The sequence below is a fragment of the Ranitomeya variabilis genome, chromosome 2, assembly GCF_051348905.1.
Source record: "Ranitomeya variabilis isolate aRanVar5 chromosome 2, aRanVar5.hap1, whole genome shotgun sequence".
NCBI classification, from domain to species: Eukaryota; Metazoa; Chordata; class Amphibia; order Anura; family Dendrobatidae; genus Ranitomeya; species Ranitomeya variabilis.
In genome coordinates, this window is record NC_135233.1 from 65300594 (window position 1) to 65414296 (window position 113703).

Sequence of the window (113703 nt, forward strand, 5' to 3'; positions counted from 1 at the left end):
TCCCCCAAAATGAGAAGATAACGTCTATGTGACCACCCCGCCTAAGTTTTTCGTAAGCAAATTACTTCTACTTTAGTGGCCATGAGAGATACAACATTGTCTAAATGGGATGGAGGAAAAAGATTAAAAGAAGATCCATGAGGCAGACTTGATATTTGGGAGAGACAGATTTATTCAGGTTATATTACGCTCGTGCATTCATTACACGCCTCACCGACTTCATCTTAAATTCACAAAGAAACAGAAGAGATGAAGCAAAGAGAAGCGTCATTGCTGCATGATAATGTGATCCATGAATTATTCAGGGTGTGGATGATGACACAGACAAGCACTGGGATGGCTGTTATTGATGGTTGCCACATCCTGTCTGGCCAACAAAACTCATTAAACAGTGCACCTCCCAACATTTCTATCACCAATTTTCTAGGACTTTTAACCCTTTTGTTTTTCACAGACAGAAGTGATGTAGCAACTAACGATGAAGATGTGGCCGTGTGAACAGAAGAAATGTGGCAGCAGCCACTGAAGTTACAGTCACTTCTCCCCTTAAAACAGGACGTCATCAGGAGATGGTGGTGACATAAGTGACTGCAGCGCCGCCCCATGATGGCTTCCTGTTTATCATGAGGTGATAGAAGCTGCGGGGATGCGACTGCAGGGCTAGCTTCCTGTGAGGAAGCACATATTGGGAATAGCTGTATAGGGAGAATGGTAAGAAATCGTATGATAAAGCAACTTACCATACATAAATGTTCAAGGGTTAAAAGATAAATATTTCTAAAAGGCATTATAGGTATTGGACAACCCCTTAATGGAAAAAAATCAAAACCATATGAAAAACAAAGTGAATTTCCCATAAAAAATGAATAGGACTAGTTTTTCAAATGTTTTAGAAGAGTTTTTTTGCGAGCGCACACTGGGAATGTATCTTGGTCCCCTTGTGGTCTCACACTTGACTTCATGCAATGAAGTTTCATCACATTTGATCGCCTCAACCCATGAGGGAGATGTCATTACAGGAGGCTGTGTGTAAGGGAGGGCCAAGGAAGCTCAGCATAAATCCAGCATAAAAATTCATTCAACTTCTGCACAATTGTAATGTGTTTTTTTTTGTTGTTTATTTTGTTTTAAACTCTGGGAATATATATATTTTTGTTTTAAGTGTAGCTGGACTTGCAGATTTAACTTAGGATTTGCAGCAAAATCTGCAACAATTGGATTTCTTTTGGATTTTGATTCCACCGTTACACTCAAAGGGAAAACTTGGTCACCTGCAGCAAAAATTAAAATTCCACATATTTAAAAATCAACATCAGATGCTAATTTCTGCTTGTGTGATTGAGATTTTTTCCCACATCTCATTCAGTTTGCTTTATTGGGCTGCAGATTTTCTGCCTAAAAATCCAAACAGAAAATTTGCAGAATTTCTTGAACTTGAAAATTGCTGTCTTTAAGCCATGCCTATGGAGCTTCTGCAATACCTTCTGGCCATGGTCTTTTTGGAAAATAATTTTAGTAGCTAAGCCAGCCCATCAGAAAAAGGATGTGGTTTAGCTATTAAAATGACCTGTCAGTCACCGATCTTTAAATGCAGCACTGATCATGTGCTGCCACAGATAGTGCTCTCCGGTGTTGAATCCCCCCAAAAATTTAGAGCTGAGAGGGTTGTGAAAGAGATACTGCAATCTGGACATATAAGAATATATTAGTAAGTATTTGAAACATAATAAAACATATTTTTTTCTGCTGGGCACCCCCTTCAATTATATCTAGTGTTATTCACTTTGTCAAAAAGGATAAAAAAAACCCCTGTCATTTGTAAGGCTCCGTTCACATGACATTTTTGACATCAGTATATTGTATATGCAGATGCCTCTTAGACAGCGGCTTTTGTCACTCATTCTTGTAAAGAAAAAAAAATTAAAACATTTTTTTTTTTCCCGGACCCTCTTGTCTGACATTTGCAAGTCACTCTTTTGGCCTCTGTTGGGATAGTGTAATGAGGACCATACACCAAAGGGTGGTCTGTTTTACTTATCGTTATTTTGTTAATTGATAAAAATATTGTAATCTATTAACATTTCTATTTATGGAATTATTCTTACTTTGCAGCATTTTTTTCACTGCCTAAAAAGTTTGCAAAGTAAAAAGTTTTCTGCCTAAAAAGTTTGCCCAGTATTGTACGTACATCACAAACGTGATGTGATCAGAGCCTAAAAAATTACAATGAGGTATGTAAAATGCTATGTTTATAATTCTGCCTTACTACTATGAGAATATCTGAAAGATTTACAGTAAGCAAATATTGATCAGAATGTACAAACATTTATTCTCGCGCTGCAATGCATGAGCTGCAAATCTCCCCGAAACCACAGGCTCAGCCCATGTTATTAAACCATAAGAAAGAGCACATGACTACTAGTCCTAACATGACAGTAGTATACCCCATGGGATAAAAATTGTAAGTGGTTTCACAGCAATTTTACAAGTGTTTTTAGTGTTATTTACTTGAAGCATTTTTTTGGTATTTTTTGAGTCCTACTCAGAAGCCTATGGGAAAAACAGCCACTTAGCCATGATCAGAACAATCTGAAACACTACAAACCCCCAAAATAACAAAAAAACACGTATGAGGCAGAGATGATCGATTCGTTTCAAATTCGAAATCCCATATTTTTCCAAAAAATATAAATTGTAGTGTATCAATTTGCAGCAAATCGCCAGAACTGATAAACATTATTTGTCCAGAAAAAGATGAGTAATATTGGACGAATAAAACAAGTGTGCAAAAAAAATATTAAAATTTAAGACAGACAGTTAAGTTTATATTTCTGATATGTTGGTAATTTTATTTTGACTTAAAATAAATAAATAAAAACATGCAAAAATGTTGCTTATTGCATGTATGTCTCACAAGCCAGGAGGCACATTTTTTTAAAAACACACAAGCCTTTGTTTCAGTGTTTTTATTCAGAAGAAAAATTAGGACTGAAGGGATTGAAAAAAAAAAATAATGAAAAAAAAAATGCTATTATTAAGGTGCTGTTGTTGCAGTATATCACGGATAGTTCAATTCACAGTCACGGACTCTTCAGGTCCAGCACCTCCCTGTTAGGCCTTATTCACACATCCGCGTTTAAACATGTATGACAAAAATGAGTACCGGTGTCATCATCAGTGTGTCATCAGTGTTTGGTCCATGTGTCAATTTTTACCATCAGTGTGTCATCAGTGATTTTTTTCACAGATGGATTAATAAAGAAAAAAATTACAAAGCTTCTCCTGCACTTTGCAAATTTAATATGAACAACACACTTATCCCTTGTATTGGCCCTTGTGATCCGTGTTGCTGGAGAAAAAACGGACCTGTCTCCGTGAGGTTTGCATGCGCACATGGACATGTGAACAGCACCATAGACTATAATGGGTGCATGTTATATCCGTGAAAAAAAATGGATAAAATCCCTACATGCACACGGACGTCTGAGTGAAGCCTTCATTTAATTTTTGTGTTATTATTCACAGACGCAGACGATCAATCCCATTGTCACCATGCTTCAATGCTGCAGGAACACACCGCACTCTGATTTTAGGCCTTTCTATTTCCATCTGTAGCGATGAGCTGTGAGCTCTGACCAAACAACCCATGCCGGTAAAAATGCTATACAAATCATCAATCCAGCCTTAAAGGGGCTGTCCAGGCTTGGGGCTCAAGTTTGCAGTCAGTCTATGTGACTGAAGACTGGTGAATCCTTACAGTGCGCACTGTTAGAATTCTCTGGAGCAGAGCGGACGGTCACGCGTCCATAAGTATGCGATTTGTATACTTCCGGCCACATTTCGATTAGACAAGTCCGGCCTTGCTCAGTTCAGTTGTATGGAGCGAGACCGCACACGTCTAGTCGGCATGTGATTGCATTTATGCAAATCACATACTTACAGTTGCACACTTGCTTCTCCTGACTCCGGCATCGCCCGACAGGGCTATGAAAATATTAATTTTCATTTTCCCATAGGCTTACGAACATATAAAACAACAAACACACCAATGCTCAAGAGTCTAGAGTACATGTGACCGCTGCAGGCAGTCACTGGGCTGGGCATTGATGTCTATGTATAAGTGATGAGCTGCTGAGCCCATTGATTGCTGCTATTGTAATGAGCCAGTCTCGTCGGCATGTGACCACATGTATGCAAATCACATACTTGGAATCACACGATTCCTCCCAGAATCCTGACAGTGTGCACACTGCGCGATGTGAGGATTCACAAGTCCCCAGTCCTTGACAATCCCTTTGAAAAGGATTTTTCTAGCGTTTGCAGTATGTTCCTGACTGATGGATGTACATTTGGGGGGACCCTCATGGCCCACAGAATAAATGGGAATTTTTTTCTCTCCATAGTAATTTGCAATATTTAAAGGGATTCTCCAAACCTCCAAATTCACTACTCTTGCCGCATATCTGGTGCATCCTGCCGCTGTCCCTCCATTCTCATTTCTGGTGTTCTTGGAAATATGGCCATGGCCATCTCAGTGATATTGTGAGCTATGTAGAATAGTCTAAAGATGGCCATATGCAGCGCCCCAGAGTCCTGGTCGCTGCAGTACTGATGCTCCGCCGCTAAGGGGGGCTATGGTACGTCTGATGGCACTGAAGGAGTTCACCTGACCAGGTATCACAGACACCAATGCACTTCACAGTCTGGCCTCCAGGGGGAGCTAAGGGTGCTATGTATTAGGCCACTCCTCACAATCTGGTAAAACTGGGGGTTGGATAGGAAGTTAGGGAGAAGCTGACTGGGAATCGAACAGGCAACATCCTGTGGCAGAGGGTGTTGCGGGGAGAGACTCAGGGGGGTCCTTGTCAGGAGTGGGATCCTGGCAGAGGCCTAGCGAACAGAGAGAACGTTACGGGACCGCGCCTGCACCTGATCGCGGCGGTACCCCAAGAAAGGATAAGAAGCGAGGTTTATTGTGCTGAGTGAGAAACGAGATCAACGCAACAAGGAGAAACACCAGTAGGAGTCGTGCTGTAAGACGAGGCAACATCCTACTGAGGCGCGCAGCCGGTGGCCGGAACGCCGAGGAAGTATAGAGCTCCAGGCCTTACTTCAAACCTACGGCAGGACAGTCAGTTATAGGCGGGCTGTCTCACTCAAATCACCTAAGAAGACATAAGGGGCAACATTTGGAGAGGGGCGACTCTAGGGTCCCGGAAGAGCTCCGAGCCTACCCGTCATACGGGTGCGTCCTAGCCATATCATCTGGGGGACGAAGCAGAACATCATAATCGAGTTGTGAGGGAACTTCAGAAACAGACACAACAGTTGTGGGGTACTATCCCGTAAGCACAGCAGGGGAGGACCACAACACACAAGCGCTAGAAGGTAGGCACAGATTTCCACCTATAAATCCAAGAGCAAAATATACACACCACACCTAAACAATGGAAGGGGTGTCAGGGTATGTATAGAAAGGTTCAGTGCCAATGAGGTATAAACCAATGAGAAAAAGAACACCAAAAGAACCAAAAGTAAAACATAATAACAGCTTTATTGAATACAAGATAATACACAGAAAAAACACAGGACAGATGACAGGGAACACACCATGAAGGTGGCACCACAAGAACCAGCAGGCAAAACTGATTACAGAAGCATCACACTGAGCCTAAATAGTGTACACCCCAAATGTAGTAAACATACATGTATACTACATGTATAACAATGTATTTGGATAAATCCCAGTGATAGGGGGGACACCAATAAAGGATGGCTGTAGATCCAAAGGAGTAAGGATGCGACAGAGTAGCAGTAAAAAGATTGTTACCTGCAGGACCGTGATGCCAACCACCCCAACGCCGCGTTTCGGCCTCGTGCCTTCTTCCGGGGGTATGGCATCATCAATAAGGGCCAACGTTTTAAATGTTATAGGAACCAATCCGGAGCGTTGTTACAATAAGACTCATGTAACGGCGCATGCGCACATCGGCTGTATCCAGAAGGCAGAGCGACACTGAGGGCGTCAAGCAAGGCCAGGGAACGCGTCACCAGGAACCGCCCACATGAGATCACATGAGCGGCGGCGGCGCCGGACCCCAGACAAGCCGGATAGACGCCATCAGCATCGCCTGGCAACGGAGCGCCGACGCGCATGCGCACTGAGTCAGGTAAGTATGGAAGGAGCGGCACCGCAACAAAAAAACACTGGCTGGGAAACCCTAAAAAATATTATATATGACTAAAAACATTGCGGACCTGAAGACAGGGAGGATAGACCAATGGATATACAATATAATAAAGTGCAAAGTGCAAAAATATGAAAGTGAAATTAGTCCCCCACGAAAAAAGAGGAAAAAATATATATTAAGATGGCAGAATAGTGCAAGTCAGTAATACATTATATATAATGTCGTCGTATTCTGGGCCCGCTACATCGACGATATATTCTTGATCTGGCGGGGTACTTCGGTTGAGTTACGGTCGTTTGTGCAGGAGTTGAATGACAATTCATTGAATATTCATCTCACTTATAAATATGATTTTTCCCGTATTGATTTTTTAGATGTCTTGGTGGAGAGGAATGTGGATGGTTTGCTTTTGACCAGTGTTTTCCGTAAAGAGACATCTGTGAATGCAGTTCTTCATGCCTCATCTTCCCACCCACCCCATGTGATAAGAGCGGTTCCTACTGGACAATTTCTCCGGTTGAAAAGAATATGTACCACCAATAAGTCTTTTGAAATCCAAGCTGAGGATTTGAAAAACCGCTTTATGGATCGCGGTTACAGCAAAAGAAGTATTAAAAAAGCGTACAACAGGGCAAAGTACTCAGACCGCCAACAACTTCTTTTCTCTTCCAAACCGGTCAAGAGCACAAATCAGGTCAGATTCGTTACGCAGTATCACTCCAGGTGGGGGGAGATGTCCAATGTTTTGGCCAAACATTGGCCCATTTTGCTCGCGGATCCTACTCTAAGACAATACCTGCCCGTATATCCTTCTGTTTCAGCACGGAGATCCAAAAACTTAGGGGATCATCTTGTTAGGAGCTATTTGAAACCGGCATTACCATCTCCAATTTTTTCCAACTCACCCAGTCGCCCTCGATGGGGTTGCAGACCATGTGGGAACTGCATAGCGTGCCCCAACATTGATTCTGCCACACAATTCTTGTCATCAGATGGCCGTGAATTTACCATCACACATACGATTAACTGCCAAACTACAATGGTGGTATATCATGGTACTTGCCCTTGTAACAAAATCTATATTGGGCTTACAACACGCACCCTTAAAGTTAGAACACGGGAGCATGTATGTGACATTTTGGCGGCTGCAAAGGTGGAGAATGCGGAGTGTCTTAAAACTATTCCTAGACACTTTAAATTATATCATTCGTGTGACCCCTCTGGCTTCAGGATTAAGGGCATTGACCACCTGATTGTTGATTTACGTGGTGGCAAATTGAGCCGCCATTTAGCGCAGAAAGAGGCGCGTTGGATATGGAGACTCCAGACACTGCATCCTTTGGGTCTCAATGAAAGCCTTAGTTTTGCTTCATTTCTTTGAGCTGTCCATCTCCTTGATCGTCTTTGTCACGTTTTTTAATGGTATCTTGTTCAGTGTTATATATTTTAACCCTTTTGTTTTTGTCATATTTTTATTCTTTTTAGATTAGGTCCTTTGGATCCTTATTATTGCGGCCTCTTGCTTCCACATTTTTCCTCTAAGTATGTGGGATATCACCTCTTATGAAGATCACAGCGTCTGATCTATGGATCAGTCATCTTTATATACTATTTATTGATCAATTGTATTTATGCTGTAGTATTGGCGTTATCACTTATTCTTTTGTATTTTTGATAGTATCTGTTCTTATATATAATGTATTACTGACTTGCACTATTCTGCCATCTTAATATATATTTTTTCCTCTTTTTTCGTGGGGGACTAATTTCACTTTCATATTTTTGCACTTTGCACTTTATTATATTGTATATCCATTGGTCTATCCTCCCTGTCTTCAGGTCCGCAATGTTTTTAGTCATATATAATATTTTTTAGGGTTTCCCAGCCAGTGTTTTTTTGTTGCGGTGCCGCTCCTTCCATACTTACCTGACTCAGTGCGCATGCGCGTCGGCGCTCCGTTGCCAGGCGATGCTGATGGCGTCTATCCGGCTTGTCTGGGGTCCGGCGCCGCCGCCGCTCATGTGATCTCATGTGGGCGGTTCCTGGTGACGCGTTCCCTGGCCTTGCTTGACGCCCTCAGTGTCGCTCTGCCTTCTGGATACAGCCGATGTGCGCATGCGCCGTTACATGAGTCTTATTGTAACAACGCTCCGGATTGGTTCCTATAACATTTAAAACGTTGGCCCTTATTGATGATGCCATACCCCCAGAAGAAGGCACGAGGCCGAAACGCGGCGTTGGGGTGGTTGGCATCACGGTCCTGCAGGTAACAATCTTTTTACTGCTACTCTGTCGCATCCTTACTCCTTTGGATCTACAGCCATCCTTTATTGGTGTCCCCCCTATCACTGGGATTTATCCAAATACATTGTTATACATGTAGTATACATGTATGTTTACTACATTTGGGGTGTACACTATTTAGGCTCAGTGTGATGCTTCTGTAATCAGTTTTGCCTGCTGGTTCTTGTGGTGCCACCTTCATGGTGTGTTCCCTGTCATCTGTCCTGTGTTTTTTCTGTGTATTATCTTGTATTCAATAAAGCTGTTATTATGTTTTACTTTTGGTTCTTTTGGTGTTCTTTTTCTCATTGGTTTATACAGATTTCCACCTGTAAAGGGAACTCTGGAGGTGCCATCGGACCGGCCGGACTCTCACCGCCCGGTTAACCGTATTTCGGACTGAGGATCCTGAGCCTTCAGTAAAGAGGTAAATAGACTGCAACCTGGTGTCCTCGCTTATTCACCGCGACCTGCACCATACCACAACATCATCACTCTCCACCTTCATTGGACGCCCCTCAGCAGGGTCACGGACCGGGTCTAGCCACCGTGACAACCCCAGAACTGAGACAGACAGGCCCGGTGCCGGGTACCCCTCGGCCCTGCGGCAGTGGGGGCGCTCCACATACACGAGATAGCTGTCAGGCGAACGTTTTCAATGGGGAGAGAGAAGGAAGCTGCTGAATGCAGAAGGATTACTGCCCCCATTACTAGCACCGATGCTGCAGCAACACCGAGAAGAGTCCTAACAAAGAAATGTAGGGATTATTCAGTAGCCAAGACAATTACACAAAGTGGCCATATAATAGAGAGAGCTCTTAGCATAGCCAATAGGATGAGCGTGGCTGCAAAGCCTCTACACTGTATGGTGCAGACATTGCATTTCACAGTGGAATGCTGCCCCCTACAGTACACACAGAGCACTACACATAGGTTCTCGCTATCATAGAGCTGTATTCTTCTCTTCTTTCTACATCGTACTCACGGGTCCTGACAATAGGAAATTGGAGGTCAATGGTTATTTTCTCTCTAAACAAAAATAGCATTTAAAGCAGCATATGTTTTAAGCCAATGCAAAAGCCAGAAGTATTGTGACTCAAACTAACAGGCTCACAGGTAGATAGGAGGATTTTATTTTGAGTTACCAGGCATTCTGACACAGTATAGACAATTGGTCAGTGTGAATTTTCCTTAAGACGAGAGCTAAATGGCATCATGTATACTGCTGTTTGCAGGACAAGAGATAGCAGAGCTATAGCCAGTAATGAAGTGAGGCTTGCGCGGGAGACCAAAAGCAGTAAAAAAAAAGGATTTTGGGGGTCTGTCAAAAGCAAAAGAAAAGTCAAAGATGATATAAGAAAAGGGTATTCATTTTATAGGAGGGGAAGATAGTGCAGATAGAGACCTGGGCACAAATAAGGAAGTTGGGGGTGGCGGTGGCATGGGGGGTGGGGTTAGAACAGTTAGTAATTTAAGAAAGAATAGAGGTACAGAGAGTAACATCAAGTGCATGTATACTAATGCCAGAAGCCTCGCCAACAAAATGGATGAATTAGAACTAATGTTGTTGGAGCATAATTATGACATGGTGGGGATATCTGAGACGTGGCTGGATGAGAGCCATGACTGGGCTGTTAACTTGCAGGGCTATAGCCTGTTCAGAAATGACCGTACAGATAAGCGAGGGGGTGGGGTGTGTCTATATGTAAAATCGACCTTAAAACCCATCCTGCGTGATAATATAGGTGAATCTAATGAAAATGTAGAGTCCCTGTGGGTGGAGATAAGGGGAGGGGGAAAAAATAATAAATTACTGATAGGGGTTTGTTATAAATCTCCAAAAATAATGGAAGCAATGGAGAATATCCTCGTAAAGCAAATAGATGAAGCTGCGACTCAAGGAGAAGTCATTATTATGGGGGACTTCAACTACCCTGAAATAGACTGGGGAACAGAAACCTGCAGTTCCAGCAAAGGTAATCGGTTTTTGACAACTATGAGAGACAATTACCTTTCACAACTGGTTCAGGACCCAACAAGAAGGGGGGCACTGCTAGACCTAATATTAACCAACAGGCCAGACCGCATATCAAATATAAGGGTTGGGGGTCACTTGGGGAATAGTGATCACAAAATAGTAAGTCTTCATGTCTCCTTTAATAAGATGTGTAGTAGAGGGGTGACAAGGACACTAAACTTCAGGAGGGCAAATTTCCAACGGATGAGAGAGGATCTTGGTGCAATTAACTGGGACGATATCCTGAGACATAAAAATACACAAAGAAAATGGGAGACGTTTATTAGCATCCTGGATAGGACCTGTGCACAGTATATACCGTATGGGAATAAACATACTAGAAATAGGAGGAAACCAATATGGCTAAATAGAGCTGTAAGGGGCGCAATAAGTGACAAAAAGAAAGCATTTAGAGAATTAAAGGAAGTAGGTAGTGAGGAGGCATTAAATAAATACAGAAAATTAAATAACATCTGTAAAAAGCAAATCAAGACAGCAAAGATTGAGACTGAGAGACTCATTGCCAGAGAGAGTAAAAATAATCCCAAAATATTCTTTAACTGCATAAATAGTAAGAAACTAAAAAATGACAGTGTTGGCCCCTTAAAAATAGTCTGGGTGAAATGGTGGATGAGGATGAGGAAAAAGCCAATATGCTAAATGACTTTTTTTCATCAGTATTTACAAAAGAAAATCCCATGGCAGACAAAATGACTAGTGATAAAAATTCCCAATTTAATGTTACCTGCTTAACCCAGCAGGAAGTACAGCGGCGTCTAAAAATCACAAAAATTGACAAATCTCCGGGCCCGGATGGGATACACCCCTGAGTACTGCAGGAACTAAGTACAGTCATTGATAGACCATTATTTTTAATCTTTAAAGAGTCCATAATAACACGGTCTGTACCACAGGACTGGCGTATAGCAAATGTGGTGCCAATATTCAAAAGGGGACAAAAACTGAACTCGGAAATTATAGGCCAGTAAGCTTAACCTCTAATGTGGGTAAAATCCTGGAGGGCATTCTAAGGGATGCTATACTGGAGTATCTGAAGAGGAATAACCTCATGACCCAGTATCAGCACGGGTTTACTAGGGACCGTTCATGTCAGACTAATCTGATCAGCTTCTATGAAGAGGTAAGTTCCGGACTGGACCAAGGGAGCCCAGTGGATGTAGTGTATATGGACTTTTCCAAAGCTTTTGATACGGTGCCACACAAAAGGTTGTTACATAAAATGAGAATAATGGGGATAGGGGAAAATATGTGTAAGTGGGTTGAGAGCTGGCTCAGGGATAGGAAACAAAGGGTGGTTATTAATGGAGCACACTCGGACTGGGTCGCGGTTAGCAGTGGGGTACCACAGGGGTCAGTATTGGGCCCTCTTCTTTTTAACATATTTATTAATGACCTTGTAGGGGGCATTCAGAGTAGAATTTCAATATTTGCAGATGACACTAAACTCTGCAGGGTAATCAATACAGAGGAGGACAATTTTATATTACAGGATGATTTATGTAAACTAGAAGCTTGGGCTGATAAATGGCAAATGAGCTTTAATGGGGATAAATGTAAGGTCATGCACTTGGGTAGAAGTAATAAGATGTATAACTATGTGCTTAATTCTAATACTCTGGGCAAAACCGTCAATGAAAAAGACCTGGGTGTATGACAAACTCATATTCAGTGGCCAGTGTCAGGCAGCTGCTACAAAGGCAAATAAAATAATGGGATGCATTAAAAGAGGCATAGATGCTCATGAGGAGAACATAATATTACCTCTATACAAGTCACTAGTTCGACCACACTTAGAATACTGTGCACAGTTCTGGTCTCCGGTGTATAAGAAAGACATAGCTGAACTGGAGCGGGTGCAGAGAAGAGCGACCAAGGTTATTAGAGGACTGGGGGGTCTGCAATACCAAGATAGGTTATTATACTTGGGGCTATTTAGTTTGGAAAAACAAAGACTAAGGGGTGATCTTATGTTAATGTATAAATATATGAGGGGACAGTACAAAGACCTTTCTGATGATATTTTTAATCATAGACCGGTGACAGGGACAAGGGGGCATCCTCTACGTCTGGAGGAAAAAAGGTTTAAGCATAATAACAGACGCGGATTCTTTACTGTAAGAGCAGTGAGACTATGGAACTCTCTGCCGTATGATGTTGTAATGAGTGATTCATTACTTAAATTTAAGAGGGGACTGGATACCTTTCTGGAAAAGTATAATGTTACAGGGTATATATATTAGATTCCTTGATAGGGCGTTGATCCAGGGAACTAGTCTGATTGCCGTTTGTGGGGTTGGGAAGGAATTTTTTTTCCCCATGATGGAGCTTACTCTTACCATATGGGTTTTTTTTGCCTTCCCCTGGATCAACATGTTAGGGCATGTTAGGCTATGGGTTGAACTAGATGGACTTAAAGTCTTCCTTCAACCTTAATAACTATGTAACTATGTAAGTGGAGAAAAACGATGTTAAGGGGGCTGAGCTTTTAAATTCCTATTTTGCATCTGTGTTCTCTAAGAAAGCAATTGTAACATCAGCTGATCTTCATGGTGCTATCAAAAAAATAAAATAATCCACACTATCTATAAACAGAGATGGTGAAGGAACACTTAGCTAATTTAAATTAATTTAAATCTCCTGGTCCAGATGAATTACATCCTAGGGTACGGAAAGAGTTAGCAGAGGAAATTGCAGAACCACTAGCCAGTATCTTTGAAAAATCCTTTAAAATAGGAGAAGTCCCAGAAGATTGGAGAAGGGAAAATGTTGTACATATGTTCAAAAAATCAAATAAGATGGAGACAGGATATTACAGGCCAGTGAGCCTTAGTTCTATGCCAGGAAAGCTCTTTAAATAAATTATTAAACAGCATGTATGTAAGTACTTGGATAAGAATACAGTAATTAATTAGAGCCAGCATGGATTTGTAGCAAACAAGTCATACCAGACTAATCTAATTTCCTTATATGATGAAATCACTGACTGGGTGGATCAGGGAAATGCGGTTGATATAGTATATCTCAACTTCAACAAAGCTTTTGATAAAGTATCTCATGCTATCCTTATTGAAAAAATGACCAAGTATGGGATTGACAAGGCTGCAGTAAGGTGGATTCATAACTGTCTCAGTGATTGTACTCAAAGGGTGGTAATAAATGGTTGCACATCCAATTGGAAGAGTGTTTCAAGTGGGGTTCCACAAGGCTCTGTCCTGGCCACAGTGTTGTTTAACATTTTTATAAATAATCTAGATAAGGGAACTGAAGGTAAACTAATCAAATTTGCAGACAATTCAAATCTAGGAGGGATAATTAACACTAGAGAAGACAGACAAAGAATTCAGAGGGATCTAGATAAGCTTGTACAATGGGCAGCAACTAATAGAAGAGGGAGAAATTCAAGATTCTACATATGGGCAAGGAAAGCGAATATTATATCTACAGAATAGAACTAAGTAACAGCACATGTGAAAAAGACTTAGGTATACTAATAGATCACAGACTGCACGAGTCAGCAGTGTGATGCAGCAGCAAAAAAAAGCAAACACAGTTCTAGGATGTATTAAGAGAAGCATACAGTCTAGATAACGTGAAGTAATTTTCCCCCTCTACTCCTCCTTGGTCAGGCCTCATCTGGAATACTGTGTACAGTTCTGGGCACAACACTTAAAAAAAACCATTAAAAATCGGGAGCAAGTTCAGAGAAGAGATACCAGGATTGTGACCAAACTGCAAACTATGTGGTTGAAGGATCTGGGAATGTTTAGCCTGCAAAATAGAAGGCTAAGAGGAGACTTAATAGCTTTCTACAAATATCTGAAGGGATGTCACAGTGTAGAGGGATCATTATTCTCATTTGAACATGGGAATAAGAGAGGCAATGGGATGAAACTGAAAGGGAGAAGATACAGATTAAACTTTTTGACAGTGAGGATGATCAATGAGTGGAACAGGCTGCCATGAGAGGTGGTGAGTTCTCCTTCAATGGAAGTCTTCAAACATAGGCTGGACAGACATCTGTCTGAGATGGTTTAGTGAATTCTGCATTGAGAAGGACACAATGACCCTGGACGTCCCTTCCAACTCTAACATTCTATGATTCTATTAATGTGTTAAGCAACAGCAATTCTCTTAAATGTCGCATGACAAAAACATTTTGCAACTTGTCCACAACTTACTGTCACACTTATTTCAGACTACTGATTTTGCTGTACATAACAGCCAAGCTGCAGACATGTCACACGCGTGTGCGACTTGCATTGAAGTACATAGCAAGTGTGTCAGGTGCGACCATGGACAGAATATCCAAGATATCTGTCTTTATGTAGTAGGAGGTCATAATGCGACATCTTAGATCGTTAGATGCCATGTCGCAATGTGAAACTTCGGCTTTAGTGTCGCCTTAGTCTAAGTTATTAGAAGCCAATATTTTATTCCACGATTGGACCATTCTTAGAAGTGTTTGTTAGTCATTTAATAAAAATGTTAGTTATGTAAACCTTGTGCTATCAGTGTGGGCAAATAAAGCTTTGTTCAGGTCGAAGAAGTATAAAATAAATAAACAGCCTACGTGGCATTCCTACAGCTGAGTAATAGCACACCTTTTATTTCTAGGAGGATGTGAGCGAGGGGACGTCACAGCTTGATCTGTAGAGAGTCATGTCAGTTGAGAAAAGCCATAAAATGCAAACATTCCTGTGTTAGGCTACAAGGCACACATTCTTTTCCTAATAAATTGGTGAACAAGGGACAGTGTCTTGTTTTTATTTCTCTCTTTTTATGATTTTCAGGTTTCCATTTGTGGACTATGTTGGATTTGGTGGACTAAGTTGGATTCCCAGGACTACGTTGGAGCTGTGTGGATTTCTAAAAAAAAAATAAATTGGTGAATCAGTAAAAGTGTCGGGGAGGGTTTATTCAAACAAAAAGCACACAAAAATGCTTTATATATTAGCGGATTAGTAATGGGAGTATCCGATAGACTCGTGTCCATTATTAACCCCAGGGCTTCATACCAGCTGTGATTTTTGACAAATCGCAGCCGACATCAATCCCAAGTCCCATTACCCGACTGCCATTGCACCAGGGCAATTGGGGAGAGGCAAAATGCCACAATTGGTAGATCTTATTTAATGGCCAACTTCTGGGGAGGTGAGGGCTGGTATTTTTAGGCTGCAAAGGGCCCAATAACTATGGATCTTCCCAGGCTGATATCAGCTCACAGCATCTGCTTTACCTTTGCTGGTTATCAAAAAAAGGGGGGCCCCACATTGTTTGTTTAATTTATTAGGTTAAAAAAGCCTGAAAAGCTCAACAATAAACTCCACATGAAAGGCACTAAATGGTGCAAATGTATAATATGTGTTGGGGGGGGGGTTGTGAAATTATATATCTGCAGGATATCTGTCGATTTTATGCATCTATCTATTCTCAGGGTTCTGGTTATGAGCTTCCTGTGCTTGGCTGATGCAATTTCTTTGTTCCTTTGAGATGTGTATTTAATCATGGGCCAGCATGTGCATGGTCCATGTGCTGTCCATTTTTTACCCCGCACCCATTGACTTGCATTGGTGAGTCTCGTCCAATATACGCGGCCACTTACAGCATGCTGCTAAATTTTTCTCAGACCAATTACAGCTGCCTCTTTGAACAACATTGGTGCGAGTGCAATGCAATATTTTCTTGCATCGCACACATCCGATTTATACAGTAAGGTGAGCGAACGCTAAACTTAAAACGCAGTGACCCCTTGAACTCCTTTGGCCTCTCTCTCCAAAGGTTAAAGGAACAGATCACCTCTGCTACCAATTTTTGGCATTAGCCATTTGCATCTAAAAAAGAAAAATCACTGAACAGAGTTACATAGGCTGAAAAAAGACCTAGGTCCATCAGGTTCAACCTTTGTCCACCAATTATACATTTGTCACTAATTCAATTATAACCCACAATGTTATGTGTATCCAGGAAATCATCAAGCGGTTATAGCGTCAGCCATTATTACCTCTTGTGGTCGGCATTCCACAGTCTGACTGCTTTAACTGTTTAGCTGCTGGAATCGATTTTCTTCCACCCGTAATTAGTCATGTGTCAGTGTTTTGTACTGGTCACGTATAAATTTATAAATGTAAATGAGATCTCCTTTGAGGCATATTTTTTCTAAGATAAACAAGCCCAACTTTTCCAACCTCTCATCATACGAGAGGCCTTCCATCTCTTGTAATAATCTAGTTGCCGTCTTTGAACTGTCTCTAATGTATAAACATCCTTTTTGAAATGTGGAGCCCAAAACTGGATACTATATTCTAGAAGTGGCCTCACCAGTGATTTATATAGGGGTAACAACATGTTGGGATCACAGGATTTTATCAGTTTGCTTTTGCGGCAGCTACTTGACATTGAGTACTGCTGCTCAGCTTACTTGTGACCAGAATACCCAAGCCCTTCTCCTGTTGTGTAGTCCTGAGTATACTCATATTTAATGTATGTGCAGCTGTAGGATTATTCCGTCCTCGGTGCATTACTCTACATCTATCTACAGTAAACCTCATTTTCCAAGTGTTTGCCCATTCAGACATCTTATCCAGATCGTTTTGCAATATTGTAATGTCAAGGTCAGATTTTAGCATCCTGCATAGTTTGGTGTCCTCAGCAAAGTTTAAAGCAATCAGTCCCAGCACAGATCCTTGCAGTCCCCACTGCTCCCAGTACAGATTCCTGCGGTCCCTTCTGCTCCCAGTGCAGATCCCTGTGGCCCCCACTGCTATTTCCCATTCAGAGAATGTACCATTTATGACGACGCTTTGTTTCCTGTCATTTAGCCAATTCTTTATCCATCTGCATATAGTTTCCCCCAGTCCTTGCTTCTGTAGCTTCAGTATAAGGCTGTTATGTGATACAGGATCAAGTGACTTTGCAAAGTCCAGATAAATGACATCAGCCGCATTACCAACATCCAGATTTGCACTCACCTCCTCATAGAAACCCAACATGTTAGTTAGACACGACCGATCCTTCATGAATCCATGCTGGTTGTCACTTATTATATTATCTACAATATATCTCTGCAGGTCATCTCTTATACTGCCCACAAAAATTGTGCACACTACTGATGTCAGGCTTACCGGTAGTTGCCTGGATCCACCTTTTTTAAATATCGGTATCACGTGAGCCATCCTCCAATCCTGTTGCATCACCCGTAGAGAGTGTAAGAGTATGAGATGCAGCAGTCTGGCTCTTGCTGAGCTCAAATCCCTCAGTATCCGTGGATGAATGCCATCTGGGCCAGGGGAGTTGTCAATGTTTAATTTGCTCATACGCAGGCGTAATTCTTTTTGTGTTAAACTAGTTATATCACGTGGTGAACTTTGATTTTTGCCTTGTTGAGAGATCACTGGAACAGACAGGTCATTGAACACGGATGAAAAGTGACTTTAATATCTCAGCCTTTTCTTTGTCCTCTATAATTATCTTATCACTTTCTTTTCTTTTTGGCAATGATGCATTTATAAAAATTGTGGAGATTTATTTTAGTGTTGCTGGCTATTTGTTTCTCTTTACTTAGCTGTGGTGTAATCCTCAAACTTCAATAGATATAAATAATAGGATTAAAATATAACTTTTACTGGATATATATAAAATTTCTGTTTTTAAAAGTGCAAAACAAAGATCAGACAAACGGACAAATACAGCGTGGGTGGTGCTTATAAACAAAGGCTATAATATTGCCCCATAAAGTCACAGCATTCCATCCATCAAAGTACTACTACTGTAGCCAGGTATATGTATATTTATCATTCAAGAAAACAGCCTGCCACAAAATAGTATATGGTACTCAAAATACGCTATTATGCGCTACCAGGTTCATTAACACCTCTATAGGAGTATCAGTCCTAAATCCTTTATAGGACCCCTTATTGTGAAACAGAACTCTGGAATATTATACCGTACTTTCCTGCTATATCACATGGCATTTAGCCCACAGGATTTAATACGGTGTAGCGTCATCATAAACCCAGAACAGGCTTGGACGTATAGTAAGGAACGGTCTCACCCGGAGCTGTGTCAGTTACTTTCTTTCCGCTCCCTCGTAACGGTGGGCCTCCTCCCCTCCTCTTCCCGACGCGTTTCGATACTTCTCATCAGGGGATAGTGTTGGGGTTAACTCATATCTCGCATCCAATTGACGCTGTCATACCTCAAGGCTGTTTTCTTGAATGATAAATATACATATACCTGGCTACAGTAGTAGTACTTTGATGGATGGAATGCTGTGACTTTATGGGGCAATATTATAGCCTTTGTTTATAAGCACCACCCACGCTGTATTTGTCCGTTTGTCTGATCTTTGTTTTGCACTTTTAAAAACAGAAATTTTATATATATCCAGTAAAAGTTATATTTTAATCCTATTATTTATATCTATTTGTTTCTCTGTAGATAACTTTGCCAGGTTGATTTCATTTTTACAGTTTTTGCTTAAATCTTTATACTCCTGAAATGCTATTTCTGTACTCTCGGCCTTCAGGATTTTCAATGCTCTTTGTTTTTGTCTTATTAAATTTTGTAGTGTCTTATTTATCCATAATGGTTTCTTTTTATTCCTTGACAATTTATTATCTTAAAGGGGTTGTCTGGTCTATCAGTACTCTGTACAATAAAGAGTAGCAATACAACCAATACCACTAACCACATGTGGGGTGAGCGCCTACCAGTGAGTTTGTCTATTACACTGCAAATATGGATCTCATATACCAAACGAGAGAGCACTCACCTGGAGACTAAGGGCCTGTTCACAAGTTGCTGTTTTTGCTGTTCATGTTTTGTCAAATCCTCATACAAATGCAGATGTGTTTTAATGCGGAACCACAACATAATCCGCAATGGATTTCTTTGGTCATGTGTCGATGTCCCCATAATGGCGAAATCCACTCTGAAGATCTGCAGCATAAACTGACAGGTTGCAGATGTCAAATCCGCATCACTGAACACTTTAAGTTACAGATTTTCTCTGCTGAATGGATGAGATTTTGTTAAGTTGCATCTGCGGGTACAGTAATACACAAAATCCAGACAGAATAGTCGCTATACACAACTCATGAGAAGACTTTGTGCAAAGGGAGCGGTCTCTCCTAATTATTGAATATGTTGTAGGTAAGTGGACAGTCTCTTAGACGATTCTGTCCAATTTTTTTTTTTACAATATTTACTTTTATACTTTTTTTTCTAAAAATCTAAATTGTAAAAATGACAGAAAAACTTCCTCTCCTTCTTTTGTCTCATTTATTGTATCGCATTCTGCCCTCAGAAAATGAATTACTAAATATGAGATATGGAGCCATGATGACAATCGAATCACGCGCATTCTCATATGTAAAAAGCCACAAAAGTCTGTTAGATAAAGACTCTAAATAAAAGTGAAAAACTAAATTCATGGAAAATCTGACTACAATACATAGAAATGATGTCTGCAAACTCTCCTCTTGGATATGAAGCAGTGTTGGACCAGAGTCATACGCCCAAGTTCCATGTTACGGCCCGCGTTTCCCAAACTGGCAACAGACCTTCTGATCTGACCCAAATTTAACAATGGCTCGGGCCAGACTTGGCAAGGGCTTGGTTCCTTCTAGTCCATACTGGGAACGCCTTAAAGAACCCCCCCCCCCAAAAAAAGAAATCGTGGTGGTAATTTCATCAAGAGAAGTTGAAATAGTTACAAACCCAGAAAAATATTAACAAGGAATGTAAAACTGTATTTATTTCCTTACAACCAAATATTTCTCATTCCATTTAGCTGCTGTAGTAAACCGCTAGCTCCATTCACATCTAGCGGGAATGGTGCAGATTTAATGTACCTTTACAGCAGCAGCAAAGTGGGTGAAACATTAACAAATCTTATCCACTCACACGTATAGGATGATACCTTTATTATAAATATGTAGTGATGAGCGAGCACGCTTGGGTGCCAACAGAGTATCTTCCGCGTGCTCGAATACTAATGTTCGAGTAGAGGCAGCTGCATGTCTTGCGGATGATCGATAGGGAATCCCTGCATGTGTGGCGGCTGTCGAACACCATCGAAAAAGAAAATGCCTAATATATAAAATAATTTACATGGAAAGAGGAATGCAATTTAGAATGTTTCCTGGTGGTCCTTTGTAGTCAGAACAAAAAAAAAAAAAAAATTGATGAAAATAGTCACACACTTCCTATTTCTCTTTACATGTCCCTCCCGATATCGGCATAATAAAAAAGCAATGTAAAAATGACAAATTAAGCCTTGTGTTTTGCGGAAAAAAAAGGAGATTTTTTTTTTTTTTTACAGAGCTGTTAAAAGAACATATACAATAAAACCCGGAAAATGTGCCTGGTCAAGGAGACATTGAAGTCTGGGTTTTGCCTCTAGCAGCTTTTCCTCCTCCCATCTCCATAGAACTTTATCAGCACCAACTGCCATCACCCATCTCTATCACTGACAACAGATATTACTTGTAAATAGAGAATATTGAGAGATAAAGATCAGTCCAGAAAGAGAAAGAAGCAGATTTATCTGATAAGATGTATTAAAAAAAAAATTTCAAATTTTCAGGTGACTTCATTAATGGAAAAAATAAATGACGGTCACTTTTAAAATCAGGTTTTAATGGGAAAAGGATTTTTTCTTAATTTTGAATCACATAAAATTTCACGTAAGCTGCACTTCTACTTCGACTTGTGGAAATAAAAACGAAACAAAAAGACATGTTGTAGACCTTGACAAAGGATTCACACATCGAGTTTAACGGGCCACGTACAGACCGACTTGAATTCGACCGCTCTTTACATATATGCCTATAAAACCTACAAGAAACAAAATGAGCAAAACCCTGCTGTAACTAAATAAGTAAAAAGCAAAAGTGCATTTAAATAACAGTTCTTAGTAATACTGTTTTTGATCAAAAACAGCATAAAAGCCATCCCACCTACTTAGTTACAGCAGGGTTTTTGCTCATTTTGTTTCTTGTAGGTTTTGCATGTTTTATGGCCAATGTGAAGATGCGTTTATGTTTTACATGTATACCAACTCAACTTTTGTGTCTTTTCCTTGTATTTTTTCATTCTACACAAACCGGGGTGTGGCCTCCCTTTTCTGAGCTGGAAATTACACTTAAAGGCCTCCCCAGACTGGAGTCTACTGGTTGGGACGCGGTCCGTTTTTTTTCTGCCCTTACACACACTGAGGTCAACTCTGACACATGGTAAGGTTTTTAACCCCTTCACCCCGAAGCCTGTTTTCACCTAAGTGACAGGGCCAATTTTTACAATTCTGACCACTGTCACTTTATGAGGTTATATCTCTGAAACGCTTCAATGGATCCTGGTGATTCTGACATTGTTTTCTCGTGACATATTGTACTTCATGATAGTGGTACAACTTCTTCGATATGACTTGCATTTATTTGTGAAAAAAACAAAAATCTGTCAAAAATTATGAAAATTTAGCAATTTTCAAACTTTTAGTTTTTATGCCCTTAAATTAGAGTTATATCTCATAATATAGTTAATAAACAACATTTCCCACATGTCTGCTTTACATCAGCACAATTTTGGAAACATAATTTTTTTTTTGTTAGGGAGTTATAAGGGTTAAAAGTTGACCAGCGATTTCTCATTTGTGCAACAAAATTTGCAAAACCATTTTTTTTACGGACCACCTCACACTTGAAGTGACTTTGAGGGGTCTATGACAGAAAATGCCCAAAAGTGACACCATTCTAAAAACTGCACCCCTCAAGGTACTCAAAACCACATTCAAAAAGTTTATTAACCCCTCAGGTGCTTCACAGGAATTTTTGGAATGTTTAAAAAAAATTGAACATTTAACTTTTTTTTCACAAAATTTTTACTTCAGATCCAATTTGTTTTATTTTACCAAGGGTAACAGGAGAAATTGGACCACAAAAGTTGTTGTACAATTTGTCCTGAGTACGCCGATACCCCACATGTTGGGGTAAACCATTGATTGGGCACATGGCAGAGCTCTGAAGGGAAGGAGCGCCATTTGACTTTTCAATGCAAGATTTGCTGGAATTGAGATCGGAACCCATGGCTCGATTGGAGAGCCCCTGACGTGCCTAAACAGTGGAAACCCCCACAAGTGACACCATTTTGGAAAGTAGACCCTCTAAGGAACTAATCTAGATGTGTGGTGAGCACTTTGAACCTCCAAGTGCTTCACAGAAGTTTATAATGTAGAGCCGTAAAAAAAATGTCATTAATTTTCACAAAAAATGATCTTTTTGCCCCAAATTTTTTATTTTCCCAAGGGTAACAGGATAAATTGGACCTCAAAAGTTGTTGTGCAATTTGTCCTGAGTACGCTGATACTTCATATATGGGGATAAACCACTGTTTGGGCGCATGGCAGAGCTCAGAAGGGAAGGAGCGCCGTTTGACTTTTCAATGCAAAATTGGCTGGAATTGAGATCGGAACCCATGTCGCCTTTGGAGAGCCCCTGACATGCCTAAACAGTGGAAACCCCCCACAATGGACCCCATTTTGGAAATAAGACCCCCTAAGGAACTTATCTAGATGTGTGGTGAGCACTTTTAACCCCCAATTGTTTCACTAAAGTTTAGAATGTAGCGCTGTGAAAATTAAAAAAATCATTTTTTCTTTCCACAAAATGATGTTTTAGCCCGCAATTTATTTTTTCCCCCAAGGGTAACAGGAGAAATTGGACCACAAAAGTTGTTGTCCAATTTGACCTGAGTACGCTGATACCCCATACATTGGGGGGAACCACTGTTTGGGCGCACGTCAGAGCTCGGAAGGGAAGGAGCGCCGTTTGAAATGCAGACTTAGATAGATTGGTCTGCAGGCGTCATGTTGCATTTGCAGAGCCCCTGATGTACCTAAACAGTAGAAACCCCCCAAAAGTGACCCCATATTGGAAACTAGACCCCCCAAGGAACTTATCTAGATGTGTTGTGAGAACTTTGAACCAACAATTGTTTCACTACAGTTTATAACGCAGAGCTGTGAAAATAAAAAAGGTTTTTTTTTTCCACGAAAATGATATTTTAGCCCCGTTTTTATTTTCCCAAGGGTAACAGGACAAATTGGACCCCAAATGTTGTTGTCCAACTTGTCCTGAGAACGCTGATACCCCATATGTTGGGGGGGACCACTGTTTGGGCGCACAGGAGAACTCGGAAGGGAAGGAGCACTGTTTTAGTTTTTCAAAGCAGAATTGGCTGGAATTGAGATCGGACGCCATGTCGCGTTTGGAGAGCCCCTGATGTGCCTAAACAGTGGAAACCCCCCAATTCTAACTGAAATCCTAACCCCAACCTTAACCCCAGCCCTAACCCTAGCCCTAACCCCAACCCTAGCCCTAACCGTAGCCCTAACCCTAACCCTAATGGGAAAATGGAAATACATACATTTTTTAAAATTTTATTATTTTTCCCTAACTAAGGGGGTGATGAAGGGGGGTTTGATTTACTTTTATAGCGTTTTTTTGGCAGATTTTTATGGTTGGCAGCTGTCACACACTAAAAGACGCTTTTTATTACAAAAAATAGTTTTTGCATCACCACATTTTGAGAGCTATAATTTATCCATATTTTGGCCCACAGAGTCATATGAGATCTTGTTTTTTGCGGGACGAGTTGACGTTTTTATTGCTACCATTTTCGGGCACATGACATTTTTTGATCGCTTTTTATTCCGATTTTTGGGAGGCGGAATGAACAAAATTTTTTTTAGGGGGGGGCGTTTATACCGTTCCACGTGTGGTAAAATTGATAAAGCAGATTTATTCTTCAGGTCAGTATGATTACAGCGATACCTCATTTATGTAATTTTTTTTATGTTTTGGCGCTTTTACACAATAAAAACTATTTTACAAAAAAATTTGTAATTGTTTTTGCATCGCTTTATTCTGAGAGCTATAACTTTTTTATTTTTCTGTTGATGAAGCTGTATGGTGGCTTTTTTTTTGCGGGACAAGATGACGTTTTCAACGGTACCATGGTTCTTTATATCTGTCTTTTTGATCGCGTGTTATTCCACTTTTTGTTCGCCTGTATGATAATAAAGTTTTTTTTTTGCCTTGCTTTTTATATTTTTTTTTTGCGGTGTTCACTGAAGAGGTTAACTAGTGGGATAGTTTTATAGAGCAGGTCGTTACGGACGGGGCGATACCAAATATGTGTACTTTTATTGTTTTTTTTTATTTACAAAAATAAATGGAATTACTGGGAAATGTTTTCTTTTTCTTTATTTGGGGATTTTTTTTTTTTTTTATACATTGTATTAATTTTTTTTTACTTTTTACCATTGTCCCAGGGTGGGACATCACTGTTTTATATCAGATCGTTGATCTGACAGTGTGCATAGCACTCTGTCAGATGAATGATCTGACAGGCAACTTACAGAGGCTTGCCGGCGCCTGCTCTCAGCAGCTCTCATCAGGCGCCGGCAATCCAGGTCAGTAAGTGACCCGGAAGGAGTCCCGCGGCCATCTTGGATCCGGGGACTCCTTCCAGGTCACCGGAGCAGCGCGATCTCATCGCGTTGCTCCGGTGGGAGAGCGCAGGGAGCCCCCGTCCCTGCGCGATCCACCTCTATGCCGCTGTCACTATTGACAGCAGCATCAGAGGGGTTAAATGCCCGCGATTGGCGATAGCGCCGATCGTTGGCATTGCTGCGGGGTGTCAGCTGTCATATACAGCTGACACCCGCACCCGATCACCGCGGCGCTCAGTGCGAGACCGCGGTGATCGGTCCGCCGTACTAGTACTACGGCTGGCACAAATGCAGTGCCGGCAGCGCCGTACTAGTACGGCGGCTGGCGCGAAGGGGTTAATATTAGACAGTGTAGGACCGCCCCGATCAGAGTCACCTTGTCACGGTGGGATGGCTTTTATGCCATTTTTGATCAAAACAAGTATAACTAAGAACCCTATGTCATTTAAATGCACTTTTGCTTTTTACTTATTTAGTTACAGCAGGGTTTTTGCTCATTTTGTTTCTTATAGATTTTGTATATTTTATGGCCAATGTGAACATGCGTCTATGTTTTACATGTATACCAACTCAAACCAAGCTCAACTTTGGTGTTTTTTTATATATGCCTATAACGCTGTTGAGTTCGCATAAGGAGTCCTGCGGCCAGTCCGTGCCATGAGGTCTGTAGTCTGCCACCAAAACACAGCTGTGTGAATCATACACATGTCAGTATTTTCCATGTGTGCGAAAATCGGACTGATTTAGGCTACGTTCACATTTGCGTTGTGCGCCGCAGCGTCGGCGACGCAACGCACACAAAAACGCAGCAAAACGCATGCACAACGCTGCGTTTTGCGACGCATGCGTCCTTTTTTTGATTGATTTTGGACGCAGCAAAAATGCAACTTGCTGCGTCCTCTGCGCCCGGACGCGTGCGCCGCAGTGACGCATGCGTCGCAAAACGCAAGTGCAACGCATGTCCATGCGCCCCCATGTTAAATATAGGGGCGCATGACGCATGCGGCGACGCTGCGGCGCAGACCGCAAATGTGAACGTAGACTTATTTATATGTCAGAGTTTGGTCCAAGCGTCATCAGTTTTTCTCATACGTGGGGGGGGGGAGTTACTGCACCTTCTCTATTCTGACAGTCTGTGAAAATTGGCCCACGCTCTGATATCATCCGAGGTCTTGTAAAAAAAACCCAAAACACTCACTAGGGGTAGAAAAGACGGAAAAAATTCCTTTATTGCTTCCTGCCCATAAAGCAACATTTCGAAAGACCTGAATGGTTGAAATGTAGCTTTATCATGCGCATGTAGCAATAAAGGATTTTTTTCCCCATATTTTCTACACCTGGGAAATGCTATCCATCAATTTTACATTTGGGTGCTCCAAATGCAGTCCGATTTTTTTCACCGACCTATGGACTTGTTTTCCTGACTTTGATCCGACACTCCTATCAAAATCTGACATGTCTCAATGATTTTGAACAGATCTGTCAGTTTGTGGAAAGTCACAGACATCTGAATTGTCCCAGAGACTATCAGAGGTACGAGTGACATCCGTGAAAACCACAGACAGCACTCACACGAGACCACTGGATGTGAGAATGAGGCCTTACTATAAGAAACTAAAACCTCTATTGTGCTGTCTTGCTGTCTCTTTTCTTGTTTCAGCTCAACCTCTGTTCATCCATCACCTCTCTCCTCCCTTGACGTTTATGGTCATCCGTACGTCATATGTGACTATGTCAACTATGTGCTACACCAGTTGGTTACCTATCAGACATGATCATTTTTGGCGTCTCTATTAGTTTGCTGGTAGAAATGTGCTTGTATTAAATATAAAGATGCTGAAACCTTTAAATCTCCTCCAGGAAAGTTCTTGCAAGTTTGAGAAGACAGAAAAAAAAATCTACAATAAAAAAAAAAAATCCAGGGTGGTCATAGATGTAACAAAGGATAGAAAATATCATAATAAAAGTAAAACTTTGGGTGTTCAATGCAAGTGCTGAACAAACCATACTCAGACGTGCGCACAGCTTGTATACTCCATCATCTCAATTATTCCATAGCTTTATTTCTAGAAGTAGTTTTAACCGAACTCCAGAAACCATTAGCAGATCTAACCGTGCGGAGTATAAATACTGAAACATCTGAAGGGTACGAAGGGTTAAAAAAAAAAAGCCTACACATTAGACTTGGGTGCAGAGCTGAGGGGTATCTCATTGAGTTCAGTCCGCAGACACAGATACTCGCCAGTCACTGCCATTAGGCCAATGCAGACAAACATCAGCAGCCACCAAGTGATCGTACTCGGGAAGTGAGCGTTATATATCCAACATCCCAACATGTGAAAAAGATGGACTGTCACAGTGAAATCCAGACACTGCTTTCCTCTGCGGATAAAGTAAAGTAGTCCCAGAGCACAGGTCAAAGAGTTTAAGATGAAAGCCATCATGGTGATCCTCCCGTGAACAGAAGAAAAGCCCAAGAGCTCATGATTAAATAGCTGGTCAAGGGAAGGGCTGTAGTGAACCAACAAGTCCAGTAATGCAATCCAGAGGCCCAGGAAGCCATAGTAGATGAACTGCATCAGTGTAATCTGAGAAATGATGAGGACGGGATCCCACACGTAGCTCCGGAACTGTCCGGCCATTCTCATGGTACAGTCTATAAACGCTGACGCAGGTGAACAGCTCAGGAAACCGTTGCTGGAAAAGAAAGACACAGTAAAAAAACAATATGTTAAAGGGTTAATCTCAAGTTCATCGACTGCAAAAATAATCAACTTTACAACTGATATCTTACTAAAACTCCTGTCCATTCTCAAGAACAGAGGGATTTTTAATGTTATAGTCTACTACTCCTTTACCAGTGTTGTCCAGTCTCCCAAGCAAAGAGCGCAGCGCTAACAACATCTTGGTCTAGAGATTGCAAGCGCTGCTCTGAAACTGGCCGGATTACTTGATCCGACCTGCTCCAGTCCCCCAGAGCTCCTCTGATGCTGCAGAGTAAAAGATGCCTCTCATTGCAGCATTACAGGGTGCACAGTTTGGTCCAAAGGCACAACCATGCTGCTGGTGTGAACTGCACAATTAGGATAGGTGTAGCTGACCGTGTATTCTCTTATCCGAGACAATTGGGTCGAATATGCAAATGACTCACTGATCTTTGATCAGAGTGTGACCTGATTCTCTTAGATGAGGAGAAGAAAATGTCTCCATTCTGTCAGTCTGTGGAAACCAGACTGCACTGCGATGTCAACTGAGTGCAGTCCGATGGTTTTCACACAGTCATTCATTTGCATTGAAGAGAGTGAACCCAATATCGGATCAAACTCGGGCATGCAGTGATTTTTTTTCTCAGCTCGGCTTGGGCCAGGCAAAGAAATCTGACATGAGCATGGCCCCATAGACTAACATTGTTCCGAGAGCAATACTGCCGTGTACATGCAAAAAAAGCACACACATTTTATCACATCCCAAGTATTACTTTGGTTGCGACCAACCGGTTTTTATTTTGCTGGTCTGAATGATCAATTAATTGGGAGCGCAGTTCCCTCTGGCAAACAGGAGTCGGGAAGCAGAGGAGCCGTGCCCGCCTGTTCTACAAAGTGAGTGATTAAGATTAAACCCCTTTATGTTACAATAGTCTTTCCTGGGCCATTTTATGTTCAAGATATTGAATTCTGAGGCCATAGTAATCTGAGGGAACGCAGAACTGGATTTTTATTTGCTAATTTAGGACACTTGCAACTTTTCATTTTCATTTCAATGACTAGAAACGTGAAAAAACCCATGGTATTCTCAATAGGACATGGAATAAAAACATAACCAAAAAGCAGTATACATAGTTTTAATGTCACTTTGAACTGCAAAGCAGCCTCCATTCTTCCACAGAGCCCAAAAAAGTATCCTGTGCCACACCTGATATTATCTAAACGTGATGTGCGATACACTATGTGTTCCTCCAGCTTTAGCCTTTACATTCCCATAGAGACAGACCCAGTAGGAAGAATGTACATGGCCACTGTGATACTGCAGCGAGATGACGCAGAAGACAGTACACTGCAGTGAATGGAAGGATCATTCTCACCTGGCATAAGATTCTGTTTGTTAACGAATCTGGAAGATATGTAACAGACCTAAAAAGAACAAAACAAAAATATTAGTTACCTGAATGTTATGCTCAGTCCCCGATTAAAGGACACCACACCTTGTCCTATATTCTAAAAATGATAGCAGGTTGAAATCCAATAAGATGTCTAGAAATAAAAATATCAAAGCAGGGTTTTCTTTGTCCTCCTTTTTTTCATTTCAGCACTGGAGTGGTGCCACTAATGCAAGTTCCCTGACCCTAGTAATATACTTACCAGCTGCCATCTTCGGTCGATGAGGGCCGCATTCTGGCTGTCACAGACTTATATTGAGAAGTGACTTTTGGCTCGCCCATAAAACACTGGGGCAATTCAGGTCACAAACTGCTGGGGCCCGACCGAAGCAGCGCTGATTAAAGATGAAGGCGGTTGCTGATAACTATAATACCAGGGGAAGGGAACTTAGATTAGTAGCACCACTCCAGAGCTGCAATAAAAAACCAAAACACTGGAGCGGTGCTTTAAATAAAATCTTAACTTGAATCCCTCACCTTCTCGACAATTAAAGATAATAATAATAAAGAAAGCATATTTAGTATTTCCATCTTCAGAAAACTTGATCTATGAAAATATAAAATTATTTAACCCATATATTAAATGTCAAGAAAAGAAATAAAAACGCAGGTTTTTTGACGCTGCAGATTAAAAATTAAAGTGTGATCCATACGTCATAAGCATACAATAAATGTGCACGTATCAAGGTATGCATACCTTGATACATGCACGTTTATTGTATGCTTTTCTATGGTCATTATTTCTTAATAAAGATATATCTTTTTATTGTGCGTTCTCTGCTTTGGTGGTTTTTGATTTTACTCTTTTTGGAGCACGGATTAGTTTTTTTGGTACTATAATGTGCCTGCAGCTTTACGCTGTACATAGACACAAATGTTGTGATCTGCCCCTACACAAGTGACATCTTACATATTTAAAGAGGTTTCTTCAAAAAACTACGTTAAAGGGAACCTGTCACCCCGTTTTTTGAAGATGAGCTAAAAATAGCGTTAAATAGGGGCAGAGCTGGGCGTTACATTAGTGTCTTTGTGTGCCTTTATTACCCACCTATGCTGCCGAAATACCTTTGTAAAGTCGCCGTTTTGGGCTGTCACTCACGCTGGTCTGGTCATATGGGCGTGGTGACAGCGCTGTTTGTCCCCCAGATCCTGCTCATCATTCCGTTGGTGGCGTAGTTGTGTGCGCATGTCCAACAGAGAATATCCACTGCCCAGGTGATGAAAAAGAGCGCGGTCTGCGCTATTCAGCCGTTCTCCATCTGCGCACGCGCGGCATCCCGCGGCCATTTTCCTGAAGCCCCGGGCAGCAGAGCGCTCCATCTGCGCACGCGCGGCCACAGAAAGATGGCCGCGCCCACCGGTAAACGGCTGAATAGCGCAGACCGCGCTCTTTTTCATCACCTGGGCAGTGGATATTCTCTGTTGGACATGCGCACACAACTACGCCACCAACGGAATGATGAGCAGGATCTGGGGGACAAACAGCGCTGTCACCACGCCCATATGACCAGACCAGCGTGAGTGACAGCCCAAAACGGCGACTTTACAAAGGTATTTCGGCAGCATAGGTGGGTAATAAAGGCACACAAAGACACTAATGTAACGCCCAGCTCTGCCCCTATTTAACGCTATTTTTAGCTCATCTTCAAAAAACGGGGCGACAGGTTCCCTTTAAACGTCATCATGTAATTCCCCACCAGTCATGTTCTGCAGATCACCACTGCAGCTAATTAGGAGCCTCGGAGATTGCAGTGCAGCTGGGGATTTACCAGGTGAGTAAAGATTATTTTCACATTTCTTGCTCCATGACTTCTAATCCTGGACAAACTCTTTAAAAGGGGGTTTCCAGCAGAAACAAAACCCCATACTAATTTACAAATGGGTTAAAACTGTTCTAAAAAAGCAAGAAGTGACGTTCACAGTCATCGACTACTATGCGGCCTCATCACCAAATATGGCAGGAAAAACGGAGTGCTCACTACCGGCCTCATCACCAAATATGGCAGGAAATACGGAGCGCTCACTACCGGCCTCATCCCCAAACATGGCAGGAAATACGGAGCGCTCACTACCGGCCTCATCACCAAACATGGCAGGAAATACAGAGCGCTCACTACCAGCCTCATCACCAAACATGGCAGGAAATACGGAGCGCTCACTACCAGCCTCATCACCAAACATGGCAGGAAATGCGGAGCGCTCACTACCGGCCTCATCCCCAAACATGGCAGGAAATACGGAGCGCTCACTACCGGCCTCATCACCAAACATGGCAGGAAATACGGAGCGCTCACTACCGGCCTCATCCCCAAACATGGCAGGAAATACGGAGAGCTCACTACCGGCCTCATCATCAAACATGGCAGGAAATACGGAGCGCTCACTACCGGCCTCATCCCCAAACATGGCAGGAAATACGGAGAGCTCACTACCGGCCTCATCACCAAACATGGCAGGAAATGCGGAGCGCTCACTACCGGCCTCATCCCCAAACATGGCAGGAAATACGGAGAGCTCACTACCGGCCTCATCATCAAACATGGCAGGAAATACGGAGCGCTCACTACCGGCCTCATCCCCAAACATGGCAGGAAATACGGAGCGCTCACTACCAGCCTCATCCCCAAACATGGCAGGAAATACGGAGAGCTCACTACCAGCCTCATCCCCAAACATGGCAGGAAACACGGAGTGCTCACTGGGGACATTTCCTGCTGTTTATAAGAAGGGACCACAGATTAGTGCTTACTGAGTAAGAGCGGGGGCTGTGGCAGACAACATCGGTTTTTCTTTGTCCTGGACTCTGGGATTATGCTGACACATAGCAGGAATTGTAAGAAGAGATGCAGTGTAAAGCATGGTGCACAGCACAGCGGCCTCAATGTCTGATGTGACTCCTTCCGAATTCAGCATTCGGACACAGACTTAGGACATGAGCACTGATGGGAGAGATGGAAAGGAAAACAAGACAGGACAAAGCCGAGCACCGACCACCAGGTGACGCCGCACACAGCGCACACTGCCAGGACGGCTCCTTCTCACCATATTGTCCCCGCAGACTCCTGTCAACCACTCCAGCCGCCTCCGTCTCCTGCCATCACACCGGCCCCACGAGTGCGTCACTTCCGCCCTAGCCGCCAGCTACAGCTCCGTGCCGGAAGTGACGTCAGCCTGTACACATCGCACAGACTTTCCAATCACGTGACACAATCCTCCCACTAATTCCTGTCAGTCACCTGAAGATGACGTCAGAGAGTCGTAGGACGGGACGTAGCAACTGGCAGGAGAGGCTGACAGCTCGCACTCTTCCGCCCTTCTTTGCTGCTCCACTTCCGTCTTCGCCTGCGCAGCGATTCAGCGTCTCCTCCTGGACGCGTTGGATGACGGGAAGGCGGATCCAGGAGGAGGCGGAGGTGGAGGCTGAGTGCTGCTGCTGCTGCTGGTGTTGTTGCCGCTTCCTGGGTTCGGGGTTATCTGGAGGACTGGCAGGTGGAGCTGGAGACTAGAGCATTACCGAGTGGTGGAGAGTCGCGACTGTACCGGGGACAGACATGAGCGCCAAGTCCGAGCTGTGCGGCCCCGGAGAAGGGGGCAAGGTGAGATCCGGCTGTTTACATCTGTGACTCCGCGTACACAACATGGCAGCTCTGACAACTTCTGCCCGTCACTTCCTCCGGTGTTCTCCCCGGACTGACTGCTGAGCTCCGGGTCTAGTGCTGCTGCTGGGGCTCCAGGAAGGAAATGTAAAGGGATCGTACAGGACTAGAAAAGCAGCGCCACCCCTGTCTTCAGGTTGTGTGGGGTACTGCAGCTCCAATGCCGAGCCCTGGCTCCAGTGTCAGGGGCCTCCAGGAACTCCATAGCGCTACTCATCGCTCTACTGCTCTGACCGCTCCGTGTGCTACCCTGCCATGTCACCTGCCAGGGAAATCTGTTCCTCCCTGCGCCGTTTCCTCCCTGCGCCGTTTCCTCCCTGCGCCGGTCCCACCCTGCGCCGGTCCCACCCTGCGCCGTTTCCTCCCTGCGCCGGTCCCACCCTGCGCCGGTCCCACCCTGCGCCGTTTCCTCCCTGCGCCGTTTCCTCCCTGCGCCGTTTCCTCCCTGCGCCGGTCCCACCCTGCGCCGGTCCCACCCTGCGCCGGTCCCACCCTGCGCCGGTCCCACCCTGCGCCGGTCCCACCCTGCGCCGTTTCCTCCCTGCGCCGGTCCCACCCTGCGCCGTTTCCTCCCTGCGCCGTCTCTCCGTCTTCTGGCATGGAGAACCTCGGTGTGAAGGGGGTCAGTGTCCCATGCTGAACGCTGTGGTCTCCATCCAAGACAGTGATGATGACGTCTGTAAAGTGCTGCGGAATACCATGGCGCTATATAAACCATGCATAATAAATAACAGAATCCTGACGGCAGATTCCTGCTGCCCAATCCGTGGGTCAGAGATCGGCACCGTTACTCTATAGGGTTTCACAGACTGCTAAAAGCCTGACGGGGACTATGCAACTTTTTCAAGAGCCCCCATCCCCCCAACTGATGGGTCTTTCCCCAGACACACACGTTTAGGGAGAGACCTGTCAGTCTTTGGCGGTGGGGCAGGGACAAGCTACCAGGGACCGGCTTAGGACTGGTCATCCGGGACTCATTGTTCCAGAGTGATGTAGACCAGAACTAAGGGCTGATTGTTGACCCCTGAGCCGCAGGCTGCTGTCAGGTTCCCTCTCTGGGTACATGTGCCCTGGACTGTTCCCAGCAAAGAGAGCGGTAGACTTTATTGCAGAAATTCTGCATATTTGCCACAGATTTCACTTTCCACTGCAAAGAGATAACCTCCACTGTGGAAATCTACGGAATAATATGACATCTTCCTGATGTCAAATCCTCTGCGCTGATCATTTTGCTGCAGACTTGCTACAAAACATGTGGATAATATTTCCAAAAATCCCAGCCATTTTGTTGGGCCAGTAAGAGTATGGCCAAATAATGTGGGCAAAGCTCTGCGCACCTCTACGTGTCGTGTTTGCAGCACATGCATGGCTATGCTGCGTTGTTTTTTTTTTTGGGGGGGTAATGGAAGGCAGCCATTGTGTGCAGTCAACAGACATGATTGCTGGGGTCTCAGCAGAGGAGCGTCCCATTTAGGCCAAATTCAGACATCTGTGTACCACTGTCTGAGTGCCAGCTGTAATGTATAGACTGGCTGGGGGTCATAGACCTATATGAGGATGTCAGGAGACCCTCTGCCGGTCCATGCCTCGGCCTGTCATCGGGTCATGGACATCCTGAGTGAGGCTTTATAGCAGTAGTGTTGGTTTTCTGTTTGTATTTTGTGGAAAGTAAACACCTTCTGGAGTCACACTTGGGGTATGTGCACACAACATCTTTTAAACTTCAAGAAAATTAAATTGGACACGTTGGTGTGTTTTGTTTTTTGTTTTTTCCCCTAGAGAATTGTATATTTATTTAATTTTACGTCTTTTTGGTCATTACCTGTTTGCATTGTCTATTTCTGACTAACAGCGTTTTGTTTTGTTTTTCCCAAGCAGTTTTCCATTGTTTTTTTTTTTTTTTTAAACTGCTGTTTTTTTTGTTTTTTTTCTTCTCCATTTAACAATGAAGAATCAGCTAGCAGTTTCAAAAATGCTCAAAAAGATGGCCTGTCGTATTCCAGGTGTCATTTCAGCTTTCTCATTGACCTGTGTTGTAAAGTGTAGCGGGTCTCCTGAAGAATAATCCGCTCACTGCTTTTAACTGCTCGGCATCTTTGGAAACCTGATGCTGTTAAAAGACTCAAAAGCCCGAACATGTGCACATCAAGTGATTTTTCCATAGAAATGCAGACGTTCATTGTTTTGAGTGTCTGAGTGATGTCATGTGCACATACGCTTTTCAGATATAAACTAATAGGTGGATGCAAAATTGTGGCCTAATGTCAGTATTTCTATTATTTTTACTTCTTCTTGGATCCACATCTTATTTTGGCACAAAAAAAAAATCCTGCCACAAAATCTGCATGTGGGACTCCAGCCTGATGGTGTAGATGTGGCATCAGATGGAGGAGAGGGCCCAGGGCCACCGAAGGAATTGTCCACCACTCCTATGTCAGTATTCACAGCGTCAAGTGTAACTACAGCCCTGGATATTCTTACATTCTTATTTTTGGGTAAGGCATGGTGGTGTCTAGCAACAGGTTCTGTGCACTGTAGGTTGCCTGCTGGTTGGTACCTATTCTGGTTCACATGATTGCAAGACACCAACCCTTTTTTTTTTTTTTTTTGAACCACTTATAAGTTTAGCTCAAAAACTTCCTGTGTGACTCCATGGAGGATTTCTCAGTAAACACACGGCACAGAGCTACCGTAAATTATAAGCTTTCCTTCTCTGTGATGAAGATAAGCACACGGTGCACTCATGGCCACAATATGCTGAGAACCGCAACATCTGTGTGAATGTAGCCTTAGCACTACATGGCTATATACCAGTCAGAACTATATGGAAAGATTTTAGTTTTATGCCCCTGAACGTAATTTGTAGCCATCCACTCACTTCTCTGAGTTATGGGAGATGCCTTTTAGGGTACATCTTGCAGGAAAGTCCATGCTGGACCCTTATACTGCATATCTCCTGCAATCCCAGTAATTGGAGCATGGACAGATGTAAGGTCCGGTGTATGTGATAACGGTGCACCATATCATTCCCATACGCAACCCCTTAATTTTTGCCGGTGATAATAATTTTCACACGTTTTTAATATTATTTCCTACTTTCCAGTTTACTTGCTTAGATGTTTGAATAGAAAATCATATTGACGTCTGATCTGGCAATTTGCATGTCGTATGTGTCCTGTGATCTGTTTTATGTCCTTGAGCCCAAATCTCCTGCTTTATTATCCTCTCCAGTGGCATCCATGCACCGTGCAGGGTAGTGCCTGTTCTGGTGCTTGCCTCCCTGTACTACGACCATATTACGTTCTTCCTTCCAGATCATGCTAGATTCTGAAAAAGACTTTTCATTGGCGTCCTTCAGCCGATCTCCCATGGTGAATCCTGAGGACATCGTTACTTTAATTGGCTTTCGCACCTAGATATAGAGCTCCAGTAACACAGTACATGTGCAGCGTTTCTTCCTGTGCCAACATTTGGTGCCATAGATCTGATCACACTGTGTCGCTGGCACAGGCAGCTCTGTACAGGCAGTTTGCTTACTTCTGTACTTTTCTATTGGCATATCTCACTTAGCGGATTAATTTTGGGGTATTTAATGCCTTAGAAAGAACTTTATGTGAAATCCTTAGCAGCAGAATTACCACAGCAGTGACATGTGGCAGTCTTTACACTTCTCGTGGTAAATATTTAGAGAAAAGAGGATACATTGTAATGCAATATAACACAAGAAGCAATGCAGTATTTCTTCCTTTCATCTGTTATGTGTCTGAGCCCCCGCTCCTGGTGTCTGCTCCGTGCATCTCTGGGAGGGAGTTACTTTTGGCTCAGGGGGAGAGGTGCGACTAGCAGGTGGCACCTGATCCTTCCTTCTGAAATATTCACCAGGCTTGTAATTTTCCAGAGCGAGACACTGGAAAGCAAATACAAGATCTCGATCGGTCGGATTCCAGGCAGAAGTGTCCAGGCTTCTGTCTATGAGCTGTAATTATTTCATTATAGAGGGGATTTTTTTAGGCTGCACTATAAGGGGATTATTTCTATGATGGTGTTTTACTCTCAGGGTCATGCAGAATTTTTTGCATGTAGATTTCAGCAGCTCCGAAAATGGCCGACAAATTGCTCTTGGGCCTCATTCAGATGTCCTCATTCAGATGTCTGTGTTGCATACACTTGTTGTATCTGTTTTTCTTTTGTTCTGTTTTTTCACAGATACAACATGTAACCTTTTATAATTCATGCTGCTGTTCACATGTCCTTGTTTTCCACAGATCATGTGTTTGTGCAAAACACACACACACCTTTTTTTTTTTTTTTTTTTTCCCAGCAGCACAGAAGGCAAGGGCCAATACAATGGGTCTGTGAAAAATATGTACAGCACAGCATTATGGAATTACTGTCCGTGCTTAACATTGTAAAGTATAGGTGAAGCGTTTATTTATCCACCAGTGAAAACCACACTGATGGCGAGAGCGGACACGCGGCTGGCGCACTGATGGCGAGAGCGGACATGCGGCTGGCGCACTGATGGCGAGAGCGGACATGCGGCTGGCGCACTGATGGCGAGAGCGGACACGCGGCTGGCGCACTGATGGCGAGAGCGGACACGCGGCTGGCGCACTGATGGCGAGAGCGGACACGCGGCTGGCGCACTGATGGCGAGAGCAGACACAGACATTTATTTTTGCAAATGTTTGTCTCTAGCCACACAGAAAACTCCCCTGCCTTGGGTCAATACTCATGTGAACTCCCTTCATTTGAACCTACAAATCCACACTGAGGGTCAGCCTTGTACTCTACAACATATTGCCCCACAAATACATAACACATTTATCCTCATGAAATATTTACTGTGCAAATAAGTCCTCGAGGGTTTGTTCACATGATTTAATTTGCCTTCAGATTCTGCCTGGTACCTGTCTGAAAAAGCGTAAAACAAAAAAACGAAACTACAAAGAATAAACATAAAGCACGGCGATGTGAAAACGACATTGCTGTGCACATGTTCCTTCTTTGTCATTTCTTTTAAATGCTTCAGGTTTCAAAAGCCAGGAAGTGGTTGTCAGAAGTAGGCTGTTCATATTCATAAAAGAAGATGCTTTAAGAAAAACACCACATGCATTTTCCTGAAACATCTTCATTTTGGAATATTCGGCTGTTACACCAGCATCTAATAGGTGACGTGTGCATGTACCCTTAGGGTATGTGCCCATGATCCAGAGATGCTGCGTCCAAAGCGCTGCTAGTTCCGGATCTGGGCTCCCGGTCTTATGGTTTTCAGAAAACTCACATCAGCCAGGTTTTCCCTCACTGAAGATTAATGATCACAGGCAAACCGTACAGCAGTTTTGGAGCCGGTGGACTGTCATATTCTTGTGTTCACCACTGGACAGGTAATCATTGATGGAAGTAAACAGCTGTAGGTGGCATATTTTCTTTAGAGAGACCTTTTCACTTTTTTTTTTTTCTTTTTGTTTAAACTCCTCTTGAGTACCTCTTCTAATTGCCAGAGCGCCATTGATTCTGGAACAATATTTATTTTCTTTTTTCTGTGCCCCTCCGTTCCCAACTTATTCTTTCTGTTAATGATGTAAATTTTATATTCTCAACCAACTGGGCAAAACCCCAAAAAATGAGCTGGAACATGGGTTGATATAAGTGCAACGTGTACAGTACAGTCCAAGAGTTTGGACACACCTTCTCATTTAAAGATTTTTCTGTATTTTCATGACTATGAAAATTGTACATTCACACTGAAGACATCAAAACTATGAATTAAAACATGTGGAATTATATACTTAACAAAAAAATGTGAAACAACTGAAAATATGTCTTATATTCTAGATTCTTCAAAGTAGCCACCTTTTGCTTTGATGACTGTTTTGCACACTCTTGGCATTCTCTTGATGAGCTTCAAGAGGTAGTCACTGGAAATGGTCTTCCAACAATCTTTAAGGAGTTTCCAGAGATGCTTAGCACTTGTTGGCCCTTTTGTCTTCACTCTGCGGTTCGTCTCACCCCAAACCATCTCGATAGGGTTCAGGTCTGGTGACTGTGGAGGCGAGGTCATCTGGCGTAGCACCCCATCACTCTCCTTCTTGGTCAAATAGCCCTTACACAGCCTGGAGGTGTGTTTGGGGTCATTGTCCTGTGAAAAATAAATGATGGGCCAACTAAACGCAAACGATGGAATAGCATGCCGCTGCAAGCTGATGTGGTAGCCATGCTGGTTCTGTATGCCTTCAATTTTGAATAAATCCCCAACAGTGTCACCAGCAAAGCACCCCCACACCATCACACCTCCTCGTCCATGCTTCACGGTGGGAACCAGGCATGTAGAGTCCATCCGTTCACCTTTTCTGCGTCGCACAAAGACACGGTGGTTGGACTCATCAGACCAAAGCACAGATTTCCACTGGTCTAATGTCCATTCCTTGCGTTCTTTAGCCCAAGCAAGTCTCTTCTGCTTGTTGCCTGTCCTTAGTGGTTTCCTAGCAGCTATTTTACCATGAAGGCCTGCTGCACAAAGTCTTCTCTTAAGGGCTTGTTTCCACTTGCAAGAAACACGTCCGTGTCTCGCATTTGAAAACCAAGCTCTGGCGCCGGCACTCCAGAGCGGAGCGTGCGGCCGCATAGCAACACAGGGAGCTGCACGCTCCACTCCCAAGTGCCGGTGCCAGAGCTTGGTTTTCACATGCGAGACACGGATGTGTTTCTCGCAAGTGGAAACAAGCCCTAACAGTTGTTGTAGAGATGTCTGCTGCTAAAACTCTGTGTGGCATTGACCTGGTGTCTAATCTGAGCTGCTGTTAACCTGCTTTTTCTGAGGCTGGTAACTCGGATAAACTTATCCTCAGAAGCAGAGGTGACTCTTGGTCTTCCTTTCCTGGGGTGGTCCTTATGTGAGCCAGTTTCTTTGTAGCGCTTGATGGTTTTTGCAACTGCACTTGGGGACACTTTCAAAGTTTTCCCACTTTTTCTGACTGACCTTCATTTCTTAAAGTAATGATGGCCACTCGTTTTTCTTTACTTAGCTGCTTTTTTCTTGCCATAATACAAATTCTAACAGTCTATTCAGTAGGACTATCAGCTGTGTATCCACCAGACTTCTGCACAACACAACTGCTGGTCCCAACCCCATTTATAAGACAAGAAATCCTACTTATTAAACCTGACAGGGCACACCTGTGAAGTGAAAATCATTCCCGGTGACTACCTCTTGAAGCTCATCAAGAGTGTGCAAAGCAGTCATCAAAGCAAAAGGTGGCTACTTTGAAGAACCTAAAATATAAAACATAATTTCAGTTGTTTCACACTTTTTTGTTAAGTATATAATTCCACATGTGTTAATTCATAGTTTTGATGCCTTCAGTGTGAATGTACAATTTTCATAGTCATGAAAATACAGAAAAATCTTTAAATGAGAAGGTGTGTCCAAACTTTTGGTCTGTACTGTAGGTGCATATTCTCACTGTGGCATTAACAAACATAACCTAAGATAAAACAACGTGAGCAAATACCCTGCAGAAAGTAAATAGTAATAGTACGTGTAAATAACATGGGGTACTTTGTTGATGCTGTTTTGATAAAAAAAAAAAAGAGTAAAAGCCATCCCACCGCAACAAGGTGACCCAATCGGGATAGTCACGTCTCAAGTAATAATCCCCTCTGTGCCAGGAGGCCGCAATAGACGAGGGCATAGCAGGACCCAGACATGATTGCTCAGACACCTGCTCATGGAAAGCTATATACACTAAATGCACAGCCCTAAAAGAGATAGTCATGCCCCTGTATGTACAAATAACTAAAGCAAACACAAAGAAATGGTCTAAGACTTTAGTTTTGTTGATATTAGTGGTGAAGGAATACACAAGGCTGATATTATTACACTTTCCAATGACCACATACAGTGTGGAAAATAAATATTTCATATACTGCCGAGCTGTCTTTTATACAGGTAATGAGTGGCGAGTAAGAGGCTTCTCAAAGAAAAACTAACAGGTCTGTAAGAGCCAGAATTCTTGCTGGTTAGTAGGTGGTCAAATACTTATTTCACGCAATAAAATGCAATTTAATTGTATGTAAATACAGTGCCATGAGAAAGTATTCGCCCCCCTGGAACTTTTCAACCTTTTCCCACCCACATATCTTGCTTCAAACATACACCATGTTCCAAATTATTATGCAAATGAAATTTTTCTCAGATTTTCCTAAATGGTCGGTGCAAATGACAGTCAGTCTAATAAAAGTCATCACCTGTTAACTATACATCGAATTTTATTGAACAAAACCTCCCAATGATAACAGTATAATCTCCAAAATGAATAAAAACTCAGAATGCACTGTTCCAAATTATTAGGCACAGTAGAATTTCTAAACATTTGATATGTTGTAAAGAACTGAAAATGCTCATTTGTGGAATTTGCAGCATTAGGAGGTCACGTTCACTGAACAAAAAAGCTATTTAACTCCAAAACATCCTAACAGGCCAAGTTACATGTTAAGGCTACTTTCACACTAGCGTCGTACACTGCACGTCGCTATGCGACGTTGTAGCGCACCGACGCATAGTGTGGAAGTGCCGCACAACAGGGGCCGCAGATGCTGTTTTTCCACGCATCCGCCGCCCCATTCTGAGCTCCAGGGAGGAGGGCGCGGAGTTCCGGCCGCGCATGCGCGGTCAGAATTGCTGCACACAACGCACAAAAAAAGTTACATGTAACGTTTTTTTGTGCCGACGGTCCGACGCAACCGTCGCACGACGGTTGCGACGTGTGGCAATGCGTCGCACTGCGGCGCTAATTCACGTCTATGGAGGAAAAAACGCATCCTGCAAGCACTTTTGCAGGATGCGTTTTTTCTACAGAAGAACGCATAGCGACGTGCAGTGCACGACGCTAGTGTGAAAGTAGCCTAACATAGGACACCTTCTTTGATATCACCTTCACAATTCTTGTATCCATTGAACTTGTGAGTTTTTGGAGAGTTTCTGCTTGTATTTCTTTGCATGAAGTCAGAATTGCCTCCCAGAGCTGTTGTTTTGATGTGAAGCGCCTCCCACCCTTATAGATCTTTTGCTAGATGATTCTCCAAAGGTTCTCTATAGGGTTGAGGTCAGGGGAAGATGGTGGCCACACCATAAGTTTATCTCCTTTTATGCCCATAGCAGCCAATGACTCAGAGGTATTCTTTGCAGCATGAGATGGTGCATTGTCAGCATGAAGATGATTTTGCTCCTGAAGGCACGTTTCTGCTTTTTATACCATGGAAGAAAGTTGTCAGTCAGAATCTCTATTTACTTTGCAGAGGTCATTTTCACACCTTCAGGAACCTTAAAGGGCACTACCAGCTGTTTCCCCATGATTGCGGCCCAAAACATGACTCCTCCACCTCCTTGCTGATGTCGCAGCCTTGTTGGGACATGGTGGCCATCCACCAACCATTCACTACTCCATTCATCTGGACCATCCAGGGTTGCTCGACACTCATCAGTAAACAAGACTATTTGAAAATTAGTCTTCGTGTATGTCTGGGCCCACTGCAACCGTTTCTGCTTGTGAACACTGTTTAGGGGTGGCCGAATAGTAGGTTTATGCACCACAGCAAGCAATTTGGAACACAGTGTAAAGATACCAAATGTAAATTTTTGGTGAAGAATCAACAAGTGGAACACAATTGTGAAGTTGAACAACATTTATTGGTTATTTTATATTTTTGTGGAAAATCAAAAACTGAGAAGTGAAGCGTGCAATATTATTTGGCCCCTTTAACTTAATACTTAGTTGCGCCACCTTTTGCTGCGATTACAGCTGCAAGTCGCTTGGGGTATGTCTCTATCAGTTTGGTACATCGAGAGACTGAAATTCTCGCCCATTCTTCCATGGCAAACAGCTCGAGCTCAGTGAGGTTTGATGGAGATCGTTTGTGAACAGCAGGTTTCAGGTCTTTCCACAGATTCTCGATTGGATTGGGGTCTGGACTTTGACTTGGCCATTCTAACACCTAGATACGTTTATTTGTGAACCATTCCATTGTAGATTTTGCTTTATGTTTGGGATCATTGTCTTGTTGGAAGACAAATCTCCGTCCCAGTCTCAGGTGTTTTGCAGACTCCAACAGGTTTTCTTCAACAATGGTTCTGTATTTGGCTCCATCCATCATTTTTATCCATCTTCCCTGTCCCTGCTGAAAAAAAGCAGGCCCAAACCATGATGCTGCCACCACCATGTTTGACAGTGGGGGATGGTGGATTCAGAGTGATGAGCTGTGTTGCCTTTACGCCAAACATATCGTTTGGCATTGTTTCCAAAAAGTTCGATTTTGGTTTCATCTGACCAGAGAACCTTCTTCCACATGTTTGGTGGGTCTCCCAGGTGGCTTGTTGCAAACTTTATACGACACTTTTTATGGATATCTTTGAGAAATGGCTTTCTTCTTGCCACTCTTCCATAAAGGCCAGATTTTGCAGTGTACGACTGATTGTTGTCCTATGGACAGACTGTCCCACCTCAGCTGTAGATCTCTGCAGTTCATCCAGAGTGATCATGGGCCTCTTAGAACGCTCTGGTGCGCTCCCATCTATAGACTATACTGCCAAAGGCCAAAATGATCTATTGGGATCCCAGTCACTTTTGCCCACACCTATGACATTTTTGATGTGGACTTGGCACATTCATTGATTTACTAAGGATGTCCGCCACTTTTCTTTTTTACCGATACTTGATACTTGCTTTCTAGGGTAACATTACTGTAATATACCATTCTTAGGAACATTTATTATACTATGTGCCTTTTATTTATGATGCACCCCTTTTAATTCCCTGTTATCAGTGCCGTTCCAGGGTGGGGATACATTTCCTTTCTCTGTTCTGTATTAGGGTTTCTTTATAGAAGAAATGAGGATTTATAAAATGACATTAAACTATTGATTTGTACTTTGAGCCAAGATTACAGTCCAGAAATCCGAGTAGCGGATCCAGCGCTGTGACCGCCGCTGCCCTTTATTTCTGCAGTTTTGTACGTCTCCGAGGAGGTCGGATATGTAAACAGAACAGTCGGTGAATTGTCCTTGTAGCCGCCCCGTCATTCTCAGGCTTCACCTGCCCGTGTAATGGAGGTAGACGAGGGCGCCTGCTTCTGTCGCTCATGTCGTTGGGCTTGTTTATTTCTTATCAGCTGGAATGATGGGAGTTGTAGTTCTGCTGCAGAGTATTTACTCTTTAGCGCAGTGTAGGTGGCTTTCTACGTATGGCTCCTGATGGTGAATGAGACTGATAAAAAATGCAATGGATTATATTCCTGTCCTGTAACTGAGCACCTGGGAGACTCTTGTGACGTGATGGAAAATCCTCTGGCCTTTGTTTTGTAGTGTGCTGACATAAATGAGGCAGGGAGGCTGCAGATGGCGAACCACTAAACTCCTGCTTCAGCGGTGTTCAGACCGGTGTCCTGGGTCAGGAGCAGTACTCCTGCGCTGCACTCCACCTGCACTCATGTAGTAAAATATGTGGCTTTACCTCATTTATCAAAGCCGCTGTGCACATGAAGATTGCGGTATCTGCTAAAGATGGCTTTCCTTTATCAGACTGGTGGGTCCGACTGCTGAGACCCTCATTTATGCTGGAAATGAAGGGCTGGCAGGGTTGCATTGGACCGTGGTGGCATTTCCTAGTCATCTGTCTTCATGTGTCATGAGATGGTTGTGGGGGTGCATGTTGGCCCACGGGGTGGGGATACATGTCGGTCCCATCCCATAGGTTTTCGAGACTTGGTTCGCAGTAAATGACTTCAACAGGAGTTCCGAACAACGTCATCTGTTCTTACAGTCCGTAGTCGAACCCTTGACCGCTTATGATTTAACCCCTTCCTGAGATACGATGTACCAGTATGTCCATTGTGTAGTGCGGGTGTACTTAGCCGCCTCTATCAGTACGTTTAACTATTTAACTGTCGCTGTCAATCTGATAGCACAATTTAAGTAGTGCAATCCTGGTGCGGTGCTCATCACCCCCCACCCGTGACGCAATTGTGGGGCGTTGATGGGTTTTCCATGGCTGCCTGCTGAAGGTTCCCATTGCCGCCATGAGATACCCAGTACAAGCAATTAGGTAAAATTTTTTTTACAAATATTAAAAACTTTCTACCAAATTTTAAACCGTCTCTTTTCCCAATGCAAAAATAAAAAAGTCCACTCTACCAAGATATAAAATTATTTAATTAATAAGGTAAGTGAAGAAAAATCGTAATCGCAGAGATGTGTTTTTTGCACAAAATAAAGTTAAAAGGGATCAAAACTTAATTTGTTTCTCCCCCCCCCCCCAAAAAAAAAAAAAAAAAAAAAAATTATACCAATGAAAACATCGTCTCCAAACGAAAGTTTTCACACAGCACTATGGACCGAAAAATAAGTTACAGAGCTCAGGATATAGCAACACAAACTTTTTGTTTAATTTTTTTTCTTTTCTTTTTTTTTTTTTTAAACCAGCAATAGAAATTACCATATATACTCAAGTATATGCCGAGACCCCTAATTTTGCCGCAAAAAACTGGGAAAACTTAATGACTCGAATATAAGCCTAGGGTGGATAATGCAGCAGCTACTGGTAAATTTCAAAAATAAAAATAGATACCAATAAAAGTAAAATTAATTGAGACATCAGTAGGTTAATTGTTTTTGAATATCCATATTGAATCAGGAGCCCCATATAATGCTCCATACAGTTCACGATGGGCCCCATAAGATGCTCCATATTAAAATATGCCTCATACAATGCTGCACAAATGTTGATTATGGCCCCATAAGATGCTCCATACAGACGTTTGCCCCATATGATGTTGCTGCGATTAAAAAAAAAAATATGACATACTCACCTCTCAGGCCCCGGCACTTGCTATATTCACCTGTTCACTGTTCCACTGATGGGCGCCGCTGTGTCTTCCCCGTCCTCCGCACTGACGTTCAGGCAAAGGGTGGCGCACACTAATCGCGTCATTGCGCTTCTGACCTGAGCGTCACTGCAGAGGACAGGGAAGACACAGCGGCTGCAGTCGGTGGAACGGGGAACAGGTGAATATCGTGCACTGCGTTGAACTCACCTGCTCCTGGCGCGGTGCAGTCCCTGGTTCTCCGGCGCCGGCAGCTTCTACCTGTATTGAGCGGTCACATGGTACCGCTTATTACAGTAATGAATATGCGGCTCCACCCCTATGGGAGTGGAGTCGGGTCCATCTTCATTACTGTAATGAGCGGTACATGTGACCGCTCAATACAGGAAGAAGCTGCTGGAACCAGGGATGTGCAGGGACCGTGCCAGGAGCAGGTGAGTATTATTAGACAGCTCCGCTCCCCCTCCCCTACTGACCCCTGGGAATAACTCGAGTATAAGCCGAGAGGGGCAATTTCAGCCTAAGAAAATAGGCTGAAATTCTCGGCTTATACTCGAGTATATATGGTAGCTGTATTCGTACCGATCTTCAGTATTTCACCCCAGCTCCTTTTTCTCTAGTCACCTTCCACGACGGCATATGGAGGTTGCCTCTTTGCCCTAATGGGGAACAGGAAATGGAGAGGTTAAAAGGCCCTCCCACCTCCCTCTCACCAGTGTCTTTTCCTGTTCCCCATGGGACGGGAGAGGTTTACTTCGTATGCAGTGGTGGCCGGTAACTACTGCATCTCACAAGCGTCGGCTTGTGTATAACCGGGCAGCATGGGGTCGTATCTTACCTCCCCGCCTATGCTGCTCCCGTCGCACCGCGCTGCGGTGTCCTCGGGACCTGTGCCTAGCCTTCCCGCGCCCCCGTGAGGGCAAAGCAGGCTAGTGTTCCCAACCGGAGTCCTCCTGGAGCTCTCCGGTCTCCTTCCCCTCCAAACATGCCGCTGGCAACCCGGAAGTGGTCGCGCGCATCACTTCCGGTCCTTTCTGCGCTCCCTGGAGGCACTTCCGCCGGCGGCGTCTCGTGCAGGACGGCGTCCTCCACGCCTGGACCATGGAGGGGAGGAGGAGGTGTATCCACATCGCTGGGGGCAGGTGCATACCGCTGTGTATAAAACCTGCCAGAAAACGTCGCAGGTAAGACCGTTCCTATCATGGAGAGCAGTACCTGCCCTGCGCTTGCAGAGCCCAGCGCTGCCCCTGCCACAGTAAGTGCCGCAGGGACAGGGGTCCTTAGATAGTAACTTTGGGGTATCCTTGGTCACTCTCTCTCTCCCCTCTCATTGCAGGGAGAAAGGTCTACCCCCAAAACTACCGTTAAAAAGAAGTGTGCCATCTGTAATATTAAGCTGCCACCTTCATGGGAGAAAAAACTCTGCAGGACCTGTACTGACAAAGTTGTCAGGGCAGAGCAACCTTCTTTACTAGAGGAAATCCGATCCCTGGTCAAGCAAGAGGTGCAATCCTCCCTAGCAGCCTTTACCCCTCCACCCCCTCCGCCACCCCCTCCGCCACCCTCTCCAGCCAAAAAAAGGAAGATCCAGGAAGAGGATTCTGAATCTGAGTCAGACCTCTCTTATGCCTCATCCTCAGGTCGTCAGGAGGAATCTGCATCCTCTATTACATCGGAGGCCAGAAAATATCTCTTTTCTTCAGACTGGGTTGAGGACTTAGTAGCTGCAGTACGCAGTACTATGGGGCTGGAGGAGGAGCCGGAACCCCAGTCCATACAGGACCAGATGTTTGGTGGCATAACTAAGGGTAAACGGGTGGGGTTTCCAATCCACCAGAATATCTCTGATATGATTGACCAAGAGTGGGAATTACCTGAAAAACGCCTCAGTACTCCATCCGAGATGAAGCGTAGATTCCCCTTAGAAGGCGAATTGACCAAATGGGATGTCCCTAAAGTTGACTCTCAAGTAGCAAGAGTGGCTAAAAGAACGGCTCTTCCATTCGAAGACTCGTCACAATTAAAGGATCCGATGGACAGGAAGATAGAGAGTCTATTAAAGAAATCATGGGAGACCTCCTCGGTAGCCCTCAAAGCTAATATCGCATCAACATGCGTGGCTAGAGCTCTATTCCGCTGGATAGGTGAACTGGAATCTCACATATCCCAGGGCACTTCAAGAGCTGAATTATTAGACTCCCTTCCTAGTCTCCTTAGAGCCACGGGTTTCCTAGCAGATTCTTCGATGGAAACTATCAGAATTGCTGCAAGGTCGTTAGTACAAACTAACTCGGCCAGAAGGGCGCTGTGGTTAAAAATGTGGTCTGGTGATATCACCTCTAAGGCCAAATTATGCGCCATACCGTTTAAAGGTAACTACGTTTTCGGGCCTTCTCTTGACGACATCTTGGAGAAAGCTACTGATAAAAAGAAAGCCCTCCCAGAACAAAAAACTCCCAAAAAGAAGTTTTTTCGTCCCTTTCAGGCCCAAACCTCTCAGAGAGGAAAAGGCAAGTCCGGGAGGTGGAGTTACCCGAAGGGAGGAGGGAGAAACATCCTTATCCCTCAACAACAACAACAGCAATCTCAACAGGAAAAACAGTGACTCCGATCCGGTGGGGGGGAGACTTTCAAATTTTTACTCCCAGTGGCAAAACATCACCTCTTGCCCCTGGATCCTCAATGTCATCAAAGAGGGTCTCCTAATAGAATTCATTTCCTCCCCCCCACGGGGTCTAAAAGTCACCTCCCTACCTTCCCTGAAAGATCAATCCAATCTGGAGTCCGGTCTCAGGACCCTAAAGATGTCGGGTGCGATATCCCAAATACCAGAATGGGAGAGGGATCGGGGGCATTACTCTCGCCTATTCCTGGTTCCCAAACCATCGGGCGAGTCCCGTGTTATTATAAATCTAAAGAATCTCAATCGGCATATCAAGTACCGAAGATTCAAGATGGAATCAGTGAAGAATGCCATTCCCTTGATAGGTCCACACTCCTTCATGGCCACTCTCGATCTGAAAGATGCCTACTTTCACATCCCCATTCACCCAAGACATCGCCATTACCTCAAATTTGCTGTACAGAGAGGACATCTGATAGAGCATTATCAATTCAACGTCCTCCCATTTGGAATCTCCTCTGCTCCAAGGGTATTTTCCAAAATAATGGGGGAAGTAGTCTCCTTTATCCGGAGGCAAGGCGTCTGTATAGTGCCGTATCTAGACGACCTTCTGTTAATAGCGCCTACCAAACAGGGCCTGGAATCTCATGTATCCAAGACTCTCGAAATCCTGACATCTCTTGGGTGGGTGCCGAATCTGGAAAAATCTCACCTACGACCCTCCAAATGCAGGAAATTCCTGGGAGTCCTCCTGGACTCTACAAGACAAATGTCCTTCCTCCCATCAGAACACCGTCTAACCCTTTTATCAAAGGTCAAAACGTTCAGGGACACCAGATCTCCTACAATCAGAGAAGGCATGTCTCTTGTAGGCTCGATGACAGCCTGCATTCAATCGGTACCATGGGCCCAGGCCCATTCCAGAATTCTTCAGGCACATATCCTGCAGAATTGGGACGGCCTTCCCAGTTCTTTGAACAAAAGACTGTACACGCCAGGCCGTGTCAAAGCCTCCCTGGCATGGTGGATGTCCCCAAAAAATTTACAAAAAGGGGTCAGCTGGACGCAAGTCCCACTGACCACAGTTACAACAGATGCCAGCCAGAGAGGCTGGGGGGCCATGATAGATCACACCCCTTTCCAAGGTCTCTGGGACCAGTCAACAAGCAAGAAATCTTCCAACTACAGAGAGCTAAAAGCTGTAGAAGAAGCCCTACTAGTAGGAGGTCATCTGATCAAGGGACATCACGTTCGGATATATTCGGACAATGTGACCACGGTGGCCCACATCAGACATCAGGGCAGTTCAAAAAACAATTGCCTGAAAAATATATCTGCCCGACTATGCTCCTGGGCAGAAAGACATCTCTTATCTCTGACAGCGGTTCACCTGAAAGGCTCGTCCAACATTCAGGCAGACTATCTAAGTCGCTAGGACATACATCCGGGGGAATGGTGCCTGAGCAACCGAGGTTTCGAGATGCTGGTGAACAAATGGGGTCTCCCAGAAATCGACCTCTTTGCATCCAGCCGAAATGCAAAAGTCGAAGCATTCTTCTCTCTGAACCCCAGGGACGGCTCCAAAGGTGTGGATGCACTGGTCCAGAAGTGGAATTTCCGGCTGGCTTATGCGTTTCCACCAATCCCAATACTGGCGAAAGTCTTACAGAAAGTGCGAGAAGAACAAACGCCTACCATATTGGTAGCTCCGCTGTGGCCCAAGAGGAGTTGGTACAACCTGATAGTGGACCTTCAGGTGGATGGGCCGTTCCACTTTCCGATAGAAGAAGACCTTCTTTCTCAGGGACCAATCCATCTCCTAGATGCCCACAAGTGGAATCTGGCGGCATGGCTACTGAAGCCCAAATATTAAGAGCCAGAGGACTATCAGATGCAGTGGTTTCCACACTTCAAAAATCTAGGAAACCGGTAACCATTGCAATATATAATAAAATCTGGAAGAAATTTTCATCCTTTTGTCTTCCTGAGGTGCCAGATCCCTTCAACCCGAACATTTCAAAAATTCTAGATTTTTTACAAAAGGGCTTAGAAATAGGCCTCAGACCTAGCACCTTAAAAGTCCAGGTGTCCGCCCTCAGCTCAATATTTGATCAAGATCTGGCAAATCATCGCTGGGTAAAAAGATTCATGATATCGGCTTCCAGAATGAATCCAAAGAAGCAAATAACAGTACCACTGTGGGATCTCAACCTGGTGTTACAGGGGCTCACGGGTCCCCCCTTTGAACCATTATCCTCCTGCTCCCAGAAAAATCTAATCTATAAAACAATTTTTCTAGTGGCTATTACATCAGCAAGGAGGGTGGGAGAATTGCAAGCCCTCTCAATAAGAGAGCCATACCTGTCCATCCGAGATGACTCTATAATACTACGCCTAGACCCTTCTTTTCTTCCAAAAGTCGTATCAGATTTCCATCGCTCCCAGGAAATTATTCTACCTTCTTTTTGCCAAAATCCTGCAAATCCAAAGGAAGAGAAATTCCATATGCTGGACGTCAGGCGCGTTGTCTTATTTTACTTAGAACAAACCAGTTCTTACAGAATCGACCACAATCTATTTGTCCATCCATCAGGACAAAACAAAGGAAAAAAGGTAGCCAAAAGTACTATTGCCAACTGGATTAAGAGAGCAATAGCAGAAGCATACCTGGCTCAGGACAAAACTCCTCCAGTAGGAATCAAGGCTCATTCCACTAGATCAACCTCAGTCTCCTGGGCAGAAAGAGCAGGTGCATCAGCAGAGCAAATCTGCAGGGCAGCCACATGGTCTTCATTGCATACTTTCTCCAGACATTACAGACTGGATATAATGCCCAACAAAGATTTAGTCTTCGGCCGGAAAGTACTCCAGGCCGTTGTCCCTCCCTAGCGCCAAATTAGTTGGTATTCCTCCATATGCCGTCGTGGAAGGTGACTAGAGAAAATAGAATTATTCTTACCGTTAATTCGGTTTCTAGGAACCTTCCACGACGGCGCTAGTTCCCTCCCTATACTCCTGGATTTAATTCTGGGATTCAAGGTAAACCGGTGCTATGGTTTTCAGTTATAAGTCACTGGTGAGAGGGAGGTGGGAGGGCCTTTTAACCTCTCCATTTCCTGTTCCCCATTAGGGCAAAGAGGCAACCTCCATATGCCGTCGTGGAAGGTTCCTAGAAACCGAATTAACGGTAAGAATAATTCTATTTTCACTACGTTATATGGGAAATCGAATGGTGTTATTCAAAACTACAATTCACCCCACCAAAATCCAAACCCTCCTTATGGATATGTTGACAGAAGAATGAAAAAAGAAAAAGAAAAAAAAAAGTTATGGCCCTGATTCACCAAAGTGTTTTCACAAGTTTTCTGGCATAAAATACCTAGAAATGTCCCCAAATGTTTGTGCAACTCGAAGTTTGCTGAATAAATGTTGCGAGTTTTGGTAGATTTACAGCAGTCCTGGCCAGCTTCGCCAGAGTGGGCAGTTCTTTCGGTGTAGCGAGATTCGCCTTATAAAATTAACGTCATGTTAAATTCCGCCAGAAATATGCTCCAGTCCCTGAGTGGAGTAACATTTCTGGTGGAGGAGGAGTACTACTCTACGACTCTTAATGACTTAGTTGCACGCAGCCGTAGGGACTCGAAGATATTATTCGACACTCGGTTAGCACCTGAGCATGCTCAGATAACACCTTACGCGAACATGTTCGCTCATCACTGGTATTAATAATGTTTTTATATTGGTCTTTTGCTTTTTATAATAAAAATATCACCCGGCTGAATATTTGCACCGTGTACTTTAAGGAGAGAGGGATCGGGGCCGTCGAGGAGGCTTCCCGCGGCTACATACTCTCTGCACATTGAGCAGCTGTGTCTGACTTGCTGCAGCCCTTACCCTGAACTCGTGGTGTTAATCTATGGGGAATATGGCTGAGCCACCGCCGCTCTGAAGCCGCACTGCTTTCTTGTCCTACAAATAATGTAAAATCCATCGAGTACAGCACAAGCGGGAGAGTTATCTAACTGAGCTGATCGCGTCCTCTGTGGTTTGTTTCACTGTCATTTCAACTGAGGATAAAAAGCTGTAAAAATGAGGCAACGCTTCCACTTTATTTTTTATCACTTGTGCATTGGACGTAGGGATTTCTTTCCTGCAGTGTATGGGGATTGTGAGGACGAGTTGTTGAAAACTGCCTGCGCCTCCATTATTCATACCTATGAAAACTTTATTTTATTTGAAAGGGTATTCCTACAATCAAACATCATCTCCAGTCCATAGGCTAAGGGGTCAGTTACTAATCTCTGGGGTCTGATTCCTAGTACCCTCCACGATCAGTAAGTTATTCCCTTTGCTGAGTGATCAGTAAGGCTCTCGAGACCCCGACCCCCATCAATAAAGCTACCGAAACAAGCTGAAATATGGGTATAAAAGTTTATTTAATCTTAAAAGTCTTTGACGCAACTACATTTCACCATTTTACTTTCCTGCCATCTGAGTTAATGCTTGAAATTGAAATTTTTTCTAAATATATTTATCTACTTATCTTGCCCCATTCTCTATGTCTGGGTAGCTATCGTGACCCCCGCTGTCTGCTTTTCCCTGACTTTCTGTGACATTACATCTGATTGCTTCTGCTTCCAGCCTACCTTGTTGGGTGGAACGTTTCAGCTATGGCTCTCGAGAGGCTGTCCCAACGGAGTGCGCATTTATGGACCTAAACTGCACCGGTAGAGTCCACCCCTCATGTGATGCCAGTCTGACTTTCCATCCAAAGCTGGAGGCCGGAACGTGAAATCAATGGACAGAACGTCGCAGGAAGCCATGAAGAAATGGAGAAAAATAAGTGTATTTTAAAAAATAAATGTACATTAGTTTAGAGGGTGAACGAGGCAAAATGGTGAAAAGTGGTGAACAACCACTTTAAAAAACCACCTGTCTAGCTATTTTTTCCTTGACTGAAACGAAGAAAACTGGTGAAATGAGGGGATGTTTGATTCCCTATTTCCCAGGGTATACCTTTCGGGTTTCAGTCTGGGTGTAAAGAGGTGTAATCAGATTATAGATAGTATTGTGACTCAATGGTTGGTGCATCAGGTCCTGGGGTCAAAACTGGCCAACTACAACATCAACAGGGAGTATGCTCTTGTGTCTTCCCCAGAAATCACACAGAATTGGTGGATGTGTTTATTTCTAGGAGAGGTGAATAATGTAGCCGGCATAACATACTCATGATTGAGAGACACGATGCCTTTTGAAGGAGCTGTCCCACTATGGACGTCCTAGAAGTGATCCATTATTTTCATCAGATCATGGAGCCACAAGAAAAAGCATCTCTTACTCTTGAGGGCCCAATGTTATCATTGCTCTTCTGTGTGTAGGAACGGATCTTTATCAGATGAACGTCCATATGCTCTCTAATAAAGCCTATAGATAGGGATTGTCAAAGATTGGGGCTTACCGCTAAGGGAGCCACTCATAGCCACAGCAAAGAGCTGTATACAAGCACTGCCTCCTGATTTCGTGGCATCGGGCCGTCCATTTATTGCATGGAGGGCAGTTTATTTGAACAATGATGCATCTTCTGTACAGTGACTGTGATACACCCCATAAAGCTTTCTGTCTGACCACTCTACTTTTTCTGTAGCATTTCACTTGTTACTTGCATGTTTTGTGCAAACTTTTTCTGCACTAAGCTGAGAAAGAGGAAAATTTTCCCACCGCTCCATAGGTTATGGTGAGTGAGACAGATCTAGATATCACACCCATATACCTCTGTTGTACAGACGTAGATTTGGCACTTTTCTTTACCAGGTTTACAGTGATGCCTTTTTGAGGGAAGCATTACGATCAGGGGTAGATGTGTGGCTGTTAGTTGTGGCGAGAAGTTTTTGAGACCAACACAAATTTTGCTTTTCGTAGTTTGCTGCTCCAGTGTTCTCGGATCTATTAGTCAGTTTTTTCTATGGTTAGTGAAGTACAATTAGAAACATTCCATAATACTTTTTTTTTTTTTTTTAATTGTACAGATACATCAAGTTTATGCAAAGACTCAATATTTTCAGGCAGGATGGAGACCATGTCATGAGGCAAAAGTGATGACAAAATGGCTTAGTAAACAAAACATTGAAATTTTGGGTCCATGGCCAGGAAACGCCCCAGATCTCAAGCCCATTGAGAACCTGTGGTCAATCCTTAAAAAGCAAGTAGACAAATTAAAAATGCAGAACTTGTGATTTTTTTAGGAATGGGTAGTCATCTCTAGATGCCAAGGGGAATTACAGAAGTCTTAAGGTCAACTTTGTAAATTTTGACTCTTTGCGTAAACTTGATGTATTTGCCAGTAAAAGTTTTAAAACTTACGAAATGCTGATAATTATTTTTCAATAACAAAAGAAACCTCATACTAAAAGATCTAAAAAGGCTCAAGCAGAAAACTGTGAAAACCAAAATGTGTGTCAGTCTCAATACTTTAGTCCATGACCATACACTATAGCGCAGCATGCTTCTCTGAGCCACCACCTTTCTGAAGGACGTCAATGGCAGACTAAGTGAAATCTTCACTTCCCTTTTTAGGATCTTTTTTCAAAGTGTATAAAAAAAATATCAACAGTGAGACCAAGTGGATGTGATGACGGGCAGATCTGACACGGGCAGCCATGTATCCTTCTATGATGGGATATAAAACTTTCACTGCTTGCCATCATCATAGATGGTCTTAAAGGGAACCTGTCACCCCCCCAAAATCGAAGGTGAGCTAAGCCCACTGGCATCAGGGGCTTATCTACAGCATTCTGTAGATAAGCCCTGATGTATCCTGAAAGATTAGAAAAAGAGGTTAGATTATACTCACCCAGGGGCGGTCCCGCTGCGGTCCGGTCCGATGGGTGTTGCGGTCCGGTCCAGCGCCTCCCATCTTCTTGTCTTCACTCTGCGGCTCTGGCGCAGGCGTAGTTTGTCTGCCCTGGGAAAGGTCAGAGAGGGCTGGTGCCTGTGCAGTACTTTGCTCTGCCCTCAACAGGGCAGATAAGTACGCTGGAGCCGCAGCATGAAGACAAGAAGAGGACGTCATCGTAAGAAGATGGGAGGACCCGGACTGGACCGCAACACCCATCGGATCGCCCGCCCAGGTGAGTATAATCTAACCTCTTTTTCTCATCTTTCAGAATACATTGGGGGCTTATCTACAGCATTCCAGAATGCTGTAGATAAGCCCCTGATGCTGGTGGGCTTAGCTCAACTTCGATTTTGGGGGTGACAGGTTCCCTTTAAGTTATGACCTTGTGTATACTCAAATGAAAAGAATCTAGTGAAACCTTATTTTTCTTTCCTGTACATGGGCCACCCTGCTAACAAAAAAATGGAGCTCTGACCATTTGAAAAGTGTCAGATGGATGACTCCACAGTGACTTCCCACAGAATTTTCTGGTGGGTATACTAGTCATTTGTGTCTCAGGAAAAGCTCCAACATAATTATTTATTATACTTTGCTTATATAGCGTCATCATATCCCACAGCACTCTTATCATTGCTGTCCCCATTGGGGCTCACAATCTGGATTCCCTATCAGTATGTCTTTGGAGTGTGGGAGGAAACCGGAGAACCTGGAGGAAGCCCACACAAACACGGGGAGAACATACAAACTCCTGGTTTGTCCAGAAACCTCGAGAGGTGAATGCTGATGATGGTATGTATACACATACCTGTCGACATACGTGCACAATACTTACCGATCAGGTACGTGTAGATGTGACGTCAAGGTCACCCCCGATGTGGAAGTGAGCAGTGTTTGATAAGTCATGTTGTTCAGCCAATACATCTTTTTCTAAAAGGACCTAAAAAATAAATAAAAATTTGATCCCTCGTTACTCCTGTTCCTGTCCCCATTGGTCTCTGCTTCCTGGACTTTTTTTGAAATGCTGGAATTGACTAGAAATGTCATTTCTAGTGTGCCGAGACAAGGAAAATGAGCAAAGTACAGTTGGGAAATCTGAGCATCATGACATCGATCAAGGTGAGTATCAAGTCTCTAAATTCTGCGCAATCTAAGGATTCTTTTTTTCTTTACCTGCTGCACTGCCCCTCTAATCTGACACCTGAGCTCTAATTCTGACATTACACACGGTGTCTATAGGGGAACATTTGAGGTATCAGAAGTTTCTGTAAAGTTTGCCGACCGCCCTTTGCGCTCACGGTACAGATCTTTCCTCTGTACCTGGTGTGTAATAATACAGTCCTTCAGTCTCGGGACCATTCATCAGGTAACTTAATCGTTTTTCCAATCCCTCCTTTGTCCGGTGAGTGCCCTGTGATGGGCCCTGCACAGTCCGTCTGGCCGGTTTTGTCAGCGCTGCCTCTTTGTAATGTCTTCAGCACAGTGGCAGGCCGGGAACACTTGCTTTGTCTGCAGAGCTGGAGAGTACGTGCCTTTTTGTTCGGCTGGAGCTTTATTTGTTGCTGTGAATGCCTGGTGAAGGCTAAAGTCTGGACCAAAAAACAACCAATCCCCTGCACAGCAAAGTACCAGCATCTTGGCGCTTGCAGGATGGATGTAGTCATCTGACGTGGCGCCATTACTCTCTAACTTCCAGCTCTATTGTCCTGACGTAAACTAAGGTGTACTGACATTATAATCAGATATTCCAGGTCTTCACTTATCGTCCCTTATGTGCATTGGTAATTCCAGACTATTGGAATAACAGATGTTATTTTCATCCATCTAATATTGTAAGCACTTCCTCTTAGCTGGCCCAGGCTTATAGGGTTTGATATATGGAGCACAGGAATGTCTTCTAAGCTTCAATAGTTTAGGCCCCAGATGTGAAGGTTGATATGGGTGTACTTAACCCCTTTCTGGCTGATGTTAAATTTCATTATCTGCTGCAGATAGTTAAAGGGGTTTTCCCATGGACAAGTACATTTTATTCAATAGATCTTTGTATAATAATTTCCACAATTGGATGTGTTAAATGAAAATGTTCAGGACAGAACGGTCGGCGGGCGCTGACCAGGACAGAACGATCGGCGGGCACTGATCAGGACAGAACGGTCGGCGGGCGCTGATCAGGACAGAACGGTCGGCGGGCGCTGATCAGGACAGAACGGTCGGCGGGCGCTGATCAGGACAGAACGGTCGGCTTGTGCTGATCAGGACGGAACGGTCGGCTTGTGCTGATCAGGACGGAACAGTCGGCTTGTGCTGATCAGGACGGAACGGTCGGCTTGTGCTGATCAGGACGGAACGGTCGGCTTGTGCTGATCAGGACGGAACGGTCGGCTTGTGCTGATCAGGACGGAACGGTCGGCTTGTGCTGATCAGGACGGAACGGTCGGCTTGTGCTGATCAGGACGGAACGGTCGGCGGGTGCTGATCAGGACGGAACGGTCGGCGGGCGCTGATCAGGACAGAACGGTCGGCGGGCGCTGATTAGGACAGAACGGTCGGCGGGCGCTGATCAGGACAGAACGGTCGGCGGGCGCTGATCAGGACAGAACGGTCGGCGGGCGCTGACCAGGACAGCTGCAGCTGCTCTGACGGAGTAGAGAAGACTGCAGTAGGTAGATGTGCACTTTCTTTTTTTAATTTTCTTCACCAAACTGCAGCTCATAAGAAGGGGTTGTCCAGTATTGTTCACACTGTTTTACATGTTTTTTAAAGTGTACTCATGAAAGTTATCCCGTATCCACAGGGAGTACTGACCGCTGGCCCTTCTCTTAAATCCCAAGAGCAGTGGATGGAGCAGTGGTCGAGCATACACATCTGCTTTATTCTTTCTCTATAAGACTGCCCTTTCTGTCATTCTCGGGAAAGGCTGTCCCATAGAGAATGAATGGAATGAAGGTGAGCATGCTCGACCCCACTCCATTCCGAGCGGGCATCCCAGCAGTCCAGTGGTTATCCCCGATTTATACTTGGTACAAGCCCTTTATCACAGGAGGCACCAGGACACACACGATAGATTGATGTCCACAGCAAGAGGTGGAAAAAGAAATCTGAAAGGACCTTTCAAGAGGTGCAAAGTCCTGGTGTGAACAGAATGGATGTAGTCTCGTTGCCCCAAACAGATTAGATTGACGAGATCTGCAGACATTGGAGGAGCTTTACTATCTGGTTCATGCCTAGCACCACATTTTGTTTTAACCCTTGCTCAATGAGAGGCGGTAGCGCCTAGAGGAAAGGGCTGTGGCTTGTCGGGAATTGGGGAGGGGGTCTTTTAAAATGTGTAATTTTCCAGGTTGAAGAAAAAATAAAAGCTTTTAATCTGATGTGTAAAAACAAATGTGTAATGTTACCAAGACAAAGAAAAAATAACCTATTGTAAGACGAATATGTCTGAGTGTTCCAGTCCCCCTCTGACTATAGAATTCTGCCGCCAGTAATCACTCGTAGATTATTTTCTCCACCTACACGCACTACTTTGTGGAGGAGATGATTTGTTCAGTTTGATATGAGCAGAATCCCATTCATCCCCATCTCCATAATAGCCTGTGTTGTCTGCCTTCTTGTCTGTGCAATGTTATGGGTTCATCTGCTCATAGACATCATCCACAGATCCAGCTTCTTCTTTTTTTCCCCCCTAAGGGCCTTTTCACATTTCATTTGGGCACCAGTTCAGTGACCCCCATCAGGGCTTACGTTAATACCCCTCGCATAAATAGATTCCTCAGTCCTGATGAGATTGGTGTACTTACCTTGAAAATCAACATTGAGTGACTGCAGGTTTTATCCCAAGTCTGGACAACCTCTTTAATTTATGTAATGGAAAGCTGATAGATGTCTGATCAGTCACCATCAAGATTGCCAAAACCCTGCTACTTACAGATATTTTTGTGAATAAATCTTATGTCTGGGTTTTCCATTAAAGCACCAAGAAGGTTCCATGGTTTCCATGATGAACCTGTTTTTCCTGTTTTTGCACAGTCAAATGCACCATATGTTGTTACCAAAATGGTTATTATTTTTTTTTTCATTGGCTACCAGACATTCATGGCATACAGTATTTTTAGTGACATAAAATGTTAAAAAAAAAAAAAAAACTTAAACTTTTTTTTTTATTGTGGCTGGTTATAATTCTTAAAGAAAAGCTGTGTTTCAATACTTTTCTCCAGTATCATCTGATTGATGCTTTTTTTTTGTTTTTTGCTTTAAAAAAAGAAAACCCTGAAAATTACTGTTTTGCTTATATTTAGCCTTAACTCACAGACTACAGAATCGTAGAATATATTTCTTCAACTGAAGAATCCACTCCATCCATCGGAACGGGAGTGTTTGTGCATTTTTGTACATCTTGTGTGTACTGTATCATTATTTATATAGGACTTAGAACAAAAACATTATTTTTTTTTTTAATGTACAGTAATACTATCTAACCCTTTTTATCTCATTGTAGGTGTAACTTTTCTGCTGTGACCCAGAATTTCCGCCATGGAACCTGAAATCATACGAATGTACTCTTCATCCCCGCCTCCTCTCGACAATGTTGCAGATGATGACGATGATGACGGGTTTGGAGAATTCGGAGGATTTTCTGACGTCAACAACTCTGGAATTGGCTTCACCGACTTCGACTCGGTCGGTTATCCCAAGACTAGAGAGGACTTTATACCATCCAAACACTTTTTACCGATACACGATTACTCGGATAACGTAAATAACCTCTCCAGCCTTACCTCCATCAACACCAGTGAGAACATCTCTGAGATTGGGATTTCTAAGAAGGGACCTTGTTCTGTGTTTGAGACGAACATCCACCACGACGCCACCCAGTTTAATGTTGCTGCACTTGATAATAAAGGGAACTCAGGGGAGAATGCAAAATATATAAACTCAGAGACCCATCACACTTGTGTTGATAATGACGATTTAGTAAGCAGAAGCCAGGAACAAATAGTTAGCACGTGTAATGGTGATAAAATACACAGCTTGGAAAATCTGACGAATGGCTTTGCTGCAGTAGATAGTGACAACCCTCAGGGATTACAAAATCTGGACATTGTGGGACATACAAAAGGAATTAAGTCAATCAGTTCCCACAGTACAGATTTAAGTATAGACTTTTCACCACCAAGTCCTGGAGATGAATTTGCTGACTTTGCTACTTTTTCAAGCAGGAGCCATGTAGACTTAGGTGAGGCACGGATGCAAGAACTGAAATATTCACATGAAGGACAGGCTCAAAGTATTAATGTTAGCAGTGAATCAAGTAGATTTGAACATGGCAGTGTCTCTGCTGCTATGGAAGTCCCAGAAGATCCATTTTCTCAAGAGGAAATTGAAGAACCTGATCCATTTGCCCTTGATGGTGATCCACCCCATGAAAAGGTGTTAACTGCACTAGAGTCTAATATTTCTGATAGTATGCATTCACTGGATACCAAAAATACTTCAAATCTTACACAAAGTAGAAAAGAGGAAGAACAGACTATTAATAAAATGAGCTCGCTTTCTCTTGATGAGTCGCTGGAAACGTCAAAAGATGTTGGAAAGACGGAACTTGACTCAGATATGGAAAGCGGTCATAGCGTGAAGGTTTCTCGTGAAGTGTTTGATGCTTTTGGAGATTTTGATTCTGCTCCTCCAGTGACGGACAATGTCACGTTGGATAAAAAACATATTCATGAACCTTTAGAGCTGCCTGTGGAGGTAAATGAAGATGAATTTGGTCTTTTTGAGGATACAAATGTGGCTGTTCAAGAAGAAGCGGCAAGCTCCTCAGAAAAGATGTATTCTGAAGACAAGCCTTCTCAACAGTGGACTTCTGAGGGACCAGACGAGTTTAGTGATTTTGGTGGCTTTATATCTAAGGCAAATAAAGAGGAGTCGAACTTTAAGCAAGACTCTGATGACTTTGCCGATTTTAGTACAGCGGACGGTATTCAGCAACCTTCTGAATGGAGTGCGTTTGATGATGATCAGGCTGGAGGTTCTTCTTCTTGGGCTGCCTTTGGTGATCAGAAGATGGAGTCTTCTACAGAGGCGGCTGATTGGCAGTCATTTAGGACAGATGTTCCCTCCAGTACTGACAACCAGGTTGTCAACACACAAAGCATCGACCTCCCTGCAGTTCCTGAATCTGAAACCTCGCTGGCTTATGAAGATTCAACGCTTGCCTTTCAGGTAATGGTTAGACCAGGGGTGGGCAAGGGGCCGCATGAGAGACCTGGATTGTTTATAATTTATTATAATTTATCACTTAATATAGAGCAGGTTTACGTATGTTGAGCAGCAGCTACATTTTGCAGTATGGCTTATTGTAACGTGTGTCCTTACCTATAGCCGAGAGTCAAAACACTATCATTTACTGCTTTTGATAACGTTAATAAATGCTGTTATCTAGCTATAATTATATTTACTAAGTATAAATGTACCGTGATCAATGCCCTTCCTCACCACATAGTATGATGTCCCCACAGCTAACCCACACATAGGATTGTCACCCCCGACACACAGTAGGATTATGCACACACACAGTAGGATTGCTCCCTACACACACACGTCCCCACACAGTATGATGCTGCCTATGCACAGCGTACAAAGTGAGTTGTCAATCAGTGGTGTGGGCGGGGTTATACACAGCCCAACATTCAGAGAACTGCTAGATCTGCAGCAGAGAAAACTGTTTTTAATTAGAACTGCAACACACATTAAAGTGATAAATCTCTGCAGTCAGTGTCTCCCCCACATCATTCTGCTGTGAGAATAGCAAAAACATGGTGACTTATTCCCTTTAAAGGGACCCTGTCAGTCCATTCATGTTGCCCAAGCCACAGGTAGCATGAATCAGACCCTGGCTGCACAATTAGGTATTTTTTTTTTTCACTGCATAGCTTGTTTGAAGAGCCGCTGCAGGTGACTTGACGGTTCACTCCCTATATACATACGTGGGACAGACCTGTCAATCAACTGGGGTGGTGTGGAGCACCTCCCTATCACTCCAGATCTACTTTCATCTAATTTGAGTTCTCTTTTATGATTTATAATTGATAAGAAATTTACAACTGTGTTATTTGCTCCTAAAAACTGCAGAAAATTATTCATCTCTGTGTTATATTGCAATAAATTAGCCTTGATCATTCCATACTTTTCCTTCAAAAGGAATCTAGTTGGGTTTACACAGTGATTATCCTTAAACTTAAGACCCCCATACACATTACTGACGTTGGCTGCGCCCACCGATATCGGCGAACTCGGCTGACAGCCTAATGTGTATGACTCTTCCCCCCCCCCCCCCCCCCCCCAAACAGATTATCATGGGGAGATAAGGAGCCAACATGTCCGATTTCGGACCGCCAGTCCTTTAGTTTTAGGTGAGATAAGACTCCTCCAGAAGAGTCTGATAGCAGCATCTCTGGTCGGGAGAGATGGCTGTTGGCCTTTACTAACATCTGGTTATTATCTATTAATTATCTGAATTCAGTTTTTATAATAGATATGTGACAGTAAAAATTATCAATAAGTACAAGGGGGCTGGCTCACTTATAAAGCTAAGCCAGCACCATTTTCTCAGTCTATGATTTAGCAGTGATGGAGGGACAGGTTAGTTTAGCTACTCAGATAAAGCTGTGGTGCACCAATGAGTCTTCAACTTTTGAACTCCTTGGATGCTGCAGTTGTTATTGATATCCGGCACAAGATGTTCTGATTAGTCGATCACATGGGGTGCACCGTTTACCCATACAGCAGTTCGTTATGGTGCACAAGATACATATGGCTTTTGACTGACTATTGCGTCAAGATATGGAGAGAGGTTGGGTTAGCATGATAATGAATGGAGGAGCTGCTTACCCACTGTTTTCTAGGTCTGATGTCACATTAGCCCTATATATTCCACCCGAGAGCGCAGTATTTTAGATGAGGTATCATAATTCTATTAGAGCGCAGCCTCCTTTCCTATAGGCCTCATCGTGGTCTGAACATGCGGGGAGCGGCGTAGGACCACACATTGCAGAGCACACATCACATGGTGGACACTGATAAGGAAAGATTACAAAGTGGATTGTTTGCTGTGTGATACCAAATCTTATGTAGCATCGTCCGATTCACAACAATCGTACTGTGACTTTTTCTGTTTCTTTATGCAGAATCCCGTACTAAGTCGCCTGGAGCGTGTCCTCCTCGCCTGCTTTCTTCCCCCTCCTGTACCTGAAATAGATGAGAAGGTTTCACCTCTAGATCTTCTGCTATGCACAGAGCAGCAGGAGGACACCTCAAAGTCCACGACCAGGTATGATGAGGGGCCGCGCCGTGCTGCGGTCAGTACACCGAGGAGAGCGACATCGACTTTGTACACATGTGCCACAGAAGTCCCGTATAGCAGATCTGTTACCGTAATATGGCGTTGTTTTATGACAAGTCCACCGTATTTCTAGACCCAGTGCTACCAATGAAATGATGTGCAATTTGGTTCCCCCTTGTAAAAAACAATAAAAAAAAACAAAACCCCAAAAAAACATAAATTATTATTCCGCATCCTCAGGACAGCACGGTGGCTCAGTGGTTAGCACTGTAGCCTTGCAGTGCTGGAGTTATGGGTTCTAATCCCACCTTGGACAACATCTGCAAGGAATTTGTATGTTCTCCCCGTGTTTGTGTGGGTTTCCTCCGGGTACTCCGGTTTCCTCCCACATTCCAAAGACCTACTGATAGGGAATCTAGATTTTGAGCCCCATCGGGGAAAGTGATGATAATGTGTGCAAAATGTAAAGCGCTGTGGAATATGTTAGCGCTATATAAAAATAAAGATTATTATTATAAAGATTATTATCCCGCACGTACTGTTCCAGTAATGTCTACACCGGGGTTTGTGTGACATTGTTGTGCCATGTATGTCTGCAGCCAGTCATTGGCCACTATTGGGCGGTTACTCCTCACCGGCTACTGTTGGGCGGTTGCGCTCTCACTTCCCTGTTTTATATTCTCCCGGGTCAGCATTGAGTTGCTGCCAGTGCTCCTGGTGTCTGACGTTGTCTGCAGCGCTGATATTACGTTGACAGCGCTGCAGCCAATCATGAGCTCTGTGGCTTGTGCCATCAACTCTGTGAGAACTGCCGCACTCTGTTATCGGCTGCTTCACTATGGATGCGATTTCCGCACTGCAGGAAAAATGAGACACTTGGAGCAGCGGCGAAGACTCAGTGCTTGAGTAAAGCTGGTTTGCTTTTTTTTCTGTTTAAACAAATGGCGCCGAAGAAGAGTTGATTTTCAAAATTAGACAAACCCTTTAATTGCACCTAACACAAAGTATAGAGGCTCCTTTCTATGAGCCTCTGCTCTATACTGGTTCCTCACCGATGGTTGACAACCGGTGGACATAAAGGCAGATGGACAATCAGTCATGGGTGATGGAATGAGCTCTCCTCACATTAAGAACCGACTTAACAAGCTGAATTTCGAGTAGGACCCATTCCCCTTCAATGCTCAAGAAAATGGAAAATGCCAGATCTGTTTCTGCTACAAACTCCCTGGGGGACGGGCCTAGCAGCTGAGCCCTGTTCCCTCCCTGGGGGGCGGGCCTCGCAGCCGAGCCCTGTTCCCTTCCCGGGGGGGCGGGCCTCGCAGCCGAGCCCTGTTGCCTTCCCGGGGGGGGGGGCGAGCCTCGCAGCCGAGCCCTGTTCCCTCCCCGGGGGGCGAGCCGAGCCCTGTTCCCTCCCCGGGGGGCGGGCCTCGCAGCCAAGCTCTGTTCCCTTCCCGGGGGCGGCGGGCCTCGCAGCTGAGCCCTGTTCCCTCCCCGGGGGGCAGGCCTCGCAGCCGAGCCCTGTTCCTCCCCTGGTGGGCGGGCCTCCCATCCGAGCTCTGTTCCCTTCCCGGGGGCAGCGGGCCTCCCAGCCGAGCTCTGTTCCCTTCCCCGGGGGGCGGGCCTCGGAGCCGAGCCCTGTTCCTCCCCGGGTGGGCGGGCCTCCCAGCCGAGCTCTGTTCCCTTCCCGGGGGCGGCGGGCCTCGCAGCCGAGCCCTGTTCCCTTCCCAGGGGCGCAGGCCTCGCAGCCGAGCCCTGTTCCCTTCGGGGGGGGTGGGGGGTGGGCCTCGCAGCCGAGCCCTGTTCCCTCCCCAGGGGGGCGGGTCTCGCAGCCGAGCCCTGTTCCCTTCCAGGGGGGGCGAGCTTCGCAGCCGAGCCCTGTTCCCTTCCGGGGGGTGGGGGGTGGCGAGCCTCGCAGACGAGCCCCGTTCCCTCCCCGGGGGGGCGGGCCTCGCAGCTGAGCCCTGTTCCCTTCCCGGGTGGTGGCGGGCCTCGCAGCCGAGCCCTGTTCCCTTCGGGGGGGGTGGGGGGTGGGCCTCGCAGCCGAGCCCTGTTCCCTCCCCAGGGGGGCGGGTCTCGCAGCCGAGCCCTGTTCCCTTCCAGGGGGGGCGAGCTTCGCAGCCGAGCCCTGTTCCCTTCCGGGGGGTGGGGGGTGGCGAGCCTCGCAGACGAGCCCCGTTCCCTCCCCGGGGGGGCGGGCCTCGCAGCTGAGCCCTGTTCCCTTCCCGGGTGGTGGCGGGCCTCGCAGCCGAGCCCTGTTCCCTTCCCGGGTGGTGGCGGGCCTCACAGCCGAGCCCTGTTCCCTCTCCGGGTGGTGGTTGGCCTCACAGCCGAGCCCCGTTCCCTCCCCGGGGGGCCTTATTTTCAATAAGGATAGCGCTGATTTATTTATTCTCATGCAAATTTAAAATCCACGTAACGCGGAAAAGATTGTTAGACCCTGGGGCAGAAACCATAGTGGGTAGCCACTCATGGATTTGGTACCATAGAATTGGGCTGGTCCATGGCTGACATCTGAGGCTCAGTCTCTGATCTCTGCTGTGAATGTTCGTCGATAGAAATATCTGAGCAGGTCGGATGGTGGAGACACATGCACAAAAAACATTTTACCTTTTGTGATATTTACTAGTTCTCTGCCTTCTTGCTGCAGTGATTTACTATTTCTTCTATTAATCTGACTAATGAGCAGGGGGCGGCCGGGCTGCATGTTCCCGCATTGTGAAGGCGCGGTGCAGCAGATGTGCGGTTGTCAGGCTGTGCATACAGCAGGCCTGGGCGAGCAGTGGGAGATCTAACGTGTTGGTTTTTCACAGCTTACACACAGGAGTGCTGGACATATGGGCCGAGCTGCAGGACATTCACGATGCCTACGGACTGAAGTACCAGTGGGGAGGATCTCACAGCAACAAAAAGCTCCTGCGCTCCCTAGGAATCGACACAAGGAACATAGTATGTTAGTTGTTCTGCCTGCACTATTGTCTGTTTCTACAAGCGTCAGGGCCGAATAAAGACTCTATAGGGAAGGAGCAAGCCGCCTGAGTGACCCTGCTAACTAGCCGCTCCGTGGCTGACATCATGGGCTTAGACACAAAGCTGGGGGTCAGTAATTCTTAACCCCTTTTCTATTGCCTGGGCGTCCATCCAACTGTGCGCTCTGCTGATCTTTTGTGTGGCTATAAATTGACAGTCTGGGACTCCACCACCTACATTTTCTAATAAAATCAAAGTAAAGGCATATGTAATAGGACAGTGGGTCTATGAATATACTGTGAAGTCGTTTCCATAAGAAATGGAGGGACTGCGGATGTCGGTGTAGAGAACCGCGGGATGTTGTTCCTTTCATCACAGGGTCACTCCAGTGTCAGCCAATTAAAACTTATTTTTTGTATAGAAAAGTTACCCCGACTTCTTACATACTTTTTGTATAAATTGCAAGATCTCTGCTTGCTGTGATTCAGATCTGCCCTGGTCGTGTGGTGGACGCACTGCTGCACGCTGCGTTACAGTAGATGTACAGCGCTGGGTGTACGTGGCATGAATGGGGCAGATTTGTATCCACTGGAAATCCGTTACCATCCTCCCTTCATGGTGATCAACAACGGGCACTTTGGGGAGCTGCTTGATCTAAAGCATCCTTCTGCACACTGACACTGCAGGAACCAAGTGCACACACACACTGTCAGGTAGTGTCCGCTTGCTACACACAGGATCACACATCAGCGAGTGGATTCTACACACAGGAGAGCTATAAGAATGCACCCACACGTACTGACACTGTGTGTGTGCACTTGGTTCCTGCAGTGTCGGTGTGTGCAAGGAAGATTTTATCTATCTATCTATCTATCTATCTATCGGAGGAGTATACACTCTTATAGGGTCTAATTCACCTTTAGGAAGGTCTGGATGGTTCAGTTTTAGCTTTGGAGGTGATAGATTCTTTTTAAATAACACTTAAAGGGGTATTCCCATCTCCAAGATCCTATCCCAATATGTAGTAGGTGTAACAATAATAATATTAGCAAAATACCTCCAACTAGAAATGTAGTATAGTTCTTCTGTTTCGCTATGTTGATTACCCCATGTGCCGGGCATTGCAGTAGCTTGGGTATCCATGGTTACAACCAGTAAAAAACTAACTGACTGTCACTATATGCGTGGTCATAACCATGGATACCTAAGCTACTGCAATGCCTGCATATGAGGTAAAAGACATAGCAAATCAGAAGAACTATACTACATTTCTAATTGGAGGCATTTTCTATTTACCTACGATATATTGGGGTATGATCCTAGTGATGGGAAGACCCCTTTAAGGAATTAATGCTGAAAGTGTATTGAAAAATGTTATAACTTTCCAGTACACAGAGAATGGCCTCTTTTTTAAGGCATTGTCTAGTTTGGAGTGAAAAAAGATTATTTTAATGTGAGTAAATGTCAAATGAGGAAACTTTCTAACTCCCTTGAATTAAGAGATGTGCCCCGATCATGAGATATCGGGGTCCGGCAGATCCACTTCTGACTCCGTTTTGATCCAAGAAATGTCATCTAGTGCCGACACACGAGTGACGTGAATGAAGGGGGCTGTCTGGGACATTTCAATAGCTAAGCCAGCCTTCCTCCCATGTATGAATCTGTTACGAGGGGGGCCAGCCCCATCATACACATCACTGGTCACATGCTGATACCTTCTGTGCGGATATGGAGGTGCTGGCACTGGCGCTGACATCTCGAGATCGGGGCAGCTTTCCTAATTCAAGTATAAGTTTCATCGTTTACATTTTACACACACTAAAACATTTGTGCCAACCTGGACAACCCCATAAATAATCGCAGACTTTTTCTTTTACTTTTTGTGTATTTTTTTTTCATGATTGATAACCTTTTGTTTTTATTATTGACAGCTCTTCACAGGCAATAAGAAGCAGCCTGTCATTGTCCCCATGTATGCAGCGGGTCTGGTAAGCTGGCAAAATTACCAACTTATTATGATTGGTAGTACTGACTGTTGTGTGTGTGTATATATGTGTATGTATGTACGTATGTATGTATGTGTGTGTGTGTATATATATATATATATATATATATATATATATATATATATATATATATATATATATATATATATATATATATATATATATATATATATATATATATAATATATTACACAGTACAGACCAAAAGTTTGGACACACCTCATTTAAAGATTTTTCTGTATTTTCATGACTATGAAAATTGTGCATTCACACTGAAGGCATCAAAACTATGAATTAACACATGTGGAATTATATACTTAACAAAAGTGTGAAACAACTGAAAATATGTCTTATATTCTAGGTTCTTCAAAGTAGCCACCTTTTGCTTTGATGACTGCTTTGCACACTCTTGGCATTCTCTTGATGAGCTTCAAGAGGTAGTCACCGGGAATGGTCTTCCAACAATCTTGAAGGAGTTCCCAGAGATGCTTAGCACTTGTTGGCCCTTTTGCCTTCACTCTGCGGTCCAGCTCACCCCAAACCATCTTGATTGGGTTCAGGTTTGGTGACTGGGGAGGCCAGGTCATCTGGCGTAGCACCCTATCACTCTCCTTCTTGGTCAAATAGCCCTTACACAGCCTGGAGGTGTGTTTGGGGTCATTGTCCTGTTGAAAAATAAATGATGGTCCAACTAAACGCAAACCGGATGGAATAGCATGCCGCTGCAAGATGCTGTGGTAGCCATGCTGGTTCAGTATGCCTCCAATTTTGAATAAATCTCCAACAGTGTCACCAGCAAAGCACCCCCACACCATCACACCTCCTCCTCCATGCTTCACGGTGGGAACCAGGCATGTAGAGTCCATCCGTTCACCTTTTCTGCATCGCACAAAGTCACGGTGGTTGAAACCAAAGATCTCAAATTTGGACTCATCAGACCAAAGCACAGATTTCCACTGGTCTAATGTCCATTCATGGTGACTACCTCTTGAAGCTCATCAAGAGAATGCCAAGAGTGTGCAAAGCAGTCATCAAAGCAAAATGTGGCTACTTTGAAGAACCTAGAATATAAGACATATTTTCAGTTGTTTCACACTTTTTGTTAAGTATATAATTCCACATGTGTCAATTCATAGCTTTGATGCCTTCAGTGTGAATGTACAATATTCATAGTCATGAAAAATACAGAAAAATCTTTAAATGAGAAGGTGTGTCCAAACTTTTGGTCTGTACTGTGTACAAATGTGTGTGTGTGTGTGTGTATGTGTGTATGTATATATATATATATATATATATATATATATATATATATATATATATATATATATATATATATATATATATATATATATATATATATATATATATATATTCATTAGAAGTCAGGGTGCTGATTTGTGCACGGCCCTGTGTAGGGTCTGCTCATTGCAGGTGGATTAGTGTAACGTTCTTGTTTAATCGTTGGAATCCGCTCCTGTACAATCACTACAGAAATAAAAAAGATTGTATCCGTATCATAATGTCATTGGGTTAGCAGATGAGCCCAGTTTATAACTGTGAGCACATAAAAATGTTTTTGTCCTGTGCAGAAATATAGATAATGGCCGGGTTGAGTTAACTATATCCTCTCTAGAACGGTCAGAGAGCGGCCTTGAAGAAGGGGCACCTGCTAAAGGGAACATATTAGGAGTGCCGACGTTCGAGCCTCTATTGTATACGCTCGCACTGGCGCTCATAGGCTTTTCTGTACAGTTACAAAGCATATACCCGGGGATTCAGTCCTTCTTTTTTTTTTTTTTAACCCAGAAACATTGCTTTAACTTCTAAAACATGGTTTACTGTACTGAAATTTGGACTGTATATACCTTGGTTCATAAGAAACTGATGAATGGAGTGGTGGTCTGATGTCCGATCTGGTGCCCGATTTTATAATCTTGATAAAAGTGATAAAAGGCAGTGGGATAAGCAAGTTATCACCTATCATACGGGTAGCTGAATACTTGTTTTCGCCAGACAACACCTTGAGATATATTGCACTAATCCAAATGTTTCTATACAAGGACTACAAATAAAATGGATATATATATATATGTACACTGAGCCAAAATATAAACTCAACACTTTGGTTTTTGCTCCCATTTTCCATGAGCTGAATGCAAAGATTTAAGACTTTTTCTATATACATAAAAGACCTTTTTCTCCTCAAACATTATTATTTATTTAAATAGCACCATTAATTCCATGGTGCTGTAGATGAGAAAGGGGTTACATACAGGGTTATAGATATCATTTACAGTACACAAATTACGATGACAGACTGTTTCAGAGGGGAGAGGACCCTGCCCTTGCGGACTTACATTCTACGTGATAATGGGGAAGAGACAGAAGGTCGGGGGTGCGGCAGCTCTGGTGGTGGTGAGGCGGCAGCTCTGGTGGTGGTGAGGCGGCAGCTCTGGTGGTGGTGAGGCGGCAGCTCTGGTGGTGGTGAGGCGGCAGCTCTGGTGGTGGTGAGGCGGCAGCTCTGGTGGTGGTGAGGCGGCAGCTTGGGTGGTGGTGAGGCGGCAGCTCGGGTGGTGGTGAGGCGGCAGCTCGGGTGGTGGTGAGGCGGCAGAATGGTTATTGCAGGCTGTAGGCTTTCCTGAAGAGATGGGTTTTCAGGTTCCGTCTGAAGGATCCGAGGGTGGTGGATAATCGGACGTGTTGAGGCGTGGAATTCCAGAGGATGGAGGATATTCGGGAGAAATCTCGGAGGCGGTTATGTGAGGAACGAATAAGTGTGGAGGAGAGTAGGAGGTCCTGGGAGGATCGAAGATTACGTGAGGGAAGATAGTGGGAGATTAGTTCAGAGATATAGGGAGGGGACAGGTTGTGGATGGCTTTTTAGGTCAGTGTTAGTAGTTTGAACTGGATTTGTTGGGGAATTGGCTGGAGATGATGAGGGCATGTACAAGAGTTTTAGTAGATTGTGGGCTGAGGAAGGGATGGATTCTGGCAATATTTTTGAGTTGGAGGCAACAGGAGGTGGCAAGAGTTTGGACGTGCGGTTTGAAGGACAGGGCAGAGTCGAGAGTTACCCCCAGGCAGCGGATTTCAGGTGCAGGAGAAAGCGTGATGCTGTTTACCATAATAGATAGGTCGGGTAGGGGAGAAACGTGAGATGGAGGGAAGATGATGAGTTCGGTTTTGTCTACATTGAGTTTTAGGAAGCGAGAGGTGAAGAAGGAGGATATGGCTGACATTCACTCCGGGACTCTGGACAGCAGTAGATGTGTGAAGTTGTAGGATGCTGGCAGGAACTTGAACACACTGTTGTGCGTTATCCTGCTGCACCGCGGGGCGATGGTTGTGGATGAATGGCACAACAGTGCTTTTCAGGATATTGTCACGGTATCTCTGTGCATTCAAAATGGCATCAATAAAATGCACCTGTGTTCGTTGTCCATAACATGCGCCTGCCCATACCATAACCCCACCGCCACCATGGACCCATCCATTCACATCGTTGACATCAGCAAACCGCTGACCCACACAACGCCATACACGCAGTGTGACATCTGCTCTGTACCTTGAAAATGGGATTCATCCATGAAGAGAACGCCTCTCCAACCTGCCAGACGCCATCGCATTTGCCCACTCAAGTTGGTTACGACGACAATCTGCAGTCAGTTGGAGGCCACGATGAGGACGATGAGCATGCAGATGTGCTTCGCTGAGACAGTTTCTTGCTTTTTGTGCAGAAATTCTTTGGTTTTGCTACCAATTGTTGCAGCAGCTGTCCGGGGTCTGGTCTCAGACAATCTTGGAGATGCTGGATGTTGAGGTCCTGGGCTGGTGTCATTACATGTGGTCTGTGGTTGCGAGGCCGGTTGGATCTACTGCCAAATCTTCTGAAACTAATTTGGAGGTGACTTATGGTAGAGAAATGAACATTTAATTCACGGGCAGCAGCTCCGGTTGCCATTCCTGCAGTCAGCATGCCAATGGCACGGTCCCTTACAACGTACGACATCTGTGGCTTTGTGTTGTGTGATAAAACTGCACATTTTGGAGGGGCCTTCTATTGTGACCCCCTAAGACCCCTTTGCAAAAATCACGTACCAGCATCTGGATATCCCACACCTGTGAGATGGATTATCTCGGCAGAGAAGAGCTCATTAACAAAGATCTAGACAAATTTGTGAAGAACATTTGAGAGAAAAAGGCCTTTTGTGTCCATAGAAAAAGTCTTAGATCTTTGAGTTCAGTTCTTTGAAAATGGGAGCAAAAACAAGTGTTGCGTTTATATTTTTGTTCAGCGTATATATTGCAGACCATAAAAAGCGCAAAAACCAGTAACAACCAGTCCACCCAGTGTGCAGATAGGCTGTGCCTGCCATCACCGCACTGAATTACAGCAATATACCCGGCTGTTGCGCTTTATTCGGCCTCTGTAGTGTCACCAGTGTGTGGCCACAAGAGGGCGCTGGGCACCAGTGTTCTGTATTCTGTTCCCAGTTCCTCTGTGTTCTGCTATGTAATTGTCGTCTTCTTCCTTATTGCTGTAGGGTATGCTGGAGCCCACCAAGGAGCCGCTCAAGCCTTTATCTGCTGCAGAGAAAATAGCATCTATAGGGCAGTCGTCTCCTGGTCCTCCAGATGACAGTATTTGTTCTTCTGACCAGTTACAGGTACATACATGTCCAACTCTTTGCTCTCAAACCACAGATATTGGTGACATTTGTATTTATTAGCTTTATTTTTACTGTTGGACTGGACAGATCAACTAGCAAAAGTTCATCTGTGGCTAAGGTTTGTGAGAAAGGTCAGATGTTTTCTGATCATCGAAGTATTTACCTGCATAGGGATCCACTGTTCAATGCAGAGCAGCCAATCAAAATTGCTTTTTAGCCTGCTTCTCAGAGAATGAGCAAATCCCTTTTAGTGGCATGAAAGTGTAGATGAGAAGTTTCATCCTGCAGGGAAAGAAGTTAGAGCTGACAATATTATTGGCTGCCAGGGGGAGAAGGAGACTGATCCTCCAGAATCCAAGATTATCAGTGATATGAAAGGGCATAGATGATAGTAAAATATTAAAAAGGTGTTTTTTGTTGTTTATTTTTGCTGCACTAAATTAACTGCAGTTTGGTTTGAACATGATTAATAGGATGAGCACTTTTCAGTAAAGTCTCATCTTTTACTAAAGGAGTATCCAGATCTCTGCCATGAAATGACTAAGACAGGATTGCCTCTTTACATTGCCTAAAATAAATGTAGTCGGGGAATTTTATTTTATTTATTCTTTCATTGCTTTAATATGAAATGTCGGTGAATCTCTCTCATGTGATTTTTCGAGGGACTTTCTCATTACTAAGTGGAAAAAAACAACAAAATGTCTAGTTTCTAATGATGTCTTTCAAATATTTTACCAGTAAGCAAATTATTTCCATACGAGACCTCCTCAAAATGCCGCAGCAGCAATGACCTCTGTAACCCCAATCTGTAAGACTCCATCACTGTAGTACATAAGTGATTTATGTAGACAATTGAGTGCACAAAGAAGTGGAAATAAGGACAGCGGTAAATCCAGAGCTCCGATGGGTATCCTAGATGTCGTCCTCCACTTATGATTAGTGATGAGCAAACATGCTCAGATAAGGTGTTATCTGAGCATGCTCTGGTGCTAACCGAGTGTCTTCAGCGTGCTTGAATAATATGTTCCAGTCCCCGTGGCTGCATGTCTCCTGGCTGTTCAACAGTCGCAACACATGCAGGGATTACCGAACAAACAGGGAATTCTTGCATTTGTTGCGGATGTCAAACAGCAACAAGACAAGCAGCCACGAGAAATATTTTTGGAGCACGCCGCAGACATTTGCTCAGATAACACCTTATCCGAGCACGTTGGCTCATCACTACTGCTGATTCTTGTACAGCCGCAGTGGAGAGCTGCGCAGGACTCCTCACACTGTACACGGCTGGGGCGTTACTGCAGCCCGGACCCCCAGTGATCAGGACGGTTCCTTTATGTTATATTGCAGACAGGAATTATCTGACGTTGAACGCCCACAGGGGAAACTCCGCACCAAGTCTCACTCTATATTTTTGGTGTGGAATTGACCCCATGAAAATCCGCAGCATAAATTGGCACGTCATGGGTGGCAGAACCGAGGCTATCGTCAATGTTATTATTATTGTTTATTTTTATTGTTTATTTATATAGCACCATTAGTTCCATGGTGCTGTACATGAGAAGGGGTTACATCAAAATACAAATATCACTTACAGTAAACAAAACTAACAATGACAGACTGGTACAGCGGGAAGAGGACCCTGCCCTTGCGGGCTTACAATCTACAGGATTGTGGGGAAGGAGACAGTAGGTCAAGGGTTGCAGTAGCTCCAGTGGTGTTGAGGTGGCCGTGTAGTCTTTACAGGCTGTAAGCTTCTTTGAAGAGATGGGTTGTCCGCAGTGGTTTTTCTCCACAGGGCGCCGATATTTCGTACCATCATGTCCCCTTGTGCTGTACATCCCGATGGAACATCTGTCCTATATATTACAAAAATGGCACTTCAGACCAATCGAACCACAAATAGCCAAGATGTAATTAAACAACTGACTTAATGAAGAGAACCAAAAGTGTCAAATTAAAACTGACAGTTTATTACCGTAATAAATATTTAAAATAAAGGTCACAAGACATGAATACAGAAATACCCAGAAGGGGAACCAATTAAATAACCTACCCAAAGATAACGGCCCCAAATCAGGCAAAAATGATCACCATTAGGAAAGAGAGCGCATACTGTACTAATTTAGACATAAAGCTCTCACTATTGGTACAGATAATTAAACACTGTGACAAAGTGACTAAGGCATCTTCTTAAAACTATACCCAGATGAAAGCTCACAATTGTACAAAGGTAAGACTTAATGCAATGTTAAAAATGGTGTAATAACATATTACCTGAGTTGTGGAGCTGTGACAATAAGCACTGCAGAGTAACAGACTGTGCGGGTGGTAAAATGGTTCCCCTGCACCCCGACGCGCGTTTCGCCCAAATCTTCTTCCGGAGGAAAGTTTCTTGTCTGCTGCTGTACTTCTAATGCAATTGATTGTTAATCCTTCTGCTGTTTCTTCTGCAGGAATCCCTCCCGCCTGTCCAGTTTGACTGGAGTAGCAGTGGCCTTACCAACCCCCTAGATGGTACGTCTCTCCGTCGAGCCTCTAGCAGCAGAGCTAGACATGAGAAAGCTTCAGAGTCCTCACAGTCTCCTCCCTGCTGACCTTTCCCTTGTCTTTTTAGTGTTTACTTGGGAAATTCAGGCTTTCTTTCTTCATCCCTTGCTCGGCATGAATGTGTTATACAATGGCAGACTGTGAGATGCGCTGTATTTTTCCGTCTCCGGGCGGACTAGTGCCCATGCTGCCATCATATTGTACATGTTCGTTGGCGTGTCTCACTCGGTTGCTTTATAATGTACTCGGATCCAGTATTACATGGTCATTTATACATCTTATTTATTTATTAACTAATAACCAGTTGAAGAACAAGGTATGTCCAGTTTGCTTCTATTTCTTATCATTTTTACTCTAATTTCCGACTTTTCCTGTATTCTCTTTACTAGTCTGCACCTTGCAACTCGTGTTCATCTGTATTTTACCTTCCTTCATATTCTTTACTGCTGCCAGTTACTTGCACAAGTGACAGCCGAGCGGTGAAAAAGTGGCATCAGATACACTTTTGGAAATACGCCTTTACCTATGCTGAGATCATGAGAAATCTAGAATAAATGTCATATGCAGCTGAAGCATGTCTGCGCACATTTTGTAGAAGCAGATTGCTTCCAGCCTGATTTGCGCATGGCTTCTATGTTAGGTTTGTCGTGACTAGTGCAATAGAACGATGCAAAAAAAGTTATTTTTATTGGGGTGCCTGTCCATAGTTTCATACTTAGAATTGTGCTGACAGGTTCCCATTACAAATCCCGGACTTATTCTTTCAAATGTCCCTGATGCCCTTGGCAATATCAAATCCCCCTAGAGATAATGTTAGATATGCCATTGTTAGTGGGACGCTATGCCTGGTGTAGACCAGCCCGTTCCATTTTCTGTATTGGTGCATATGGATATAATAAAGGTTTAACCAAATTTGTGACTTACGCCCTATTTTTTTTGAAGCAGGGGAGACTGTGCAATGAATAGTTCCCCACCCCACCCCGCAAGACCCAGATTATACACAGTCACCCCATTTATTTCAATGGGCACAATGTAATGACTCCTCCAATATGGACAACCAATTTCAACAACTCGATCTGGAAAAACTCACGTACTAGAGCAAAGCAAATCCATTCACCAGGGGTAAGACTTGGATTTGATACTATGCTCGTGTGCAAAATGTCAGGCTTTGTAAATCACGATTGTGGTGGATGTTCTCCGCATTTGACATCCATACGTTAGTGAGTTGCACCACATCTGAATAACAGTAGTTACAATAAGTCCCAACCTGGAAACCATCAGCAATAGGCCATCAGCTCGTAAGGGAGCGATTGTCTTTTGTGCAGAAGGCGAGAATGAAGAGAAGACAAATTGAATGTCTAAAGAGAAGCTTCATCTCCAGCTTTTTAATGGCCACTGGCCTATAGACACGGTGTATGTCAGACCATGAACGAAAGCCTGAATGGACTGCTGCTGTCTCTCCTCTAGTCTGTTTCTTTTCTTCTACTATTATATGTGGTCTTTTACTTTGTTTTTAGTGTGTTAAAGGGAATCAATCCAGGATATTTCCACAATAAGCTGAAGCTCTGTTGTCTCCTACAGTTCTGGCCATTTTCCTATAAAATCAATGTAATATTGTACTTTTAACATCCTCCGTGTTGATTGAGGAAACCCCCACCAATCATTAAAATGCCGGTCTGTGATCCCTTGTTCTCCAAAATGGGGTGAGGAGGAAATTGAATGAAGCGGCAGTCAAGAACGAGTGCTGCCTTTCCAAGCAACTGTTTCATTCACTCACATTGAATTTAAAGGGAATCTGTTACTTGATTTTTGCTATCTAATATGATACAGGGGCAGAGACCCTGATTCCAGGAATGTCACTTACTGGGCTGCTTGCTGTCATTTTGATACAATCCCAATTTCCACTGCTGCAGATCTAGCAGAGCCCTGATGCTGAGCTCTGTATTACCCCGCCCACACCATTGATTGGCAGCTTTCTGTGTACACTGTGCATAGACAGAAGGCTGCCAATCCACGGTGAGGGTGGGGTTATACAGACGCCTAGGATGGTTGTGATAATCTCCTGCTTATAAAATACTGATTTTATTGAAATGCCAAAACCTGCTGTCAGATTCCCTTCACATGGCCTTTCTTATTTTTAGGCAAGCCGCAGTTAATTTCCCTTTTCCCATTTGAAGCTATAAGCATGCTGAACCAAACTAATCATACATGTGTATGCTTTGGTCCAGAGATGGCTTCCGGTTATCAGATACCCTTCCTCCCTTCTCAGATGCTCAAACTACAGACAAATATCAGGGTGTAGATAGTAAAATGACCTGGTTATGTCAGTGGCTTCTTGTGCTGCTGAGATGCTTTCTTATAAGCATTGTTAACCCCTTCTTGCTCTTGACATACTGTTACATCACGGAGGGTCTCAGTAGCCCCACATCAGTAAGGTGCATTATATACCCGGCACCTGCCTCTGACAGCAGCGATTGGAGCCAGCTCTGATTGCTGCAAATTTATTTTTATTTATTTATTGCATCGTTCAAAGTTTTTTAAAGCCACCAAAATGCTAAAAAACGCAAAACAAATAAGCTGTAATGTGTTATCGTACTAACGTGAAAGAATCGTGTTGCCAGGTCATTTTTACTGCACTCTAAACGCTTTTTAAAACAGAACCTTGAAAAACTGTGGCGGAATTATGCGGGTTTTCTCCACTTTCATTTTTCCCCCCAATTTCCCCCTCCCGTACATGGAAATGTGAGCGGTGTAATTGAAGATCGCTACTTGTCACTTTAAAAAAAAAAAATAGATAAATAAACAGGCCTATATATATCAACTGAAAAATTAATTGATGACCCTTGTAGGAGGAAGAGAAAAAAAGTTTTCAAAGGGGTTAAATTTAGTGATGAGTGAATGTGCCGGGATAAGGCGTTATCGGAGCCTGTTATCGAGTCTTCGGCCTGCTTGAAAAATATGTTTGAGTCCCCGCGGCTGTTCAACAGCCACAACTCATGTAGGGATTGCCTGTTTGTTACGTAACCCCTGCATTTGTTGCGGCTGTCGGACAGCTGCGAGACACGCAGCCGCGGGACTCAAACGTATTTTTTATGCACACCGAAGACTCCGTTGGCACCCGAGCATGCTCAGACAACACCTTATCCCAGCACGTTTGCTCATCATTAGTTAAATTTGATGTAGATATTTTCCATGAGACGGCCCGCGAGGCTAGCAATGCACGGCCCGCGAGGCTAGCAATGCACGGCCCGCGAGGCTAGCAATGCACGGCCCGCGAGGCTAGCAATGCACGGCCCGCGAGGCTAGCAATGCACGGCCCGCGAGGCTAGCAATGCACGGCCCGCGAGGCTAGCAATGCACGGCCCGCGAGGCTAGCAATGCACGGCCCGCGAGGCTAGCAATGCACGGCCCGCGAGGCTAGCAATGCACGGCCCTGATCACAAGCCGCTGGTTGTGCAGATACACTGGGCTGTTTCCCTTTTAAGCAGTAGAATCGTGTCTTACTTCAATGTTTACCAGAAAACTAAACTTTTACCATCTGCTGAAGAACGCGCGTCGTGACCTCGACCCTGTGAATTTCCGCGCTCTCTTCAGCGACTTTGTTCAATAACCATGTAAGATGTTGGTGTTTTCTCGCTGTAGATGATTTTATAGTGATAATATGCATGTTTAAGTGTGTCTTACCCCCCTTTTTACACACAATCCCCCCTCGGCCCGGCTTCCCTTCTTTACGGCTGAATACCCATCACGGTCAATGAATTTCAAGCTAGTGGAGGGTCTACTCTTCTGAATCTTGATTTCTTTGGACCCGTGGATGACAGTGGCTTTAACAGCACCACCACGATCCCAGGTCAGCTGAGTGTCCGATCTGTTGCCTTAGAAAGCATGGGCGCCTCACTGTGGCTTTCCTACAAACAAGAAACCCGCTCGCAGTCTTGTCCCTTGTGTGTGATTCTCATCAATGTGTCTTACTAGCACTTTAAGAAAATAATGCAGAACCCTGCTGCTACTACCGGAGTGGGGTGGTCTTTATAAATCAAGGTGTCGTAATGCTGAAATCCTTCATCTATGCAGCCCACCTGCCCGCCAGATTGGTGTCTAAGCCTCACAATAAAGTCATGCAAGCGGTATATATCCCAGATATGGTATATTGTGCTTTATTGCCATCAGGCAGTGACTGTGGTTTTGCATGTTCATGAAATGTTCTGGAAAATTTTGGGGATATGGTAATTACCCGTCCCGGCCATAAAGGGACTCTCTGTGAGCTGCCAGAAAGTAGTGGGGCCTTCTAATGTACATCCTGCAGCAATGTGGTCCCAGTGATCAGGTAACATGGTGGATTAACAGCATTTATTATAGCGTTTTTATGTAAGAAAAAATGTATTTAGTGGAATTTTTGTTTTATAAAGGTCTATGGAAAAATATGCATTCATTTCTCATTTTTTAGATTTCAGTAGTATTTTTGGTGTTTTCTATTTTTGTGTTTTTTTTTTTTCTTTTAAAAGGGAATTTGTCACCAGATTTTGCCACCTAATGAGAACATCATAATGTAGAGACAGCAACCTTAATTCCAGCGATGTGTCACTTACTGGGCTACTTGCTGTAGTATTGATAAAATCTCCATATTCATGAGCTCTATAAACCATGCCTTTTTCGCTCATTGACAGCTTTCTGCCTATGCACATTGTACACAGAAAGCTGCCAATCAGTGATGTGGGCTGGGTTATGCTACATCTGCAGCAGAGAAAACGGAGATTTTGGCAAAACTGCAGCAAACAGCAAAGTAAGTGACACATCACTGGAATAGTGTTCTTTGCCCCTACATCATGGTGTTCTCAGGATAGCAAAAACCTGGAGACAGATTCCCTTAAGGCTTTTGTATTTAAAAATTAAGAAAAAGCAACCACACTTGCTAGCAATGATAATGCATGGGGTCACACAGAAATCCGGTAGGAATTGACTTCTGCAGACTGTCTGACTATGTCCTACATATGGATTGCAAATCCCCATCATCACTTTAGGGATCCCAAAGTCACTGCTCAGAGAGCGACCTGAAGCAAAATGGAAAGTTTGATAGTTTTAGCATTTTAGTTCCAAACCAAAATGCTTCAGATTTATGGAGCCTGGAGTTTCCCTTTTAAGAAGGCCGGATAGTGACTCTCTGTATACCACTATATTATTTGTATCTTCAAGGTGTGCCTGTATGTGTGGTGCACACTGGGGACTGATCCGGGACTGTGCTGTGTGTGGTGTACCCCGGGGACTGATCCGGGACTGTACCGTGTGTGGTGTACGCCAGGGACTGATCCGGGACTGTATCGTGTGTGGTGTACGCCGGGGACTGATTCGGGACTGTACCGTGTGTGGTGTACTCTGGGGACTGATTCGGGATTGTGCCGTGTGCGGTGTACGCCGGGGAGTGATCTGGGACTGTGCCGTGTGTGGTGTACGCCGGGGACTGATCCGGGACTGTGCTGTGTGTGGTGTACGCCGGGGACTGATCCGGGACTGTGCTGTGTGTGGTGTACGCCGGGGACTGATCCGGGACTGTGCTGTGTGTGGTGTACGCTGGGGACTGATCCGGGACTGTGCTGTGTGTGGTGTACGCTGGGGAGTGATCCGGGACTGCTGTGTGTGGTGTACGCCGGGGACTGATCCGGGACTGTGCTGTGTGTGGTGTACGCTGGGTACTGATCCGGGACTGTGCTGTGTGTGGTGTACGCCGGGCACTGATTCGGGACTGTGCTGTGTGTGGTGTACGCCGGGCACTGATCCGGGACTGTGCTGTGTGTGGTGTACGCTGGGGACTGATCCGGGACTGTGGTGTACGCTGGGGAGTGATCCGGGACTGTGCTGTGTGTGGTGTACGCTGGGGACTGATCCGGGACTGTGCTGTGTGTGGTGTACGCTGGGGAGTGATCCGGGACTGTGCTGTGTGTGGTGTACGCTGGGGAGTGATCCGGGACTGCTGTGTGTGGTGTACGCCGGGGACTGATCCGGGACTGTGCTGTGTGTGGTGTACGCTGGGGACTGATCCGGGACTGTGGTGTACGCTGGGGAGTGATCCGGGACTGTGCTGTGTGTGGTGTACGCTGGGTACTGATCCGGGACTGTGCTGTGTGTGGTGTACGCCGGGCACTGATTCGGGACTGTGCTGTGTGTGGTGTACGCCGGGCACTGATCCGGGACTGTGCTGTGTGTGGTGTACGCTGGGGACTGATCCGGGACTGTGGTGTACGCTGGGGAGTGATCCGGGATTGTGCTGTGTGTGGTGTACGCCGGGGACTGATCCGGGACTGTGCTGTGTGTGGTGTACGCCGGGCACTGATTCGGGACTGTGCTGTGTGTGGTGTACGCTGGGGACTGATCCGGGACTGTGCTGTGTGTGGTGTACGCTGGGGACTGATCCGGGACTGTGCTGTGTGTGGTGTACGCCGGGGAGTGATCCGGGACTGTGCTGTGTGTGGTGTACGCTGGGTACTGATCCGGGACTGCTGTGTGTGGTGTACGCCGGGGACTGATCCGGGACTGTGCTGTGTGTGGTGTATGCTGGGCACTGATTCGGGACTGTGCTGTGCTGTGTGGTGTACGCTGGGGAGTGATCCGGGACTGTGCTGTGTGTGGCGTACGCTGGGGAGTGATCCGGGACTGTGCCGTGTGTGGTGTACGCCGGGGAGTGATCCGTGACTGTGCTGTGTGTGGTGTACGCCGGGGACTGATCCGGGACTGTGCTGTGTGTGGTGTACGCTGGGGACTGATCCGGGACTGTGCTGTGTGTGGTGTACGCCGGGGACTGATCCGGGACTGTGCTGTGTGTGGTGTACGCCGGGGACTGATCCGGGACTGTGCTGTGTGTGGTGTACGCTGGGGACTGATCCGGGACTGTGCTGTGTGTGGTGTACGCTGGGGACTGATCCGGGACTGTGCTGTGTGTGGTGTACGCTGGGGACTGATCCGGGACTGTGCTGTGTGTGGTGTACGCCGGGGACTGATCCGGGACTGCTGTGTGTGGTGTACGCCGGGGACTGATCCGGGACTGTGCTGTGTGTGGTGTACGCTGGGGACTGATCCGGGACTGTGCTGTGTGTGGTGTACGCTGGGCACTGATCCGGGACTGTGCTGTGTGTGCTGTGTCTTTGTATTAGCCACATTGCAGCATCCACATCACGTCAGTATTGTAATAAGGTCGGCAGTTTTATGATTAACCCCACCAGGATTGCACGTTGCCCGCCATCTTGTCTCCTCCGCGCTTTTCTAAACTCCTCTCATCTGCCCATAGCAGAAATCATTGGGTACGAGGCGTCGTCATCCCAGCGCTGGGCTCCATGGAGTGTGTATACAGTTATCGCTTGGCCTTCCCGCCTCTGCTATGTGTATAATAGTAGGCCTTTCTCTCTCGCAGGGACATCACATAGTGAAACGCGTAGATCTCTGGGTTTATAAAACATGTAGAGATCTTACCCCGGTGTCGCGCCTTCATAGCCGCATCATGGGGGGCTGAAGCCTGTAATGTCAGCGATGTAGGTTATTTTAAAGCATTTGGCCCCTAAATTTATAATGGGTTTATAGGGCCCTCTAACCCCAGACAAGCATTTACCATGGGTTAGATGTGGGTTTTGCCGTGAATTGTGCAGCAGATTCACTGTGTGTTTCACCATTACATGGGCACATGCACAGGGGACGTATACGCTGCAGAAAATCTGGATGGAAAATCAATTGCGGATGAGATTTTATGGGCTCTCATCCCAACGGTGCAAAAAGAAAAACCCACATTGTAACGTGCCTGGTCTTGTGGATTCGACGTGACCGTTTATGCTGTGGGTTATTGCTGCGGGTTTCACCCATAAAGCTGATAGTTAGGAGTCCGATGTTTCCAACCGGACAACACTCCTCTCCCCACCTCGGTCAGCGTTCTTCACCCACTCCCATGTATATATTCCTGTACAATGAGTCTCCTCGCTCCGTTAATAGCTCTTGTGCTCTTTGGGCTAACAGATCTTTCCTGATACATTACTGCCCTGATCAGATTGAATACAAAGTTTCTTATTTTCATGTGTTCTATTGATTTACGGAAAAATAAGAGTTATGCTAAGTTCTAGAGTGATGTAAGTAATTTTTTTCGATTACTGTTATTATCCATGTTGTTATCAAGTCAATACTAAAAAGGTTCCAACCTAAAATTTGGAACCCATTTAAAAATGGTATTAAAGGCTAGGCCGTGTACATAGAAAAGTGCTTTTTATTCAAAGGATAACTAAACCTTTTTTTTTTTTTTTCTTTTTTAAAGTATGCTTTTTTTCCCCAAGCATCAAAAGTTCTGAAGCTTTGGAAACCGCTTTATTAGGGAATTCATCTTCATTCCTGTAAAAGTAGATTGCATGTAAGCGACTTCTAAACCCCTGCATTTCTCCAGACTATTTCCCTGCCTGTAGCTGCATTAATAGAAGAACATACTCCTTGGGAGTACAGATGATGGCAGTGATGGCTCAGCATTGGTCTCCTGCGGCAGAGCTGACCTTATCACTGCCATCATCTGTACTTCAAATGAGTACGCTGTGATACAAGTGCAGCTGAATTCGGGCAAAGAAACGGGAGAAAAGCAGGGGTCGGCGGGAAGCCACTTGCATACGTTTTTTTTTTAAATACAGGAATTAAAACAAATTTCCTGAAGCCTCATTCAGATTTCAGACATTGATCATGTGTTAAAAAAAAATGGTCTGAGTGTCATCCGTGTCCTGGTGCTGAGTTTTATCCATGTGCCAGCTTCATCAGTGATCTTCATGTATGGATAAACTAATCACAGACAACAGAATGATGCCTTCTGTGTGCTGTACATGATTTTCTCAGACCCATAGACTTGTATTGTTACTTTTCATCTGTGACGCCGGTAAAAAATGGACACCTCTGTGATTTTTGCAAAGACACATGGTCCGCGAAAAAACACAGACATGTGAACCAGCCCCGTACACTACAATGGGTGCGTGAAAATCGTTGATAGAAAGTAAAAAGAACTTCTGAATCAGGTCTAATAAAGTCAATTGTAAAGTGTTATAATGTTCCTTGCTGGAGAGATTGAGGCTATGTGCACATGTTCACACGTTTCTTGCAGAAATTTCCTGAGCAAAACCGGACATTTTCTGCAAGAAATCCGCATGAGTTTTTCTTGCGTTTTTCTCACCTTTTTACCGCGATTTTGGTGCATTTTTTTGCAGATTTTTCCGGAGGTTCCCAATGCAGTAATATAGTGGGAAATCCACAAAAAATCTGCAAAATTAATGAACATGCTGCGTTTTTTTTACCGCGATGCGTTTTTTTCGCAGGAAAAAACGCATCATGTGCACTAAAATTGCGGAATGCATTCTAAATGATGGGATGCATAATGTATGCGGTTTCTTTTATAGTGTTTTTATAGCAAAAAAACGCAAAAAATCTGCAACATGTGCACACAGCCTAACTAAAGGAAATACATTCTAAGTTACTCTTTGAATAACACTGCTATTAAACTAATAAAAAAAAGCACTTTTCTATGTACACGGCCTTCACGGCAATGCCTAGCCTTTAATACCATTTTTATTTTTAAGTGGGTTCCAAATTTTAGGTTGGAACCATTTTAATATTGAATTGTTAACAACATGGATAAAAACAGTAATAGATGTAAATTGCATACATCACTCTAGAACTTGGCGTAATCCTTCATTTTTTTTTTTTTTTCGTAAATCAATAGAACACATGAAAATAAGAAACTTTGTTATAGAACTGATCAGGGAAATCTGCTTCTTTCTCCTTTTGGATGGATGATCACATTTCAAAGTGTTCAATAATCTATGAGTAAAATCTGTCATGTGAATACAGACTTCACCATTGCTGAGAATCTGACCAGTAACCATTGTCACCTTCTATGTAGAGACAAAGATCCTCCTTCCTTCTACATAGAATCTTCTATACAGATTAACTGTCCTCTCCTAGCTCTGTAATGAGATCATCTGAAGTCAGATTTTACCTGGGAATTGAGACTTTTGAAAATGAATGATCCGTCCTGGCAGATAAAGGATTTCTTTAACATGATTTATGAAATATTAAAACTACCGTTACTTAAGTACACTAATATGTATTTTATTACTACATGAAAAAACAATAACTTTTTGAGGGAAAAAAAGTCCTACAACCCTTTAAAAAAAAAAAAAAAAAAAAATGGATTTATGGGGTTATCTAATGGTCAGTTCTCAAAAAAGTAAATGTTTTATCTATTGCCTTACTAGTCATCTCCTGTTACTAACATGTTTACTAATTTTACACTTTAGGAAATTCTGGTCACTTTGGGATGTGCTAAAAAAGTTAAATCTCCACTTCTAGCAGTCTTTTGGGAAACCCTACTAATGAAAGATAAGGCGTAATATCGTCCTATATACTTTCAGCGGTTTCCAAACTAATTTTCTAACTCAAAAAAAGTTGTACTTGTTTCTGGGAAAGTCATTTGGTAGAGCTTGCTGAACATTTGGGAGTGGGTTTGCCCTTTCTGTGTGTTGACCATGCCTCGGAACTCGCAGGTTGACCTGACGGTACAATCATCCCCAGCCATTGATTTGGTCTTCTGCTGACTGCAGTAAAACATCAGAGCAAAGGCCGCTGTAATAATATCTTAATGGCTTCTACGTTGGTCCTTCAGCTATCACAAGAACCCGCACATTGACAGCACAGCGAATATCGCTCTGGTCAGCTTGTTCTGGAAGTTCCCAGGCATGTGACAGTAGCTGGTGGTGCAGTGGTGGCCGTCCTGTCTAGTTGTAATGGTTTCTTTATTTCTGGGTTTGGTGGCTTTGCAGGTGATTGGTGTTTAATCTTTATTCTCCTTTTCAACATGCTCATCTAGAAACTAGTAGAATGGAGGAAAGAAGAGACTTTATAGAGTAGTGTTCCTCTAGGGCAGACTTCCATTCCAAAATGTAGGACAAGTACTTAAATTAGGGGTTTTTTTATGTTCAATTTTTATATATTTTTTAATATTATTATTTTTTTTTTTTTTTTTCATACCATGATCTGTATTAAAAAAAAAATATTAGAAATAATGCAATTTTCACAGTGGCCAATGGGGCTAGTCTAATTCCCCTGTTATTTCTGAAAATTCACATGAACATTAGCAACAACAAATTGACAGACTATTGGTTGTATTGAAGCATCTAATGAGCGTGTGCAAAGGTCATTGTAAAGGGAGGGATAGTAGTGATTGGTGGATCCAGTGTTATCTGCCGTGTATAAAAGTGTTACTAGTCTTTGTAATTCTAATGATAATGAGACTACTGAAAAGTAATTTGTAGAGAACAGGAACTATTGGACCGATTCATCAAGACTGTTGTAGCTCACAGTCGTGCTACGCCGGTCTTGCAGGAGAAGAAGGCGGCAAATTTATTAAGAGGCGCAGCCAATCAGGCCTGTCCTAAGTGGTGGGCACCTCTTTGCGCTGCACCAAAAATGCTGTTGTACAAAAGCCGGCACTTTTGATGAATCTGACAGGCGGGTTTGGCCACATCCCATTCCGCCATGCTCATTTTGGCATCGCTGATTCCAACTGGTGTGAAAATGCCAAAAGTCACAAAACTTCTGCGCAACTCCACGTCTAAAATGATCCCAGTGGCCAGCGTCAAAATTGCAAGATTTTGTTTATTTATATATTTTTTTATATATATACAGATTGTGTCATGATGGAAAAAAACGAAAAAGAAATTGGAGACTTAAAATAAATAAAAAAAAAATATATGGAACACAGAAACCTGATTTGAAGCAATAGGTCATCTTCTGATCTGTTTCCTTTAAGAATGGACTTAGCTACTTGTGTATTAAAGTGCAAGTTCATCATTAAATATACAGCGCTTCCCGAGAATATGTGTCATTGAAGAAGCGTTCTCTTTTTTTCAGATTATCTCATGATAAAGCGGGACCGAGGAACGATGTTCTGCCCCTTAGTAATGCTAGAGGCTTTCATAGCAAGTTCAGAGCTAAAGGAAGCCCATCCGTGCTGCGCTTCTTATCAATCATCCTGGAAAAAAAATTATTTTAATGAACGCACACCCTTCATTAAAAAAAGAAGTTGGTTGTAGTAGTTCATTACTAAACTACTTGCTCGACAGTCCTGTTCTCAGACACGTTCTCACCCGTCCAGTCCCCAATGCTTCCGCACGCCTGCGTAGTAGCTAGTAGATTTACAATGGTGGCTCGGTGCGTGTCCCCTGCATACTCCTTTAAGTATCTGAGTGTCTTCATTGCTCATTTATAGGCCTGTTTACATATTTACTTGTATACAAAGTTTGTATATTTCTTCTTTCCATTTGTGGATATGTCATTTTAAGAATTTTTTAATTTGTTTTTATTGGAGCTGGAAACGATCATTTTCTATTACATATATGCAACATACATGTGTGCTATAAATTGGTAAATACCTATGAGGGACCCCATTATTGGGATGCAGAGACCTTTCGGCCATGCATGTCGGCAGGAACTGCTCATTGGATCCCGGTGTTGTCTCTGAAGTGCTCGGATACATAGAGGAGTGTGCGGCGAGGAGTGTGCGGCGTGGTGTGTTTTTGTGACCAGTGAAGTGACTATTCGCCCTCTCTGCTGACTTCTTCCATCACTGATTATCATTTTATACTGAAAGGTGTGGATCCCGAGCTATACGCACTGACAACGGCAAAGGTGGAGTGCTCCAATGCCAGCAGCAAAGTGACTGATGCATTTGCAAGACTGATGTCCACAGCAGAAACCACAAGCACATCGGCAAGGTAAACTCATAAATCCAGGTCCCACCAGGTGGATAGTAGTTTCATGTCGCTACAATGCTACATTGGTCTAAATGACTGTACTTTTTGGAGCCACTTTAAAAATTTCATTTTATGCTCGAATTTTTGGTGCTGGGTCATTTACATTAGATAAGTAGAACCAACGGGCTTCTTTAGGATTGGCCGTCCATCTAATGTGTATGGGGGCCACCTGACTGTTTGATGGGGAGATAAGTTGAGTGTTCTTGTGTATGGAGAAAGTCGGCAGAACGATAGTTCTTCCAATAGCTCTCTAATGTCTATGTCCAGCTTAAGGGGGAAAATGCCATAGAGTTAAAGGGGTTGTCCACTACTCGGACAACCTCTTCTGAATCCCTGTGTTCCCCTCCCTGCCCAGTAAAATAACGCTACCACTCCTCTCTGGTGCCTGCGGTGTTGGTACTGGCTTTCCCGAGGCTTGCGTGACATAATGTCATGCGATCCCTGAGGTGAGTCAGCGCTGGCTTCACTCTCTCCCCTTCGGTCAAATCGAGACATCCGAAGGAAGTGGAAGCTGGAGCTCTCGCTTCTTCCGAATGTCAATTATGTCCGTAGTAGAGGAGAATGAAGCCTGCGCTGATTGGCCTCAGGGATCGCATGACGTTAGCCAAAAAGGCAAATGCAATTCTGGGATGTATTAACAGAAGCATACAGTCTCTAGATCATGCGAAGTCATTGTTGCCCTCTACTCCTCTTTGGTCAGACCTCATCTGGAATACTGTGTCCAGTTTTGGACACCACATTTTAAAAAAACATCAACAAACTGGAGCAAGTTCAGAGAAGAGCGACCAGAATGGTGACCGGTCTGCAAACCATGTTCTGTGCGGAACGGTTACAGGATCTGGGAATGTTTAGCTTCCAAAAAAGAAGACTGAGGAGACTTAATAGCTGTCTACAAATATCTCAAGGGCTGTCACATTGTAGAAGGATCAGCTTTATTCTCATTTGCACAAGGAAAGACTAGAAGCAATGTTATGAAACTGAATGGGAGGAGACACAGATTAGATATTAGACAAAACGTTTTGACAGTTGGGGTGATCAATGAGTGGAACAGGCTGCCACGAGAGGTGGTGGTGAGTTCTCCTTCAATGGAAATCTTCATACAGAGGCTTGACAGACTTCTGTCTGAGATGGTTCAGTGAATCCTGCACTGAGCAGGGGGTCGGACCAGATGACCCAGGCGGTCCCTTCCAACTCTAATATTCTATGATTCTAAAGCCAGTACTGACACCGCTGCAACGTCATCAGAGGGGGAGTATAGGCATTACTATTGTACTGATGGGGAAAGCTAGAGAATCAGAAGGGGTCAAATCCCCCATATGGGAACCAGGGGCTGTTACTGTAGCTCTTTTTTTCCTGAACTTGTTTTACGTAATAATTTGGGCCAATTCGAGATCTTAATTTGTAAAATCCTTCTAATATGTTACAATCCGTGTACATTCCATTTCAGTAGTCAGGGAGGAGGAGTGAAGGTGGTCATGCCGCTATGGCTTGGTTACTCTCCCGAGTACAGGGTACATCATCACAAGCCAGCTTTATGTCCTCTTCTGACAGGTTGGCAGCTGCCGGCACATTTGCTTTGTGCCAGTCAAGCTGGGAAGAGCATAGCCTATGATGTCCCTAGTCCAACGGCCTATTTAAAAAAAACAAAAAAAGTCCTGTCTTCTGATATGACGTACAACAACGACTTTTGAGAAAACAAAAGCGCTGATGTACCTGATCAGGTGGTGTAAAACCCTAGTGAGAGGTTCTATATAAAGGGTGATATTGTGGCTGCGTGCGATCACTGAAGCTGGAGGCACAGAGAACTGCTCAGTGATTCCATAGTCATTCCACCTATAGATTGGAGCAGAAAACCTCTGCTAATTGTTTGGGCTTATTTTACAATTATCCGCTCATATACAGCACTATGAGAATCCTTTTTTCTTTCCGAGGAGACCGCGCTCTCCTCTCGCACCGGGTGCGTTGCATCGAATCTAACCTTGTTGCCGGTTTCTATGGCAACCGAGAAAGTGACTGACTTGCACAGATCTCGCACAACACGCCAGGATTATGCATCCAGACAAGGAGCTGCCGCTGATGACCCGAGCGTTAGCTGCTTATGTAAACCAGCGCTCGCAGTCATTTCTACATATGCTAATTGCGGCTTCGTCGTGAAGCGCGGGAATGTCCCACGGGAAATGTATTGTAGTCTGATCACATGATAACAAAGGCAGAAAAGGAGTAAGGAGACTGCTGAGGGGCGCACGCATGCATGTCCGCCTGTGTCTGCCTGCGGAAAGCTGCAAAACATCTTCCATCCAGCATTTAACCGTTTGTGCCACTGTACATCTTCATTGCAGCTATTCATTATAGCAGTCATTAGGACCTTTTTTACTTTGTCTTATTTTTTTTTTTGCATTTGGCAGAAACCGTTGAAGAAATTTAGTTAATTATATACAACAGTTGCGTTTCCTCCTATTAAAAAAAAAAACACATAACATTCTTCATTTTAACCCTATTCTAATAGCAGTGTCGAATATTACATGAGCCCTGCCATAGATAATCGTATATATCATTCCTGCCATATAGACTATAATAGATCACTCCCTCCATAGAGAATCTGATAGATCCATCCCTCTGTAGAGAATCGGACAGATCGCTCCCTCTGTAGAGAATCGGACAGATCGCTCCCTCTGTAGAGAATCGGACAGACCGCTCCCTCTGTAGAGAATCGGAGAGATCGCTCCCTCTGTAGAGAATCGGACAGATCGCTCCCTCTGTAGAGAATCGGACAGATCGCTCCCTCTGTAGAGAATCGGACAGATCGCTCCCTCTGTAGAGAATCGGACAGATCGCTCCCTCTGTAGAGAATCGGACAGATCGCTCCCTCTGTAGAGAATCGGACAGATCGCTCCCTCGGTAGAGAATCGGACAGATCGCTCCCTCGGTAGAGAATCGGACAGATCGCTCCCTCGGTAGAGAATCGGACAGATCGCTCCCTCGGTAGAGAATCGGACAGATCGCTCCCTCGGTAGAGAATCGGACAGATCGCTCCCTCGGTAGAGAATCGGACAGATCGCTCCCTCGGTAGAGAATCGGACAGATCGCTCCCTCGGTAGAGAATCGGACAGATCGCTCCCTCGGTAGAGAATCGGACAGATCGCTCCCTCGGTAGAGAATCGGACAGATCGCTCCCTCGGTAGAGAATCGGACAGATCGCTCCCTCGGTAGAGAATCGGACAGATCGCTCCCTCGGTAGAGAATCGGACAGATCGCTCCCTCGGTAGAGAATCGGACAGATCGCTCCCTCGGTAGAGAATCGGACAGATCGCTCCCTCGGTAGAGAATCGGACAGATCGCTCCCTCGGTAGAGAATCGGACAGATCGCTCCCTCGGTAGAGAATCGGACAGATCGCTCCCTCGGTAGAGAATCGGACAGATCGCTCCCTCGGTAGAGAATCGGACAGATCGCTCCCTCGGTAGAGAATCGGACAGATCGCTCCCTCGGTAGAGAATCGGACAGATCGCTCCCTCGGTAGAGAATCGGACAGATCGCTCCCTCGGTAGAGAATCGGACAGATCGCTCCCTCGGTAGAGAATCGGACAGATCGCTCCCTCGGTAGAGAATCGGACAGATCGCTCCCTCGGTAGAGAATCGGACAGATCGCTCCCTCGGTAGAGAATCGGACAGATCGCTCCCTCGGTAGAGAATCGGACAGATCGCTCCCTCGGTAGAGAATCGGACAGATCGCTCCCTCGGTAGAGAATCGGACAGATCGCTCCCTCGGTAGAGAATCGGACAGATCGCTCCCTCGGTAGAGAATCGGACAGATCGCTCCCTCGGTAGAGAATCGGACAGATCGCTCCCTCGGTAGAGAATCGGACAGATCGCTCCCTCGGTAGAGAATCGGACAGATCGCTATCCCTCGGTAGAGAATCGGACAGATCGCTATCCCTCGGTAGAGAATCGGACAGATCGCTCCCTCGGTAGAGAATCGGACAGATCGCTCCCTCGGTAGAGAATCGGACAGATCGCTATCCCTCGGTAGAGAATCGGACAGATCGCTCCCTCGGTAGAGAATCGGACAGATCGCTCCCTCGGTAGAGAATCGGACAGATCGCTCCCTCGGTAGAGAATCGGACAGATCGCTCCCTCGGTAGAGAATCGGACAGGTCGCTCCCTCGGTAGAGAATCGGACAGATCGCTCCCTCGGTAGAGAATCGGACAGATCGCTCCCTCGGTAGAGAGGTGTAGGTGGAACTCCACGGCTCCGTTCATGGTGTAGCGGTCCTGTTCTTGCATTTGACTTTTATTAAAAATGGAGACTATTTTACCCTTGTAACTCTTCCTCTTTGCTCCTTGACCTGTTTGTTTTAACCTACATTGTGTTTCACCTCTTCCTCGCAGGAAACCTAGAAGGGACGAGAACCTTAGCGAAGAGGCTGCGAAAGTGATCGCCAGCCTCCCCGACCTATCTTTCATGCATGCCAAGGTGTTGATGTTCCCAGTCTCATTAACACCTTTATCGAATTCTCAAGACAAGGCTGATTGATTACACAAAAACTCCGAGAAATAATAAAGAATCCAAAATGCATTGGATGGTTTTTATATCCAAACTTTTTAAAGAGGATGAAAGTGTTCTTGCTTTTTTTCATAAAATCACTTTGGCTGAGTTGTCGGTAAGCAGCACTATTAAGGGGATATACACTCTGAGGTCTATTTCAACACTGAATACTTCATTTATATGAAAAAAAAATCTTCAAATTAATTTGTATATAAAGGCTAGAGGAAATGTTTTGTTTTTCTTTATGCTGGGTACATACACTGGGGATCCTTTCTTACGAAAAAAAAATCAAAAACAGACAGAAGTGAACATGCAAAACCTTCACTGCCTGTGAGCCTGTTGTGGTGACTTTTTTTTTTTTTATTTTAATTTTTTTAATTTTCACTCCTGGTTGTATTGCAGTTGTACTGTTACATCTACATGTTCAGTGTTGTTACTTTGTTTTTTTGTGTGTGTGTGTTATCTTAAATTTTCCAGAGGTGGAGCTGACTGCAGAATTGGGCTTTAGGAGCGTTATAACCTGTAGGGTTTTGTTCTCTTCTGTAACGTTAGTAAACAAAATTACTTCCCCATTGTTTGCTGGGTGCTAACCAATATGGCGGCCGTTATTGTTTCCTTAGAGGTATACAGGTAGTACTATCGCGCACTCAGTGATGGGGCTGATTACACCGGATGAACTAAGTAATATGGCTGACCGCGCCAACACAGGCAGTACTTTCTTATCATACAGATGCCTAGGGCCTTAAACCTTCGTTTTAATTTAATTTTTATTTCATAAATCAATAGTACACATAACAATAAGCAACTTTGTAATATATTTTATTAGCGAAATCTGCTTATTTCTCTGCCAGGACCGAACATTCATTTTTAAAAAACGGTCCTAATCCGTATTCAGTGCAGACGGATAAGATTCCATGTACATTGAGGAGGGGAGAGGATGATGGAGCCGCTAGAGGCAGAGATCCCACCCCCCCTCTATAGTCTACATAGAAACTTATCGCCATCTCCGCAATGAAAAACCTGTGACTAAATACACAGTTTACCCGATAATTGACACTTTTTTGAAAATGAAAGCTCAGTCTTGGAAGAGAAAAAAGCAGATTTCTCTAAAAAGATGTATTACAAAGTTGTTAATTTTCATGTGTACTATGAAACCGACGACCGTAACATTTTAAGACCCTTTTTATTTGATCCTTAGCCATTCATAAATAGGCTCATGTCTGATCGTTGGCAGTATTTTTTTGCCAATGAATGAGCAAATGTATCTAGAATGCAGCATTAAAAATCATCATTGTCGGCAGCACATTTTCCTATGTAAACCGAGGATGTGCTGCCAACAAAATACAAACTGTATGGGGAACGGTGATAATAGCAATCATTCGTCCCCACCTACCTGTGTAAAAGGGCCTTAAAGGAAACGATCGTCATTTACTATTCTATTTTCCTGCCACTCTGGTTGGCTCTGCTAAACCGGTAAGAAGCGATAACGTCCCCGTCCATCAGTCACTCGACTGCTGAAATCTATTGCCTGCAGCTGTTGGGGGGGGGGGGGAATGGTGTACAAGAGATCCATGATGGGAAGATATCTCACCCATTATTTACCTGACCACTGCAGCCAATCATTGGCCTCAGCGGTCATATGCTATGCATGCACAGGAGAACACTGCATGGGCCTGGTGATCGGTAATAAATATATATTCACATCCATAATGTAGACCCCTGTTTTTGCGATCACCTGGGTTTCCCAAGGACAAGTAGAGCTGGGAAAGAGGGTCTGGCAGCGCTCATGACGTGTCTGTTAAATTATCAGTAACCCTTCTTAATAGTGCCAGGTTTAGTAAGGACAAACCTAATGTCAGATTATATTAGAGGCCCACCCCATAGAGGAAAAAAAAAGTAATGATGATTTTAAAAAAAGTAGTCCGTGATCGTGTGTGTTTCCAGGAGGGGTAACAGAGGAACGAGACTGCAGAGTTCTAAGAAAAGACGTTCCAGTGCCATTTCATAGGAAACACAAGTATTTAGTAACACAGACTTATCTGGAGAGCTGCCGGGTCCTGAATTCTTAGTAGCGTAACAGAAGAGATCTGCACAAGGCCCTCCAGGTAACGATGCTCTGCAGCCCGTTCCTTGCCAGGAGTAATGGCGTTGGGTTATGCCACTATCTGCCAGGACAGGTTTTCTTACAGGGTTTACAATGAAATGAAACCATCCATTTATGACCATCCACGTGTCTGTCCGCCTCCGTTTTTGTCTGCGTGTTTTTAAAAAAAATACAGTTGCAGTTTTCTGGGGCTTAATCAGCTTGATTTGGGTTAAGAAGGACCAAAATAATATGAATGTGTTTTGATTACTGTTCTCGTTTAGTTTTTATTTGTGTCTATTGTTGTACCACTATTCTTCTTCTGATTTGCACAGTGTAAAAATTAAAAAATAAATAAAAAATGCATAATCATAGGTTGCTATGGTTTAGGCTGTACATACATTGAAGACTTTGGGATGTAAATTTATGGGAAAATTCCTATGGAAAACAAAAAAACAAAAATACAAAAACAAACTTGATCTGTAGCAGCAAGGTCCAAGTGCATGCCCAAGTTCTTTTGAAATGTAAGCGTGTACATTTTCTTTTAGCTTATACAGAAATAATAATTAAAAAAAAATTAAATAAAAAAAAAAAAAATTGTCGTTTACTTGGTCTGTAAAGTGCATGATCCACATTTCATTACACTTACACGGGGTTGTATATCACGGTCGTACAAAGCGCCATCTTGTTGGGAGAGGGAGGTTTTGCATTTTATGACTTGTGCTGTCACTTTATATAAACTGAACATGTGTCATGCGCCTTCCCCACAGGACTTGGTCTATGCACATGGGGCGAAGGAAACCTCAAATTTCTCACTAAACACAAGCTCGGCAGGGGTGGCGCAGTTTCTTCCCCAGAAATCTCACTCCATTAGCGGACTGCAGAGAGATGTCTGGTGTGGCACATGACACTAGTCAGAATGTGGGATTTTCGTGAATCGGGAGCGTCTGCCTTCAGCAAGACGGGCGTGAACGATGCCTTGAAGGTCTTGGCTGAATCGGCCCTATGTTTTTCCATTGAATCCATTCTGACACCCAAGCGGGAGTCTCTTGTTTGCTTGGCTCCGCCTCCCTCACTGGTGATTGACAGCGCTGTCTGGAACAAGTACTATCGACAGCGAAAACTCACCAATGAGGGAGGCGGTGCTGGCCAAACTAGTGGGAGGAACAGTGCACCACAGTGCTCCGAGCCTCTTAGCCACACCCAGGATGCACTGAACACCTTAATTAGCATATTTTGATTAAACTTCAGTTTCTGCAGAATGAAGCTAGCAATTAGAATAGTAAAGGTGAGATATTTATAGCTGCTTTTTACCCTACGAGGCCTGTATACTGTCAGATCAGGGCTGACAGACTCCATTTAATCTTGGTTTATTGAAGAATAGAGTAACTTATAAATGTACATTAGATGCTGCTCCCAGGACATTACATACAATAGAATATACCATATACAAGGATTGTATTATATAAATATGGGCTTTATAAGTGACGAAATACAGCCGGACTCTGAAATGCTATAATATGCCAGCACTGAATATATAAAATCTGAATTTCGACGCATAAATCTCTGTTAATGTTATTGGGGACGAGGGGCTTTACACACTTTTTTTTTTTTTCTTTTTTTTTTTTTAAAGCTCTTAAAATGATACAAACCGGAAACTACGCTTTTTTCCACATTGAAATGCTTCTATACGTTTCAATACGTCTCCCATTGAGATTAATGGAGGAAAAAAAATACACACCCTTCCTTTATATTTTTATGTAAAAAAACAAATCGACGTAAACCTGACAGAAGGTAGTCCAAAGAACATTTTATTTTTTTACATGTACACCTATACATACACTCTGTCATATGTCTGAAGAATTTATTTTTTTTTTTTGCAGTTTTGACATATACATTTAAATAGCAGATTGAAATGGTATACGTGTGAACCTAGCCTGCGTCCGATTGGCTGTTACTATGAAGATTACTATTGCAGCCAGTAGGGGGCGCTAGTTATTTTCTTCACAACAGATGTCCCTGGAAATTCCACATGCAGAGAATATCAATGAGGGGAAAAGAAATAATGAAATATATATATATATATTTATTTACTCAGAACATATTGGTAGATCATATCTATTATATATCTATACTTTTATCATATCTATACCTCACAATTCTGGGGCTACAGTCTCATGCAAAGTAGCGGTACGTGAATGGGAAATGGATAAATAGACAATATTATGGGAAAATGTACAAACATTCTGAAATGCATCCTCTAATATTTACTTTATATTTCCTAAAGAATCACATAATGGGTTATTCGACAGCAGTGCCTGCAAATTGTTACCACTAGAGTTTGCAAGAAAATGCAAGAACGTGCCAGAAGTGTTGTGCTGTAAAATGGTAGTAATAAGGAGTAGTGTGCTCCAAAAAAGAAGCAAAGGGGGGTTAGAGCAGGACAATTGCCCAGCAAACAAATGTGGATAGGGAAATTACTAGTGATGAGCGAGTGTACTCGTTGCTCGGGTGATCTCCGAGTATTTGTTAGTGCTCGGAGATTTAGTTTTCATCGTGGCAGCTGAATGATTTACAGCTAGTAGCCAGCCTGAGTACATGTGGGGGTTGCCTGGTTGCTAGGGAATCCCCACATGTAATCAAGCAGGCTAATAGCTGTAAATCATTCAGCTGCCGCGTTGAAAACTAAATCTCTGAACACTAACAAATACTCGGAGATCACCCGAGCAACGAGTATACTCGCTCATCACTAGAAACTGCTTAAAGGGGTTCTGTTGTGAGGGGATGGATGAAGGTTTTTGCATTCCTCTACAAGTAGGGGTAGGGCACTGACTTAAAATAAAGGAAAAAAAAATAATCTTGAACCAGGAGGCCGAGGTCCAAGTGAAGGTGGATGTGGTGATATACATGTAAGTAGGAAGTAGACAACAGTTTTTTGTTTTTTTTTTATTAGAATTACTATTTTTATAAATACCAAACCATTATCTTGTCAGGAGGCCTAGGTCCAAGTCGAGGTTGGGGTACACGTATAACGGTCCAAGTAGGAAATAGCCAACAATAGGGAACTAATGAAAATAACAGAAATTAAATACAAAACAAAGTATTATCTTGAGCCAGGAGGCCAAGATCCAAGTGGAGGTGGACGTGGCGAGGAGGAGATAGCCAACACCTTTTTTTTTTTTTTTAAACAAAAAAAAAAACAACAAATGTTTTGTGTGGGGGTAGTCACAAAATTAAACAACAAATAGTCTAACCATGGCTGGATGCGGCTGGTATAGATGTCTAGTCAGCCAAAGGTACTGACAAGTCCTTTGTGATCTAGTCCCTCTGCACTCCCCGTACCCTCTGCACTTTCCAAGATGTGTTTGTATTAACCTGCACATGGATTAAACATTGTGGATCAGCCAACTGGTGAGTGCCGCTATTTTCTTACAATTAACTTTTGGAATGATGCTTTGTGATCTAGGCCTGGTTCATTTTAATGAATGTGGGCTTGCCGATGTTGGCTGTGGACAGGGGGATATGCCTGTATGAGATGACACCCCTGCCGTGCTAAACACATGGTCAGACAGAACACTGGCTGGGATGGCCAGCAACTCCAAGGCGTAAAGGGCAAGCTCGGGCCACGTATCTAATTTGGAGACCCAAAATTTAAATGGGGAAGAATGACGTGAAGACATGGGGGCAGGTACTCTTCCACCACATTGTGGAAACTCTGCCTCCTGCTGATATGGACCACATTAGATGGTTGTGGAGGATGGAGGAATTGTTTCCATATTTCAGCCATGCTAACCCTGCCTGCCGAGGTGTTGGGGGTGCCCCAGCTGCGTTGGCGACTTCCTCCTCTGCCTTGTTCTTCCATTGAATTCCTGCTGTCAGGCGGGAATGCCATCAGTAGTTTCTCTACCAGCGTATGCTCGTATTCACGCGTTTTGCAATCTTGATCCAAGGACAGAAGAAAGGATAGTATGTTGTCCTTGTAGCTTGGATCCAGCAGGGTGGCAACCCAGTAATCAGAACTGGTAATAATACAGGCAACTCAGAGGTCATTGTATAGCCACTGAAGCATGTGTTAGCTCATGTGTGCCAGGCTACCCAGATTCAACGACCGGTTGTCCTATGTGGGAGGTGTATGGTCTGGGTCCTCTATTCCCTCAGCCACGCCCAAGTGATGCACATGAACAGCTTGGGATGCCACCCTACTGGAAACATTTCCTCAACGTCCTCCTTATCCTCCAAAATGTACAGAGCTATGGGTACAGTAACCTACCATCCAAGACATGGGTGGATGACAGGCCTGAAAAAGGTGTGAATGTTGCCTGGTCCTCCTCCTCTTCTTCCTGTACCACCACCTCACAAATCATCATTGCCTGAAGGGTTTTTTCAAGCAGACACAGAAGTGGGTAGTAACACTGATGATGTCGTCATCAGCACTGGCCATGTTGGTGGAATATTCAAAGCAGAGCAACACGGCACACATGTCCGGCATGGAGGCCCACTCATTCATGGTGCTGTGGAGTTCCGTGCTGCAGCTGAAACTCCACTATTGCCTGCTGCTGCTTGCACAGTCTCTCCAGCATATTTAAGGTGGAGTTCCACCTTGTTGGTATTTCACATATGAGGCAGGAGTGATGCTGCAGCGCAGACAGGTAAGCAAGTAGCGGGGGGGGGAAATGCCAAAAGCGCACACACTGCACATTTTCAGCAAATCAGACATTTTTTTGGTATTTCTTCAGGAAGCTCTGCACCACCAAGTTCAGCACATGTGCCAGGCAAGGTATGTGCGTCAAACCAGCTAGGCGCAGAGCTGCTACAAGATTAGGCCCATTATCCCAAACCACCAGGCCGGGCTTGAGGTTCATGGGCACAAACCACTTATCTGTCTGCTTTTTGATCCCATCCACAGCTCCTGCGCGGAGTGGGATCTGTCCCCCAAACAAATGAATTGCCGAACAGTCTTCTGGCATTTCGCCCTGGCTGTGCTAAAATTGGTGGTGCAGGGCTCACTGTGACCGGATGACGCAGTGGTGGAGGAAAAGTAGGAGTCAACATGTACCGAGAAAAGTCCAGCAATCCTTGGTGGTGGTAGAACATTTGCTGGAACACCTTCCGCCTCTGTTACAGCCACCATTACATTGATTCAGTGGGCAGTTAGGGAGATGTAACATCCCTGCCCGTGCTTACTGGTCCACGTATCTGTTGTAACATGAACTTTGCCAGTGATGGTGTTGCACAGTGCACATCTCGTCTGGTTAGAAACGTGTGTGCAGGGCAGGGATGGCCCCCCTGGCGAAGTCACCGACATCAGTTTTTTTAAAGAGAGCTGAAAACTTTCATGAAACGGTGTAGACAAGGTTGGTGACACTGTTGATGGTGGTGTTGCTGTCACGTCCTCTCATCGTGGGGGAGGCAGGTAGCCCTGTTGAGCGTGACCGAGAGGAAGAAGTCGAGTGCAGCAAAAGAGGGAGCAGGACGAGGCTTAGATTTGTCATGCTTTTTAAGATATGTACGCCACTGCACCTTGTGCTTGGATTTGAGATGTCTGATCATGCAGATGGTGTTCAGGCTTAAAATATTTGCGCCTCGCTTGAGGCTCTGATGGCACAGCGTGTAAATGACTGCCACTTGTCTTCACTACATTGGTTGAAGAAGTCCCACTCCAGAGCGCGCCTTTGAGCTGGCTTTTGGAGGCACATTCCCTTAGCGCAGGGCAGTATGACGTACTAGCTATGGGCCGGCTACTGTTCTTTTCCATCCTGCTCTTCTGCTGTGCAGATCGAGAAGCGTGATCACCTACTGTTCCTCCAAACTGCGTACATCACTATGAGACGCTTCGGTCTATGTAGGGTCAAGGATCTCATCATCCCCCACATCATCTTCCACCCTGTCCTGACCTCTGCCCTGCTTGACTGTCGGCACACTGCAGAAAGCCGCAGCAACTGTTGGCAACTGTGTTTCCTCATCCCCAGAGATGTGCGGCTGTGGTATGCTCACTGTGTGCACTGGCCCTCCCACATACTCATCCTCCGACAGAACGAGTGGTTGGGCATAAGCGCGCTTAGTCTCTTTCATTTCTGGGGCAGGGCGAGGTGGATGGGCCACGGAACTCCAGCCAGTGGACTAATCATACAGCAGAAGAGACTACTGCATCACTTGGGGGTCAGACTGCTGGGAAGATTTGCAATGGGGTGAGGTGGAAGAACGATTACTAAGATCCTCAGGTGCCACCTGAACACTTTCTGCAGGGGACTGGGTGGAAGAAAATGTGAAGGATCTGGAGGCACTCTCATCCATCCAATCTAACACGGCCTCAACATGTTCTGGCCTCGCTATTTGTTCTGTGGTACTGGGACCTACTAAATAATGGCAAATGTCCTGTCACCTGCATGCCTCAGGTGAAGGTTTTGTAGTTGGACACGTAGCAGGCACAGATCAACCATCTCCTCTCCCTGCATCAGCTACACCAGCAGCACCATGACCACATCCAAGTCCTGCTTTATTCGGACATGAACCTGAACATTATGACGGACTTCTGGGAAAAACTCTGTGTTTGAGGTCCATGCATGGACGCTAGGAGCTCGGTACAGACCCCAAACTTTACCGTTGGAGTTCAGTCATCAGTAGGGGTAGAATATTTTGTTGTGTGGTTTTGTATGAGGACCCTCACAGATATTTAGCTCAGGGGGCCCTTTGCTGTCAGTATCTACCCTTGGTCAGATGATTTCCCCTGCATTTTTAGAATATTAAGTTGATCCCTGGGGTGCAGTTTGTACCCGCTTACTGTCAGGGATGAATGTGTTAAAATATTTTCAGCTGTCACATTGTGAATAGTTTGTATTTATAGCCACATAAACTAAAATAAAGGTATCCTACATGACCCGTAACTAAACTTCACATGTGAATACAGCACGGCATACCCAGAGAAGATTTATAAATAGACACTATCAGAACCACCAGCCGCGTACGAGGTCTATCCCGTCCCATCATCAGGTTCCCTGTCATGAGTAGCACGTGCCCAGGAACTTGAGAGCCTTGTAAAAACTTCACTGTACGATCTTGAGGTTGTACACAAGTGGCACAAACATTTCCCCAACTCACAAAAGTCTCGGAATAAATTCCTTCCTAATGGAGCGAGTCGTATTACAATCCTCACTTGTACTTTACTCGCTCTGTAAGAACAGTGCAACGATCCAAACACAAAGATGTGTAGTCCGCCATGAACAACTCTAACAAGGCTGAGCTACTAGGGAAGAGAAACAAATCTGGAATTAATTTCCAATACTGTAATTTGATATTTTTTTCATAATTATTCATAATTTTCATGTCAATACAATATGCAAATGTCTCAATTTGCAGAGATCAAATCTACAAGTAAGGCTGTAAGTCCTACATCTGTGTTTTATGATTTGTGTGTAATGCTCAGGACCAGTGTGACCACGGGTCTCCAAACCAAAATTTGTAGGCTTATATGAGGCTGTTGAGTTTTGGGCAGTAGACCCTCGGTCTATCCACACTTGGAGCATGAAACATGGATGTCTGAAGTCTGCATTAAACCTTGAAAGTCTGCTGTCCCAGAATAGTCCCACATCTACCATATACCCTTATAATACTGGTGTCTTATGTGAAAAAAGGGCTTTCTGGTCCAGAAACCACTGCTAATGTTTCCTTGGACCTCCTATTATGCTCCCTTGGAGTGAGTACACAGACAAGATGCTCCACTCCATACAGCATGCATAAAAAGAAAGGGAGATCCACCACTCTATGCAGGGTGGCCAACCATCCACAATTTCCTGGATAGTCCGTAAAAATAGGAATCTTTTTTCCCAGCCTGCAAAAAAAAAAAAAAATTAGTTGTGTCACTGATTTATTTTTTTTTAAGCTAGAAAAACTCCTACAGATCATTATGACTGTAATTATCATCCTTTTACAGTTAACAGTGAATGCAGCTTGTTATGATCCCAATGGCAGAGGATCTCAGAGATTTCAGCAAAGTCTGCAAACATAAATACCAGCTCATAGGGAAGTGGTAACTAGGCTGACCGTATATCTGATCCTAGCACAACCAACTAACAGTAGCCGGGGAACGTACCTACGTTGATCCTAGACGTCTCGCGCCAGCCGGAGAACTAACTAACCCTGTCAGGGAAAATAAGACCTCTCTTGCCTCAAGAAGAAAGACCCCAAAGTTATAGTACAAGCCCCCAACAAATAATAACGGTGAGGTAAGAAGAAAAGACAAACGTAAGAATGAACTAGATTTTAGCAAAGAGAGGCCCACTGACTAATAGCAGAAGATAGTAAGATGACTTATACGGTCAGCAAAAAACCCTGCAAAATATCCACGCTGAATATCCAAGGACCCCCGAACCGACTAACGGTGAGGGGGGAGAATATCAGCCCCCTAGAGCTTCCAGCGAAATCAGGAATCACATATTGTACAAGCTGGACAAAAATAAGAACAATGCAAATAAACAAAAATAAGAAAGCAGGACTTAGCTTATCTTGCAAGGAACCAGGACCTGAAGACAGGAGCAAACAGAAATGAACTGATTACAACGATGCCAGGCACTAGACTGAGAATCCAGGAAGTTTAAATAGCAACACCCCAGGCCTAACGAACCAGGTGAGTACCAACCTGGGGAAAGACAATCCAAGTGCCAACCACTAGTGACCACAAGAGGGAGCCAAGAAGTATAGTTCACAACAGTACCCCCCCTTTAAGGAGGGGTCACCGAACCCTCACCAAGACCACCAGGGCGATCAGGATGAGCAGCGTGGAAGGCACGAACCAAATCGGCCGCATGAACATCAGAAGCGACCACCCAGGAATTATCCTCCTGACCATAGCCCTTCCATTTGACCAGATACTGAAGCCTCCGTCTAGAGAGATGAGAATCCAAGATCTTCTCCACCAAGTACTCCAACTCGCCCTCAACCAACACCGGAGCAGGAGGCTCAACAGCAGGAACCACAGGCACAACGTACCGCCGCAACAAAGACCTATGGAACACGTGAATGGCAAACGACACCGGAAGATCCAAACGAAATGATACTGGATTAAGAACTTCCAAAATTTTATAAGGACCAATAAAGCGAGGCTTAAACTTAGGAGAGGAAACCTTCAGAGGGACATACCGAGAAGACAACCAAACCAACTCCCCCACACGAAGTCGGGTACCCACACCGCGGGGGCAGTTGGCAAAACGCTGAGCCTTCTCCTGTGACAACTTCAAGTTGTCCACCACATGATTCCAAATCCGCTGCAACCTATCCACCACGGAATCCACCCCAGGACAGTCAGAAGGCTCAACATGACCCGAGGAAAAACGAGGATGAAAACCAGAGTTGCAGAAAAATGGCGAAACCAAAGTAGCGGAACTAGCCCGATTATTAAGGGCAAACTCAGCCAATGGCAAGAAGGTCACCCAATCATCCTGGTCCGCAGAAACAAAACATCTCAAATAAGCCTCCAGTGTCTGATTAGTTCGCTCCGTTTGGCCATTAGTCTGAAGATGAAAGGCAGATGAAAATGACAAATCAATGCCCATTTTAGCACAAAAAGATCGCCAGAATCTGGACACAAACTGGGATCCTCTGTCGGACACGATATTCTCAGGAATGCCGTGTAAACGAACCACATTATGAAAAAACAAAGGAACCAGATCGGAAGAGGAAGGCAACTTAGGCAAGGGCACCAAATGGACCATCTTGGAAAAACGATCACACACCACCCAGATGACAGACATTCCTTGAGATACCGGAAGATCAGAAATGAAATCCATGGAAATGTGTGTCCAAGGCCTCTTCGGGATGGGCAAGGGCAAAAGCAACCCGCTAGCACGAGAACAACAAGGCTTAGCCCGAGCACAAGTCCCACAGGACTGCACAAATGACCGCACATCCCGTGACAAGGAAGGCCACCAAAAGGACCTGGCCACCAAATCTCGGGTACCAAAAATCCCCGGATGCCCTGCCAACACCGAGGAATGAACCTCGGAAACAACTCTGCTGGTCCATCTATCAGGAACAAACAGTCTGTCGGGTGGACAAGAGTCAGGTCTACCAGCCTGAAATCTCTGCAACACACGTCGCAAATCAGGAGATATGGCCGACACGATTACTCCCTCTTTAAGAATACCAGCTGGCTCCGAGACTCCAGGAGAGTCAGGCACAAAGCTCCTAGAAAGAGCATCAGCCTTCACATTCTTCGAGCCAGGCAGGTACGAGACCACAAAGTCAAAACGAGAGAAAAACAATGACCAACGAGCCTGTCTAGGATTCAGGCACTTAGCAGACTCGAGATACATCAGGTTTTTGATATAACATGTGTAGAATCACCACAGTAAAAACACAGCCCATTCTGACGTCTATGATTTTGTCGTTCAGTTCTAGTCAGGATTCTATCACATTGCATTGAGACAGGTGTCTGTTCAGACAACACCGCCAGAGGATTAGCGGATTTGCGCTCCCGCAAACGCCGATCAATCTGAATAGCCAGCGCCATAGAATCATTCAGACTTGTAGGAATGGAGAAACCCACCATCACATTCTTAATAGCTTCAGAAAGGCCATTTCTGAAATTTGCGGCCAGAGCACACTCATTCCATTGAGTAAGCACGGACCATTTCCGAAATTTTTGGCAATACACTTCAGCTTCATCTTGGCCCTGGGAGATAGCCAGTAAAGCTTTTTCTGCCTGAATTTCAAGATTAGGCTCCTCATAAAGCAATCCGAGCGCCAGAAAAAACGCATCAATATTTGCCAATGCCGGATCTCCTGGCGCCAACGAGAAAGCCCAATCCTGAGGGTCGCCACGCAAGAAGGAGATAACAATTTTAACTTGCTGAGCTGAATCTCCAGATGAACGAGGTTTCAAAGATAGAAACAATTTACAATTATTCCTAAAATTCCTGAATTTAAATCGATCTCCAGAGAACAGCTCAGGAATAGGTATCTTAGGCTCTGACATAGGACTGCTAACAACAAAATCCTGAATGCCCTGCACTCGTGCAGCAAGCTGATCCACACTAGTAATCAAGGTCTGAACATTCATGTCTGCAGCAAAGCTTCAAGCCACTCAGAGAAAAAGGGGAAGGAAGAAAGAAAAAAAAAAAAAACTCAGAACTTCTTTTCTTTTAATCCCGCTTCTGCAATGCATTAACTATTCACTTGGCCTGGCATACTGTTTTATAATCCCAATGGCAAAGGATCTCAGAGATTTCAGCAAAGTCTGCAAACATAAATACCAGCTCATAGGGAAGTGGTAACTAGGCTGACCGTATATCTGATCCTAGCACAACCAACTAACAGTAGCCGGGGAACGTACCTACGTTAATCCTAGACGTCTCGCGCCAGCCGGAGAACTAACTAACCCTGTCAGGGAAAATAAGACCTCTCTTGCCTCAAGAAGAAAGACCCCAAAGTTATAGTACAAGCCCCCAACAAATAATAACGGTGAGGTAAGAAGAAAAGACAAACGTAAGAATGAACTAGATTTTAGCAAAGAGAGGCCCACTGACTAATAGCAGAAGATAGTAAGATGACTTATACGGTCAGCAAAAAACCCTGCAAAATATCCACGCTGAATATCCAAGGACCCCCGAACCGACTAATGGTGAGGGGGGAGAATATCAGCCCCCTAGAGCTTCCAGCGAAATCAGGAATCACATATTGTACAAGCTGGACAAAAATAAGAACAATGCAAATAAACAAAAATAAGAAAGCAGGACTTAGCTTATCTTGCAAGGAACCAGGACCTGAAGACAGGAGCAAACAGAAATGAACTGATTACAACGATGCCAGGCACTGGACTGAGAATGCAGGAAGTTTAAATAGCAACACCCCAGGCCTAATGAACCAGGTGAGTACCAACCTGGGGAAAGACAATCCAAGTGCCAACCACTAGTGACCACAAGAGGGAGCCAAGAAGTATAGTTCACAACAGCAGCTGATGTCTTCATATCAGAATTATGGGCTGTAGACATGGATCAATTATAATCTTAATGGTTTATTATGGTTTTCTAATGTGTCCGTTAAAAAGTATTGTAATCTTTTTTTGAGAAGCTGTCCAGAAAAAAATAAAAAATAAGGTTGTCAATCATGACTCTTCTGAAGATAAAAGATTTACGGCTTTATTATCCACAAATTAAAATCCAGCTTAGACCAGAAAGAAATTCATTTGATGCTTTTCGAACAAACAAACAATCTTATATCTTCAGAAGAGTGCTGGATCTCCCTTTCTTGTAATACCAATATTACCCCCATACTGCGACCATATAGCGATAGATACCAGTTATATATAGCCGTGCTGTAGACCAAATACAGTTGAGTGAAAAAGTGTTTGCCCCTTCCTGATTTCCTATTCTTTTGCATGTTTGTCACACTTAAATGTTTCAGATCACCAAACAAATGTAAATATTAGACAAAGATAACACAAGTAATCACAAAATGCAGTTTTTAAATGAAGGTCTTTATTATTAAAGGGAAAAAGAAATCCAAACCTACAGGGCCCTGTGTGAAACAGTGATTGCCCCCTAAACCTAATAATTGGTTGGGCCATCCCTAGCAGCAACAAGTGCAATCAAGCATTTGCAATAGCTGGCAATAAGTCTTTTACAACGCTCTGGAGGAATTTTAGCCCACTCATCTTTGCAGAATTGTTGTAATTCAGCCACATTGGAGGGTTTCTGAGCATGAACAGCCTTTTTAAGGTCATGCCACAGCATTTCAAGCAGATCAAGGTCAGGACTTTAACTAGGGCACTCCAAAGTCTTAATTTTGTTTTTCTTAAGAGATTCAGAGGTGGAATTGCTGGGGTGTTTTGGACCATTGTCCTGCTGTATAACCCAAGTGCTCTTCAGGTTGAGGTCACAAACAGACGGTCGGACATTCTCCTTCAGGTTTTTTGGTAGACAGCAGAATTCAGGGCTCCATTTACCAAAGCAAGTCTTCCTTTTTCTGTTTGATCTGCTTTCTCTTCCTTCCTCTTTGACGATTCTTGATGTTTTCTCTGCACTCAGTTCCTCCCCTCTGATTATTGTTTGCCCTGATTTCTGTTCCTTCCTCAGCTACTTCCTGCGCTGTTCACTTCTTGCTCAGTATTTCTTCACCCACAATAGACAGGCTTCAGCCCCTCTCTCCTGATTAGGGTTGTCCTTGTCCTGAAATCACCTCCTGGTAAACAGCAACATGCAGTGATCAGGGAAGGTCCTCTACCCCGATCACTGATTCCAACAAAAACCAAATGAGTCAATGTATCTCCAAAAAGTTAATAGAAGAATTAGAATTTTATTTAATCAACATTTACAAACACTAAAAAAGGCCATGTTATTAGCACCAGCATATCAGGAAACTGTCTTCCATATATGAATAGGTTGCAGTTACCAGAATGAGCTAAAAAAAAGAAAGGGGGAATGCAGAATGGGTTTATCAAGCATAATAAAACTAGTAGTTTTATGGTATACGGTCATAAGGCCAAAAAACATATATATATTACTTGTATCATCCATATCCATGTGCAACACAGACCAAACCTATAGTAACATTTGTAATATCTTCCCATGTCCCACAATGTTCACCCCGATGCCCCAACGCATGTTCACACGTTTCGGAAAAAAACTTCTTTGGGTGGTTGAGTCCGGTAGGCCAGTCCAAGCCTGCACCTCCCAATACATGTACATTAGTAATGATACTCATCTCGTGATCATAATGCTCAGCAGTTCTTTAAATGACTTCCTATAGATTTTATGTAGTTATCCGTTACATGTCCTCTTCTAAAAAGCACAATACGTTTCCTGACAAGTGTTTAGTATCCTATTCCCCTGAAACATACACATAGACCTTAAAGTATGTAGCTCCATCATCTGCTGTGGGACTCTTCCCCATAGATGTTACATTAAGCCACTGCTCTGTCCAGGGGCAAAAGACTTAAAAGGGTTGCCTGGTCCAAATCGATAAGTCTGCAGTCACACCGTCTTCTTTGTGGATTCACCGAGTTCTGGGCCTTGATTGGAGGGTATATATGAGTTATACATACTCCCGGGTAGAGTCCGTCCAGTAGGCGCGGCCTTGCTCCATACACTTGTATTGATTGAGGACGCGCCCTGACTAGTGATGCGGCCATCAAGTGGATGTGGCTGACTAGAGGGACCGCCTCACTCCATACAAGTATAGAGCCCACTAGACAGGCTCTGACCTGGAGTATGTATAACTCATACATACCCTTTGGCTCAAAAAATAGCCAATCCTCGCAGCGCAAAGTGTGCGCACTGGGGGGATTCATAAGTCTGCAATCAACCAGAGTGGCTACAGACTTATCGATTTGGACTGGACAACTCCTTTAATAGTATTAGTAGGCTTAGCTCCTGTCCTGCTACCAATCACAAATAAAGTGGTAAGTGGGAGATTTAGTCTGATGATGGGATTTTTCAGATTTCATCTTTCAGCAAAATCATTCAGCACTCTGATCTGATTTACTTAAAGCATACAGCAACCATTACCTACATCATCAAACAACATGGAGGATTACAGAAGACAACTGACACAACCAAAAAGATTAAAGAATTCAGTCAAGTGAGGAGCGAAGCACATATTAACAAACTTTACTGTATTGGTTCACACAGAAAATCTCCTGTCTGCTCAAGATAGTCCCTACAATTCTTCTTGCTTCTTTCTCAACATCTAAGGCTCAGTCCGTAAGGCCCAGCCTCACCCTCAGCCAGGAACATCTCTCTCTGCGGGCAATTGTTTGCAAAAATATTCGCAGTCTTGTCCTCAAATGGTCAGAACTGTAAATCCAAACATCCTTATTCATGAAGATTCCCTAACATGGTGCGGGGTGGTAGCCCTGGCACTTTACATGAAAATGGGGGCCTGGCTGGGAGTGTAGATTCGTGCTATGGGGGCACTACGCCCTTGCAAGCCGCATGCAACCGATGTTGCTGGTTGGCCAGGATCAGGATCAGATGTTTGACAGCTCGATGAGGGAAACCAGCAGTTCAAAAGAAACCGGTTACTGAATATTAACTTGGGGAGGGTTCTATACAGTAGATAGCAGGTACATATCTTCTCAAACGTTTCCTACTTAATGTGTAATATTTTCATCACACAAATTCAATTCCTTTCTATTCTCTTTCCTTACTTGTTCTCTGTCTTCACTATTTCTCCACATTTCATCACAACCTTGCTCAACGCTACAGTTAAGATAGCAAGAGTCATTTACTCAAACCACAGTTCCGTGTCTTCTTTCCCCTATGAGTAGCTATGGTGCCAGTATTGCCGGTACCTTCTCTTCTACTGAACTGATACTCTGGAACTCCCACTTGAGGCACTCTCTTCATGTGGCATACTCCATCCTGTCTAGGCCCTTTACCTTTAGGAGTTATAATTTCTGGGCCATATTGCTAGGCGTCGTCTCCCATGATGCTTCTCCAGTAAATCACTCTGTCTCTCAGTCACTCCTCCTCTTTTCTGCTTTGGATCACGCTATCTCTTTCTCCCGGTCTCCTTTCACTACTAGGGATACCCATGAAATGCAGCACTGCTCACATCAGACTTTAGGTCTGTTTTCTCTGCACTCCGGGTTCTATCTGACATTCTTACAGGAACTGTCTCTTGTCCCTTCAGCATTGCCTCTCCCACTCGGGGCTAGTCCCAACCATTAACTCTAATTGTCCCTGTCAATTACCTGTTGCTGGGTAGAATACAGTACCAACACCATAACGCATTTAACAGTTCAATTCACATTACACATCAAGAATACACGTATTCTTCAACAGGGAACATGAGCAGTATTTCCATCTCCTTACAATTCTTAAAAAATTTTTGGTTAACTCTTACCATCTCTGCAACCTTGGTTGTCATGAATGGAATTCATTTCTTCTTCTCCTGCATCTATTATCTATTTATTGCCTTACCCTTCTGAGAACTGTGATATACAGTATATTCCTAAGATGTGGATTCAGATGCATGACTGAGCTTGCTTTGTAAGAGAGTCATAGCAGTTGGTTTAACATTGTCCTCTACTGTAAGCCGTGATGATGCAGATAATGGTTACTGTATAACATAAAGCTACCTAAGTAAAATAGCTAATTCTTTCACTGTGCCTGAGTGCTTGTCATTCTGATGAAAGCTCAAATCTACAACAGGAGTTGTGAAATCATCCCCTGAGGAGCCATTGAGGACATGTGTAATATTAGGTTTGGATTAATTTTTGTCATTCACATTGTTATTACCTACGGTATTCCTCATTAAATATTCCACACTTATCCAGCCCAAATGAACCTCGGGAAGCAGCATCAAGCTATACTGCATCTGCTGTTCTGGAGTTTAGGTCATCTGCTTTATAATAGTCAGAAACATGGCCTCCTCCTTTATTACATTCAGCTCATATTTTCCTAGAAAGCCATTAGGTTGCATAAGTAAGATGTTCAGGAACTCGCTTGATCTGTTTACCACCTCTTCAAAGATGCGGTAATCATATAAAGCCTTTGTGGCAGAGTCTGGCATGTAATAATAGGCTGTGCATTTCCATATCCCAATGCAATTGTCTGGATCTTATACACAGAAATCTCTGTGCTCTTCACTCTTATTATAGCATCTGATTGGAATCCCAGAAGGTTTAGCTTCTTATAAAAATCATCTTTGTATTTTATATCATGTTCATCCTGACAGTCACAATTTTCAGTGCACTGGGCTGGTTTTTCACATTGGAAACCATTTTTTTTTCCCAGTTTGATTTGCGTAATTCCCAAGTGACGTTTCACCAAAATCCACACGAGGGGAGAAATAGGAAACTGTAGCTGCTGATTTCTGTTCCTCTATGAATCATACTCTCCATTATGACCGATACCGGATTTACAAATACGGAACCTGTCGGTATAGAATGGAGAGATCCCAGACAAAAAGGAGGGATCCAGATGGGGTTATAGACATCTCCCTGTGGATCTCTTCTTCGGTTATCTGGAGGATTTCTCAGGAAATTTTCTGACCCGGAGTTTGATGGCTTCTAATCAGATTAGGGTTAGTGCAGTCATATGCAGTGTTGGGTCAACTGTTTGACCTATATTTTTACAGTTCCTGAGTTGTCTTTTGCCCAGTAGCTGGAGGATCATTGAATGAAGACACCCAGATGACCCACAAAACTGTGTATAAGTAGGGGTTCCGTCATCTGTTGGGTTTGTCAGTAGAAATATAGGATCCTGCTTCCCTTCTCCTTATTTTAGTGTTATTATCTATTTTTATTTCGCTGCCACCTTATTGGAAAGAGGGGTAAGTCACTGGTGGTATGTTAGTAGATATAAAAATTACAACTGACGGCTTGTCTGAATCTTTGGCTGGACTACATATTTATTTTACTGGTTGATATTAGTTATTTAAGATTTATGGTTGTTTTAAATTAATCTTTAATAAATATGGCTGTAGCCCAAAATATCTCTATGTAAAAGGGTTGTCCACGACTCGGTCAGCCCTTTCTCAATCCCTATGTTTGCCCATTATAAAATAGTAACGCCTATACTCACTTCTGGTGATGGCACCATTCCAGCGGTGTCAGTACTGGTTCTCCCAGTGATAACAATGTCACGTGATTCCTGCAACCACTCGGCGCTGGCTTCTTTCTGCTCTCTCACTGTCAAAGATGGTGGTGGTAACATCATGGTTTAGGCCCATTTTGTTGAATCTGGGCCAGTACGGCTTATCAATATTAATGGATCAATGAATTCTGAATTTTATCAGTAAATTCTAAATGTAAAGACACCTGTCCATGAGCTGAATCTCAATAAAGTCGGCCTATAAAGAATGGTTAAAGGAGACCAAAGTTAAAGTTTTGGAATCAGCTAAGTAAAAGTTTTGACCTATAAAAATGTTGGAGGTAACTGAGGTGAGCAGTTCAGGGGAGAAAACCCACCAACATCACACAGATGAAGCTGTTTTATAGAGAGGTTTAGGCTAAAATTCCTCCAAGCCAATATACAGGACTAATCAACAATTACCTAAAATATGTAGGGTCAGATAGCAAATAGTTACATACTTTTGCCACCCACAAACATGTAATATTGGATCTAATTTATATATTAAATGCTTAATAATATAATATACAAGTTTTTTCAAATAAAAAGTTACAGTTTTCCAATATACCTTCTGTGCCAAAGCATTGATCTTTGCAGGAATGAGAATGGGAGAACACTTCAGGGCTGATTCATCTATACACTCCTAACACAAGGTGGTCTGGCAGTATCGCTCCTCACTGATGAATGTAGCATGGACTAAAAGTAATATTAGGTCAAACTTAAGTAGAAAATATTTCTAAATTAATTACACACCAGAACTACCCACTCTATAAATATGGAATTTAGGCAGTTATTTTGTATCACATCATAACCAATGGTTCGTCATGTTTTCCACCATTTTTTTTACATACATTTCTGGCAAAAATTAAGAGACCACCACATCAAAACCCTGTCATGGGCAGCCCAATCTCCAGACCTGAACCCCATTGAAAACC

At 44.0% G+C, this 113703-nt stretch overlaps 2 protein-coding genes across 3 annotated transcripts; one reads left to right on the forward strand and one right to left on the reverse strand.

Moving 5' to 3' along the window:
- Positions 1-27065: 27065 nt before the first annotated feature.
- Positions 27066-32357, reverse strand: SYS1 (SYS1 golgi trafficking protein). Its single transcript, XM_077282519.1, has 3 exons — positions 32221-32357; positions 29104-29152; positions 27066-27719 (listed from the first exon to the last, which is right to left on the reverse strand). The coding sequence occupies exon 3, from the start codon at positions 27668-27670 to the stop codon at positions 27194-27196; it is 477 nt and encodes a 158-aa protein (XP_077138634.1). The 5' UTR covers positions 27671-27719; positions 29104-29152; positions 32221-32357; the 3' UTR covers positions 27066-27193.
- Positions 32358-32412: 55 nt separating this feature from the next.
- On the forward strand, positions 32413-95758 carry AFTPH (aftiphilin). Of its 2 annotated transcripts, XM_077282517.1 has the most exons (10): positions 32413-32774; positions 59724-61450; positions 63415-63557; positions 66380-66515; positions 68468-68524; positions 73087-73209; positions 75666-75726; positions 79526-79609; positions 88412-88535; positions 92962-95758. In XM_077282517.1, exons 2-10 carry the CDS (start codon positions 59759-59761, stop codon positions 93104-93106), a joined length of 2565 nt encoding a protein of 854 aa, XP_077138632.1. In that variant the 5' UTR covers positions 32413-32774; positions 59724-59758; the 3' UTR covers positions 93107-95758. The 2 variants fall into 2 exon arrangements, with proteins under 2 accessions (XP_077138632.1, XP_077138633.1); XM_077282518.1 differs by lacking the exon at positions 79526-79609 and having other exon boundaries at positions 32426-32774.
- The last annotated feature ends 17945 nt before the right edge of the window (positions 95759-113703 follow it).

Excerpts from the sequence above, each read along its gene's own strand:
- SYS1 (XM_077282519.1), bottom strand. The coding sequence starts at position 27,670 with ATGAGAATGGCCGGACAGTTCCGGAGCTACGTGTGGGATCCCGTCCTC.
- AFTPH (XM_077282517.1), top strand. The coding sequence starts at position 59,759 with ATGGAACCTGAAATCATACGAATGTACTCTTCATCCCCGCCTCCTCTC. Across the intron at positions 61,451-63,414 it reads ATTCAACGCTTGCCTTTCAG|AATCCCGTACTAAGTCGCCT; the intron begins GTAATGGTTAGA and ends TTCTTTATGCAG. Across the intron at positions 63,558-66,379 it reads ACCTCAAAGTCCACGACCAG|CTTACACACAGGAGTGCTGG; the intron begins GTATGATGAGGG and ends GGTTTTTCACAG.